Source organism: Mauremys mutica, chromosome 5, assembly GCF_020497125.1.
Source record: "Mauremys mutica isolate MM-2020 ecotype Southern chromosome 5, ASM2049712v1, whole genome shotgun sequence".
Classification (NCBI taxonomy): Eukaryota; Metazoa; Chordata; order Testudines; family Geoemydidae; genus Mauremys; species Mauremys mutica.
Genome location: NC_059076.1, coordinates 33,789,550 through 33,917,160, shown reverse-complemented (window position 1 = coordinate 33,917,160; position 127,611 = coordinate 33,789,550). Strand labels below are relative to the sequence as shown.

The window sequence follows — 127,611 nt, the reverse complement described above, 5'->3', positions numbered from 1 at the left end:
GGCTCAGGTATGGAAATCTCCTTTGCATCCTCTGCAGTGTAGACCAATGCAAAGAATTCAGTTTGCTCCTCTGCAACAGCCTTGTCTTCCTTGAGTGATCCTTTAGAACCTTGATTGTCCAGTGACCCCACTGACTGTTTGGAAGGCTTCCTGCTTCTAATATACTTCTAAAAAACAAATTCTGTTAGTTTGTGTGTCTTGCCTAACTCTACTTTTACACTTGGCTTGCCAGAGCTTATGCTTCTTTCTATTTTCCTCAGTAGAATTTGACTTCCAATTTTTGAAGTGTGCCTTTTTGTCTCTAACCACCTGTTTTACTCTGTTTAGTGGCATTTTTTGGTCCTCTTACCGGGTTTGGGGGGGGGGGGAGGGAGGGGATAATACCGATAATTTGAGCCTTTTATTATGGTGCTTTTAAAACGTTTCCATGCAGCCTGCAGGCATTTCACTCTTGTGACTGTTGCTTTCAGTTCCTGTTTAGCTTCATTTTCTGTAGTTCCCCTTTTTAAATTTAAATGTTTCTATGGTAGGCTTCTTTGGTATTTTCCCCGCTACCAGGATGTTAAATTTTAATTATATTATGGGTGCTGTTACCGAGTGGTTCAGCTATAATGACCTCTTGGACCAGATCCTGTGCACCATTTAGGACTAAATCAAGAATTGCCTCTCCCCTTGTGGATTCCAGGACTAACTGCTCCTGGAAGCAGACATTAATGATGTCTAGAAGCTTTATCTCTGCATCCCATCCTGAAGTGACATGTACCCGGTCAATATGGGGATAGTTGAACACCCCCATTATTATTAGGCTTTCTTTTTTGTAGCCTCTCTAGTCTCCCTGAGCATTTCACAGTCATCGTCACCATCCTGGTCACATGATCAATCGTATATTTGTACTATTATACTCATTCAATCATGAAATTTCTATCCATAGGGATTCTGTGGAACAGTTTGATTCATTTAGGATTGTTACTGTATTTGGTTATGTGCTTTCTTTCACATATAATGCCACTCCCCCAGCAGCGTGACCTGCTCTGTCATTCCTATATATTATGTACCTTATTATCGTGTCCCATTGATTGTCATTGTTCCAAGTTTTTGATGCATATTATTTGACTAGCCTAATTTAATACCAGGCAGTCAAATTCACCCATATTAGTATTTAGACACCTTGTGTTTGTATACAAGCACTTATAAAATTTGTCAATATTTCGTTGTCTGCCTTCATGTGATGTAATTTGTATGGGACTCTGCTTCATTTGACTGTTTTTGTTCTATTCTGTATTTTATCAACTTCTGTCATCTCCCCTTTACTAGGCTATAGAGTATCCCCTTTAATAAATCTTCCCCTAAGGGCTGTCTCTCCGAACTGTGTGCTTCTCTGCACCTGTTGACTTTCCCCTAATCCTTAGTTTAAAAACTTCTCTACAGCCTTTTTAATTTTACATTCCAGCCATCTTGTTCTGTTTTGGTCTAGATGGAGCTATAAGCTCCTCCTTTCCCAAAAGGTTCCCAGTTCCTAATAAACCTAAATCCCTTTTCCTAACACCATCATCTCATTGACGCATTGAGACCATGCAGTTCTGCCTGTGTAACTGGCCCTGCACTTGGAACTGGAAGCATTTCAGAGCATGCAACCAATGGAGGTCCTGGACAGCAATCTCTTGCCCAGCAGCCTACCTATCCCTGTGTCATTGGTACTTACATGTACCATGACCACGGTTCCTCCCCAGTGCTGCACATAAGTCTATCTAGATGTCTCGAGGTCCACAGCTTTGCACCCAGCAGGCAATTCATCATGCAGTTCTGCTGGTTCTCACAAACCCAAATATCTATTTCTAATAATCGAATCCCCCATTACTATTACCTGTCTCTTCCTAATAACTGGGGACCTAATACCCAGGGAAGTATCCTCAGTGCAAGAGGATACCATGACATCATCTGGAAGGAGAATCCCAACTAAGGGATTATTTTCCTTTACTCCATCTTGATGATCTCCTTCCCCCAAGACTTTCATCCTTCTCAACAGAATAGAGACTGTCAGACTGGGAATGGGACTACTTTACTGTGTCCCAGAAAGTCTCATCTGTTTACCTCCCTGTCTCCTTTAGGTTCTCCAGTTCACCAACTCTAATCTCAAGAGCCCTTACTCTGTGCAAGCCATGACTTGCTTGCACTGAATGCACACATCACTTGCCCATGAGGCAGTGAAATAAACTGGATAGCCCCCAGTCTGCTGCTGGACTTGTGTCTGTATTATTTTTACTATTGCAGGGGTCTCACAATAGAGATACCATTACTAATAGCCCTAGCAGAGGAACCTGAGAGTTAAATGGGCCTGGGTACTGAACCCCACACACAATTTTGTATATCATCCCTCCAGATCAGTTGTCATTTACGTTAGCAGGACAGTTTTTGATGCTGGGTGTTGAGTTCCTAATGTGTATTAGTCTGGTACCATCTACAAATAGTAAACTAAATAAAAGTACAAAACTCTGGAAAGTAATTAAAATTGTTTTTTTCCCCAATGTGGTCAGCTGTCAGGGTTCACTTTTCCTCTTGTCAGACACCAATGGCACCATATTTTCTGGGCAGGCTGTGTTGAATATGTGCAAGCAACCTTCTAGCTAGGTGCGTATAAAGAAAAGCATAATATTTTGCTTTGTGGCAGGAAGCAGTTGTGGCAAAGTTTAGAATATTTACACCAGATAAATGATTTAGAAAAAACATTTGGCTGCAGCACTATGTTTGGGTTACAGATCAGGTTACCCTACTTGGTGAGGCTGAAACCCAGTTAAAATAGGACCTCTGTCTGAATGGAGACATTCTTTGGGGTACTAAGGTACTGCAAAAGAGATTAATTAAAATTGTGAGGCTGCTGCATTCAGAAGACTGGCAAGAATATAGTTCAGACAAATTATTTAGGGTTGGAGTTTAAATTATAGGATGAAAGTGACCTGTCTTTCAGCTGCAAAGCAGTACAGAGATACAAATACTTCTGTGGAGTGTACTGAGTATTTTTTCTTTTGAGAGAACTTTTAATATTTTATTACAAGATTTTTTTATTCAGAAATGCTTTTTATGAAGGAGAAAAACATCCACCTTTCCAGATAAAGGGAGTCATAGACTTGAATAGAAGGACAACCGGACTTACAGAACAATGTGTATTGAAGCTGCTGTTTGGGACTCTGAAGGAGATAGAGAAATAAAAAAAGTGATAATGAGGGTGACTCCTTACTACCAGTTTGAAATACATTGTGTTGCTGTGCTGGATGGAACTAGTCTCTTTCAGCTGAGGAATGAATAACAGCCATGTCTTCATTTAGTAAGGGAGTGTCTTCATGGCCACTGGCAAAGCAGTAATTAAAGGGGGCAGAGTTAGCAGAAATAGTTTTGTAATAAAAATCTGCAAGATCTGCTAATCTGTATTAGCTCCATCCAGTATAAATAATTGCTCTTTTTTGGCAACCGAACACTAACATATTTGGAGGTGGAGTAAAAATGTTCCTTTGCAGCAAAAAGAGATGGAGGAAAGAATTCAGGTTTAATTGCCAATAACTTTTTTTTCTGAAGCAGAGGCCTGTGGCTGCAGCAGCTCCATTGTAGCACAGGAAGGAAAGTTCATTTTTATAAATGGAACTTTTGCCTCATAGCAAAGGAACCATGTACCACTAAGGGAGTATGTGAGCATTGCCTGCAAGAATGAATCATTGTTAACAGCAGTAGTACATTCGTTAATATGTCTGTTTCAACAAAATTATAAAGCAAGTCTCTACTGTAGTTCCATTTTCTCCATTCCTATGTCTATTATGTGCTCAGTTAACTGAAATTTTCTTATTCTAGAATTAAAATGACTGTTGAATACCTCTTTTTGAGGGCAGTGGCAAAAACAAAGACTTCTGATTTTTTATAAAAATCTACCCTTCCTTTCCAATTGTCAAGTTCCGGTTTCTCCCTGAAGTGTTTCTCTAAGTTGCACTTCGTTAATGATGCATCCAGGCTTATCTCACCGCACACACCTGCCTTTCCCTAGTTCTCTAATGCCCTTCAGTATTGCTTTTTGAATAGCTGCATTGTACTTGTTTGTACAATACTCATACTCTTGTTTGTGTTCTGTGTTTTCCTTTCATTTACTCGTTGTTTTAAGTGTATTTTGAAGCTGAAGTCTGAAAGACTTTTAAAATACAGATTTGCATTCAATATTGCCTCCTTCCTCCAAAATGTAACTAATCCATGCACAAACAGCTTAGAAAATAGAGAAAGAACTCTACTCCTGCAGGAGGATAGCACAACCATAATGTAATTATATGGTTGAAGTAAAGGAAACTAAAGTTAAGAAGGAAAAGAGTGGTATGGAATAGGCAAAACAAAGATTAAGTATACATGGGAAAGAGAAGGAAGGATGTGTTTTCTATATTTTTGACTCAGTATTTTAGAAATAAATCATTGCTTTTATTAGCCATGTCCAAGAAAAGTCTCCTATAAGAAGTTCATTTTAGAGAGCTGTTTCTACTCACGTATAGTAACTAGTAATATATTTCCAATGTCTAGTAACTTTTTAGCAATGAATAAACCTGAGCATTTTAAATCTCCCTTTGAGCTGTGTGGGAGGGGCTCAATACCCAAGGTAATATTGCCATGTTTACCTTTAAAAATGAGGTGTTTAAGCAAATATAGTTTCCCAATATGCTTTCACCTGTGCACAGTCCCAAAACATGCATATGTTCCTGTAGATTTCAAGCACTGCCAGGAATAATTTGTGTCCTTCAGACCCAACTGATTAAGACATTTGTGGGCTCCAGTCAAATTTTGTTCAGAATTTTAAATATTAATTGAAGGTTGGCGTCCTTTACAGTTTTCTAGTTGGAGGAACAGATAATACTGCAAACTCTTTTCTTTGTAGCACAGTATGTGGAATCTTAATCTTGCTCTTAACAATATTGTATTATGAGGAGTTGTCAAGGTCTGATTATCAGACTTCCGAGGTAAGATACTGAATGTGTTTTTGAAGGGTTATTTTTAAATCCAATTTGACACTGGATTCTTTGAAATGTTAGAAATGAGCTCACTAATCCTAGCAAACAGCTTTAATTGCATCTGGTCCTCTCTTCTGCATCCAGATTGTTTTTATTTTGCAGCTGCTGAAAAAAAAAACAATTTGTTACAGGCATAAATCAAATGTTTAGTATCCTTTAGCTCTTCCAATAGTTCTAGAACAATTTTTCACTATTTTTCTTTCTGTAATTTCAGATTTTCAGATGTAAACTTTTATGTGGATCATTTTTGTGAAGCTTATTCCAAATTTTCGGAGTATGATATAGTACTGGATTTTGTGGAGCAGATGATTATCTCAAACTAGTGTAAATACATCAGTTTAAGCAGAGTTGCTTCTTATTTACGGAAGCATAAGTGAGATCAGAATTAGTTCCTTCATTTTCAAGTCAATGTTAGAGTATATTTTGTCTAAGTGCCATTCACCTTTATTCAATTAGGCAGCAATTCTGCAAACACTTAAGTATGTGCTTAATTTCACTAGCCTGAGTAATTCTGTTTGAAGTCAATGGGATAATTCATGCTAATAAAGTTAAGTATGTGCGTGTTGCAGGACAGGAGCTTTAATAGGTATTCCATCTACATCTAGGACACAGGATCCTCACCTATTTGCCGGATTCTTCAGCTCTGTGGTAGATTAAATTATATCCTCTTTCAATATGTCAGTTGGCAATTTGAATCCCCAATTTTGTAAACAAAGGGGAAAATTTAAGTTTCATATAAAACAAGGGATAATTTGGGATACAGTCGACTTTTTAATTTTGATTTATGCAACATCTGGAGCAGGAAGTGAAGGGGTGGAGTATTGCTAATTTCAATATTATTTACATATATCCCTGAGACTGAGATTAAGTGGATCCTAGTGGCAGAGTATCTCCCTTTATATCTTGTATGACTATACCAAAAATATGCTTGATCACAATTTTCAGAATTCAACTTGATCCATAAATACAATTTTTTTTATTAAATTTGGTTTCCAGGTGTTAAATAATGTAGGTGGTAGTTTGAAGTAGGAAGGAACAATTTATCATATATCCTAAGCACATATCAAGAATTACTTGAATGAAAAATGTATTGCTTTGTTTAATATATGAAGCAACCAGTTTTGCTGGTTTAAAAATGTATTTTCAAGCTTTCACATAGTACTTCCCTATCTACCACTAATTCCTCAAAGGAGGAACTCAGATTACTTACATATATTATTTACCAGTTTTTTATAACTAAAGCAAAATGTAACCAATGTATATCTCAATTTCAGCATCACACCAGTGGAATCCTGAGTAGACAGAGGTTATATCACAACCTGTTTTAGCTCAAATAGGTTACATCTCAATTTATACATATGGCTTTTGTAATAAAAGCATATAAAGATCAAACTGCTTAGAACAAAAATGTCCAGCCATAATTGTAGGTTATTAAATCTCTACTTGCACCCATCTTTGGCAGTCCCTATAATTTTGAAGAATAGATAGATGCCTAGTATCTATTTTTGCCTTTCTAATTGTACTTGCACTGTTTCGTTGGTGGAGAAGAATTTGGATAATGTGGTCAGGAATATTAGGATTACCTGAAAATTTAAATAAACCTTTTGGACTGTTTAAGCATATTTTTGATATTCTTTACAATGTATTGATGATTTTCCCTATACTATATATATTTAAAAAAAACAATCTCAGATTCACTGTGGCTAGTGAGTTCTCTGATATGATTAGAGATGTGTAAACTCCACAAACAGCATGAACATCCAGATAACAAAGCTGTAGGTGCTTCTCAAACTCAGAAATCTTGAAAGGCTTTGGTTCCCTTTTTCACCTCCAGGTCCTTTTTTGCCCCTTTCTCCCCTTTGATAATTAATAGCAATGGCCAACACTTCTGGATGCCTCTCTGTTAGTTATGTCACCGAAGATTTGAGTACTCTGGGACTTTTAAGGATAATGGATGTAGGAGTGGGAAGAATGTCTCCCGACTGCTCAGAAACTGAGCAATGTTTATTTTACCCTTTTAAAATATCTGTTCCACATTTTATCTTGAGTTCACGTTTCTTAGTTTGCAGATTCATGTACTGCCCTAGTTTATCATGTTAGGTGGCCATTGTCCTACAGACACCACTGCTTACAAAACTTGAATTGCATATTTAAGCTAATCATTCTCCCATTCAAATAAATGTGGTAGAAGAATTCAAGAGAGCAGGAAATGTACGCAATTACAGCAGGGGACTGAATGTCTCGATTCCATTTCTTCCTCTGGCATTGAGTTGATACGTGAGAATTGAGAAGTCATCTAATAGCTCTGGTTTAACTTTACAAGAGATAGAATCACCCAAACATCAAAAGAACTGCTGTAGTACCACACTGGTGAACAAGAACCCAAATACAGTTCCCTTTAGGCATTCCAGCCCTTGGCTCCTATCTAGGCAAAAAGGTCTAATACGGTGAGAGATTTATCAAAAACCCAAATCACCATATATGAGGTTCTACTAATCCCGAAGGATCGGACACTTTCTCCCATGTTACTGTGTGTCTCAGATCTTACCCAAATACACGCTGTCAGCCAATCCTTAGTAAATTAACGAAAGATTTATTAATAAAAGAAGAGAGTTATTGAATGGTTAAAAGATTATATACATTACAAATGCTTGCTAGGTCCCTCTATCAGATTTGTAGCAGTGATGGATGAGTCTGCTGACTTACACAAGTCTCTGAATCATCCCAAAAGCTTAGAATCCAAATGCAGCTTAGATGTAAAGTCTGTTGGAGTCTTTCCATGCTTTTCCAAATAACTACTTGGAAGATCTCAGTCCCACAGCTTAAACTTTCCCTGTTTAAAGTTTACAGACTAGAGATGCAGGATCAGGCCTGATGTTTCACTTTTCTAGCTGAAGCAGGCCCTCAAGTGTTTTGAGTACAGCATGATTCTTCTTTGAGCATACACTAACCCACCACTTGGAAGTTAACATTCAATTTCATATCCATACACAGGAAATCTAGTTACACTTATTTGCATAAGGCAATTAGGCATTATAACAGATAAGCTGAAGACAATGTAGATAATAGTTTGGTACAGTATCTCACCTCTTTGATGTTAAGGTTAACTGAACACAATTAAGACATGAAATGGATTTAGCATCTAAAAGCTAATTTGGTTACACTGGTAAACTTCTAACAGGATATAGGTAAACAGACAAATACACTTAGCAACTATTCTTTGATTCTTATCAATACAAAGTGAATGAGTTGGAGATTGCTAGCTTACTTAACATTTCCTTGATACCCATACATACCTGGATGGTCTTGATTACAATTGCAATGCCTCTTGTTAAGTTGTTCTGGTCATACACAAGTTACCTGGTTTACCAGCACCACAGTAATATTTAGTAGAAAGAGAGAGAGATGGCCAGTGTGGAGAGGATCTGGCATGGACATGATTAACCCTTTTTATAGGGCAATAATTTACAGCATGATAGATGACAATTTCATTCTGCTCTACAGACGGTGGGAAAAGCATAATAAAAATTCACCTGTCTTCATTTTATCTCAAAATTTTGTTGAAAAACCTCATTGAAAAATCAAATTTTGAAAAATGTTGGTAGCTCTAAAAACTTATTTCTAAATTAATTTTCTGCAGCCATGTAAAGAACACTGAACCTCAGTGAGGACTATCTTCATGACAAGTTGAACTTCCTTTTGGAGCCCTACAAGCTTTAATCTTCCACTAAAGCACGTGGACTAAAATAAATATTGTCAAACCAAGCAAAGCCAAGTCTTCAAATATAGTGGAACAAAATGTGTATTAAACAGCTATTTTTGATGCATTCTATTTCCTGTATACCTTGTCTATATAGTGAGTATTTAGGGCCTGATCCTGCCATCACTATCAGGTGTCATGTTTACTACTGACTCTTCACAAATATAAGCACTGTATCCACTAGTACGTTTGCCATATGACTTTAACAGGCCTATTTTCAATGCATAAAGTTAAGCATGTTCATAAAGGTAATTTTTTTGGAAAGTTTAAGTGCCCTTAAATAGATTCAGAATGAAAGTCTGAACTGTCATAACTGTAGCATCTCCAACACACTGTTACAATAGATTGGCTCTGTGTGAGGAACACCTATGATTGTGTGAAAACAGCAGCACTAAAGATGGATTCTTCAGGTTCCATTCTCAGACCACACCCAGATCATCCAATAGTATTGCAGGACCATATGAATTGCCAATCTGGATTTAAACCCTAGGTCCATCTAGTCCAGTAATCTGTCTCTGACAGTGGCCTGTACCAGATACTTCAGAGAAAGGTATAGTAGTCACTCTTAAACCCTGAAGCATGAGCTTTCATAGCCCTTCCACAATGTTTGTTGTTAATTATAACAATTCTGGATATACTTGTTATCCAAATAAATGCCCAATCCCTTACTGAACCTTGCTAAATTCTTGATTTTAATGATTTCCTGTGGCAATGAATTCCACAGTATAGTTGTATGCTGTGTGCAAAAGAATTGGGTTTTGTTGGTTTTCAATTTCATTGAATGCCCCCTTCTTTTGTATGATGCTTGAAGGGCAGGAGTTCCCAATCTACCATCTCTAGACTGTTCATTTGATATACTTTTATCATGTCCCCTCTTTTCATCTCCTTTCATCCGACGAAGTGGGCATTCACCCACGAAAGCTCATGCTGCAAAACGTCTGTTAGTCTATAAGGTGCCACAGGATTCTTTGCTGCTTTTACAGAACCAGACTAACACGGCTACCTTACTGATACTTTCTAAGATGATCATCCAAATTTTTCAGTTTCTCTTCAGATGTGTTTTTCAACACTTTTGATCATTTTCATCACCTTCTCTGTATTATTTGCCAGCCTATTCCTTATGTATTCTAACATATGAATATTTTGTTTGCTTTGTTGACCACAGCTGTATATCTAATAGGGGTCTTCACTGAGCTGTCTACAGTGACACCCCAATGCCTTTGAGTATACCTTTGCCGGGAGAAAATGTTTGAACATGAGTGTTTTCCTAGTGGAGCTGGTAACTATCCTAGCAAAGCAAACTACTAAAAGCCTATTTTATAGAAGTTGTTCTTGTCCTTGTTGAGACAAATGGTTAAGAACCTCAAAATTTGCCATGAGAAATAACCCAAAGTTAGATGCAGCTCTTGAACTGTTTGCCCCCAAGGAACAGAAAGGAAAAAAAACAGAAGGGTGACTTGGTGTTATCAAATATACTTTGTGCCAGTTGCAGACAGTGCTGTCTTCCAAAGATAAGCCTACTTTACTGATGCCTCTCAATAACAGAAATGGGCCAAGATTTTCACAGTGGCTTTCTTCCTTCCTTTCACAAATATTGTGCAAAATACAACATGCAGTTTTAGTCTTAGGCATGTTATTTTTCCTGCAGGTTACAACCTATTCCACAAACATTTTACTGTTCTTTAAAATTGCTGGATGCACAACCCCCCTGTCATTGTGTAGATATGACTACAAGTACAATAAAACAAAACGTGCTCGCTAATGCCTAAAACTTAGCTTTGGCAGGTTACAATCTTTATCTAAGGAGGTTTCTCACCTATAATCATTTCCAGCTACTCTGTTTTCAAGTCAAGATGATCCACTCTGCATGAGCTCATAGGGTTCTGCTTCCCCCTTTGTCCCCTAAGTGATAGATGCCAAAATGGCTTTCCATTTCATCTTATATTTTCCAAAGTGTATCTGTTTCAAGAGCCAGGAAGGCTTCCTGGGCGTACAGGCTCCATCCCCATTTGTGATGGTTAAGTGGTCTTTCTCCCTCTTACCCTGCTTGTTTATCTTGATGGCTTTGTTTACCTTCCATGTAGATGTACTTTTCATTGTCCTCTGAGATATTACCTAATTCAGTTTACATTGGAGACACAGGAAAACAAGCTCACTAGCATTCCTTTGTCTAGGACAGGTTGGGACTATGGATTGTTTGCAAAACACCTTTTAAGAATGTATTTCCAGCAAGCATCTATAATTCTTTATACACTGCCTGTACATATATCACACAATATTAATAACCAGCATGTTACCAGTTTACATATGATACCTTACATCACACCTTTTAGCTCTTAAGTGCAGATTATGACAACAGTGGGGCAATGCGTGAATCAGGCCTGACGTGAGGGATTGTATGGTGGGGTGTGCCCTCTGCCAGTTGGCAGTCAGCGACTCCCTAGGTCATAATCATTGTACTATTGGGCATAATAATCACACTACAGCAGGGAAAGGGTGGGAAAGCAAGCAAGCAGCTCCCATCTCTGGGATGGAATCTCTGTGTTGCCGAGTCAGTGGCAATCTGGCATGGCATAGTGCTTGATTAAAAGATTTGGTGGGCTGTTTATTTTAACATCCTGCCAATAGCTGCAAGAGAAGTGGGTGGGGGGAATGTGCCCACATGAGGTGGTGATGCTTTTCTACACAAGTGCTTCCAGGTCAGCATCCACCCTAAGAAAACACTTGGCTGGGTGATAAGGACTTGTTTTCATTTTTAGTTTGGATGGAGCTAAATAGCTGCTCTTTTCAAGTGCCACTTCTTCCTTTCTGGTGATCTCTTCATTTACTGAAAATGTATTGTGGCGGATCCACCCAACTGGAGCCCATACCTGCCATACATCAACCTTTTCCTGAACTAGATCCTCAAACAATCCCCAGCAGAAATTGCCCTGCTGTTAATCTAACAATGTCATTCAGCCCCTCCTCCTTGCCAGCGCGCTCCTCTCTTCCCCCCGCAGCCAGCCAGGCGGACTGTGCACGGTGACAATAGCAGGGAGGGAGAGGGGCTCCGAAAGTCAGGGAGGGGTCTCCTGAGGCACGCACAGCTTGTGCCTCGACAAAGAGCCTGGGAAATGTGCAGACGCAGGCCAGTGAGTGCTGGGTGTGGGCAGGGCAGGCCTCTGCAGGCAGGCTGCGCAGTCTCTGCCCCGAGGGCTTGTGCAGCCTGTTCCCCCAGTTCTCAGCATTTCTCAAATGCGGCCATAGGACGGGGTGGGGACGGGGGGGGAAGGGAGAAGTATCAGCCCCTCTCCCACCCTTCTTTGTGCTCAGGGATGTGCCACCCTGCACCGCCTCTGGAGACAGGCGGGGCACAATGCTGAAGGAGCAAGGTGAGTTCTCGACCTACAGGGGGCAGAGGGGCCTGGCTCAAGCTTCCACCCTAGGGTTGTTGGGCAGTGGGCTCAGGTGGTGGGACTTAGGAGCTGCACAGACCAGGCCTCCAGCCATGGGGTTTTGGGCATCAGCTCCAGCCATGATGTTTCAGGTACTGACCCCCAGCTCCGGCCATGCAACCTCAGCCTGTGGCCAGGCCCACGGAGCTTCAGGCTCCAACTCCTGGCCACATGGCAGCGGGCTCCAATTCCTGGCTCTCGCCAGGCGGTGCCAACCCCTGGCCACCCATTCCAACCCCCAGGTGCTGGACTCCCAACCCCAGCCTCGGGTGCCGACCCGGGCTCCAGCGGGTGCTGGCACTGAGCCAGGGCCCCTGGGTGTGCAGCTCCTGGCCCTGGCTGCATGGTACCTGCCCCGGGGCTCTGGCCACTGCCACTGACCCCCAGCCACACACTGCAGCCCCCTGGCTCTGGTCACAGGACTCACCACCCACCCCCATCGCGCCTGGTCCCTGCTACCTCCCCTGGCCCCTGCTGATTCCCCCCTTCCCCCAACCACCCCCACTCCAGGGCTTAATTTGTCCTGGGGCTTGCTGCAAAAAGTTATATTAACAAACATGCAAATATTGCTTTTCACAGCATTATTTTGATTATTGATTCTGCAACCTCCCCCCGCCCCCCCCCCCACCCCATACCTAACTGGCAGGGATGTGGATGTGGAGAAGGACATTTTTATTTATTTTTCCTAAAGTGAATCAAGAATTTTAGGAAAAAACTGTCCGTGCGGCCACCAGCCAGAGTTAGTGGCCGCACTCGGAGGCCACCAAAAAACGTGTTGTGAGACCCGCCCCCCCTTCCCCCCGTCAGGCTGCCTGTGCGGAGGGAGAGTTTTGCGCCGGGGCTCGGTGCCGGGGGGCCGCCCGCAGCCGCTCCCCTTGCCCCACCCCGGCCGCTCGGGGACTTGCTTTCTGTCGGCCGAACGAAAACCCGGGAGCCGGAGGCAGCGCCCTCGCCTTTAACTCGCCGCCCCTTCCGCGGCAGGAGCCAGCGGAGCCGCCGAGTCTCAGCGGCGGGGCCGGGCTGCGGGACGCCGCCGGGTGCAGCCGCCGCCGCCGCCGCGCCTCGCGAGCCTGCCCTAGGGCGGCGGGCGGAGGATGCTGCCGCGGGCAGGGCAGCTGCTCCGGAGCGCCAGGGGGAGATGGCGGCAGCCCCTGGCCGCCGCCGCCGCCGCCAGAAGCGGCCGCTCCCTGCCGGCTCCCCAGGTGAGGCGCGGCGCGGCGCGGGGAAAGTTTCCATGGGGCAACTTCAGCGCTCGGGCGGCGCCTCCCTCCGCTGCCGCCCCCGGCCGGCCGGGCTCCCGCGGCTGCTCGTGCCCCTCGCCGCGCTGCTGGGCCGGGGCAGGGCGCGCGGGAGCAGCACTTTGGGGGGGGGGCTGTGACCCCCTGCACCCCCCTCCCCCCGGCGCGGACACCAGCCCCCGGGCACGGGGGGCGGCAGAAAGTTCCCCGCCGCCAGCTGCAGCCCCAGCCCCGGGCTGGGAGGGAGGTCAGCGCCGGCTCTGCGCGCCCCGCTTTGTGTGGGGCGCTGCTGGGGCCCCGGGCGGGGCAGAGGCCAGTGAAACACCTGGGGCTGTAGGTGACTCAGCGCCCCGCCAGCGGGAGAGCGGAGAGCAGCTGCTTCTGACAGGAGCCCGGCGCGGGGCGGCGCACCTGGAGCCCAGGCATCTGGCAGCGTCCCTGGCTTTGCTAAGGGGAGCGCTGCCTTCCCCGGAGCGCGCTGCTCTTCGGTGGAGGGGAAGGGAACTCAAACAGGCTCAAGCGAGGTGGATTGTGCTCCGAGTCTGCCAGAGGAGGAAAATCTGCCTTGTTTTAAAAGCTCAAGTCAGGAACCTGCCCATCAGCGCTGTCTTTATAATTTTTCCACTTCCTCCAGGGTTGTTGCCCTGCTCCCTGATAGGTTGATGATGAATCATCAGTGCAAACTGTATGATTTAGCACAACTGTGTTATATGTCTGTTGATAAATATCTTTGGAGAGAGGGGTGTGGTAAGGAGAATGCTGAAGAAGAGGAAAGTCTGAACTTAAACAAGAAATCCTCTAACTCCAGTTTTATAAATCAGTAAATGCCAAGAAATCTTAAGGTTAAAATGGCCTGACCGTGGTTCTTAAAAGGATATTGGCAGGTTTAGCATTTTAAGGTTTTTTTTGTTGTTGTAATTATTAGTAACAACCCAGTAGATTACTGAAACTGAAGTTTATTACCATCATATTTAATTCTCACCATTTATGTTTACTATTTCAACCTAAAGCCAGCGTGCACAATAAAACTACATTGTTTGTGGAAATTGCAGTCACTTGGTAAGGATTATGAACAGAAACTGAACAATTTCTGGCTCATAAACACCAAGATAATTCAGAAATAACTGCACTTTCAGCACTGCAGGGGGAGCGTTAATAATATTGTAAAATCTTGAAGGTATTTCTCAATATTGGGCTTAAAAATATTTTTTTCCTTTTTTACACACAAAATATATAGGTCAGCCATGCTGACAATGCAGCTTTAACTCAAATATTGTCATTTGTATTTTCTGTATTCAAATTAGACTTGTATTGTTTTAAAGGTGGAGTGAGAACGGCTAAAAGATTGAGCAGGGTGACCTGGTAGTCTAGGTTTGAATGCTGCAGCCTGACCTATTTATCGATGCAAGGGTCCTGCTGTGAGGATCTAACTGCAGCATCTGGAATGTCAGCATTCCCACCCTGCTTACTTTGTCTTGGGAAGCAGGCTATTTCTCTGTGATGTGCAGGTTGAAAGAAAAGCTTTTTGGATCAGTAGTGATGAGGCAGGGGGCACCTGTTTATAGGGATAGGGGAATAGTATTGGGGAAACTAATAAACAGAAGCATATAACTTGCTACTTATTTACCTTTTTATGTTTTGCTTTTGTGTTCTTTGTCTACTACTGTTTACATTGCCTATTTAGGCTGTCAGTAGTTCTTTGGTGTAGGGGCCATCTCATGCAAGTGTTTATATAGTACCTAGCATAGTGAGCTCTGTCTTCACTGGGGTATCTAGGAGCTGCTGTAATATAAACACTAAGGCCTGGTCTACACTAGGACTTTAATTCGAATTTAGCAGCGTTAATTCGAACTAACCGCTCAACCGTCCACACCAGGAAGCCATTTAATTCGAACTAGAGGGCTCTTTAGTTCGAATTTGGTACTCCACCCCGACAGGTGGAGTAACGCTAAATTCGACATGGCTAGCTCGAATTAGGCTAGGTGTGGATGCAAATCGAACTTAGTAGCTCCGGGAGCTATCCCACAGTGCACCACTCTGACGCTCTGGACAGCAGTCGGAGCTTGGATTCTCTGACCAGCCACACAGGAAATGACCCGGGAAAATTTGAATTCATTTTCCTGTCTGGGCACTTTGAATCTGACGTCCTGGCTGGACATCGGGGCGAGCTCCGCAGCACCTGCAACGATGCAGAGCTCTCCAGCAGAGGAGTCCGGCCAATCCAAGAATAGAAAGAGGTCCCCAGCATGGACAGACCGGGAAGTCCTGGATCTGATCGGTGTGTGGGGCGAGGAGTCTGTGCTGTCGGAGCTGCGCTCCAGCAAGCGGAATGCAAAGACCTTCGAGAAGGTCTCCAAAGCAATGATAGAGAAAGGATACAGCCGGGATGCAATGCAGTGCCGCGTGAAAATCAAGGACCTGAGACAAGGCTACCAAAAAGTCAGAGCGGCAAACGGACGCTCCGGAGCCCAGCCCCAGACATGCCGCTTCAACGAGGCACTGCATGCCATTCTAGGTGGGTCTGCCACCACTGCCCCACCAGTGACCGTGGACTCAGTGGATGGCATAGTGAACCTGGACAGTTCCTCCTCGATGTTCGCCGATGGGGAAGATGAGGAAGGGTCTGTGGAGGACGGCGCAGGCGACAGCGAACACAAAACCGCTTTCCCTGACAGCCAGGATCTCTTCATCACCCTCACAGAGATCCCCTACCAACCCTCCCCGGCCGTTAACCCGGACTCTGAATCAGGGGAAGGATCAGGCGGTAAGTGCTAGAAACATGTAAACATTTATTTTTTATAAAACAGGTATAAAAAAATAGAAATACTATATATAAAATTTTCAATGAAAAACTATATGAAAAGTAGGTCCACACATATAGGGATTGAACAATAATCCTCCAGGGACAATTCAAGAAAGGTCTCATTTAGGTCCTCGAAAAGCCTCCGCAGGAGGTTCCTGGGGAGAGGTGCCTTGTTGGGTGCTCCGTGGAAGCACACTCTTCTGCGCCAGGACATCCTTATGTAGATGGGAATCATCGCCTCCACAAGCATGGCCGCATATGGTCCTGGTCTCTGCAGGGCTTCCCTTAGCATCCGCTCTTTGTGACTCCGAGGGACCCGCATCAGGGTGATCTCGTTCATGAAATGCTGCATCTAATTAGGGCAATTAGTGTATTGTTACTGTTGTGAATGGTTGACTTTTACTTTGCATAACAATGACCCTCGCTTAACAGCCACGTGTTGTAGGCCACATAGGAAAAGCATACATTGATCTTTCCCGTGCACTGGTGGGAGTGGCTGGAAAAGGGTCAGAGTATATGATTTCCAGATTGCCTTTAGCGGGAGGGCACAGCTATCCATTAACTGATAAGCAGAATGTACTGTAAGGCTTACCAGGACTGTCTGCTAGACGGATTCAGCTGTCTCTCCCCACTTGTCCGCTCTCCTGTGCAATGCCGCAGCCAATGAGAGCGTATTCCGAAATCTCGAACTTGGCCCGAGATCTCGTGAGACTTGTTGCCCTGTATGGTCTTGTTCAGAGAAACTGACTAGACTGTGTTCACTGTTCGCAAACATGTATCTGTTCAAGGAAATCAGTTACTTTTTCCATCACACAGCTTCGGCTCTTTCCCGGACTGCCCCGGCATCCCCCTCGCAGAGGCTGGCGCAGATTAGGCGGCGAAAGAAAAAGACTCGGGACGAGATGTTCGCGGAACTGATGGCCTGCTCCAGAGCCGAGGCGGCAGAGCAGACACAGTGGAGGGAGACCCTATGTCAACAGCATCGCACACACATCGAACGGGAGGATAGGTGGCGGCAGGAAGACCAGCAGGCGACTCAAACGCTGCTTGGGCTAATGAGGGAGCAAACGGACACGCTCCGGCGCCTTGTTGATGTTCTGCAGGACCGCAGGCAGGAGGACAGAGCCCCCCTGCAGTGTATCTGCAACCGCCCTCCCCCGCCAAGAAGTCCTGCCCCCCCCCCTCACCCAAAAGTACAAGACGGAGGGGCGGTAGGGGCCGTGAGAACTGTCACTGCACCACTGCATAGCGCTAATGTACCACACACCTCTCACGCTATACATTTGTAGAAGTGCTTCCCTTACAGGCTCACCCAGTCCCAAATCCAAGTTTCATCCCCCCACTGTGTATTAGATTATTAAAAGCTGTTTGCTGTTATTCACTGTTTCGGTCACGTCTTTCGTGTCAGAGGATTTTTTTTTGTATGGGGGGGGGGAGGGGATTTATAATTGCATGATATAGCCTACATTACCAGGGTACAGACTTGGGGCATGATCAACTGCAGGGCACACACACACTGCAGTCAGTAGGCACCAGGGTCACTCTGTGTGGTGTATGCTGCCCCGTGTCATTCTGTGATGTGTATGCTTGTCCAGGGTCCTAGCGCCTGCCACCCCCTTAATGTTAAGGCACGCTGCCCTTACCATGCACTTCCACCGTAGCAACGAGCCTCTCCGCTGCCCTGAGCCCCAGCAAGAGCCCTCATCCACGGACAGATACTCACCCTTCCCCCACACCCCTCACCCCTTCCTACGCCCAAACCCGCAGCCCACTGCCGTCATCCAAACCCCTATCCAAAGAAGGCACCACTCGCCCCTTCCTGCAAACCCACCCCTTCCTGCAATCCCTCCCCTTGATGCACAACCACTTGCAACCGTCCCCCACCCCAGAGACCTATGTAGGAGCACGAGGATGTCATTCCTCTATGGAACAAGCGGTCTGTACATCAGTGCACATCGTGCCCAGCACAGTATGCGTCCATGTTTCAGCAACTGAACAGAAATGCAAAGTAAAACAAAGATTTATTAATAATGAGTGTAACAATTAATTTGATTTAAAATGTGCTTTGGAAGTGGGGGAAACTTGGAGAACGGGGTATGTAACCGCAGATCGAAATCGACACATACAGACACAGGCCCAGGGTCAGTTTCTCTTGAAAGCAAGTGGAGAGTCATAGGTTACCCTGCTCTCCGAGGAAACTAGCTTTCAAAGTCTCCCGGATACACAGCGCTTCCCGCTGGGATATTCTCTCGGCACGGGTGTCTGGCTGAGCGTAAACTGCAGCCAGGCGATTTGCCTCAACCTCCCATCCGGACAAAAAGGTCTCGCCCTTGCTCTCACAGAGATTGTGGAGCACACAGCAAGCAGCAATAACTACGGGGATATTCTTTTCGCTGATGTCCGAGCGAGTCAGTAAGCTCCGCCATCTCCCCTTGAGACGTCCGAAAGCACACTCCACCACCATTCTGCACTTGCTCAGCCGGTAGTTGAAGAGTTCCTTCTCTCTGTCCAAGGCGCCTGTATAGGGCTTCATGAGCCAGGGCATTAGCGGGTAGGCTGGGTACCCGAGGATCATTGTAGGCATCTGCACATCCCCAACCATTACTTTGTGGTCCGGGAAGAAAGTACCTGCCTGGAGGCGTCTAAACAGACCAGAGTTCCTGAACACACGCGCGTCATGAACCTTGCCCGCCCACCCAACGAAGATGTTGGTAAAACGTCCCCTATGGTCTACCAGTGCTTGCAGCACCATAGAAAAGTAGCCCTTTCGGTTAATGTACTCGCTGGCCTGGTGGGCTGGTGCCAGGATAGGGATGTGAGTCCCATCTATAGCCCCACCGCAGTTTGGGAATCCCATCGCGGCGAAGCCATCTATGATGTCCTGGACGTTTCCCAGAGTCACTACCTTTGAGAGAAGTTGCTCAACGATTGCGTGGGCTACTTCAATCACAGCAACCCCCACGGTAGATTTGCCCACGCCAAAGTGGTTCGCTACTGACCGGTAGCTGTCTGGCGTTGCAAGTTTCCAGAGGGCTATGGCCACTTGCTTCTGCACACTCAGGTCTGCTCGCATCCGGGTGTCCTGGCGCTTCAGGGCAGGGGACAGCAAGTCACAGAGTTCAAGGAAAGTGCCCTTACGCATCCTGGAGTTTCGCAGCCACTGTGATTCATCCCAGACCTGCAGCACTATGCGGTCCCACCAGTCCGTGCTTGTTTCCCGGGCCCAGAATCGCCGTTCCACACCATGAACTTGACCCATTGCCACCATGATCTCCACGGCGCGGCGTACCCTGCTTTGTGAGAGGTCTGCGCCACTCTGTGACTTCCTGTCCTCACCGCGCTGACGGAGCCTCCTCGCCCGATTTCTCAGCAGCTGACTGTGGAAGAGGTGGACGATAAGGTGCGAGGAGTTGACAGCGGCCATAAGTGCAGCAATGATCGGAGCGGGCTCCATGCTCGCAGTGCTGTGGCGTACGCGCTGTAACTGACAAGAGAAGGGCGCGAACAGATTTCCCGCCGGAGCTTTCAGGGAGGGAGGGCGTGATTGACGGTTCAATGATGACAGTTACCCAAAACCACCCTCGACACATTTCCCCCCCCAGCAGGCATTGGGGGCTCTACCCAGCATTCCAATGGGCAGTGGGGACTGCGGGAACTGTGGGATAGCTTCCCACAGTGCACCGCTTCCAAAGTCGACGCCAGCCCCGTTACTGTGGACTCAGAAATTCGAATTAGTGTATTTACTGTGGATACACAAATTCGACTTCATAAGGTCGAATCCACAAATTCGACTTAAGTAGATTCGAAATAGTCTTGTAGTGTAGACAAGGCCTAATGGTAGCAGTGGTGTGTGGGAGATCAGGTTTGGGGCTGCTGCTTTCTGGGTGAGGACAGTTGCGAAGGTATCACCCCCAGCCCCAAGTGACTATATGGATATCTGAGTGCTGCTGACAGGCTTTGAAGGGAGTCCAGCTCTTCACCAGGGAACTGATGGCTGTAGTAGAATGAGGCTTTGAGGTTAGAAAGGTTAATGGAGACAAGGGAGAGAGAAGAGCCTTTGAACCCTACAATGAACACGAAAGGACATTGATGGATCCAGATTTATGAAGGTATCTGTATTGTGGATTTCATTTTTCTTCTATTTGAGGTGAACTAGTAGCTAGGAAATGCCATGTCCAGTTACATGATGTGACGGCTGCTCCTGATTGCCCTGCCCTAAGGTAGTAGCATTCTAGGTATCCCCTCTTTTCTTTCTCTTTTACTCCTGAAGCTGTTGGGGAAATCCATGTGGGTTGCCCTTTTGAGGGCTGTGGTGCCCCATTGCCTTATTCTCAAAGGGCATTAAACTTGTAAAAATTAGTTAATTAAATCCCCACCCCTCCCAAAAAAGTATAGTGTTTAGGTACCACACCTATTCCCGAGTCCCCCTGTCAATTTATGTGCATTCAAGTGGTTATTTTAAAATGGCTTTTCTTTGTCATGTGTGGGAAAACCCACACAAAAACCGTTGAAACGGACTATCTCAACAGGGAAATAGTGAAATGGTCTATGCACAAAGTGCTGTTAAATGCACTGAATGCATAAACAAACTGAAGGCTAGCAATTTGTAGTTCGTAATTACTTTCACTTCTAGTAACCTTAAATGTTACCTTTAAAATGAGTAAATTAAAAAAAATCACTCTTCTGTCTCAAGTATTTTAAGTTAGTATCCCTTTAAGAAATCTTTTTTTAAAAACCCAAGCCACTGTCTGTGCAAAAAGGGTCAAAAATGCTATTTTTAAAAGAAAGGTCTGTTGAAATATACAGTTCTGTGGACAACATGGCCTGAGGTAACTATGCAGGGCTGCCTGGCGGGGGGGCAAGCGGGGCAATTTGCCTGCGAGCCCTGGCCCAGCAGCGGTCCAGGTCTTTGGCGGCATTTCAGCGGTGGGGGGCCCTTCAGACGCTCTGGGTCTTCGGTGGCATTTTGGTGTCGGGGGGCCCTTCAGTGCTGCCAAAGACGCAGTGCGACTGAAGGGCCCCCCACCGCCGAAATGCCACCGAAGACCCAGACCGCTGCCGGGTGAGTACAAGCGCCGCAGCTCCCCCGCTTTGCCCCAGGCCCCCTGAATCCTCTGGGCGGCCCTGTAACTATGTGACTGTGTACTAATAATTTGGAAAAAGGAGACGCATGTAGTTGACAAGTTCCACTGTCAGGATGTTTTTAAATTTTGACTATTAAAGAGTCCATCCAATTCTTTTAAAAAGGTTGCTCTGATGAAGCTTAGCAAAATGTTGGCGCTAAACTCTCAACCTATTCAAGGACAAAATGTGTGACTGGGACACATGACAGACACAAATTCATAGAGGAAGTGTAAAAATTATGTTTGGTTCATTTATTTAACATATGCAAAGTTTCCCTTAACTGAATTTTCCTGATGCAGTGTTCATAAAGTCAGTTGAAAGTAATGAACAGAGTGGACACTGGCTTTGGGTGGAATGTCAATTAAACTGGGACTAAAATGGATGACAGTCCGTAATGAGGTACAGGAAAGCAGTATGGTCTGTGGTCATGTCTTCACTCCGAAGGAAGGTGTATTTGCTAATGTGTGCTGGTGGAGTTAAACCCTGGGAAGGAGCTTTTCCTTTTTCCTTTTCCTTCCCAGAGTTTACCTTGACTAGCTAACACATATTAAAAGTACAACTTGCTTTGTCTATGTTTTGAAAATCTAGTGTTGTTAGAGCAGCACATAACTCCAACACATACTGAAGAAGTGGAATTAAAGACTAGGCTGCTTGCTATGCTTAAACTCTATTGGCTTAGCCCATGTTAAAGGCAGTGCAGCCAGGATTTTATCTCATGAGTTCAGTGACAGATTATGTCATTAGGTTATAATTTAAAGGTGATTTTTTTTTTAATTAAACAGACATTTCCATGCCTTGTTTGGAAGCCAAACCACTGTAGCACTAAGAACCTGAACCTGAAAGTAAAAGTGATTATAACAAAAGTGAAACTGACTTCCCTAACTGCATAATTATTGAAAAATAAACAGGGCGTACAAGTAACAAGCCAACTGTCTTTTACAATTTTCCCTCTAAAAATCTAAAATATTATCATCAAGAAAGGTAAATGTGTTTACAGCATTTGTTTGATAGTTTGTTTAGTGCTAAACCACAAGTTGTGGGTCTGCAGCACAGTTCATTCAGCTGAAGCATTTGTTTCCATAACCATCATATATGCCTCTTGTAGTAATTCACGGGGTACTTGCATTGAAAAATTGTCCCAACAAATCAACCTGAGCAATTTTGATTGTCTGGTAAAAGTGACTCAAGGCTCATTCAATTTAACACAAAGAAAACTTCCCTAAGGCCTGATGTATGTTAGGAAATTAGGCAGGTATAACTGTGTCACTCAGGGGTGTGAAAAATCCACAGTCTCCTGAGTAACACAGTTATTCCGACCTAACCCCTTTTGACTTAGCTACCGCCTCTCACTGAAGTATAGTGCTGTGAGTGCAGACAAGCCCTGAGTGTTGTCCCAGGGAAATGCTTTCCTGATTAAGTGACTTTGACTGTAATTATTAATTTTTTAACTCACCTTTTCAGTTACCATTTCTCCATCTGTGGTGGTATATCCGTGGGATGCCATTGTCCTGTGTATTTCTTTTTTTTTAAAAAGAAATATTTGGATCCTGGCTCTAGAGAGGAAGGATTATCCAGTGGTTATGGCACTTGCCCAGTGCTTAGGAGGACAGAGTTCAGTTCTCTGCTCTGCCACAAACTTTGTATTACCTTGGGCAAGTCTCTTAGTCTTTCTGTGCCTTAATTTCCTTATCTGTAAAATGAGTATGACAGTACTTCCCACTTCACAGAAGGATTGGGCAGATACATGTATTATTTGGGGCACTCAGATACTATGGTGATAAGGCCATATAATTATTTAAGATAGCTAGAATTTGTAAATAAACAGTGTGACTTTTTGGTTAACAAATCAGCCAAATGATTTGGCACCACATGAACCATAGTGTAATGCCTAAAAGGACAACTGGATATAGTTTGTAAAAGCAGGGAATCATGTCTGTTGTTGTTCTCTCAGAAAGCAGTGTCTCTAATTGTCAGCATTCCAACTGAGTGGTTTTCAGACAAAATGAACTAATCTGCTGATGTTGCTGTTCACAGGAATCCAGTTTTGAGTAATTACTAAGCCTTCTGACTAATGCTTATCAGTGGTTTCCCCAGGAATTGAAATTAGGGGGGGTGTTCGAATTTACAGGGTGGTGTCAGGACCAATGAGATATATAAAGTAGATATGAATAAAGTAAATGTTTTGTTAGGATGATGCAAATTTAACATAAGAATAATGCAAGTTACACCAAAACACATAACAGGTCTAGATTTCTAAAAAAATATAAATTAAAAAAAAAGTAATTTAAATTGACTTTGATAAGTAAGCCATCATGGGATAAGAGTCCTCTCATGGATCAGTAACTGGTTAAAAGATGGGAAACAAAAGGTAGGAATAAATTATCTCTCTCCATTCTGAAAACTGATAAATAGTGGTATCCCTGAGGGGTCGGTACTGGGACCATTACTGTTCAACATATTCATAAATGATCTGGGAAAATGGGTAAACAGTGAGGTGGCAAAATTTGCAGATGATACAAAACTATTCAAGATAGTTAAGTCCCAGGCAGACTGCGAAGAGTTACAAAGGGATCTCACAAAACCTGGTGACTGGGCAACAAAATGGCAGTTTCAAACATTCAAATCAAAATTCAATGTTGATAAATGCAAAGTAATGCACCCTGGAAAACAATCTCAACTATACATACAAAATGAAGGAGTCTGAATTAGCTGCTAACACTCAAGTAAGAGATCTTGGAGTCAGTGTGGATAGTTCTCTGAAAACATCCACTCAATGTGCAGCGGCAGTCAATGATTCCCAACATTCTGTTTGCTTTTTTAAAAAGAACAGGAGTACTTGTGGCACCTTAGAGACTAACAAATTTATTTGAGCATAAGCTTTCGTGGGCTACAGTCCACTTCATCGGATGTAGCCCACGAAAGCTTATGCTCAAATAAATTTGTTAGTCTCTAAGGTGCTAGAAGTACTCCTTTTTGTGGATACAGACTAGCACGGCTGCTACTCTGAAACCTTTGCTTTTTTAAGAAAGGAATAGATAATAAGACAGAAAATATCATATTGCCTCTATATAAATCCATGGTACTTGTACACCTTGAATACTGTGTGCAGATCTGGTCACTCCATCCCAAAAAAGATATATTGGAAATGGAAAAGGTACAGAGATGGGCAACTAAAATGATTAGGGGTAGCAGGAGGAGAAATTAAAATGACTGGGAATTTTCAGCTTGGAAAAGAGATGACTAAGGGGGGATATGATAGAGGTCTATAAAATCTTGACTGGTGTGAAGAAAGTGAATAGGGAAATGTTATTTAATCCTTCACATAACACAAGAACTATCAGTCACCCAATGAAATTAATAGGCAGCAGGGTTTTTTTTGTTTTTTTTTTTTAAAGGAAGTACTTCTCTCGCAACATAAAGTCAACATGTGGAACTTTTTGCCAGGGGATGCTGTGAAGACCAAAACTATAACAGGATTTTAAAAAGAACTAGATAAATTCCTGGAGAATAGGACCATCAATGGCTATTAGCCAGGATGGGGAGGGATGCAACACAATGCTCTGAGTGTCTCTAGCCTGTTTGCCAGAAGCTGGGAATGGGCAACAGGGGATGGATCACTTGATGATTCCCTGTTCTGTTCATTCCCCCTGGGGCACCTGGCCTTGACCACTGTTGGAAGACAGGATACTGGGCTATATGGACCATTGGTCTGACCCAGTATGACCATTCTTATGTAAAAATTAATTATAATAATAAAAATGTTTAGTACAGAAACTCCCCAACATAATGACCTCTCAAGATAGCAACAATGTGAGATAACCTTGGCAAGTAATGCATTTTAAAAATCTTGGCCTACTAGGAAACGTATTTAGGTAAGTTTCCATTCCCAGTCACAAATCTAGCATTCTGGAGCAAAGTGACTAAAATATAGTCCAACAAACAAATGTTTCTTTAACATGCCCCTCACTTTTCCCTCCATCGCACCCCACTCACCGGTGGTGTCTTTGGTCAGTGGAGACTCAGAGTTCAGAGGTGCTTTCATGTGAGTACACCTTCCAGGTGGGGGGCAAGAAGGCACCTTGCTCGTTCCTCCAGCTGCTCACTGTTCGCACTGGCCACAGCTGTTCATTGTGCCACCGTTCACTCCACCACTCTGTTGCCAATGGCCCTGCGCAGTCACCTTCTGCTGCCACCTGCCACTGTGACCTCTGTGAGTTGGTCTCTTGAGGTTCCACCCAGCTCTCAGTGATTTCAGCTGAGCTCTCAGTGGGGGAACCTCCCTGCTAGTGCAGTCTGGGCTGTCTCTTCCACAGAAACACTGTCCCCACAGGAAAACTGTCCCCACAGCAGGACTAAGCACTTAGACCTGATTATCAGTGATTTCAGCTGCTGTGGTCACTTAACAGAACAAAAGACTATCTATGGAGCCTAATCAGCTCTGTCTTTAAACAGTGGAGAGGGACAGGTCCCCACCCTCTCTCGTGATGCCCTCAATCAGCACAGGCTAAGTACAGTTCTACTGCCCTTTACTCATACAATAACAACAACAACATTTCATTCCCCCACGCCCAGCCCCCACATTCAAGTGATTTGTAACCCAACCCCAGCCGAAATCTATCACTTGGGCAGCACAGCTCTGTTTGCTGGATACCTAGGTAGATTAGGTGTGAATGTAAATACAATCTGGTCCTGAAGCCTTTCCCCCCAGCCCCCAGCTCATCACTAGCTGTCAGGGAGAGCTCATTTAGACTTTGCTTACAAATCATCATTTGAAATTATTAGGTTGGCCAACATCACCGAAATGAATGCACTGACATTGTCATAAAAAACAACAGCTGTATAAGGAAGCTAGTCTATGTTCATACTTTTCAAATCTATTATACTTTCAGATACACGTATTTTATCATACACTGTATATGCTTTTAAAGTGTATATTAATGTTTCAATTTCAATTCAAATTTCCAAACAGTCACTACATTGGCATGTTTCAGAGTAGCAGCCGTGTTAGTCTGTATCCGCAAAAAGAACAGGAGTACTTGTGGCATCTTAGAGACTAACAAATGTATTTGTGCATAAGCTTTCATGGCCCCACTTCATTGGATGCATGGAATGGAATTTATAGTGAGGAGACATAGCACTGAGCCAGAAAATATTCCTAGGGTTACCAACCTTCCAGGATTGGCCTGGAGTCTCCAGGAATTAAAAATTAATCTTTAATTAAAGATTATGTCATGTGATGGAAATCTCCAGGAATACAGCCAACCAAAATTGGCAACCCTATGGTACTAACATAAGCCTGAGTTTGCAAACTATCCCAGTTTGCAAATTATCCCAGTCTTTTTAACCATGAATGCTGAATCTCGGTAAGCCTGGGATTTGTTGCTTCTTCCAGCCATTTGCAGACATAACTAAACTATGGGCCATCTATACTGGGGATGTTCTTACTGTTGCAGATACACAAGTGTGGATATACTGCATCAGTACAAAATGGGGATTGCATTCATGTGGCTTCCCTTGGTTTGAAGCCAGGGTAAGCTGTGCACATCCTGTTTTAAAAACTCAGTTCAAAATCACCCATGCTGGTTTCAAATCAGGGGAAGCCACTTGAGTACAATCCCCATTTTGCACAGGTGCAATACATCCACCCTGGAAGCCTGCAGTCAGGAAGCTACATTGGTACAAATATCCCAAGTATAGACAGGGTCTTATTTTGTAACAGGTAACAGCAAGAATGTGGATAAGGAGGGAAGTACCATAATCTAGACCAGTGGTTCTCAAACTTTTTTGTACTGGTGACTCCTTTCACATAGCAAGCCTCTGAGTGTGGCCCCCTCCCCAATAAATTAAAAATACATTAACACCTTTATTAATGCTGGAGGAAAAGCAGGGTTTAGGGTGGAGGCTGACACCTTGTGACCCTCCTCCAAGTAATAACCTCATGACCCCCTGAGGGGTCGCGACCCCCGGTTTGAGAACCCCTGATCTAGACTCTGTAAGTATCAAGTTGGCTGTCAGTATGATAAGAGTGTGTAAAAGTAGAAATTTTCAAAATTTGAGTGTGTTCATATTTTGTTAATTCAAAATGTTTCCTTTTTTGGTGAAGGTTTATTAAAAAGTGGTCTTATGTTTGAGGAACAACTATTTACACAGTGTGAAAATGTGATTTCCTGTGAGCCTACAGTGAAATATACAGTCCCCAGAAAATGTCTGGAGTGTGAAAACAGACAAAACGAAGTTGCAGACATTTTTGTGAAAGAATGTTCCAATTCTACTTTATTTTCTAAGAGGCCTACGCAGGTAACCCTGTTGCTGAGGGGAGAGTCTTGCTGGTTGCAAATTGCAGGTGGTTGGAAAATCTTTGTTTTGTTTATCTGTAGGCAGCAGGAAAAAATGTTTTGCTTCTCAGTTGTCAATAATATTCACATCCTGTTTAAAAAAAAAAAAGCTCAAAATCACCCATGCTGTGATGCCTGCAGCTAGTAAGCTGTTGACCGGTTCCACAGAGTGAATTTTCCAATCCTTCCCTCTTCTCGCCAGCTGTCTCAAATTACTGTAATGCTTCCAGTGTTATGAATACCACATTTTAAAATTCATTTGTGTATCAGCTCCTGAGCAAACACCCCAAATGTGTAAAAAATAAATTAAATCCAAAGGGCTATTTGAAATTGTCAGTCTTGTTTTCTTTCCCCTTCTCCCTGTGCTTCACTGTCAAGTTTTATAGTGGATTCTATCAAAGCAACATCCCCAGAACAGTGCATGCAGCAGCCTGAAGGAAATGAATCATCACTTAGTCTCTGCCTTGCAGTTGAATATTCTAAATAAACTGCAGCTTTGTACAATTTAACCCTCTCTTATGCCTCTGTTTCTAAACATCAGGCCAAATCCTCAGCCCCCTCCCCCCACCTGCTCAGGCCACTTTGAACTGTGGGACTATGGGGAATTCCCTGACTGAGAGGGAGTCTGTATAATCACTCTATGTGGCCTATTGGCATAGGAGGTTTATTGGTGGTGGGAAGGGTCTGTGGGTAGAGTGTTTATATGCTGCAGTGAACTCCAGCCAGTTCAATAACCCTAGGAGGTTGTAGTAGGTAGAATAGCTTCAGGGCTGCTCTAACCTATGATGGTTTATGCCAAGGGCTGAACTGGTCACCAACACACTTGGAGGTCAGGGAATCCTTTATGGCTTAAAGCCCCACCCACTCAGGTTTGGAATGATTGTCGTTTTGTCAGACCTGACAATTGGGAAGAATAGATAGTCTTCCAATATTGGGAGACTAAATAAATATTGGTCTATAAAATTACTTCTCTACACACAAACCTTGTTCTAGATACAAGAGGATAAAAACCCAATAAAACACACACAACCCCAATAAAGTGTGTATTTATGGAGAATGTATGCACTTGTCATGACTTTTTAGCAAATAAATATTCACAGATGCTTTAAAAAAAAAAAAAGCCAGTGTGCATTCCTCACTCTTGTTTCAAGGAATATGCCTGTCTCAGCAGGTTCATTTTGTTGGCCTTCAATGTTGCATCCATGCCAATATATCATAATGGAATTGGGACTGGATGTTCTCCATTATTTCAGCTGGCAGTTGAGATATGGCTACATTCTTTGAGATAAACATTGAGGCCTTGGCTACACTTGCAAATTTGAAGCGCTGCAGCAGGGTGTGAAAACACACCCTCTCCAGCGCTGCAAATTGCGGTGCTGCAAAGCGCCAGTGTGGTCAAAGCCCCAGCGCTGGGAGCGCGGCTCCCAGCGCTGTACGTTATTCCCCACAGGGAGGTGGAGTACGGACAGCGCTGGGAGAGCTCTCTCCCAGCGCTGGCGCTTTGACTACACTTAGCGCTTCAAAGCGCTGCTGCGGCAGCGCTTTGAAGTGCAAGTGTAGCCAAAGCCTTACTCACTGGAAAGACACCTGTTGTACAGGGCAGTTAAAAACTCACTGTCCCTTCTTCTATATATATATTTACATCCACAACTCCTCACTGTCTCCACTCTGAGTGTAGATTCTGGAATCAAAACCCGTGAGTTGCAAGGAAGTATTCTTGTGCGTATGCATGTAGTTATCTGCAAAATACCATATTCTGTGCCTGTTCACGTTTTAAGAGTTTTGTAAGAGCCAGCTTTATTCAATATTTGAGGCTGACATCTGCTGTAGACAGAAACAGTATTGTTTAAAAGAAGCTGACATTTCTTAGAACATAGAATTATAGATGTGTAGGACTGGAAGGGACCTAATTGCAGGAAAGAGATTAATTTGGGAATGTAAAACAAATCTCTACTTCCAGAGAAGATTAGAATCATTGTGATCACACATTGTCACTAAAAAAGTATACATATTTAAAACCATTTCTTTATCTGTTAGTAAGATCTTATATTATTAAAACTTTAAAAATCTCTCCTTATCACTTAAGCTGTTTAATTTTTGCATTTTGGTGGTTTATACTGAATGAGAAGTGAAACTGAACATTCCATTTGTGTAGTTAGTTTATTCATTTTCTGTTTATGAAATGTTTAATTTAAACAACTATTGACTTATACACACACAAAAAGACCAAACACCTTATGGAAACATTTTCACAAAACAAAATTGAGCAGGGGATTGGAAACCAGTTCCTCTTGGCTTCGAATTCCAAACCTGATTCCTTCTAGGACCTTGAACAAGGCACTAGCATTTCTCTCTCTTTCTCTATCTGTAACCTGAGGATGATACTTAACCTACTTTACAGGGCAGTGAGAATCAATCAGTAAAATGTTCTGAGTGCTTTGAAGGCTTACCACAAAGCATAGTATAATTGTTTTAAGTGACTTATACAAAATAATTGCTTGGTTTAAGAACTCTTCTGGTCCACACCTTTTCCCCTTTTTGTGCACTTTCAATTTTTCTTTAACCTTCAAACATTTGATCCAGAATGATGTTTTTTCTGTGAGTTTACTGATTCTCTTTGTGTTCAAGACCATGTAATCAAATTTTCCAAGACAACAATCAGTCTGCAATGATAGCTCTGCTGCCATGATCCCAGGGAACAATGAACACCTCCCCTCAGTAATAAGCAGTGCACCTGCCCTCAACATCTAGTTAAATTATAAACATTGATTCTCTTACCTTGAATAAAAATAGGCTGGTGAAATATCACTGTGTAGAGCATTAAGTTTAGTGGAATGTTGCTAATTCACCTTTCCCATAACAGCATGCCTGCAAATCCACAGTAAAGGTGCATTGTGGTCTTCATTCTTCATTGTGGTCTAAATTCTGCAGTGGCCAGTGGTGGGAAATTGATTATGCTCCTTGAAATCCAATTGAGGACTGAAATTTCACTCCTTTGGGCCTGCCCCTGCTGTGACATTGGCTAAGTTCTGAGGCAGGACTCCTTATATTAATTCCTCCTCCTGACTAGTTTCTCTTTTATCTTGTTGGCTGTATGGTAATGATGAGGGAACATGTCTCCCTATTCTCTAGGTGGCTATGCTTGGTGTCTCAATATTGAACAAGAATCTGGTGATCACCTTGACGTGGGAGGGCAGGGAGGCCTTTGATAAATTCGCCATTGCCCATCTCCCTGGCCACCAACTTATTCCCTGCAGCCAAGCCTGTCTGGAAAGCGCGATGAGCATTAAACCTGGTCATTAGTTGTATGCTTGAGGTGGGAGATGGACAGACCTGGGAGCTCTCGCCCCCTTCCCCCTCCACCCCCACCCCGGTCATTCAATGGTTCTACTCAATTGTCAGCGATATACTTGCATCCTCAAGGGGTCCTTTAAGATCTGGATTGCCTCAACTGAGACTTTATTTCTGTTATAGGATAATAACAGAGGATCTTAAAAAACAATCCTTTATGTGGATTATGGCTTGGACTACTGATTGTCCAAAGCCACGTAGCAATTTACCAATGCACACCCCTTTGTGTTTTTATATTGTAGTGGATTCGTGATACGTAATTTGTAGCTTCACTGTTGTGAGGAGAGATGGCTTAAAATGGAACACTTGATCTGAGTCCCTGCTGAATTTTGGGAAAGTTCAGATCCAGGCTGCAGGGGTCAGGCCCATCTCTAGTGAAATAAATGTCTCTTGTTAGGATGACTTTATTCGCCATAACTGTGTATGTAAGGAAGGGAGTGAAAGTTAAGACTGAAAATTAGTTGGCTGCCTGCCTACTAAACATGGTAACCTTTGTAGATTGCAAAGTAATTCTCTTTAATCCAGGAAGGACTGGCAGCAGAACTATGGAATCTCATACCTAGTGAGCAAGCAACAAGAGTGCTCTGGTGGCAGTGACGAATAAATGGGTAAACAAATAACCGCAGTGCTGTGTGCAATGATTAGGAGGTTCTGTCTGCACTGTTGCTTCTGAGAGAGCATTTAACATTATTTTGTCTGCCAGATGGTTCTTTAATCTGATTATGCTATTCATTGAATTTCTCCGCTACTCTATAGGCTTGTTTAGGATGCTGAAACAAAAAGCCTCTGTACTGCAAACAAAATACATTTTAAAAGATGCATTTATCATGGATAAGCACAGAGTATACATCTTTAAAAAGATAAAACAATTTGAGTACCCCAGACAGTGGTAAGATATCAATTTCAATTTGTTTTTACTAAGAATAAACAATGCAAATGCAGTTACCTGTCCTTACATTCACTGTCAAGTATTTTTTATACCAGAATTATTTGACAACCTTCACATTGTAATCTGGTGCTGAAGGAATGCAAATTGGTTCCCTGCAAGAAATGTTTCTTACTTCACCTGCAAAACAGGTAGAAATTCCATTCCATGAATATCTCCTTATTGCTGGAGGAAGATGTGAGCCTCATGAGGTATCTTTAAATGGAAGTCCTGAATGTTTGTCACAGCAGAGGGGAAATCTTATTGTTTCCTTCTTGAACGTTAAATTAATTACATCACAGAAAAATCATTTTAGCCAGAGATACTCACTGCACCATGAAAGAATGATTACAATTCCCTGACTGTGTAGTACAGGTATCCATTCTGACTAGAATGCCCATGTACTGCTTACAGAGCAAATGTATGGATAGTTGGTTTTTCTTCCTCCAGGAAATGTTCATTTGTTCCTTCTTCATAGTTCATATGAAATATTCACAGTTTGATATGCTGTGTTTAATTTTTTTGAACCAGTCTCCTTCCTGCCCTAGGTAATGGGTTGCAGTGTTGGAGCTACTGGAGAATCTGACCATGCTTCATTATGTTTGTTATACCAATAAAAACTAGCAGGATCTTATTAAGAGGGATAAGGCAAAGATGCCACATTTATTGTAAATATAATAGTAAAGCAAAAGATAAAAGCAAACAACGTTGTTTTACTACTTATTTCTATTACTATTTTATTTCTTATATACACACACATATATATATTCATTCACACAATCATTCATTCAGGTTCTGTATAGATGTTATAGTTACCAGCCTAGACGTTGCTCATGCCAAGTTACTGGCCAGGTATCTTGGTCATGAGGATGGAGCCGAGTCTGTGTCAGATGCATCTGATGCTCCTGGAGGTTGGCAGCAGAACCATAGACTCAAAGTCCTCAGTCTTTAGAGTCCAGTTTTATAGGAATTTATTACTATGTCAGTTCATGAGAGTTGCTTCATTCTGCTGTTGCTAAATCAATCAGCAGGTGGCTGGCTCCATGTTATCAGATGTTTGTTTTTAATGCCTTTTGAGGTGTGGTGGGGTGGATTCCAGTTTGCCCTCCGGGGGTCATCTGGTTGATCCCACTTGACACCTTCTTCGGCCAACACTGAATTCTTCAGGCTGGTAACTCCCTAACCATTCATTCATTCATTATTTAAACTAGGCACTCATTCACATACATTCTCTATCTTAATCACATCTATTTCACTGTCTCTTTACCTTTTGGGGTGTTACCAATTTATGTGAGACTCCCCGTCTTTTAACAATTAAAAATAAAGTGAGATGAAAACTTCCAGAGGGTGGGGGTCTTTATCTATATACTATAACAGCTACTGTTTTGGCTTACTTAGGCCTGGTCTACACTGGGGGGGAGGGGTCGATCTAAGGTACGCAACTTTAGCCACGCTATTCACGTAGCTGAAGTCGAAGTACCTTAGCTCGAATTACTTACCCGTCCTCACGGCGCGGGATCGACATCCGCGGCTCCCTCGTCGACTCCACTACTGCCACTCGCTCCGGTGGAGTTCCGGAGTCGACGGGAGCGCTTTCGGGGTTCGATATATCACGTCTAGATGAGACGCGATATATCGAACTCCAAGAAATCGATTGCTACCCGCCGATCTGGCGGGTAGTGAAGACGTACCCTTAGAGTTAATTAATGTTTAACAAGTTTTATACAAAGTATTTCTTTGAGCAGGCTTCACACAGACACAGCTGGTGGCTTGCAGGTTAGAGGCTAAATGTTGGGAATCACATTTACTTCTAATATAAACCTTCAGTTATAAAGTATCATTTAACAATAAATCATTTCTAACAATAAATCATTTTTCATATAAACCATGTTTAATATAAACCTTCTTTAATATCCCTACATGTTTAGTCATGGGGGAGAAGGGACATGTTGTAGGAGACTTGGATCCAACATCTTTAAAATTTTATTGAAGGAGCAGGAGTCTCATGCCTTCTGTAAATTAATTTTTATATTGTGGAAATGCAGAGAGGCCAACCAGGTCAGGGCCCCTTTGTGCTAGGTGCTGTACAAATATAGCAAGTGACAGTCTCTGCCCCAAAGACCAAAGTTAGAACTATAGTAATGTTTTGGTGATGATTAATGATGCTTCAAACTTACATTTTAAGTAGGCTTTAAGGAAAGAATTTCTTAAAGTAATTTTGATGGATAATAATGTGCTTCTAACCTTTTTTTTTTTTTCTTTTCCAATTTTTATCAGCTTAAATTTTCACAGTTGTCAGAAATGGAGGGGATCTGACAATTGTAAGAAAGTAGACACTGAAATTCAAGAAGTCTATATAACCATTTAAACATACATTGTCAACATCACATGTCAAAATATACAACGTAAATATCCTCGGATTAAACTCTAATAGGTTCTCAAGCAGCATTTTTCTTACTTTGCCTGTCTGTAAATTTCAGTTGTTGATAGAAATACTTTTAATCGGTTTGTGTGTATGCAGTGAAATTGAAGTTTACCGACATTTACCGATTACAATTTAATCCTTCCAAACCTAATTATAAGCTTCCCTCAGAGCTGTAATTAAGGGGCGGGGGATTCAGTCCTTTTAATGAAATAGTGCATGTTTGATGCTGAATGGGAATTCTGATGGCACTACGACTACAGTTAAAGTGGTTGCTTTTAGTGGAGTAATCTTGGAGCAGAATGTATTGGATCTTGCTCTGGGTTGGGGTTTGCAACTGAAATTATTTACAACAAATGAGGATGGATTAAAACTGTCTAAAAGTCTTTGAAGAGATGGTAAACCAACAGCATAACTACAGGGAAGTACAGTACCATCTTAAGATATAATCTAAGCACATAATAGTCGCAGTCTTGCATTGGCTGTAGAGAAAATCTGAAGTCTGCTTTTGCATAAATACTAGCACATTAATATAAATGCCATTAAAATAGATTCATATCATGAAAATGCTATTTTGAAATCGGTATATTATAGTCTCTTGCAGCAAGTAAATTTAAGTCCATTTATTTTTGTCTGAATACTGGTGACATGATAGCAGAATTTTCAGAAACCTTCTTGATCTGTTGCTAACTCTGAAAACTAAGCAGCTGACCTCCCATCACCATCCTTCCAACTGTATAGCTTTCTTGAGCTTATTTCCATCTCTGTTCCCGATGTGACTAAAGTATATAAGTTTGTGCCTTTTGATTTTCAAGAGTGTCAGCTTCTCTCCAATAATATTTCTAGCTGTTCTAGACTTGATTTTAACAAACGTTGTATGTAAGAGAGCAGTATGACTGCTCAGCGCTCCAGTATGAAACTCAGGTTTTTCTGCAGAGTCTCTGGATTAAATTTAGAAGTATGAACAACAAGGGTAATGTCGTGGTGGGAGTCTGCTACAGACCACCGGACCAGGGGGATGAGGTGGATGAGGCTTTCTTCCAGCAACTAACAGAAGTTGCTAGATCACAGGCCCTGGTTCTCATGGGTGACTTTAATCACCCCGATATCTGCTGGGAGAGCAATACAGCGGTGCACAGACAATCCAGGAAGTTTCTGGAAAGTGTAGGGGACAATTTCCTGGTGCAAGTGCTGGAGGAACCAACTAGGGGAAAAGCTCTTCTTGACCTGCTGCTCACAAACAGAAGAAATAGTAGAGGAAGCAATAGTGGATGGGAACCTGGGAGGCAGTGACCATGAGATGGTCGAGTTCAGGATCCTGATACAAGGAAGAAAGGAGAGCAGTAGAACAGAGACCCTGGACTTCAGAAAAGCAGACTTCGACTCCCTCAGGGAACTGATGGGCAAGGTCCCCTGGGAGAATAACATGACGGGGAAAGGAGTCGAGGAAAGCTGGCTGTATTTTAAAGAAACCTTATTGAGGTTGCAGGAACAAACCATCCCGATGTGTAGGAAGAAAAGTAAATATGGCAGGCGACCAGCTTGGCTCAACAGTAAAATCCTTGCTCGTCTTAAACACAAAAAAACAGCTTATAAGAAGTGGAAGATTGGACAAATAACCAGGGAGGAGTATAAAGGTATTGCTCAGGCATGCAGGAGTGAAATTAGGAAGGCCAAATCACACTTGGAGTTGCAGCTAGCCGGAGATGTTAGGAGTAACAAGAAGGGTTTCTTCAGGTATGTTAGCAACAAGAAGAAAGTCAAGGAAAGTGTGGGCCCCTTGCTGAATGAGGGAGGGAACCTAGTGACAGAGGATGTGGAGAAAGCTAGTGTACTCAATGCTTTTTTTGCCTCTGTCTTCACAGACAAGGTCAGCTCCCAGACAGCTGCACTCTGCAGCACGGTATGGGGAGGAGGTGACCAGCTCTCTGTGGGGAAAGAAGTAGTTCGGGACTATTTAGAAAAGCTGGACGAGCACAAGTCCATGGGGCCGGATGTGCTGCATCCGAGGTTGCTAAAGGAGTTGGCCGATGAGATTGCAGAGCCATTGGCCATTATCTTTGAAAAATCATGGCAATCGGGGGAGGTCCCGGATGACTGGAAAAAGGCTAATGTCAACTTGAAGAGTCATGCATGAGGCTAGTATTTCTGAATTGACTGAGCACTTGTACTAGTAGTTTGGGTGACCATCCAAGTAGATTTTTGTTGTTGTTACACAAAGAAAATAATTGAAACTGTAAAGAGGAGATTTTCCTTATTTATGTCATAAATGTCATGCTTTTGACTTCAGATGCTCTAATAGATTAGATATCTGTGAAATGTGGTGTTATCAGATTATTTTAATTTCACTGTGGATCAACTGTAATTGATTGCATTTTTCCATGGTTTCTTAAAACTTGGAATTCTGAATATATCACAGGTAAGACATTCTCACTGCAATTAAAAATTATTAGTGTTCGGGTGTTGACAGTGAGCTCAGAATTGAGCAGAACAGAGAGGAGGCAAAGGCTCTATCTTGAAACAATGGTGTGTGCTATTCATCCTAAAATTTCAAAGCTTTGTACAAAGGCAGTAAGTATTATCCCCACATTAAAAGTTGGGTAAACTGAGGCACATACATGATCTTGAGTAAGTCACTGTCATATATCAGCACTGGGACTAGAACTCAAGTCTCCTGACTCCCAGTTTTGTGCTCTGACCTCTAGCTCACACTGAAATTTGTGCTGTAATTACACTAGAAGAATGATAGCTCCAAGCAGCCATCTTTTGATTGTACTTTCTCACTCAGCTAACCTGATCCTGTGATCCCACCCTGTACTTAGTGGGGTTTTTTTTCTAGTGGGTTTCCGGGAAATGGGGCGGGCTAACGGATCCCCCCCTCAGCATAAGGGGAGGATCTACAGGACCTCAGAAACCCACTAATTGCGGGGGACAACTAATAAAAGAACAGGAACAGGAGTGCGGTCAAAGGGTCATAAGAAGGGAGCCTGACGGGGACACCGAGCAGAGAACCCCGGACAGCGCCCACTGCTCCTCGAAGGCGTCAAGGGAGCCAGCGGACGCCGCCCAGAGGAACTCCGCCCGGAGACGTGAACGGACTAAGGATCGGAAACAAACTCCACAGTCGCAGGAGTCTCCATTGGCCAACCGCCTCTCCCTGGTCGCGTAGATGGCCATTTTAGCCAGGGCGAGGAGGAGGTTGACCAGGAGGTCCCATGAGTGGTTGTTGGGTTTTTTCCTCCAACTATTTCTTGAAACCAGGTAGTCTCTCCATTTGGTCTCACAAAAACAGAGGCCTTCTTGGGGATGCATTTTCATCAGGCTATGAACTAGCAGTTTTGGATAGATTTTGCTTGTTTTTTGTTACACTGGGTAAAGAATTACTGCAAAGTTGATTATAGTTCATTTAAACTGAGAAAAGAGAGCCTCAAATAAAGGATTTTTGCTAGAACACATTCCATGTCCCCTGGCATCATAGTGGTACTGTTGACCCAGGACCCTTTTCTAATCAGAACGATTTCTCAGCCAGTACAGAAGCTTTCAAAGCTAAGGCAATTTCCTGTAATGCAGATAATGTTGTCTCGTAAACTTTGGGATAGTCCCTATTTTAATTCACAGCCAAGGCTTTTAATTCTGCTGAGAGATGTAAAGCAGTTTTCTTGTTGTTCAAGTGATGAAATTCTCTCCTATACATGTAGTTATATTATTTTTACCATTCCCATTTTGGGATTGACAGAATAATATCCAGCAGGATAAGAAACGGTACTTTGTTCAGTGTTTAGATCTCCATGCTTTGTGCAAAGACCTCTTTACTCTGTTTGGGGTCTTACATTATGTACTACACTTGAATGTTCTGTGTGTCTAACATTGGCTTTAATAATACATGGTCAAGTAGGGCAGTGTCAAAATTCTCTTCTGAATGTTTTGGATGAATTACAGATGCCCTTTTAAATGATCACATAATCTGAATATGTGAAATTTCAGGTTGGGCCCTGCAGTGCACCTGCAAATGAATTGATAACTTAATCAAGCATGTAGCAGAGATGGAATAAATTATTTAAAGCCCCTCTACATAGTCCAGGCCATAAAATTGATGCATCTTTTTCAGAGCCTGATCCTTCCTTAGAACAGTAACCCCAGACTTCTCCTGATGCCAGTGAAATTTAATACATGTTTCCAATCCTAGCTTAGGCCCGGATATGCTTTTAATCTGGGGAGACTTTCCCAGTATTGCCAGTCGTCAGCATTAAAATGCCCCCAGAATCACGTGTCTGAATTGTGAGATTAAAAAAAAAATTGTGACTACCATTTATTTTCCTTCTGGGTTTTGAGTGGTTAGGGTTCATATTTTCAAGCTTTTCTCTGCAACCGCAAGGACTAGAACCTACGTTTTTTAAATGGAAGCTCGGATTGTTATGTAGTCACATGACTCCAGGAGTTGGGGCTTTAAGACAATATCTTGAGACTCATGATAAAATTATGAGAGTTGGCAACCTTGCAAATATCCTCAACGTTCTGAGAGAAGCCAGCAGTGGCTGACTGGATCCTGGTCAGTATGCTCTGCTACCGCACCAGTCCAATCTACTTTGTAAATTGGTGACAAAATAGATTTTAATATTCCAAGGCAGAAATATCCCCTAATAAAAATATTCTGAGAAATGCTGGGAATGAACAACCAGGGAACCTGCAAATATCCTTATTTTATCCAAATAAACTTGCTTCCGGCTTTAATAAATCTAGATTCGGGGGGGGAGGGGAAAGGTCTTCTCTGCTTCTTCTTGTTTCTCTTGTAGTCAGGCTCAGTCAGGATTGAATGGCAGTCGCTATGGCTGTGGCTACACTTAGCACTGCACAGTGCTGCCGCGGGAGCGCTCCCGCGGCAGCGCTTTGAAGCGCGAGTGTGGTCGGAGCGCCAGCGCTGGGAGAGAGCTCTCCCAGCGCTGTCCGTACTCCACCTCCCTATGGGGATTAACGTACAGCGCTGGGAGCCATGCTCCCAGCGCTGGGAGCCATGCTCCCAGCGCTGGGGCTCTGATCACACTGGCGCTTTGCAGCGCCGCAACTTGCAGCGCTGGAGGGGGTGTTTTTTCACACCCTGCTGCAGCGCTGCAAATTTGCAAGTGTAGCCATGGCCTATATATCAGTTGGCAGTTGGTTTCGGAGAGGACCCTTGCTATGGAGAATATTTTTTGAGTACATAGTTCAGCTCCACTTATTTCAGAGGATTTGCATCAGCCCCATGAATTTGGCCTATAGTCTGTGTCACGGAGTTGCTTCAGTACTGTTTCAGTTCGGTGCTTACCAATATGATACAGCTGGAAGCTCCAAGGAATGACAAAGGTTACCTCTGTTGTGCTATCTGCTTGACTTGTCTCAAAATGGGATTACGTTTTTTGCAGTTCTTTGGGGTCTGTTTCTAAATGCTCTCGTCTGCCTGACTGTGTCTTTAAGGAATGTTACTCTTCAGGGCATCATATCTTTGCGAGATACTCAGAGTGTGGATCCCCTTAAAGAGGATTCAGTCAGAAGTGTTACAGGATTTATTAAAATTGTGTGCAAGATAGAAAACATGTTGGAGGCAGGAGGGACTTGGGAGGATGTAGAATATAATCAAACTATCTTACCTAAGACAAACTTGCCTAAGAAGATATTGCACATGCAATTGGAAAATTTTGCTGCAGAAAGTAAGTTAATAAAACTTTAAGAATTAAGTTAATAACGTTTATTTACACATTCTCAAAGATCCTAGTGTGCTTTCTATCTGGGGAACTGACAGATGGATTGCCCCACGTGTGAGAGAGAACTTGTGGTTCTCTGCGTCCTCAGATTTTATCTTCTCATGCCCAACTCCTCGCCTCATCCGCTTCCTCTTGAAGACTAAGTGAAGGCTGGCTTCACCTGTACAGCCATCCTGATGGGTTCATCTTTCCTTTGTACATTACATTTCTATGAGAACCTTCAACAGCCCCCTCCAGTAGGGAGGAATTTACATCACTGACAGAACTGCTTCAGAAGAATCTAATATCCAAGCTGAGGAAATTCTCTCTCTTTGGTTCACATACATGATGCTTCATGGTGGATTCAGCCCTTTATAACTGAAGAACTCTTCAGGCCCCATCTTCTCAGTCAAAGCCTATGTGTGGTATTATTGAATACCTCCCCACACCAGGGAAGCCTGTCAATAGCTCCAAAAACGTTATCTGGAAAAGTTAAACATGGAGCATATAATAGGCATACATCCATAATGTTTTGATTAAAATTCAGTCTGTTTCATTCTCATAGAATAAACATGGAAGAACTAGAGAGAACTGAAAGAACTAGAGAGAGCGTAAAAGAACTATATGCCCATAAATCAGCTGAGACAAAGCATCTTCAACCGTTTTTGTTAAAGCCTCACTCTAGGACTGGCATACTGAAACATCATGTTGCAGCAGAAATGTGTTGGTGAGAGACAGACTGATAACTCGCCCTTTATTGTCCTCTTGAACACATACAAGATCATGTGGCTATGTTGTCCCTGGTTCTCTAGAAGTTACTGCTTTCAAATATACTAGGTTTGTAATAAATCAGTATTGAAACGTGCCTATAATCTCTGGCATTCCAAAAATTACTTGCTTGAGTAATCAGGATGCTGGTTATAAGATACTTCAGCTTCTCCAAAGTGCTCTTTCTCAGATTTGTTTTATAATATGGGAGAAACTTAAAAGAATCATGTTCTCAAATACTTAGGAAAAGGTTCATGTAAATGTAAGTGTATTGCTTCTTCACAAGAACACAGCTGACAGGTAGAGCCTGAAAAAGCATGGTGGGGCAAATACTTCTGTTATATATATCTAGAGAGAGAGAGAGAGTGTTCCCAGCTTCAAATATTCAAACATCATGAGCTGGGCCCTCAAAAACATGAGACTGGCTTAAAAATTGAGGGTTTTTTGTTGTTGTTGTTGTTTTTTTTTTAATATTGGGGTACTTTGTATTTGTCTGGTTTTGGAACCTTTAAGATGTACTCAAGTCATATTTTTCAAGCTTGTCTCTGCAACCGTGAAGGCTAGAAATATTTTTTTAAATGAAAGCTGAGATTCTCATTAATCTCTTGTCTGCAAGAGGTGTGTGTGTGTGTGTGAGACTGACTGACTGACTGACTGACACCATGGCAAGCTCCAATGATGTGAGCCAGACAAACTCCTTAAACATGCAGGAAAAGTCATGTGCATTAATACTGAGTCAGTTGTTTTTTAACTCACCCAGGTTCCTCCACCCTATCAGGAAATCCTTTCTGGGAAAGGGGGGTTTGGGAGGCAGCAGCATTACTGCCCCGGCAAACACTATGCTGTCATGGGGGATGGGAGTCAGTGCTGAATAATTGGGCTTATGTGGTAAAAAGAATGAGGAGTACTTGTGGCACCTTTTTCGCTGATACAGACTAACACGGCTACCCCTCTGAAACCGGCTTATGTAGTGTTCACCTTGGTCTCCAGTAGATCATCTGAGATCCATGGTTCTGAGCACCTGAGTCCCCTTCTCATTCTGGCTGGGGAATAATCTGTGAAGACCAAAACTGTCCCATCTGTAGACACACGTGCAATTAAAAATGCAGCTAGTGGGATTATGTTTTAGAATGAACAATTAATCACGTATGAAGCTGCATTGCTAGGATTTAATTTTCATAATCTTTTAAAAATACTGTGTAGACTGTTGCTCCTTTTTTATATGCATGTCAGGTCACTATTAAGGACCTGGTATGATGATCCAGTTGGGAGTAGAAATTGATGATGGCATCTGGTATTTTCTTTAATGCAGTCTTGCTTATTTCCAAAGAATGTACAAAGTCTTGCTTCTCCCAATGCAGGAGAAACCAAGAACAACAGGAACCATTTCTCAGTTTATAGGTGCAAGCTTCTTTCAGCCAATACCCCTGTCCCAGAAACTCTCCAGGCCTCTCCCAAAGTCACACTGTGCTTACAGGTTGCTGATTGGCTTTCTAATTGTGCCTCAGAGTATGTCTTCACTAGCAACATTAAAGCACTGCCACCATAGCGCTTTAACATGGCTGTGTAGTCGCGGAACCCACTTCCACAAGGGGAGTAGCTACCAGTGCTGGGAGCACAGCCTACACTGCCACTTTACAGTGCTGAAACTTGCAGCGCTCAGGGAAGTGTTTTTTCACACCCCGAGTAAGAAAGTTGCAGTGCTGTAAAGTGGCAGTGTGGACAAGGCTTCAGTCTGTTTCTTGTCTGCCCCCACTATACCCCAACTAGTCTTATTTCTGTACCCCGAGACACACACACACACACCTGGTCAGAACAATACCCAGTGGAACCCTCTTCCCACATGTTGCTAGTTTCTGGGCAAATTCCATTATGCCTTGTTTTAGGTGTGTCACCTTAGCTGTCTCTTACAATTTGATGTGCGAATGCATCCTTCCTTCACTTCTGTTTCAACTAGGTTTTAACTCAACTCATAATATGGACATTCATATTCAACCTGTGTATCTTTTTTTATTTTGCACTTCTGAGAATGAACTAGTTCCAACATGGTTACAAGTGGAAAAGGCTCAGGACTGTTTACATACCATTCCTTTAATACAATGTGTGTGTGTTCCCCATCTACGCTACGTATATTGATGGTAGTTGAAGAAAGCAAATTGTAGCAAAGATTTCCATATAAATCATCTTGAGCCTCTTGCAATTCTAGCCATTCCCCATCTACACCAGTGTGCATACATATTTAAATCCATACCATTCAAAAGTGAAAGTAGACAAAATATTCTTATTTTTGGAGTCACGGTGGTACTTGTTGCATGGAGGATATAGTAGAAGTGAGAGTTAGGCTTGGTCTACACTTGCAAAGCTGTCCCAGTTAGAAGTGTGACTTTTTACGCCCCTAATCGACATAGCTATGCTAGCAAAAGACCTATCGTAGATGCAGTCGTACTGGCAAAAAAGGTTATTTTACTGGTATACCTTATTTTGTTGAGGGAACTGGTATAAGCTATGTTGGCAAAAGCACTTTTTTTGCCTGTTTGCCCTCAGTGAAGATGCAGCTTATACTGGGCAAACCCTTTCTAGTGTAGACAAGGCCTTAATATGGCTATATTTGAAAGCATTAGAAATTGTTATAATTTGCAGTACTTGCTAGTTATTCTCAATTACCTATAATGAACTGAAAACTAGCAAAGTGTGAACAAATTACAAACTAATAAAGAGAACTGGGAGAAATTTTTCACTGGAAAAAGAAAAATAGATTTGAGTCTACTGAAACATTGTCCGAATTTGTGTTGAATTTGCCAAATTGTTTCAGTTGAGGGGATGGGGAAACAAATATGAAAAAAATTGAAACAGTCTGCTTTTGATTTTTTCAAAAGGTTTTGGGCTTTTATGCAAAATTTTCAATTTACTTCAATTTTATTTAAATAATAAATCAAAACTCTCCCCCCCCCCTCAAAAAAATTGTGTTCACCTAAAACCAATTTTCCCTCTTGATATTTTTCAGAACACCCACACACCAAACAACAAGTCATTCACACAGCTCCACCAACTAGATCTGCCCAGTGGTGTCTTAAATCATTGGGCAAGTCTACACTACAGCCCTACATTGGCGCAGCTGCGCTGCAGTAGTGCATCTGGTGAAGCTGCACTATGCCGACGGGAGAGAGATCTCTTGTTGGCATAATTGTTCCATGTCTTCGAGAAGCAGGAGCTATGTCGGGGAAGAGCATCTCCTGACAACATAGCACCAGCTTGAACAGAACGAAACTTGCGCCACTAGGGGAGGGGCTTTTTCACACCCCTGAGTGACATAAGTTATATCGACTTAGGCTGTAGTGTAGACCCACCCATTGTAAAAGGGACGTAGGAGTTAGACAGAGGAAAGTGAAAGTTGATTTTCCTCACCAAAATCAGACACAATAAATGCCTGTTTGCTCATAATCCTGGTAAGAAAGTGCCTTGAGACTAACTCCTATGTTTTTAGTGGAAGACAGACTTTAAATGGGTGGCATAATGTTGAGAGCTGCTGCTTGCTGTGTGTTCTATTTAGGAGGGATTGAATTCCTGACATTTTTCTAATGCTGCTGATATTGAGCTAGAGCTATTGAAATAAGTTTCATTCTCAATTCTTGTTAGAAACCATTTCCTTTTTTCCCTCCTGAAAGCAGTATAATTATACTCTATTACTGTATCTCACACAAGTAGAAATGAAAGCACTTTGTCAGACCTTTGGAATGACACACTGGAAGAGGATAAAAGCTGAAATTATAACATCACAGATGGTGCAGTACTAGTTTCTGATTGGCATCTTTGATTTGATGTCCTTGGAGTATCTTAATGTACACTAAATAGATATGATTTTTTTTCCAGCAACTTCATATACCAATAGGTGTCCATGGATTTAGGCATACAGTATATATAACACAGTATTAGACTCTTAATACCCTAGAGGCAACCAGGGTGGATTTGATTTAAATCACTAGTCAGGAAGACTCAATTTAATCATGGATTTCTGCATAAAAGGGTATTCTTGTTGTATGTTAACCTTAATACATATTCTTCACAACTCAGAGATAGATGTAGGTTTCATTTATAGAAGGTACACACTATTCAATACAAATCACTTTAAAAATGTAAACTTTTCAGATTAGTTTTACAGCTATATCAGAAAATGAATGATTGGTTATTTCATTTACCAAAGGTAATTGAAGCAGATATTTATGAAGTCATTGGGAGGTGAACCATCTCTAACTCAACAGGCTAATAATTAATATTTGGAGGATTTTCTTGCCATGCTGTATTAGGAGGGAGAACATCGCCAGACAGACATTTAAATTGTTTTATGTAACTAAAACAACAACGTTATATATTCTGGATTTTTTTCTTCAACAGCAAACATAATATTTTAACAAAACAAGCATATGAATTTCTGAATTTAGTTAAATATTCAAGTTTTTTGAAATCAGGTTTTTTGTTTAAATTATTTTAAACTAAAATAGTTAAAGGAAATATTAAAAAAAATATATTAAATTGACTGTCATCCAGGTCAACATGAGAAACTTCAGCAGCTAACTCAGTCACCTTTACCTTCATTTTCCTGTTTGTTCATAATCTGGAAAAGAAAAACAAGCTTTCCTGCTTTTTCAGGTCCCAAATGATTTTTCAATTTGGAATGGATTAGTCCAAAGGAAGAAAATATTCTTTCTTCACCGGCAGAAGAAGCTACTGCTGTTAAAAGTGATATTATCACTTCAACAATCTCTGAATCCAAGTGCTTAAGTGAATTCCACTAGTTCACTGGTGTGACTTTCTTTAAAACATCATCAGCAAACATATATTTCTTGAATGGTTCTTATTCCCAAACTGGGTCTCTTTTACAGCCTGCTGCTATTATAGGTTTTCCCTTCTACTGAGAGAATGCTATAGTAGATCTCAAATCAATGAAGACTACACTCAGAAAGACATCAAGACTTCTGGAATACGCTGCTCAAACAATTTCACTCTTGTTTCTACTGCCTGTCCCTCCCTTCTCACATTTATCTCCAGACTTCTTCTCCTTGTCCAGATCTATTTAGCTCCTGACAATCTTCTATTAATTGAACTTTTTGAAACTCTGCACTTCGAGAGAGGTAAGGGATAGACTCCTTGTACATAAATTTGCAGAGGGACAAAAGGATTGAGGTCTGTTATTGCTCACCTCTCTATATTTTATTTATTTAAAAACATTTTTACTTTCAACAAGCATGTTATCTCTGGAGACACAAATCCACAGTTTGAGAACTGCAAAACTAAGCATCTCTGATGGTATCTTTTAGACTGAGCACTGAGTCCCATTGGGTAGGTAAAAGATTAACCTAAATAATCTATACGGGAGCCCCTAGGACTCCATAAGATTGGATCCCTAATCCATGAATTATTTGAACTCATGTACAAAACTTTTCTTAAACTTTACATGAATATATTGTTTCATACTATAGAATTAGAATTTATAGTCCCTATCCCATGATGAGATATCTTTTACCTATAATGTATCTTAATTAAAATGCTTTTTGAGGAAAAAACCTATCTAAAGATAGTTTATCCAAAAAAATCTGATTTTGAAATAAAAAAATCCTTTTTTAAATAATCTGATTTTTATCCAGCCTGGAGGCAACACTTCTTTTGGCACGTTTAAAGAATTGATAAAGAACAAAATAAAGGATATTGGTGATTCAAATTTGGCTCAAAATTTTAGATTTTTTTTGGTAGAAAGATTTTACAGACCTTAAATCCCTTGGATTGTCATTACATTCTAGCTATTTACCCAGCAATGCAGAGTCAGTCTTTGGGTATGTCAGATGTGATCTACTTGAGCCAGCTTTAATCTAGTTATCTTGGGTACTGGTATCCACAGCAGCATAGACTTCAGTGTGTGCGACCTTCCTGAATAAGTATCCAGGGTCCAAGGCAGGCCTGTAAAGCGCATGCTGAATCGTGTGCTGCCACAGCTACACTGTTATTGTTACTCACTGTTACGAGCTAGATTAAAGCTGTTGTGGGTATGCCTACGGCATGCCGTAGTAACTCCCAAGCTTGCAGTGTAGACATAGCTTGTGTGTCAGTGCAGGTTCTGATGTTGGAGGTTGGTTGTTTTTAATTTAAGAATGCATCCTTGTACTTTGGTGTTATTGAAATAAAGCCTTTCAGAACTTCACAGTATCTTGATTCAGCTGTCATACCCATGGGTGAATTGGGGGCGGGAGGGGGTGCTGCCCTGAGCACTAACTGGAGAAGCTTACTTGAGAGACAGAAGCCACTTCCCACACCCCTTCCCAAAGAACTCTGACCCAAACTGTGTTTTGTCTGTGCACCAACCTGGCCTAGTAGCTGATTTGATTTGTTGTTGGGAGGGGCGTTGATGCTGTGGAAAACATTATTGACTAACCATCTATACAATCTAATAATGTTTAATGCTAAACCAGTGTTGAGTTATCAGAGCAACACAAAGGTACAGAAAATTGCATTTCTTTCTTGTTCATCACTGATACTGTTTAAATCTAATAAAGTAACCATTGTACTTGAACTGAACCCTGACATCTGTGGTGTTCGGAATTCTGCAGGGCTTGCTTAGTGCTTGGTCTGCAGATTACTTTCAAACCAAATTGTATTTGTCTTCAATAATGATGGGAGTGGGGGAAAAGATGTCTGGCCTTTTCTGGACTGATTCTGTTCAGCTTTCTGAAGGGCATCCACCCGACCATGCTTCAGAAGAAGATTCTCTGCAACATCAAGTAATAGATAATCAGATTTGCTCCTATGCAGAGAGACGCATCTTTGTTTTGAAAAGTCTGAGGTTTCCTTCCCTTCCATGCTCTTTGAGAAGGATTATTAAAAATAAAAAGTAGCTCCTCCTCCACTACAAATATGAAAAGTCGTCCGTTCAGTTCCATTTCCCAGCAAAGCACAAGATTCCCTAATTTGTGAAGCTGAGACTCATAAGCAGGAAGTATAGAACAAATGTGAGTGATTCCTTGTATGAACAAACTACAGCGGTGACTGAAATTCACTTCCGGTTAGTCCATTTGTCATAAACCATTAGTAGTGGTATCTAGTCATAGGAGTAAAGGAGGAAAAAATAGTAATGTCACACAATATTTGTCACCTATCTCATTGTGAGCTAAAAGACCAAATGTAGTAGGAAATGGCAGCAGTGGAAGGTCGAAATATTATGCTGAAAAATCTATTAAATTAAGGAAGAAGATGGATCAAGCCCTGAAATATGTCGGCATGATTCTAATTGCTAAATATTCTCCATGCATAGGTCTTTGGGTGATATTATTCTTTTTCTGTCAGTATTGCAGCAGTGCAGGTAATAAGCTTTTCAGGGATGTAATGGAATACTTTGGGGAAATGACTAAAATAGCTCCCCAAGCTGCAAAAGAAACGCCGTGCCTTGAGAGACTGGAAAATGAACATTTGTTCTCTTAAAAATTAGAGTAGTTTTTTGTGAACAGAGTGCTTGGGAAGGGTGCAGGGTTGGCCGCTTTGGAGAATGAAGTCCTCTCTACCTACAGAACAGGGAAGTGACAGAGCAAGCTCCCTTAACAGTACAACCAATGTGCTGCAAGCCTGACCTGTAGAGACGTTTGTGGGATGAGGAGGGGGCACAAAGTAGCTAACATGTTTACCTAACGTCGCCTCTCGGTTTGCTTGTTTATATGTTGCTCGTCTCTTTTCCGTCCAGTCCATTTTATATTGTACAAGCTTCTTAGGGCAAACACAGTCTTCCTTATGTGTTTGTGCACTGCCCAGTGCAATGGGATCCTGATCCCCTTGCGTCGAGCTACACATAACACAGGATGAAATGGTCATGAAATGGTGGAACATGGTAATTCCAAGTATGTGTATTGGCATTGGCAAAACATGCTGACATTGGACAAAGGAGAGTGATCTGTTCACTGACTACTCAATAAGGGTTAAGTTCTCCATTCCCTACTAAAACAATGAAACAGATATTGAGAGAAGAGAACTGTATAACACCTGAAAGATAACAGAACCATGAAAGAGACCTGTGTGTGTGTGTGTGTGTGTGTATGTATGTTTATATGTATGTATGTGTGTGTGTGTGTGTTTATATGTGTATTTGTATATAAAATAGATCTTGTCTGATACATTTCGTAGTAGTATTATTTGTCATCGGTATTACAGTAGGGCCTGGAGCTCAGTTGGGGTCCCATTTTGCTAGATGCTGTACAGGCATACTCAGTTGCTTGCTTCTTCTCTCCCCCATCCCCCATAGAAATAGAAAATTAGTGGGTGAAGGGAAAGTGATAGATCTTGGGATTTTAGCAGGCTTTTTAATATAGCAAAATCGTATTCTCAGTGAGAGGTGACGCCTGGAAAGCAGTAATGCTGAAAGGCTTAGTGATGAGAAAATGTAGCCATGAAGGTACAATGTGATAGGGTGGCCGAAAAGACTGGTGTGATTCTTGGGTTGCGTGAGCAAAGGCATTGCTTCAAGGGCGACAAGGAAGTAATAGTTCCCGTTTGGTGTGATAGTACCAGAAATACTGCATTTCCATAAAGATATTGATAAGGGAGTTCAGAGAAGAACAGTACAGATGGTTAGAGGCTGGAGGTATTAATTTATTAGGAAAGATTTAATTCTTAAACATTCATAGCTTGGCTAAGTAAAGAGTAAGGGGGATTACCATAGGGCTGAGTGCATTTCTGAGATGTAATGAACTGTGCAATAGTCCCTTGAAGGAAGGGAGGGGATCCCTGTCCATGTTTATCACGTTGTAAAACTAAACTGGACAAAACACTAGTAAATATATAATAGGGAAAAATCCTGCACTGGCAGGAAGATGGAGTAGATATGTAATCCATTTACCATTCTGTGATTGACAAAAGTCTAGGTGGCTCAGGACTGATGTCAGGGGCAAGCAACACAAACAACTGCCAGGGGCCTCATACTTTTTACAGTCATGAGCTGACTCAGCAAACACACAGGCCTTTTCTGTCTCCTCCTTCCTATTCTTCTATCAACAAATTAGAGGGAGAGGAGATTCTCCACCCAACTTCCTTCCCTTTTCTTCTGTCCATTGGACTGCAACTAGAGGAGAAAAGTCATCCCCAGATCTCTCCCCTAGCAGTGAGTGATCATTACATTTCTCCTTCCCCTTCAGCACCCTGGGACCCTACAAATCATATTACTGGCCCAGAGGTTACTACTTATTACCATTGCAATCAGCAGGCGTGATGAAATCATGTATGTTAAAGGGCCATGCCTGGCTAGGAGGCATCTACAGGCAGAGTTGGGATGCCTACAACTGGTATAAATGTTGCTCTCTAGCTGTTACTTCCATTCCCTTGTAGACATTTTCTGTACCTAGCAAAGGGGTTTCAGATTATATACAAAGATAAATAGTTTAATCAAATTAAACTATTCAATGGATCTCTGCATTTGATCCTTTCACTCTCTATTTCATACAAAATAGAATCCAAGTGCGACAGAGAAATTTAAGCATCAAAGTTCATTAGACCCACACGTTATATTGACAGGTTTCAGAGTGGTAGCCATGTTAGTCTGTATCATCAGAAATAATGAGGAGTCCTTGTGGCACCTTAGAGACTTAACAAATTTATTTGGGCATAAACTTTCGTGGGCCACAAGGACACATTATATTGTTATCCCTTTTTGACTTGAGTGGTTTTTGGGGTCTAATCAGTTGCTTCCATTAGGGGAAATTGATAATGGAATCATTTTTGATGTAATCCTGTTTATTTACAAAGACTGTACAAAGTCTTTTTTCCCTGGAAATGAGGAATCAAACAACAGGAGACTTGTTTCTTTGCTCTCAGTTCCAAGCCTCTTTCAGCTAGCACACTGCCCCAAACCACTCTCCTAGGCCACAGCTATGCTACAGAACCTATGTAGGCAGGCTGTGCTGGCATAGCACCCTATTGTAGATGCAGCCTATGTCCATTGGAGGAGTAGTTCTACTTAAATAGTAACACCACCTCCCTGAATGAGGTTAGCTATGCTGACAGAAGCGTTCTGCTGTCATTCTGCACCTGGGATTTATTGGTGTAGCTGTGTCAGCTGGGGGAGTGAATTTTTTTCACAGTCCTAGCTGACATAGTTATGCCAGCAAAACTTTGTAGTGTAGACTAAGCCTTAGCCTTTTCCTCAGGGTCCGCGTACGAGGACTTGTCTGGGGATTCTTTGCTCCTTCTCTGTAATCTGCTGTGCATGTGTTGGCTGCTTCTCTTACACACAGACATGCACAGCTCCACCAGTCCATGCCCCAGCCTCTTTGTAGTATATCAGTCTCCAGGGAAACCCCTTGGGCCATACCTGGGATTTTACTCCAGCCTTGCTGTCTACCTGTGTTTTGAGTGGTGGCTCCTAATGTTTCAGTAATGTGGCCCCATAAAGAAGTTTGGTTGTTTCTTACATTTATCCTGAATGAAGGGCGGAGTTTACACCCACTAGCTTCAATGAAGTTTTGCTGAACCCACCCACCCCAAGCATAACAGTATTGTCTTCCTCAAATAACTCTGTTTCTTCTAAACAGCCATTGCATCCAGCTCTTAATGGAGAGGTATAACTTTACTTCTGTGATTATTTAATGTATTTCTTAGGACTACTTCTGTGCCAGAGTTCATGCAGATTGAGAAGAGATTTGTAATTAAAGATGTAAAATGAACACTGTGTATTGAGAGAGACACAGTGAGCCGAGCTAGACTTCTGGCTAGTAAGAGAACTTGCCTCTAGATTTCTAACAGGTATGAAATCATTTAATAATTGCCACAAAATTGATTTTTCCCAAACTGCTACCCATCCACCCCCAACTCATCGGACAAGGCCAAAAATGTTTGTTTAAGTAGCTCCAGTCTGTTCTGAATATGCTGCATGGTGAAAAGTGTAGGATTAAAACATTTAAGATTTTAAAATTTAAAAATAGGTGACTGACATTTTGTTAAATTAATTCAGTGGGTTGGAATGGAATATTTATCCCACTCACTGGGAGCAATTTTGCCTGCTAGGCTGAAACATAGGATGGTAAAATGAGGGAACACAAACTGCTGTTCAGCTCATACAAGAGCAAGGGTTGTCCAATGGTTAATAGTCTGGCTCTTGGGAGACGAGGGTTCGGTTTCCTGGTACTCCACAAGTTTCCTGTGTGATGGGCTAGTCACTTAAACTCTGTCTCTGTTCTTCATCTCCCTACTTCTCCAGGTGGTGTGGGGATTAAAGATTGTGAGATGCTCAGATATCACAGTAATGAGGGCCTTAGATAGATATGCTTTAAGAAGTCAAACATCCCCCCACCACATTCTTTTCCAAAGTCCACTAAAAATCTTTTGGAAGGTTCATTACTTTGTTGATAAATGCTAGATTCTAAATATGTTATGTACTAGAATAAGATGCTGTTTTAATACAATACTTGTGAATCCAGCTATTGATAACAACACACTGGAAAGAATTAAAATGTAATTGATGTAATATTAATGTTTCCAGTGGAGCTGACTTCATTGATTTACTTATTGCAATAAAAATCTAGACTTTCTGAACCTTTACTCATATAAAATGTGTGTGATCACATACTGCAGTCTAGTTACATGGTAATGCATCCTTCACTTCCTCTAAACTGGTAAATGCTGATGGTAGCTGGTTTTTATTGTAAGTCACATTTTAAGTCCGTTTCAGAGTGACGCTATCAAAACACCCCCCTCTGACAATGATAAAGGAATAAATATATAGACAATGGCATCCAGCTTCGGGGCTTAAACATTCCCCTACAGAAATTGCAGCACCCTTAGCATTTTGTGTCACTTCACATAAAAGCATAACTAGAATTTCTGTTTCTCATTTGTATGTGTGGGCATTTACAAATTGCAAAAGCTATCATCGGATGGTGGTTATTAGTAGAATCTTGGCTTTCTCCCTCCCCCCCCCCTTCCCCCAAATAGGAATAGGAAACAGATGAATGAAAAGATATTGTTAAAAATGGTTCCAAAAATTTATGGCACTTTGCCTGGTGACAGTATAGCACCAAAACCCTGTGCAAGCCACATTCTCTCGGAGACCACAACTTGGCATATGAAAGCTTTCAAACGAGACTGTGTTGTGCTCACAGTGTAAGCCATAAATAGAAACTCCACTGCTTTGGTCAGTCATTTCCTACTTGTGGTCTCCTTAATGGGTGGAGAGTTCATGGAGCAGAGAACATAATGGAAAAGGAGCTATCTTAATCCTCAGCCACAGTTTCATCATAGGGAACAGTATGAAAGGACTTTCCAAGAGAAAAAATGGGAATAAGACATGAAATAGTCTCAATCTCTGATCCAAATGTGTGAGAAACTTTAAATGTTATGAAGGAAAATGGTTGTTTATTATTTAAATGTGTATTGTTGTAGTAGAATATTGTCCTTTCTCTTTTCCTGCAAAGGGACAGAGGGAGGGACCCCTGGCCTGGCCTCCAGAAGCGAGGAGAGAGTGCTACCAGTGTTGCTGGGGCTGTTTAACAGCTGGGGACTTTTCCCTTCATATTACTATGGTCCTAGCTAACTCCTGTGTGCATCCCTCACTTCCATTTTCTGTATGGTTCTGGGCTAAATTTGTAAAGAAAAGGAAAGCAAAGGACAGAAAGGCCTCAGCATGGATGGTGGGTATCATAGGCTGGGAGAGGCTGAGCCTCCCCAAACAGCCAGGTGTGGCCTTGCCCATGCTCCGCCCAAGCTCTCTCCTGCTTTTTGCTCTGCGAGTCTGCGCCACTTCCCATGTGGCTGGGGCTGAGGCCACGCCTCCTGGCATTCCAGGGCTGGGGCGAGGGGAGGAGATCGCTGGGGCTGCCCTGCCCATCCTCCCAGTGCTCCAGGGCTGGAGGTGCTCTGGGGCAGGGACCTATGGCCATGGTGGAGGGCCCTGGGCTCTGGCGGGAGGGGGGAGATGAAAGGAGAAGGGCTTAGGTCAGAAGGGGAGGGGCTGGGAGCTAGCCTCCCGAGCCAGTGGTTCACGCGCTGCCCAAGGGAGCTGCTGCAGAGTGTTTCTGATGTGAGTGGAGCAGATTTGGAATAAAGCGGAAGAGAAGCCTCCAAAACCCTGAACTTTCTGCAATGAAGAAAACCTTCAAAACTGTTGTTTTCCTTCTTTATGCACTCTGAGAAGAGCTTCCAGGCCATTGAAAACTGTCTGTTTTCTTTTCTCAATGAAGTGACATGCCAGATAAATGGAAATGTATGGCACATTGGAACATTTAAAATTCTGCATCTAGTTTACTGGCTTTTCTTCCTGTCATGAACTTATGTTGTTGCATATTTGTTACTACACTGACTAACTGTGATACATGCTAGGGCTTCATTTTTACACAGCTGGTCAGTGTGCTGATGAGAGATCAAGTAACTAAAAAAACCAAACAAACTATCATTAGAATATCACTGTCCTTTCAGCAGATGCTGAAGATTATCTCGGTGATGTTTTATAGACACTTAGGATACAATCAAAATGGTGCTATGCCAGTGTGTACCAGCTCAGAATCTGGCCCTATGTGTACAACAGTTACAATATGAGTTTAAACAATAAATGTAATTTATAGGACAAAATTTACTCTCTTCCCCCCCCCCCCCAAAAAAAAAAAAAGCTATATGGCTCAATACTTTTCAGAGATAGGATAACAGTGTAGGAAAAGAGATGACCCAGATACAGGGAAGGGAATTTCAGAACATCTTGCACATTGGAGAAAAAAAGCTACACTTCACCACTAACAAAATATGAGCCTCTAGGTTCAGCTGGTCAAAAACTAGCCCCCAAGCTGTGAACCCTTAGGTTGCTTGTGGGCCAAACCAAACTGCAGCTAGGATTACCACTGCATAACAGAGACACTGCAATAGAAAGCTATTTAAATTTAATAGGAAAGCAATCAAGGAATAAAAAAATAGTCAAAGAGCTGGCCTAGTAGTGATATATGCGAGATTCAAGTTCAGGACTCAAGCTCTTTCCCTGACCAGCAAGTACTGGAAGTACCATGTGGGCGGAGCACATTCAGAAGCTTAAGAGAGGCAATCCATGTGTTTCTCTTGACTGACCCTCACTTGCCAGCATAAGAGTCATATTGGCCTGGAAGGAGTTGCATCTAGACCAATCTGGCAAAGACTTACTTAAAGCTGAGCATCTGCATAGGTCTTTACAGGAGTGGGACTCTATTTAGCTATGAAGATGGGATGGCCTGGTATGGGGCTTGGGAGGATGAGCCAGAGGGACTTCTATGATCATAGAAGTTTAGGACTGGAAAGGACCTCTATAGGTCATCTAGTCCAGTCCCCTGAACTCAAGGCAAGACTAAGTATTTTATTTCAGTTTTAAGGAGAACAAATATGAAGTTTCCATGAGAGAATGAACACCATGGCCCACTCTGTTATAGTCTGTATCTACACTCCGTCCAGGTGCTACCTGCCTCACAGTTGCCTCTGCAGCAGCAGCCGGGGATGCCATTCTACTTTATCACACTCTTCCTCCCTATACAACCCCCAAAAAAGAAAAATGTAGGTAAAAAAACACTCCTTCCCTGCAATGAGTTTAGGAAATCATACTGGAAGGGTGAGAGGATAGAGGAAATAACACAAGTAGCACCTCACAATAGGAGTGGTGGGAATTGGGTGACTTTCAATTTGCCCTTAGTTTTGTTCACTGGCTGTATGCTGGTTATTCATTTCAGTTCCTCAGTTTTGCACTTTCACTGGGCTAAATGTAAAACTCGATGTCTAACAATACATCTTTTTCTACCTTATCAGTGAGACAGTGTTTTGACATTACCTGCCTTTACTAGTAATACTGATTCTCTGAGTCCCCTGAAGACAGTAAAGGGTTAATTTCTTACAAATCGTTGACTCTTGCATTTATTTCAGTATGCTCTGCTGTTACTTTTATGACATTAATCACAGAACAGAGATGAGCAAGGACTTTGCCTTCAGCTGAATTCCTTTTGTTGAATGATGCTAGAGAGCTATTGCTGATTACTTGGAAATTGCCCATCTCTGCAGCCAGTAGACTTTCAAAACAGCAGAAAAAGGAATTCAGCTGCTCATCAGTTGGGTTGACAAAGGCTGATGTCTAGCTGAGACGTGACTTTTTTTTTGTTTTGGCGAGGAACTATTCAATCATATGAATAATATAATGGAGAACAGTAGTATGGAGTAGCAGGAGGACTATTTCTCCTTTCCCTCAATCCTTAGTGAGCTGTTCTCTTTAAAAATGCTCAAACAAAAACAAAAAAGCAAATCAAACAAAAAAATCTCACTTTTAAAACTTATTCTTCTCTTTTTAGTTTACATTTGACTATCAGCAGAGTCTTCAAATTTGCAGAAGACTTAAAATTAGTAGATAGGTAAGTAATGATTAGGCAGGTAAGTTATACAGACTGAGCTAGATCACTTGATACTGCTGCTAATAATAATATCCAGCTCTGATCCGTTTTTCATCAGTAAATCTCAAAGCTCTTTGCAAAGGAGGTCATTAGTATTAGCTCCATTTTACATGAATGGGAAAACTGAGGCACAAAGAGATGACCTGCCCAGAGTCACCCAGCGGGCTAGTAGCAGAGCTGGGAATAGAACCCAAGTCTTGTGCGTGCCAGTCCAGTACTCTCTCAAGATGGGCTTGCTTTAGCAAAATGCATTTTAATACAGCCAAATGCAAGGTCATATGGATAGGAGCGAAAAATGTAGGTCACACTTACAAGCTAGGGACTGACTGGGTTTACAGGGTAGATTATCAGTTGAACGTGAACTCCCAGTGTGATGCTATAAACAGAAGGGGGAATGCAAACCTTGGATATCCAATCAGGGAAAAATCACATAGAGAATATTAAGTAGGAATAGTACCTCTGTATAGGCACTAGTCAGACTGTGGCTATGTCCACACTTGCAGAGTTTTTGTGCTGTCAGTTTCACTGGTGATGGGGAACCAGTAAAAGAAAAGCTGTGGTTTGTGTTCTCACTTACTTCCACAGGAGTCAGATCGTGTTTACATTTGCAGCTCTCTTCATTTTGAGGATAGGACTTTTGGGAAGTGGGGGGTGATCACGGGCATCCTGGGTCCCGGCACAGCCTCCTCGCCTCAAACACTGATCAGCTCCAGTAGCTCAGCATTGCTCCAAGTAGGGGATGTTTGCTCCATGGAGCAGCCATTGTCACCTGGCCAGATAAGTGAGCATTTGCCAAGAATACAGGAAGGGAAGTTTCAAAGTTCCTGGGGCTTTACAGAGGGAAGGGTGAATGCCTGTTTAACCTGGTGTCAGAGCAGCAGAGCTGCTGGCCAGAGTGGTCAAGTAGGCACTGTGGGATATCCTCCAGAGGCTAAAAGCTGTGTAAACAGAAAGAATGTGTCTTCACTTGGAAATCACTGCAAAAGTATCACTGGTAAAACTATATGCCTCTCATGGCGGTGGTTTTCTGTTTGCGGTGAAACTTCTGAGTTTCACCACTAAAAGCCATTGGCAAACGTAGACACTCCCATAGCTTTTGTGCCAAAAAAGGGACTTTTTGCGCTTTAAATGGCAAGTGTAGAGATGCCCTGTTACTCAAATAGTTTGTCAGGTTCTACTGCGTTTTACATTTAGAAAAGGATGCTAAAAAATGGAAAGGGTTCAGAAAAGAACTACAAGAATGCAACAAGGTCTGGAAAACCTGCCCTTTAGTGATAAACATAAGATGTTTGATCTATTTTCTTTTAGATAAACTAAGAGGTGATTTGATGATGATTTTTTAAGTCCCTACATGGGGAAGAAATTTCAGGTAGTAAATGGCTCTTTAATCTAGCAAACAAAGGCATAATGAGATCCAGTGGTTGCAAGCTGAAGCTAAATAAAATCAGACTAGAAATCAGATGATGCGCATTTTTAAGTGACAATGTAACAATTAGTGCCGTTTACATAGGGATGTGGTAGATTCTCCAACTTGAAGTCTTTAAATCAAGACTGGTTGTCTTTCTAAAAAGATGTTTTAGCTCAAACTGAAGTTGTGGACTTAATGGAGAAATTACTGAGTGAGGTTCTTTGGCCTGTGTGATGCAGGAGATCAATCTAGCTCCGCAGTTCTCAAACTGTGGGTTGCAACCCCAAAGTGGGTCATGACCCCATTTTAATGGGGTTGCCTGGGCTGGTGTTAGACTTGCTGACTGAAACTGAAGCCCCAGGTGCACCCCATTCCCCCCAAGCCTGGGGCTTCAACTTTGCCCCCCATCCCCCAAGGTGGTGGGTCTTGGCTGGGCTCAGGCTTCAATTTCCCCCCTCCTGGGGTCGTGTAGTAATTTTTGTTGTAAAAAAGGGGTTGCGGTGCAATGAAGTTTGAGAACCCCTGATCTAGATTATCACAATGATCCCTTCTGGTCTTAAAATCTAATCTCTTTCTGAAGTGATTTGTTGATCTGTATCTTGTAATGCACTGGTGTAAGACAGTGAAAAACAGAACTGACAGATTAGTAAATAAGCTTTAAGGTGGCAGAGTAAATATTGTGATAAGTAGCTGACTAGTTCTCATTCATGTGTACAACTTGAGCAATTGTATATTCCACTCTTCTATCTAGCCTACCTTTCACATTTAGTCTATGTCTAAATGGAAGTTGCCTATCGCTGTGGTGTATAAAAAATTCTGTCAAAACATTTTTAGGGGTGAATAAAGTAAGAGAATTTAACTAGCAGTTTTATTTTACATAATAATTAGCACTGACAAAACTTCCATAGGGAAATCAGATGTGTTTAAACCCTGTTGAAAATACCATATTGTTTACTGGCTTAGAAAGCCTCACCCCAGAAATATTGGTCCCAATGTGTACCTCTGGAAATGTGCCATGTATTGATCATGCTTGCTTCCTAGTGCTAATTAGTGGGGAACTGTTCTGTGGATGTACTGAAATTTAATGTAGGCAATCCTTTGTTTTTTGTTAAGGGATGGAGGAAATGGGGTGGGGGGACCCCTTCCCAACAACTCTTTTGTGACAGACAACAAAACAGTCTGTGCTTTCATGAGTTTCGGCTCAGGTACCTCCAAGCAATTTTGTTCTAAAGCAGTTCAAGTATGATGGTGCTCTTGGCTGTAAACATATAAACAAAAATAATATATTATGACAGTTCTTGTACCGTTCCTCTTGTGCAGTAAAATGAGGAAATAAACATGTCTAGTGCAGAGGTAGGCATTTCATCCCTACACTAATTTAAAAAAAAAATCTACTTTATTATTTTCATTACTTCTGTATTTTAGCTTATCTTCTGATCAAACCACTGTATTTTGAACACAATTTTTCTCACCACAGGCACTAGTTTTTTATTTTGTATAGATACTGTTTTCAAGCAGTCTCTGTTCCATGCTGACATCACTAAAAATTTTGCACCATTATTCACATGAATTGTAATTTAAATTTACCCAGATTTCTTACGATCACCTTTTGGAAATAACTGAATGTTATTAAGTCCTAGTTTAATTGACTACATGTGGGTGGACTCCTTCATTCAGCCCAAGTCAATTACAGGCTTGTGTGGTGCAGCTCAGTTGTTTACCTAAATTGCCTCTCACCATGCTGGAAAACTTACTTCTGAGACGGTCCATACTATGGCTGTATGCAGTGTTGTATCCATGACGATCCCTGAAGAGCCCTGTGTAAGCTCGAAAGCTTGTCTCTCTCACCAACAGAAGTTGGTGCAATAAAAGATATTACCACCCCCAATTTGTCTCTCCTTGGGTTCTGCCAACCATAGCAGTATGACATCTTCCTTCACCCAACTCCCTGTCATCCCTCAGCCCCTCCCAAAAAAACCAAACACCAACATGTGTACCTCTGTATGACATAGGAGTTCTCTGTCTGCATCTTTTCTAACTGGAGTCAGATCAGATTGGGAAAGATTTTCCATAAGGTTACAGGATAACAAAAAGGCGATTATTTTACTCTGAATTGCTTCTAAGATGGAGAAGTAATGTTATGTGCAGGGAGCATTTTATAAGCCTAGATTTTATATTTGTATGAAAAACTGATGTACAGTATTGATACTGAGAAACCTATGTTCTACATCTGTAATAACATCTTTGTTCTTATAGTTGGATTGTTCTAATGAAAAATGTAAAAAAAAACAAAAACAAAACAAAAACGAGTGAAAGACTGTTCCAGAATGGAGACTGCAATAGTCTTAAATCCCAGTATTTAGGCAATGCAGCAAGGCTACAACCTGACCCAGAATCTGAAACTGTAGTACCAGTAACACTGCAGCGTTCACTTTGATTTTAGCTTGACTGTAGCCCATATTTGAGAGGACAGAATCTTTTTTTCCTGTATTATAGTGAGTGTGTGTGTGCACGCATATTTGAGAGGAAAGAAGAGAGTGACCAATGTGGAAGCTTGTCACTGGTGCATACTCTGCACTGTCTCCACACTGATTAGAATTTAAGGTCACTGTTCTTCTGATATTCAAAAATCTCAATGTGATTGGCCCTAGATACCTGAGAGATCACCTCTCCTTCAGTGACCACGGCCTCTCCCAACAACTATCTTCTGTGACAGTTGACAGTGAAACTGTCAACCAATAGGGAAGGCTTGTGAACCGTGGAGACAGCTTTCATAGGGACTGGGCCTAAACTATAGAACTCACACCATGGAGAGAGAAAAATGAGCATAGCTCTCACTGCATTCAGCACTAAATGCCAATATTTCTTTTATATGTTCTACACACTCAGATGCCCACTACCTGGTGGAGGAGATAGCGAGAGAGATGACGTTTGTTGTGAATTTGAGGGGAGAATGATCCCTAAGGAAATTCTTGTATTAAAATGTGGTCTATACAATGTGGTTTTTTTTTAAACTTCTTGTTTGAACTGATTACACTTTAGTGCGTAGCCTGCTTTTGTTTTTAATGTTTCACACAGCATTGTGCACACTGCCAGGTATAAACATATTTTATTTCACTCAATCACTGTAACTGGCAATTTTGGGTTAAAAGGGACTATAGTGGGAGTGACTATTGAGACTGAGATCTCTCCCTCAGTATCAAACTGGTGTACAAATTCTAATAAAAGGAATCTGGGTTATTAAATATTTGAGCTTTTATTAATTATCCATGGCAACAAGGGGTTGTTAGCAAAAGCCCAACCTTGTTGTGGTTATATCCCGATAGGAGATGATGGCAGTGATGAACTGTTATTTCTCTCTAAGTGGAAAAGATTGTATAGAAAATGGAAAAGGTTATGTTGACTTCTGCAGTGCCTACACATGGAATCTTAATGTTACAGCTCATTTACTTCTGGGAGGATAACCGTGCTTGAAAATAGTTTTCCTGTGTTTTGGAAATGTGTGTTTAAATTGTGCTCATTACTTCTAGCTACAGGGCATGTTGTGATTTTGAAGTGTGTGTCGGTATATATATTTAAACAGACACTGTCAGTTCAGTCGCTTTCTTTTAAAGACGTTATCTGTGTAAAACTTGCTTCCCAGTACTTTTGTTTTGCATTTTGCCCAGCCTGGGCTGTAAGTTTACATTTGTCAGTTTTATCTCACTTCTAGTCAGGGTCAGACTCTGGTACTCAGACACAATGTTCACTGGTTTGAGTTTCCAGTGCTACAAATGTGTTTTAAAATTTCTCCCCACACCTGAAAAATCTTATTAATATGAAATAGAAAAAATATTTTGTAAGACACTCTTTTCTTTCAAATAATTTTTAAACAAAATGCAACTTCAGATTTTCATCTAAGGCCTGGTCTACACTAAGCGAATAGCGTAGCTGAACTCGAAGTACCCTAGTTCGACTGACTTACCCATCCAGACGCGGCGGGGTCAAACTCCGCGGCTCCAAGGTCGACTCCGCCACCGCCGTTCGCGGTGGTGGAGTTCCGGAGTCGACCGGAGCGCGCGGGGAGTTCGAACTATCGCGTCTTGATTAGACGCGATAGTTCGAACTCCGAGAAGTCGAACTCACCGCGTCGACCCGGACGGTGAGTATAGACCTACCCCAAGTTCCTTTAAATATTTGCATATGATAAAAATCTATTTTATATTTCAGTCTCAAATGTTTTTCAAACATAGGATTTTAAATTGATCTCACTGCAAATTCTGTCTTTGGTCTGCAGCCTTCTTGGGTTTATCTGTTATCTTGGGTTTATCTTGGGTTTTAAGCTTTGGCCTCTTCTACGCAATGTGTGGAAAAGAGCTTTTTTTTTTTTTTCAATATAACAAGTTTAATCTGCATGCAGATGCCCAGTTAACTAATAAAGGTAGTAAGGCGGAACAAAACTCTATGGTAATAATTTTTCAAGTGTCTATTTTTATAATTTGATAGGCTTTTAAAGAATTGAGCTGTTGGTTGAGTTTGACTGCTGATTTATGGGCCTCTCCAGTACAAAGCTGCTGAGAGAAAGAGTTTTGGATGTGTTTTTCAGGGCATCATTCATATTCAGCTAACATCGTTATCTTATTTTTCCCTGTGAGATGTGCATTGTGGGTAATATAGAATGATCTTGCAACTAAGTTAATTACAATGATCGTTAATGCTCTTGGAAACCAAGGTGAAATAACCTTCCTGTATCAAGATGTTTTTACAGGGAATTGAGCACTTGTGAATAGAGTGACACTTCTAGAGATGTAGCCTGGCACACTCTCTGTAATGAAAATTAGTGAGCAGAGTAACTAGTGGAAACAGCAACTGGAAAAATACTTGTGGGGGGCAGGGAGAAGCTGGGAGGTAAGTTGTATATGAGCAGTTCAGTAAAGCAGTCATTTGACTAGCCTTTGTCTAAACTTGGTATATTGTATAACATCTAGAGATAATGCACTCATACTGCTCCGTGAATGGTCCTAGTTGTGAGCTGGAGGGATTGTTTCTGATGGTGAGAGGGTAGTTGATGTTTTATGCTTATTCCATCTTCTGGGTTAGATACCAAGGTAACAAGAGCTTGATAAATAACTACCGTTAAGTCTGATTCTTTGCTGAAAGTGCCAGTTCTGGTTGTGGTTTAGTGAGATGAACTAGATTCAGAAATTTGTGTGTGAGAGGTTTTTTTTCTTATTATAGGAGCCTTAAAATGAAGGAAGCAGCTTAGCTTTTATTTTACCATGAGAGCTTTGTTTCAATGCACTAGTTATTACAAATTGTCCCTAATCCTAGTGTCTGTGGGCAGATAGCTATCAAATGAACTGGTTTCCCATGTGGCTGATGCAGAGCTTTGCACGTCTAGTTATGTATAAATATGATTTAAAGAAAAATACTGCATCCCCTAACAAAGGGTAATGTTTCCAGAAAGGACCATTCTTTGAATATGTGCATTGCTTATATTTATTATTGTTTCTCCTTATCCTTTCTGGCTTTGTCATGATATAACTACCTGTTCATGGAGGAAAGAGACTCATCAACGTTCAAGTTAATAAATGTCTTTCGAGGGCACCTACTATACTATAAAGGTCTCATCTCCAAGTACTAGCATGTTGCACTCTGAATCCCAATTGGTTTCAAGTCCATTGCAGGATGTTTCTATGGCAAAATGCTTCCTGAATTAACACACACATACTTAGGCCCTTAAAGGGTTCTCTTCCCCCTCCCCCCGGAGGTTATATTGTATATATTCACAATTCGTATTTCTCAAGAAATTTGCCCAGCAACACAAAGCCTGGAGGAAATTCCTGCTAGCAGGGGGGAACAGGCTTCTGAGTGAGGTAATCCCCACCTGGACATTGAGTGAAATGCAGAAATGACCTAAGTTGTGGGCTGACTAACGAACCCCAAGAGTAGTCGGGATTGAGGGAGAAGGCTTTGATTTGACTTCATGATGTCCAATTGTTCAGTTTTTGTGGTTAATAAAGTCAGCCCCCCCAAAAGAGGTTGAGTTTTGACCCTACAGAGGGAGAACCGACTAAGTTTTAGAGCATGCAAGGAAAGTCCCGCTGTTAACAGGAGGTACTTCAGTGCATCATCAAGTCGAGTAGAACCCATAGATTAAAACAAAAATACTGTTTTTCCCCTCCACCTGCTTCCTTTTCTACATGCCGCATCTTTAAAAGCCATGCACCCACTGGTCAGCTCCATTGGACTGCTCTCCAGCTTGGGTGGCTCAGCCTTGCTGACCAGAAATGCTGTGGGGGTGTTTGGTGCCATCTCCCAGCCCCAGTTTTTTGTTTTGTTTTTTAGCTTGTACCTCTGGAGTGGGGATGCAGACGACGTTTTTTTTGCCCTGGGTGACAAGACACCTTGGGCTGACCCTGATCAGTGGATCCAGTTAGTCTGCTACTACTGCAAGATAGCCTGTTACAAACCACTGTTGAGGAGCATGTGTTAAAGTAAAAAAAAACAAATCATTGTAAACATGTAGGCATGTGTGGCCCTCCTTTGCTGTCAATCTCCGAGGGAGACCACACCTCTTGGCTGCCATGCTCCTGGAATAACAGTCTTAGAAAAGGGGGAAGTTAGCAGTCTTGGTGCTTGATCCCTCTGGCAGGGTCGAGCTGTGAGTGGTCCAGGGGCCCAAGTCCTCAAACAGGGCAGGGCACCAATAGTCTAAAGCCCAGCCTCAGGCAGGGTAGAGCCAGGTACAGTCTGGGAACCCAGACCCTCAGTCAGGGCAGGGTACCACCAGTCTAGGGCTCCAGCCCACAGGCAAGGGGCAAGCACCCAACACAATCTAGGAGGCTCAAGCAGATGGCAGACTCCCACAGGCTTGGTGGCTGGAGGTGGGGTGGCTGCTACCTTGCAGATGGGGTGGCAGGGGATAGGGGGCACAGGCCCACCCAACTCCACTGCATCTCAGCCTATGGCCCTAACAGTGGCAGAATGGTCTGCTACTGGGTCAGCGGGGAACCAGCCACAACACGCTGAACTGGATTCCAACAGCAACCCCGCTAGACCGTAGTCCTTGTTGTGTACTTAGATCTCTGGGTTGTCCTCCATCTCCCCTGGGTACACTGCAAGCAGTAATCCCAGACACTCCTCAGCATCAGGCATGTCTGGTAGCTCAGGCAGTTTGGATGAATCCTTGGGGCAGTAGAAGTCCTCAGCAGGGTGAAAGCATCTGCCTCCCTCAGTGGTTTCCCTTCAACTAAGCTACGGGGCCCGTTCCTGTCCTGTCCTCTCTGCTTCCAGTGTGGTGGGCGTGGCTTTTTTGGTTCCACCCACCAGGGATCATCTGGCCCTACCTCACTGTCAATCTCTGAGGGAGGCCACACCTCTCTGCTACAATCATTTTAAGCAAAGGCCATGCTCTTGAAAAGATCACTAATGATTAGTCTGTCACCCCCTCTTTCTATGTGACAGAGTTAGCAGGGAGGGCTTGGAGCATCTCCCTGTGGGCCAACTTATCTTGCGAAAGTCGGATCCCTTGAGAGCTCTATAATGCAACAATGAACAAATATTTACAATAATTAAGCATCCATCTTACTAATATGATGATGATACAGATGCAGACCTTTTAGAGTCCTTTTTTAGAGGAAGGAATTGTTGTCAGTGACTGCTGTTGGTATGAGCTGTCTAAGTACCCATTCGACATTCAGGGAAGAATCACTAAAAGGGAAAAAGTAATATCTTTAAGAGCCGAAAGTCACCATGAGTTCAGTTCCACATTCATAAATCTAGTTGTTCTTCGCTTTTGATTTTCTAGGAGTAGTTATTGACTTACTAGTAAATGGATTGATGTAACCAAAAATGTGGTGGTCTGTCTGTATTAGCCTACTTTAAGGGTCCAGTTCTGTACCAGGGTGAAATCAGAACCAGTGAGGGGCTGTGTCACCCCTGCCCTGCAACCTGGACTGCTCGCAAACAGCCTTCCGACATGCAAGTCACACCCTGAGTGTCTGTGTGTAACTGCAACCTGCCATCCACATTTGGTAACACTCTGGCTTTTACCAGCCTTGATGACCTCTGCCGGGTAACCCCAACACACTTCCAGTCCTGGATTTTTGGAGATTGGGTGACTGGGAATTTTAAGGGTGACCTTTGGTGAGCTTTAGTGTGTCATTCTGTGATCCGGTTTGATTACTGGTTACTCAATATGCAGGATTGCAAATGCTTTTTAGATTAAGTAGAGTAATATTTCAAAGATGGGTTTCCTGAAATACTGTAAGTGAGGAGTGCAGGGCCATTGCCCAAGAGCTGTCTTCATATCAGCCTTTGATGTAAGTACCCTAAATGCATTAATTGAGGGAAAGGAAATAGAACAGCTCTTATCTGCCTGCAGTTCAAAGGGCTTGGGGGAGGGGGGTGGTAATAAAAGTGAGACACTAACATTCCAATTATTCATTCATCCCAAGTAGGGCAATGAGGGTGGCACAGCAATGAGGGTGTTGCACTGTCCAGGGCATAGAAACACGAGAAATGTTTTGATCGATTTGTATTAGTTTTCACTATCTCTTCTTGTGGTAATAAGCTTTAGGAAACCTTCATGAAATCCTTAGTATTTCAGTTGTGTATTTATTTCCTGAGGTAAGGGTTAAACTTCTGGATTATTATATCTATTTTAAAAAAGCCTGAATGGACAGACTCAAGTGAATGATTGTCTATGTATGTACCATAGTGAGTATTTATTGTTCCAGTTTCCAGAGACCATTTTAGTCTATACAGTTTATATTTTGCTGAACTTCTGAAGGGGCGTGAGGGAGAGAGTTGTATGTCATGCCTGTTACAGGCTTTGGATCAACTTGTCCAGCTGAGGGGGAACTGCATGTGGAGGGAATTGGAACTCGCAGGCTCTGTTCTGAGGGAATGTTTGGGAAGCTCTAAAAGCCCTGTGCAGACTGGATACTACAGGGAATAACCTGGGATAAAGAAAGGTTTTACAACAGGCACTTCCATCCCTAAAGAATCCTTGAGAGCTCCACAGACTCAATGGGATATATACACACTAGGTAGGAATAGCTTCACCCACCACTGATGCCCCTGGCTCTGGAGTAGAATGAAGCAGTTGTCTCTCAGTGCACAGAAACAGTTTAGGGGAGAGAATGAAGATGGACACAGTGCATGTTAGGAAAATAATTGAAAGTAAAAGGGCTGACTTCTACATTTAGAAGTATGGGGTACAACTAACCATGCAGCGAGGGATCCCAGGAGGATTTCTGGCCTAGTCAAACAAAATGACTCTAGGTGCCCCACAAATGCAGGTATGCACCTGCTTTATTGGGAGGTCTTCCACCTTTGGACAGGGTATGGGTTTGGAGGGTTGTGGCCTTGCCCTCACTCCATCCCCCAACCCTCTTTGTGTAGCTAGTGTGGGCAGAGGTGTTAGTAGGGAGCAGCATATGAATTCACCAGTGCCTTCAGCTAACACAGGAATTTTTTCCCCAGAATTTCTCTTTAAGTCAGAAATTGTATCTGCTGGATCTCTAAGATGGATACAGAACATCGTGTTTGGGGGCAGAACAATCAGTGATTTTACCACCACCTCCAGGGTGGGTAGAGGAGCTGTCTAAAAGCAGACTTTTTTTAGGCAATCCGAGCATATTAACAAAGAGGTGTTGTGGGTTTTTTGTTTGTTTGTTTTTTTACTTCTGCCATGCTGTAAAAAAGTGTTTTTGCCATCCATTAATTAGTACCATGACCATACTTCACAAAAAAGGCATATATATGCACTTGAAGTTTGAGTTATAGTGATCAGCTGCGCTGAATCAGAAAGTCATATGCCTTATGTGAATCTCTGCTTTTTTGGTTAAAGTCTCTTAAATTGCCTTTGCTAAGAGCTGATTCATATTCTTCCACAATTTTTTAATTTCTGATACAAAAGTACTAAACTGCTTCAATATCACCTGATCTCAGTTCTTCCATAATTTTAACTTCTTGAATACTGTATGTCCCTGGAAGCTGTGTAAATTCCTATCTGAGGCTTGGAAATTATAACCGATCATAACTCTGCCTAGCTGAGTACTTTGCTCTTTTTCTCATTAGTATTCCACATAAGGGAACGCCTTTGCTTCTGATTTGCATAAGCTCATGAGCAGATACTGCTTTAACTCTTTGACGATCTTGTTAAGCTTTTGTGTTTCAGTGCTTCTAGTCTACTTTTCTTCTGCCAGTTGCAGTGTCTGCCTGGAAATTTTATTGTCCCTTGTAATATCAGAAAGATTTTACCCATTCTCTAGCCTTTCGGTGTCCTTTTAATTACTTATCTGATCTATCCAGGGGATTGTCTTGACTTGGAGAAGTAGTTGAGGTTAGTTTGAGTTCAGTTTTTGTGTTACTTAAGCTTAATCTCCACTCAGCTTTTCCGCAGCATAGATGCAGGGTAACTCCTTTAACTGGGCAAGTTCTAGCCTATTCTCTAGCTAGGAAAAAGGCTGAGTTTGTCAGGTTTAGCTAGCACATTAGCTAAGCCTGACCTAAATGGATCCACTTTTCCTAGTCAAGTATTTATACCAGGCTCATTGAAAGGCATGCAGATGATATGGCAGTTACCACTTTGCATTCTGTTTGCAAAGATGCAATACTATTTTAAAAAAGTATCAGAGGGGTAGCCGTGTTAGTCTGGTTCTGTAGAAGCAGCAAAGAATCCTGTGGCACCTTATAGACTAACAGACGTTTTGCAGCATGAGCTTTCGTGGGTGAATACCCACTTCTTCGGATGCCTATTTTTAAAAAGTAACCTATGCATTCTGCCTTCCTCTAATATCTGCAATCTACGTAAACTGGAAACATGGAATAGCCACCAAGCACCACATCTCCCAGGAATAAGCAAAGTGTCTGGATAATTGAATATCTAGGATAGTGGTGTATGGGTAGTGAGAATCAGGGGTGGCTCTAGGAATTTGGCCGCCCCAAGCAGGGCGGCACGCCGCAGGGGGGCGCGCTGCCGGTTGCCGGTCCCGCGGCTCCGGGGGACCTCTTGCAGACGTGCCTGCGGAGGGCGCGCTGGTCCCGCGGCTCTGGTGGAGCATTCGCAGGCATGACTGCGGAAGGTCCGCCGGAGCTGCCCTGCCGGCAAAATGCCACCCCAAGCGCGCGCTTGGCGCGCTGCGGTCTGGAGCCGGCCCTGGTGAGAATGCGCTGTGTGTGGCGTCGATGCACTGTGGTGTAGCATTTTGCATTGGGGACATGATGTTAAGCTTAGGGTCATGGTATTTGTGAAGAAAGTGTCAGATATGGTTGTTCTAAGAACCCTAGTATTTAATCACCTGAATTGCATTCATAATGGTATAGTCACACAGGGTTTTTTATATTTTAATTATCTGGGGCGGGGGGAGTTGGGTGTTTTTTAGAGAAGACAAACTGTTAAAATGTAACTCATTCAATGAATGAATATTTATTGAACCTAAATATGGTGGTGTCTGTTTTCCTGTGTGCTTACTAGGCCAATTTGTGTTCTTCTATATTGCTTTCAGTGGAGCAAATCACGATTTGAACTCTTGTATCTGAGAGCAGAATTTGGTCCACTGTTTCCAGCTCTGTGCAGCTCTGTGTGTTTTCAGTGATTACTTTGAAAATTTCAATGTGTAACTTTTGTTCCAAACAATTGTAACTCTCTTTTTTTCCCCAAGCCTTTTTGTTCAAACTTGACATGACTCGTGCAGTCCTCTTTGAGGAATAGATATCACTACTGTTTGAACTCTAAAAATATAGTTATCATTTCCAGCTAGAGTAATAAATAACCTTATTGATTTAGCAACCAATAGTGAAGACGTAAAGAAAAAAACAACCCAATAACTCGGGGGCAGGAGAGGAAGAGAATCACTTAATATAATCCACAGATAACTCTGGGTTTTATATTAAAACAACATAGCGAGTACTCCTAAAAACTAATTTAAAAAATTACAGTGTAGGGAAGCATCAGATGCATTCATCTTAGTATTTTGCAAAATACCACAGCATATTAAAACGTTCTACATTAAAAGAGGAAAGATGGATACTGGCTAAGCTTATCTTCTGAATCACCTAGACCCCCATCACTCTGCCTTCCATTCACATGATTCACATGTGGTTCAGAGGAAGCTTTAAATTAATCAAAATGAGAAAAGAAACTTCTTTTCCACAGCCAATCTAAGTTGTGCAGGAAACTGTGCATGTAGATCAATCAATTTATTAAAAATTCAGGCTTCAATTAAATCAGCAGTTACTTTCACTGAATCTGATTAGCTCTAGCTATATGAAGAAAATGTAAACTTCTTTTTACTTAAACATGATAAATTTCCCTTATTTGTCTATATTTTAGGCATGTAAGCGGGTGGTACTCACCCCTGCCGCGCCTCCTGCTGGTCGGTCCCGGAATGTCCCTCGGTCCGGCCCTGGAACGCCCCCGGCAGGCTGGTGACCCGCCCGTTCTCTGGCCCCGGCGTCCCTCCCTGGACCCGGTGCCCCCTATCTATAATTGGGTCTCCCCCTCCCAGGGGAACCCCGCGCTACTATCCCCGCCTTGCCTCAGTAGTGGCTACTGACAGTCATGGTCTAGCCCCACCCCTGGGGCAGACTGCAGTATCAGCCCACTCATCACAGGCAAAGGGGGTTTGGACCTGCTGCTTTGTCCTACCCCTGGGCTGCCCTCTGCAACCCACAGTACCTATAGGCCCTTTGCTAGGCCGCAGCCTGGGGCTTTCCAGGCTGGAGCTTCCCCAGCCCCTCGGCCTGTTCCCAGCCCTGCTTCACCCTCAGGTATCTGGCCTCAAGCCCTAAGCAGCCAGGCCCATCCCTCTCTGAAGCCAGAGAGAGACTCTGTCTGGGGTCTGGCTTTCCTGCCTCTTATAATCCCCAGGGCTTCAGTCTGGGGCGTGGCCCCAGCTGCAGCCACTTCCCCAATCAGCTCAGCTCTGTCAGGCCACAGTTTAAACCCCTTAAAACCCCGGAGCAGGGTCCACCCTGCTACAAGGCACTACTGTCTATTCTAGGCCCCTTTGACATAACGTCAAAAAAAACCCCAATCCTATTAAAACAAGAGCTATTGCACCAATAAAACAATTTCTCCCAACAATTCTCCCTTTTCCAAGTAAATAGATGGGCCTTGGAGTATGTCTGGAAGATCATTAGATTTGGGCTACTTCATATCAAGGGGAGAGGGGATTAAATTGTCTAGAATATTTATAAGCCCCCGAAAATAGAGGCTTAGAATGAAGCTGCCTTCTGAAGTGTAATGTTACTGTTGCTATTGTAATGCCTGTAAACCTGACTTTCCACGGAGTGTAGTGAAGCAAGAGGCTCTTAAGCCTGTTGATTATTATTGGGTTTGCTGTCGCTTCTGTGCCCTCATCTCTCAAAGCAGTTCTGTTCTTCTTCGAGTGATGGTCCCTGTTGTATTCCACTGAGGCATATGTGCCATGCAGCTGGAGCCAATGCTTTTGAAAGTAGTAGTGTTCAGCGGTCTGCACATGTGCCCTGCGCCACCTCATGGTCTTGCCTGACGTGAGAGCGGGTACGGCGGACCACCGGAGGCTCTAGTTTCCTATCACAGTCGCACGACTCGAGTCGGAGCGTCTACTCCTATCATCCTTGTGATGCACTTTTCAAAGCTTTCCTTAGTGCTGTTTGTAGCTTAGATTTTATTTATTTATTTATTTATTGGTTCTGCATTTTCTTTTTGTTCAAGTCTTCCTTTCGTACCTGATTTAGGACTTGGGATGCCGCTTCAGTGGTGTTTCCTGACAAACTTCCCACACATCCCCACCCCGAGTACCTGGGCCTGGGTAATGGATTATGCCAAAGATGCTGTGCTTCCTGCCCTCACTCATTTTCCATCAGCTATGAGCATGAGCGCTGTTTGTACTGCTTGGGGCAAGCCCACATCGCATCCAGGTGCAGTATCTGCCTCTCCTTTCCTGTCTGTGCTCAGGAGAACCACACTCTCCATCTCAGGAAACACCTTATGGAGGCTGCCAGGGGTCCAGCATAGATCCTGGGCAGGGAACCCCCCCGTACATTGGCCCGAACAGGCAAAGAATGTCTTCTGGCTGCAGAACCTCCATCAGGCTCCGCCAGTACCAGTGCTAAGGATCCCGCACTAGGGCTTAGCCATGAACCAAGGAAGCATGTGCATAAGCATGGCAGTAAGTCTTCCTCCAAGTCTAAGAAGGTCTCAGCACTCTCTACTACTTCTAACTGTGAAGGAACCACACATTTCAAGTCTCACTAGACCAAGAAATGGCTGGCACCGATCGCCGGACCCATTAGTACCAACTACGGACCAGCAACTCCGCCAGCATCTTGGGAACCATCGGTGTCCGGACATCTGCAGTTCCCAATATTGACTCCTCCAGCAGAATGGATACCACTGACCCCTCAGAAGTGCTTTGGGTGCCCATGAGTTATTCACACTCGAGGAACTATGGTCTCCACAACCCCTGATCTGATCACCAAGTCAAAGGGACGCTTCTCCCGCTGTTCCTGCCACCTCCTGTTCCTGTGGTTCTGATGACACTGCCATTTGGTGAGGTTTCTGACTCCTATGATTCTGACGATACAGATGTCCGATGTGGTCCACTGCTCCCATTCCAGATTCACAACTACCGGAAGGTTCCAACAGCACCGTGGCAGTTCCCCACCTTGCCTTATTGGCCGACTTGGTATCTGGCACTGTTGTCACAGGCTATGCAACAGCAGGGTCAACCAGGCTGGCCAGACTGGAGTGGCCCCAATATTTACCCTCCAAACAAACCCACTCAGTTCGTGAAGACTCCGTCACTTCACAACCCTCATCAGATAGGTATTCCAATGTAGTTCTGGATGACTCAGCGATTAGCCCGATGGATCTGGAGAGGCATCCCTCATCTTGTCCAGATGCAGCCACCTCTTCAATCACCTCCTCCCACCAGATGACTATCGCCAGTTCGAGGATTTGCTGTGGAGAATAGCCAATACCCTAGACCAGTAGCTCTCAGCCTTTCCAGAGTACTGTACCCCTTTCAGGAGTCTGATTTGTCTTGCTTACCCCAAATTTCATCTCACTTAAAAATGAGTTGCTTACAAAATCAGACATAAAAATACTAAAGTGTCACAGCACACTATTACTGAAAAATTGCATACTTTTTTAACCATATAATTATAAAATAAATCAATTGGAATGTAAGTGCAATATAGTGCATGATTCTGTGATGCACACTTCATTCAGAGCAGCAATCTTCTGTTCCACAATCTCCTCACAACATCCTCCCACATAGGTACTGCTTGTTAATCACCCACAGTGGAATACTGTAGGGACCATCGCTCGAAGAAGAAAACGAGGTTACTTACCTGTAACTGAAGGTTCTTTGAGATTTGTGGTCTCAATATGCATTCCAATCCCACCCTCCTTCCCCTCTGCTGCGGAGTCAACAGCCCTGTGGTAGAGAAGGAACTGGAGACGCCAGCAGCCCGCAGTGCCCATCATCGCCTTGGGTGAGACCACGAGGTGGCACAGGACATATGTGCGGACCGCTAAACAAGTACTACTTTCAAAAGCTCTGGCTCCAGGTGCATGATGCAAGCGCATAACCCCTCAGTGGAATACAGATAGGGACCACACATCTCAAAGAACCTTCACTTATAGGTAAGTAATCTCATTTTCTTCTTTCTCTAGTCTGGTTTGTTTTCTTTGCATTTTTGTTTGTCCCCATTCATCAGCTGCTAGGTTTTGATAAATTCCAAGCTTATATTGATGTTTTAAATAGGCTAATCATGTTACATTTTTAGCCTTTGGGTCTAAATTAAAAAAATCCCCCCCCCTAATTTTGTTCCAAAGCATGTGCTGAGTTTGTGTCTTACCTTCAATCAAACTTTCCTTAAAATTTTCTGCCCCTCTTTTTTTCCTCTGTCAGCCAACAATCATTTGCTGCTTCGGCTCTTTGTGGCTTCCTTCCAGCCCTCTTTGGATCCTTTTTCTAATAAACAGCTAAGATCTGTATATTATCCAAGTTCAAAAAAGTATTAGCCACTTCTGTGACCCTCAAGAACATCCACAGTAACATTTATAAGGGTTTTAAATCTTGGTGTTTCAGGGCATAAGCTAACCACTAACTTTCATCATAGGTAGGTTATTCTGTAACTTTCCATTGTAAGAGTCGCTGAACCTTACATCCGTATACTGGTACTGGTCATTGTCAGAGACTGGGTATTGGACTAGATTGATCATTGACCTGATCCAGTGTGGCAGGCCCTGTGTCCTACATCACTTGTTAAAGGGACAAAAAGAACATTGTGTTTTCTTCTTTGGAAAGGCTCTTCTGCGTGCAGCTGGCCTAACGGAGGACCTTATAAAAAAAACAAAGCAGTAGAGGAGTACTAGTCACTCAGGAAATGACAGTTGTGTGGTGTTCATTGAATTCCAGATTTAAAGTACTTCTATGAGACACGTCATGCCTGGAAATGCAGATACACTAGGGAAAAGAGAGAAGCGTCTTTAGAAGCCAGACATTCTGATTTCTTTGCTTCTATAATTTACCTTGGGGACCACATCAGATGGTGGTGGTTTTTGCCTCTCATGCCCTTGGTGCTGTGTCCCTTGAGAGATGCATCACAGAATCTGTCCCTCATGTTTTACTTGTCAGTTCACCCTGTGTAAGTGGGCAGGTAGAATGTTACAATTTTACACTTTGTCTTGTGTTTCCCACTGGGATTGCTTCCCTTCCTTACTGTAAAATTAAAGGTGGGATCTGAAGAGCAATGAAGCAGGAAGGGTAGGGTGACCAGATGAGAGACGTGAAATATTGGGACGTGGGGGTGTGCCGGCAGAGGAGCAAAAAAAACAACCAAGAGCCACCAGAGCATAGGAAAAATTGGTGGGGGCTGAGCACCCACCAGCAGCTCCCCGCCCCACCTCCCCACCCCCGCACCAGCTCACCTTCGCTCTGCCTCCACCTCCCTTGAGCTGGCTGCCTTGTCCTGCTTCTCCCCCCTCCCTCCAACACTTGCGCCACCATACAGCTGATTAGCGTAAGCTTGGGAGGGAGGGATGAGGAGGAGGAATGCGACGTGCTTGGGGAAGAGACGGGGCCAGGGCGAGGATTTGGGGAGGGATCCAATAGGGCAATGAGAGGGTAGGGATTTGGAGAGAGATCCAATGTGGGGAAGGGGGGGAGTTAGGGTGGGGGGGCGTGAGCTCCCTCTGCCTGTGCTCCGGAGGGCAAAATATTGGGACAATTTGCGTCCCGACCGAACATCGGTTGGGATGTGGGACAAAAAAGTAAATATCGGGACAGTCCCGATAAAATTGGGACATCTGGTCAAGGAATGACGGGAGTCCACAGCAACTGATGGTTTGTAAAGCTGGGCTTGATAAGAGTGAAATGGAAGCTTGCACAACTGTTGGTGGATCCGCAGTGAACAATTCTGTGTGGCCAAGAAGTATTCTATTTTTGGTGTGCATGGTAGTGTTTGTACATACAGAATGCTAATGATAAAGCAGAAGTTGAACTGTTGTGAAATGCATTTTATTAGATTACAATTAAAATTCATGTCCCTTTTTCTTTTAGTGTCATGGGGTTACAATAAATTAATTTTTGATGCCTTATTAAATGAGAGAGATAATGGGGAAGAGAAGATTATGGTCCTGGTACATTAGGATACTGGGATTACTTGTGTTTAATTGTTAGGCACGTGCCTATGTATCTTATTGAATTATGGTTTAAGTAAAGCTGACATGCAGTATGTATCTGATAGAAGATGAAGATGATTGTTTGTGCGGAGGGTGATGGGTGGATGTGGCTTTGTAGAAGAGAAAAATAAGTTGCTTATAGTGCACCTCAGTAATGAATGACTGATGCCATCATATGGTTTTGGTGGTCCCGGGGAGATTATCTTCAGATGATTTGTGACTGCAGCAGAAGATGAAAAGCTGCACGATTACTGTCACTGGAGAGAGTGGCTCCACTAGCGATAATTCTAACCACTACCTTAGTTCCTAACACTTCTGCACTTTCCAGTGCCTGGTCTACTCTCTGCGACAGTGCATGTTTTCTCTGGTGGATTAAGACAACCCCCCTCCCTCCTGACAGGATGGGTTTTTGTCCATGTTTTTCTCTTTTGGTGCTTTTATTCCTTGATTGTCTCTTCTATCAGTTCTGTTGCCCTTCACTGTTTAACTCTTCTTCACTGTCTGTACATTACCTCTCCTTGTTCACCATTCCTTCTCGTCTTTACGTGCTTCCTACCACCAAACACAAACCCAAAGCAAAACCCTGTAAGGTGCCTCAGGCATCCACCTGTCCACTCTTCATCATGTGTCTGGAGTGTCAGTGACTTGTCCCGCTGTCCATGTGCAACAAATAAAAACACTCCAAGTTGTGGTTCCTTCTCCCACAACATGGATGAGACACACTGGGAGCATTGACCTTGCTGTCTGACCCATTGACATGATGATCCTGAAGGAAGCAATTCTGAAGCAGAGTAAAAAAAGTGTTCAACCGAAACCTACGTTTGTTTCCAAGATCCATGTTTCCATGGAGAAGGACCCCTGCATCTGGGATACATGTTCTTCTAGCACATTCGAACTGGGCCAGCCCCTTAAGATAATGTACTGATATAGTAGATTCTACACATCACTTATCAAAACTTGTAGTAAAATGTTCTGGAAATGTGAAGTTTGGAAAAATATAAAAGTGTAAATAATAGAGCTCTGCAAAGAACTTTTTTCGCTAGCCATTCAAAAAAAAAATTAAAACAATGTCGTGCGGGGGCAGTCGGTCCAAAATGCAAATGTTTTGAAACAATTTTAGTGAACCAAAAAGTGTAAAATTCATTTTGGGTTGAATAAAATTTGAATGTTTTGTTCCATTTTTGAGGGGGTTTTTAAAAAAACTTTTTGAATTTTTTAATACAATTTAAATAACTAAACAAAATGTCACTTAATTGAAAAATCAATTTGATTTGCTACTCAAAATTGTTTTACTATCTTCTAGAATAAGCTTCAGATATCTGAGAAGCTCTTCAGAAGAAAAATGAGTGAGTTAGGTAGAATGTCAGTAAAGCAACAAACATTGGTTTGCACTCATATTTTTCTTTTCTGTTAACTTATCTCTGCTGAAATACATACAAAGGCAAAAATTATAGCTTTACTTTAGCAGGCAGTCTGAAGAACTTCGCTATTGCTGGAGATGAGATGAATTATTTTTTAATAGGGATGGAGCCAATTAACATGTCTTATGCCAAGCTCTTTCCCAACCCTTTGAAGAGGGAGGAGCAGCCAGGCTGATTATCTAATAGGAACAGGCTTAGAGCATGTCCTAAGAACAAAGTCTCTTTTCATTAGTTTTACAGTCAAAGATTGCAACAGCTTTTCTCTGGTCAGGATCCTTGTCCATGAAAGCAGACCTCAAGAACAGAGATCTACTCTATGGAACAACTTGAACACTTCCTGTCTGTTGCAACAAATTTATTTTTTGACTGAGAATCATGTTCAAAGACAGATGGTGCAGTTCTCAGATGTAGACGTTACCTCCTGATTAGAAGCAAATATATTTTCTTGCAATAATCCTTTCCTGTCACTGTCTGACTCATCCTGATTTCAGCCTCCCTCTGGATCACAGCCCCAGCCCTGTGAATAAAATAGATTGTAAAGGTTCTATAGATTCTTTGTAGTTTGAGTTCCAAGATCCCTTTTGTTACTTTGTAACCTTGATTTACACCTGCAAAAAGAGGTTACAAAAACTGTAGCTCTTCAATAAATTATTGAACCTTAGATCTGTACACTGCAGTTGAATCCTCCATCGTACTGTTCAGAACAGCACAATAAAATATTCCATTTGGGAGAAGATACAGTAGAACCTCAGAGTTACAAAACAATCGTCAACCACACATCTCATTTGGAACTGGAAGTACGCAATCAGGCAGCAGCACAGACCAAAACAAAAAAACAAGGGTAAATACAGTACAGTACTGTGTTTAACATAAACTACTAAAAAAAGAGAGAGCAGCATATTTCTTCTGCATAGTAAAGTTTCAAAGCTGTAGTAAGTCTATGTTCAGTTGTAAACTTTTTAAAGAACCATAAAGTTTTGTTGAGAGTTATTAACATTTCAGAGTTACAAACAACCTCCATTCCTGAGGCATTCATAACTCTGAGGTTTTACTGTATTTGCTTACTAGTTCCTACTGTGATGCAGAAACTGTTGTTGAGAACGGTAAGAGAATTTATCAGCAATTACTTCCTTAGGAAAGAGAAAAGGGCTGTTTCTGACACTTGGAGCACTGGGCATTTATCTTCTCTGGGGTGAAACTGTAACTGTATACAACAGTATTATTTCAGAGAGTGAATGATCTTTTTTAAAACAAAAAGAATTAATTGTCCTCTAGCTGATAAATTGCTCAAATTTACCAGCCTCCTGAACAAGAATTGTAATTTGTATAAAAAATGTCTTGTTCCATGGTGACTTAAATCAATTCTAGGAACTGCAGAGAACACAATGAAAATTCTGGTCAATAAAAGCAGGAAGAAATTATTGAAATGTTAACATAGGGGTTGCCATGCAAACCAGGGAGGCATTTCCATAGCTCAAATGAACAGTTATATAAAATGATTGTTAGGGTGGTCATTAGGGCTCATAAGATCTTGCTCCCTTATACATATGTTTTCTTACTAACAAAAAACTAACATTAGAAAAAATAAAATTGGTCTAGTGAACAACTTTTAAATTGTAACTCCACTTGTACTTGTTATAAACTTTGTCTGAAACCTTATCCCAAAATGGATCAGTCTATCTAGATCAGTAATGATTTTGGATGTGCAACCCCTTTTATTTTTTTTTATTTTTTTCTGGAGTACAGGCTAGGTCACAAATCACAGCTATTGGTTCTTCAGTCTTGTCATTCCACAAGAATTGCTTTCCAGATTTGTTTCTCTTCGAGGAGAAAATTGCAATTAATATCACATGCACGCACACATCTCTCCAGTCCCTTACTCCCAATAATGTGTCGTGTGTTGGGGATGTTAAAACTTGTCAGTAAAATATTGAGAACTTACTCATAAATAGCTGGCTATATTTATATTAATCTCACTTTATATTTTTACATTAATATTTTAAACCTACAAGAAGCATTGTTATACTTAGCTAATCCAATGTTAAGACGTATAGAAACCTCTCACATAGCATGCCTGTTGTTGTTTGTTTGCTGAGATGAATTTCTAGGAAGGTCTGTAATCAATTGACTTCAGTCCTGGTGAATTAACTTCACTGGGCTGTTAGCAATCAAGCACTGAGGCAATGTACCTTTATAGTGGAGGAAAACTGCAGAACTTTCTCCTGCACTTCATCCCATTGAGGTGGGGATAGCTCCTTCTTCCATAGAACAGGCTATGGGCTGCCAATGAACCCCACAGACCCTCAGGAATCCAGGAGAATCCTGGGTTGATCTGGAAGAAGCCTGAGCCTTCCATGCAAAATCCATGTGGGACTGCACTGGCTTTGAGGCCCTAGCATGAACCTTCCCCACTCTCCACCCTGATGTGGCTATCCTTAAAGGGGAGCTCTGCAGCACCAAGGAGCCAGCAGAAAACATAACAACTCAGGCTGATGTTGCTGCTTCTTAGCCATCACTATGGGGCCAACATGGTGGGCAGGGAATGGGATGTGTGCGCTCCCAATGAACATGGACTGATGCATGCCTGCTCTGGACCCAACCCCTGACTCAGCAGACCAAACAGCACTACAGAGGCAGGTGACTGTTCTTCCCTCCCCTCTTCCTCTACAGGGTGTATGAGATTCATATGCAGAGATTCATGCTGGGGACACGACTTGGCGCTGGGTGATTACAGTTTGAAGGACACCTTTCAATTGTCCAGTCCCTCATTTCTCAAATAGTTTTTCTAGGTTTTCTTCCTCCTTGCTTCTCAAGCAGACATTTTAAGAGAATTGAACTGTTATTAAATGAGAGGCGGGGGTGACAATTCGGAGCACCTGAGATATTGTAGTAATAGGGATGCACCTGCTCATATGAAGAAGGAAGAGCTCTAATGCTACATTACTGTCGAAAGGCTCACAGCAAGATATATTTTAAATGGAGTGCTTTTTCCTGCAGTGTAATTAAAATGCTTCTAAAATGCTTACGTTTAGCAATGCATTGTGTTGTATTGAAAGAGGAAAGTAGAATAATAAATTATCATTGCCTTTGGGAAGGAGAGAAATGTGAATATAGGATGCCTAGTACGTACAGTATATACTATAGCCATGTGTTGGGGCAGTTAATTTCTCTAAAGGCTGCACATTTGACTCTCAGAATTATTGATAAAATCCCATATCTGAGGAATACATTAATAGGATTATGCTATTGACACTGGATTGGGAAAATATATATTGAGTAGAACTGGTTGAAAAATTTACGATGGAGCATTTTTCTGTCAAAAAATGCAGTTTCATAGGAAAGAAACATTTATTGCGAATATATGGACTCCCACAACATTTTCAGCGGGAAAAAGGGCAAAATGAATTATTTCAACTTTCTCATTTATTTTGACATTTCGTTTCATTTCATTTCATTTTGACTCTTCATTGAAATTAAATATCATATAGAGACATTAAAATTAATGTTTTAATATATAAAAGTCTAAACAGAATGACTCTGATGATGTTGAAACAAAGTTTGACTTTATGGAAATGACACATTTATCTAAATAAAACAATTTGAAACATTTTGTTTTGATCATGTGAGTAGTGGCACATCAAAACTCTTTTTGGACTTTTTGTTAACAGGAAATTTCAAACTTCAGCTTTACATTTTTTAAAAAAACCCACAATCTGAATCTTAATGTCAGAATTTCCTGTGGAATGGAAATCCTGGTTCCTGGTCAGCTCTAATATTGAATGTGTATTGTTTTAGGGAGATCGTCTTAATGAGGGATGACTTCAGCTTACCTGCATGTAAACTGGTTAAATATAAATCTGGAGACCAGGTTTGGAGAAGCAATTTCTCAACAGCTTAAATAGTTGATTCTTGGAACAGCTAATTCTGAAGCACACCGGAGGACAGGTAGCACTAAGTAACACAAAGGAGCTGGCTTAAGTAAATAGTGGCTCAACTATTATTAAGGAATCTTGACCACATTACAAGTAAACTCAATGTTCTCAGAGAAGGAACTGTACCCAAAACTATTACATTAACATCAAATGGAGCTTTACAATAAATAAATTAGAAAACTTTTATCAAAGATATTTTACAGTCAAGAACAAGCAATTAAAACCTGGAGGCTGTTTACGGACACCATCACTGAGTCACAGAAGGCATTGAGACTCCTAAATGAAAAAGAAAGTAAGATGGCAAGTCAAAACCGGTATTGTTAAATAGCCAGGCATCAAGTGGTAATTTTAGCCAATCAGGTATCTTTTAGTAAATGGAAATTCAACCCAAGTGAAGTCACCAGAAATGAATGTAAACTATGGGAAGTAAAATGTAACATGAAACCGGGGGATTAATCTGGAGAACAATTAACCTAAAATGTTGTTAACCCATAAATTATTTAAGGATATTGGAAGTAGGAAATCTATGGGAAATTCAGTGGGTCTGTTGGGCCACCAGATGGGTAAAGGGGACTAATTGAGGAAGATAATATCAAAAAATGTAGAGAAACTAAATGATTTATTTGCATCAGTCTTCATCAAAGAGGATACTGGAGAGAGACTTACCAAAGGCCACCCTTTTCAGGTAATAAAGATGAGAAACTGTCAGATTGAGGTGTGAAAAGAGGTCTAGAACAAGTTGATACATTAATTAGCAACACGTAGCAAGGTCCAAACCGCAAACACCCAAGAGTTCTGAAGGAACTTAATGAAGTGGCTGGACTGCTAACAAAAATGTGTTGTCTTTCATTAATATCAGCTATTCTCCTAAACGGTAGCAAAAGTGGTCTCTCTTGTTCAATATTTAATAATAAAACATTTAAGGTGATCTTGGGAACTACTCATCTGTGAGCCTGTGGGTTTAGTACCAGACTTATTGACTAAAAACAAAACGTAAAGAGAGTTATAAACACCTAGATGGACATGATATAATAGGGACAAGCCTGCATGGTTTCCAGAAAGGCAAATGTATTAATCTATTAGAATATTTTAATTAGAATTATTTGACTACGTCAGCAAAATAATTGGTTGACATCTGTTTAGACCTTTTTCTGATTCTCAGTGTGAGAGCTCATCCACTGAGCCTGAATTGTGTAAGGGATCTGTTTGTAATATGACTGGCCACTATGTCCATAACTCTTGCAATGTGTAACATAGCTGGGTCAATTAACACTGTTCCATAATTGGATTTGCATGTTTTTGACTGATTACAGAACATAGTTAGGATCACATTGCAAGAGTCTTGTAACTGGGTCCCCTAACTCGCTTGTGTTTGTGCTGTAGGCAAAATGGTTTTGTTTACCCTAAAAACAGAAGACCTGATACTCGATTAAGCCAAAAGAAGCTTATGATAGAATGTAACATATTTCACTTTTGTTACCGTCTGGCAATCAAACTTAGGATGCAGTAAATCCCTAACATGCTTAGGGTTACCTCTTCCAAGGAGTTAATCTTTATCGCTGAAGCAGAATGTGAAATAAAATCGTAGGGTTTTTGACTCTTACATATTTTGAGCCTTTTCTTGTTTTTACTACAATGTGTGGTGATTTCATGGCTCTTTAAAAACAGTGACAAATGAACTGCAAGGAGTTTGAAAAGATATTCACTTTTATTGTACCAGTGTGACCTTTCCGAACTGCAATCACTATAGCTCGGTGCTTTATGCTGGAAGGGATAGGTTAATAGCCAGAGACTCGTACTTGAAATCACATCTGGGACCCCAGATTTAAATCCTGAGCAGAGCAAGGATATTAACTCACCCCTTTGTTTTTCCCATGCAGAGAAACTGGGCTTTGCACAGAAACAATCATTTGGCTTGATTTGAATTGTGTTCCTTTGTTGATATGTCTTTCTGTAATGCAGCTATGTACACTGTGCAGATGACTAATGATTAGTCTGCATTTACAAATAAATCTTTCTTGATCAGTCTGCTCCATAACTGTCTAGTTGAGTAACTATCATCACTGTCTACTGGTTGTTTTCCCTCCCAGGCTTATCTATTATGTTTTTGTACATTAAACAGCATTGTGCATAAACAGAGACAGTTGCTTAACTAATATTCCCACTCCTTCTGAATCTGGTTGCATTGTTACATATTGTTTGTTAGAACATGGTTGTCAGTATCAGCAGCAAGCCTTTGTCATATGTTTATATTCTGATCAAATATGACTTATTCAGAAGGGTAGTCACAAAACAACCCCTAGGGAAAATCTTTTAGTGACCTCTTTCCATTGAGTAGATACCAGTTACAACCACTCACTGTTTACTCCTTTTCAGCTATTTTCTCATTTAACAAACCATTTTATCACCTAAAGCATGACTTCACTCTTAGTCAATAACCTCTCCTGCTATCTAAAGCTAATAAAGCCACTTGAATTACCTCCATTTATTTTTCTTTCTCTCTGTGTAAATATTATCATGTTTGATTATAAACAGGTTGTTTTTCAGGAGGGAAATAAAAAGATATAATCAAGGGGTTTGTTGCTTTGTTTTGAACTTGGGAGAAGCACAGGAATAAATCTTTGCAGAAAGAGAAACCATATAAAATATGTATTGTGAGGCTACTTATTTTGTTTCACTCAAATATTACTTCATTAACAGATCCATATTATATCCATTTTATCTTATTGACAGAATTGCATTTAAATCTTTATAAATACAGTATACAAAGATTTTTTCCAGTGGATTACAAACAATACACACAGTTTTCTAAAGAATACACCCATATGTTCTAAAGAACTCATTCCAACTAAGCCATCTATAAAGTGAATGAGTATTTTCCAACTGATTATTATTGAGTAGGTTGTCCACTGTCTAAACAAAGTTGATGCCAAAAATCTTTAACAAAAGAAATAAAGCTGCACCTTAATGCAAACAGTGTGGTACAATGTCCAGGACAAGGTGAACCACAGGTAATTTTGTTAATGAGCAGAAGAAGTAATTGCTCATCATATATCAACACAAAGGCTATGGCTACACTTAGTGCTGCCGTGGGAGCGCTCCCAGCTCTCTCCCAGCGCTGTCCGTACTCCACCTCCCTATGGGGATTAACGTACAGCACATTTGCCTTTCTGGAAACCATGCAGAGCTCCCAGCGCTGGGGCTCTGATCACACTGGCGCTTTGCAGCGCCGCAACTTGCAGCGCTGGAGGGGGTGTTTTTTCACACCCTGCTGCAGCGCTGCAAATCTGCAAGTGTAGCCAAGACCAAAGAGGCATGTCTTAAGTAGCTCCCACATTCCTGATGCATTGTGATTATTATATACTAGATTTCTGAGGACATATTAGTCTGTTTATTTTGTCTTGCTTAGAAAAGCTTTTCTGAAAAACTGGGGTATGAATTGCTTAAAATGTTTTCTACTATCATGGCACATGTGTAGTGCATGTCTTCTGCTGGATGGAACCAGAACTGCTTAGCTGTGTCATAGGTCCTTATTTGCTAATAGAGTGTCTCCTTTTGCTCAAATGGAAGGAGTTTGTGCTTTTGGAGCAGAGAGAGACGATTTCAGTCCATGTTATTGCTATGAAGTTCTAAACTGTTATGCAGCAATCATGGACTGGCTAGCAGCCACCAATTTTTTTTAAACAATAATTTAAGATATTTCTGCATTTAATGTGTGGTTCCTGCCCACTGTCTAGACTCAGTTGTCACAAGCAACTGAGAATTTTCCAACCTGAAAACCTCTCACTTTTTAAAACTCTGAAAATCCCAGTTTGCAGGAGGGCAGATACAAAAAACAAAACTCATATCCAAACCCTGCAAACCACCACCCACAAATGAAACACACAACACATAGTATGGATACACTCTTTATAAACCTATTCTTTTTGCTAACCTAAAGGGTGCTTATTATCCAAAAATGAAAAGCTCACAATTCAGTTAAATACAAGAACATAATAATCAAGTCCCCAGTCTACTACCTGCGGGGTGGATCCCTTATTCTTTTGTAAATCCCCTTTGATGTGTTTCATAAAGGATTTAGCTTGCAGGTACTGAAAGCAGAAATATATCTGCCTCAGGCAAAGCGTGTTGCAAGCCTTCCCAGGGATACTCCTTTTATCTGGTAAACTGACCCCAAACTATGCAATTTCCTCCTTCCTTGTCAAGTTTCAACCTTTACTTAGTACAGATCCACACTGTTTTTTGTAACTTTCAGTTATGGGTGCGAGGGTTCCCCCCACCCCCCAAACAGCTATAGTTATACTGACCCAATCTATAGTGTAATTGTTGGGGTACTTGCATAAAGGTGACTATAGCTTAGCTATTCTCATATGAGAAGGGAAAAGCTATGCCAGTATTAAGAACCTTTACAGTATACCAATCTAACTGGATCCATCCTAGGGGAGGAGTTATACTGCTTTGACTATACCGATAAAGTTAAAGCACCTTTTGTGTGTAGACAAGCCTTGAGTGAGGCATGTTAGTTATTTACCTGTATTTCAGGGGGTAGACATTTTTAGTGACATTGTTCAGGTTAAAACACCTGCTGTGATTACTCTGTGTGTTCATTCCAAAGGGTAACTGTGATCAGGGTCCTATTGGGGAGCCAGCTGTGGTCACTCCATTAGGGTGAACTGCATAGCATGGGGCAGACAATCCCCCAAAAGCTGCTGGATAGTCCAATACTTAGATTTACCAAACCAGTATAAAACAGCATCTTTATTACCTTACTGGTTACTCAGAATTCCAAACAACACAGTTCCCTTAAAGTGAACCAGCCTCAGGCCTCCAGCCAAGTATCCCCGTCAGATATGATTAAAATTTTTGTAAATCTTATTTCATCATATAAAAGAAAAGGTTCTACCAATCCCAAAGGATCGGAACTCCGATGGGCCCTCAGGCCAAAAAGTTTGCCCACCCCTGATTTAAATGCTAGGATGTTCTTTTGATCTCTGAAATATCAGAATACAGCATAGACAGGCTTTCCTCATACATATGTAAACAGGGCCGTCCCTAGAGCGTCTGGTGCCCTGTGCAGCCCCCCTGGGGCAGGGGCCTGCGCCCAAGGGCTTTGGGAGGCTGGAGCAGCCAGTACAGGAAGGCAGCAGGGGTCAAGCCTGCTCTCGCATGCGGGAGCGGCGAGAAGTGGACCAACCCAGACCTAGCCTGCTCCACTCTGCTCCCCTCTTCCCCCAAGCCTGGGAGCCAGGGGAACCGCCCCTCAGCACTCACCAGCGGTGTGGCTGGGAGCCGGCGTAGCGTAGCAGGCTGGGGCCAGGTCGCTCCACTTCCCGCTGCCCAGTGAGTGTAGGGCGGGCCCACCTCCGACCCCTGCTGCAGTCCCCTGGCACCCACAGCTCAGGGAACAGGGTTTGGGGGGAGGAGGGGTGGAGTGGGAGCGGAGTTTGGGGGGAGGAAGGGGGGAGGAACAGGGTTTGGGGGGAGGAGGGGTGGAGTGGGAGCGGAGCAGAGCAGGGGTGGCAAGAGGCGGGGCAGGGGCGGAGCAGGGGTGGAGGCTGAGGGGAAGGGGTAGGGATGGCCCTGTATGTAAATACACAAAAACACCACCATTACCTCCCCACATGTCTTTTGAGGGTATTTTGCAGGATGTTTAACCCTTTCTGGCCATGCATCACAGTAACACAATGGGGCTTTTTACATATTGGTAGGTCTCTTTCAGTGGGGTATACGGTGATGAAGATACCAAGTTGTTGCACTAGCAGTTGAATTGCACTGTAGTGCAAACAGTAATCATGTTTGAAATCCGCTATAAAATTATGAAATACACTGAGTAACCTTGGACCATTTAGTGATTTACTTATTTAGGGTATAATCCTTTTTTTTAAATGTACCCAGTATGCTATTTTTCATTCAACACAGGCAAATACTGTTATAAAAGATAAGTTGCATGACTTACTCCAAGCAGTTGTGTGCATAGTGAGCAGTGATATTCTCTCCTACAAGCCATGACAGTGTAGAAACATTTCAAGTTATTTACAGTGTGCTGCCTAATGCAAAAAGAAGTGCTACTCTATTTCTGAGCAGTGCTTTCATCTTAAGATATTAGTAGCATATTGGTTGAAATATTAAGAGTATCTGTAAATTGTTGCCTATAGCCCAACCGCACTTTGTTTAGGACAAATAGGAATGGTCCTGCCCAGCAAGCAGAGTCTCTAAAGTCTTTTGTACTTAAGGAGATGACTTTTCAGATTTTCAGTAGATTACCATATTGGGCTGGAGACTGCCTCTCACCAAGGAAACATTCTGTCCCAACCCTTTCGTAAAGCCAAAATCTCTGTTGCAGATGCTGCATCTGAAGCAAACTGGAAATCTGAAGCACCATAAAGCAGCATGCTATAGCACACTGGTGCCATCTGATGGTAAGTTTTCTCTTTTCAAATCAACTGAACTTCCAATTCCAGCCTTCTGAAAATGACATGTTTAGAAACATCGAATGTGCGTGACTTCAGTTGCATAGCCGCAGGTATCTCTCATTCAGCCACGGTGAGAGGTTACTGCACAGAACTGGGAATCAGGAGATTGGGTTTTTATTCTGAGTCCTGTCAATGACTTCTTGAGTGACTTTGAGCAATTCACTTACCCTTTTGGTGCTTGTTGCCCCAGGATTAAAATGGGAAGGATACTTGCTTCACAGTCATGTGGTTGGTCTTCATTCATTATCAACAATAATTGTGTTCCAGAAGTTAAAGTATGAAGCATTATGTTGTAGTTAAGTACGGTACATTGAACAAATGCAGTACTATGTGTCTTTCTGTATTAAACATCTCCTGTTTTTAAAAGCAAGTGTGAATTTAAAACATTACAATATGGCTTCATTTCCTTCTTTTTCAGAAGTAATTGTCAGTTACAGATATGGCCTTCCTGTGGTAACCCTTATGTTACCCTCAAGAAAAGAGCGCTGTCAGTTTACCATCAAGCCAATGTTAACAAGCGTGGGGACCTTCCTGCAGGATATACAGAAAGAAGATAAAGGAATCGAGAGGGCAGACGTCTTTACAACAGGTATTTGCAAACTCTGCTGCCTGTTTTAAAATAACCTGAACTTGTCCTTTCTTAAACAAGGTTTAAAGAGTAATTGCCTTGGGCAGTATTCTTTTTCTCGGTCATTGATCAAATTCTGTAGAACTAAAGAGGATGGGTGGTTCTTAATTGTTAGTACTCCTTAAGAGCATCATAATATAGTGATGTTTCATGTGTTAATTTCAGTATCTCCCTAGAGAAGCCTGATTAAAAATACAGAATTTGGACCTGTCAATTTAACCTTTTTATGATCTGGTACGTTTCTTTGATACAGTCTTAAAAAAGCTCATCTTTTTTTTTTTACAGTGATTTTTAATGCTTCTGGATTTCCCAATATGTCTCCTACCACTAGTCTTACAGGCCCCTGCACTGGGTTGAGAGAGAGTCTCTCTCTATGTGACTAGTTGTGTCTGTCAGTGTTCCTGTGAGTATGATGTAAAGGTTGGGAGACAATTTGAGAATAACAATAGGTGAGGCTTTATTTAGCTGGAGGCATAGCTTTTCTTTTCATGGTAAGAAATCTGTCTTGTGGTGTTCTGCCACCAAAACCAAGTGAGTTCCATTGTTCTGGCAACAAAATCCACTGTGGGACAAAGATCTCAGTTCTTATAATTCCCTGAATGAAGAAATTCCTAAGGACTTGCTCAAAGATGAGCATGTGGCCCTTAAATAAGCAATTTGAGATTAGCCTATAGGCTTGTTGTGAGGGACTTTTTGAGTGGGTTAGTGACTTTGTTTTACAAACTTAAAACCCCTTAATGAAGAAAATATTGCCATTGGCCTGCTGCTTTTATTTCCTTCAACCCCAGACATGCTTTCCCTGGATGGCCTCTCATACTTCCATTGTTTGTTACTCCAAAATCTTCCTCTTCACCACAATCTCTTCTACCGATCCTGTCTCCTTCTGTCTGTCAGCATCTCTTTCGGGATAGCCCAGATCACAATGGGGAAAATTGAGGCTCTTGTATTACTTTCGCTGTTAACAATTTCACTACAATTCCTGTTTCCTAGGCTCACAGCCTCCGTGTTGTATTTGACCCTCTTCTCTTCTTCCCCCTATGTCCAATTTGTTGCAAAATCCTCTTAAGTCTTCCTGTATGTTTCTAAGGCTATGTCTATACAACCCGCCAGATCGGCAGGCAGCAGTCGATCCAGCGGGGGTCGATTTATCGCGTCTACTGTAGACGCGATAAATCGAGCACTCTCCCGTCGACTCCTGTACTCCCAAGCGGGCTCGACGGGGGAGCATCAGCAGTTGACTCACTACAGGGAAAACACCGTAGTAAGTAGATCTAAGTACGTTGATTTCAGCTACGTGCGTAACTTAGATTGATCTCCCCCACTAGTGTAGACCAGTCCTAAAAGATTTCCTCTTTGATTTCTCCCTTCCCCAAGCCCTTGTCCTGTGGCTTAATCGTCTTTTGTCCCAGATTGATGCAAACTGGACTGTTGTGACCACCTTGATTCCCGCCTCACACCCCTACAGTCAATTCAAAATGTTGCTGCCAAAACGATCTTCCTTACCAGCCACTCTGACCAGGTCGTGTCGCTCTTTGAATTCCTTCATTGCCGACTCTTGGCCTTTCCAGCAGGTTGAAACGTCTCACCTAAACCTTTGCCCAGCACTGTGCTTTCTTACAACTCTGTTATCACCTCGTCTTACATATTGCTCTCTTTTTTCAGCCCAGGCCCTCCTGCCTTAAACCATTCCCTATCTTTGTGCCTTCTTCCATGCTGGCCTTTACACCAGGAAGTTCTACAACTCCCTCTCTTGCTGTGTGCCAAGCTGCTTCTTTCAGATACCTCTTTAAAACACACTTCTTCTATGAAGCCTATCAACTGCAGTTCTCTAGTTTCAGAAACATAAAGGATGGAGTGACCGCGACTCTCCCTCAATTGTCTCTTACCGCCCATGGCAATGAGGTAAAACCTGGCAATTGTCCAACATGATGGTTCTTAGCTTTGACTAAACCTTCCCAAAAATCTTCTACAAACATTCAGAACTCTTCTGATTCTTCAACATACGACTGCCATGATCTATATTGACCTGTCTGGACTGAGTATTGATGGTTAGACTGTCCCCCACCCCACCTCCTTCCTCGTACAGACCCCCTCTACAGGCTACTTAACATGGTGGACTCACCCTTCAAGCCCTGTATGTCCTGGGATGGTCTCATTCCCCTGAAAGACGGACACAAATGTCTCTTCTGTTTAGGAGAGTCATGTATGCTGAGCTGGTTTTTGGTGCACCTGTCATTCTCCACAGGACACAAGGCTGAAGCTCCATCTTCTGGAGCAGCCTATGAAGGTCTCATGAGACCCTGAGGAGACAAGCTCTAGAGTGCTGTTAACAGGCAAGCCAGCCTTATCCAGCAGCCTGTCTAATAAACAAGCAATTCCAAAGACTGGCGCACAGAAGAGGGTGCTAATAAAGGACTGGGCATGGAAGTAAACCCCAACATTACTGGCACCAAGGCAGCCCTAAAAACTCAGTACTGATCGGGGGCACGCCAAACAAAACTCATTGTCCTGAAGATAGCCCACATAAATCCTTTAGAAACAAAATCACCACGCCCCACAGAATATTGAGCTACTGATAAAGAGCGACAGAGTCTTCCAGGCACCGGACTCTGGTGTCGATGCCTACTCTGGATGATCCGCCCCCGGGAGAACCTGAACCATCACTTGGGCGCTTTTGAAAATGTTGCTATGTATCTTTATTTCTCTACCAATGTTTTAATTTAACAAAACATACATCCTGGTAACAAAGACTGCTATTGGCACACCACTCCTTTAACACAAAACCACTGGATAAGTTATTAGAATGTGCATCTTCTGCAGTTTTTGGACTATGAATGAGACATTTTATTTTTCACATCTGTATAATACAAAACCAGGCAGACTTTCTAATGGAAAGTATACCTTTGGGCTGAAAATTTGTGCTTATGAGCCAGAGGTGATGTTTTTAAGCACGGAACTTTTTTTTAATAATCTGTTGAAAATAGAAGTTAATAATGAAGGTGCCTTTTCAACCAGAACTACCCTGTCACTACTGTGGTGTGCTTATACTATAAGAACATTGTTATCTCTGAAGAAGTATATTACCACTTACAAACTTTTACAGTTATAAGCAGGAACTTAGATTTTCTTCTTTCCAGAGTAAAAGAGCATATCATACTTGAACTACAAAATAGGCTCTTAATATTCTTTTTATAGTTGATTTACATCTCTTGGAACATTTTTTATCCTCTGAATCCATAAAGTGTATAGATTGATTTAATGAAGGCAATAGTCTGTCTATTTGAGCATGTGGATAAAATACAGGCATTGCAAAAGTTATATTCTGTAACACTTTCTTATATTCTCTGCGAGCAAGAAAACAAATTGCTACCCTCAGAACTGTCTGGACTAGGACATATGTGAGTTTTCAGGATAGATTATGCTGTAATGTGGGGCTATCCCCCATCTTTGCAAACAACTAAGTCAGGGCACAAGCCTGCGGAAAGTGCATGTGTGAGCACAACTACCCCAGGAAAAAGTCTTATTGATGTTAGTGGAGTCTACATGGAGTATTTACACTTACAAGTGTAACTGTCTGCTGAATCCAATTCCTATGTATTAAGCTGAGAAAGTTTAATGTTAACCAACCATTCTTAGCTTCAGTTCAAGCTTTACAGTTACTGTGTGCACAATGCTATTTCAGTAAGAAATTGCAAGGCCACATATTTTGCAGGTGTCCCTACCAATTCTAGAGGAAATATGGCTAACTTCACCAAGGATGGACACATCTCATCTGATAAAGTATCTGGCTTGAATTGATTTAACAGTTGTGACATAGTTAATCTTCTCTACCGCACACCTTCAAATACCAAGTAATTGTAACAATGAAGAATAACTTTTTATATTTTCTTTATCAGGAAATTAATATTATACTGACAAGTGTTAGCCAAACACTATGGATTATTACATTTTAAAATGTGACATATATATTTTTTAAACATGAAATGAATATCCCAGGAGGTTTTGATTTAATGCAGATATTTCTCCTGTTTTTTGCTAGTAGATAAAATGAAAGTAGAAAGATATAACCTAACACTGTTAGAAAAAGATAAGATAACCTGAAGTGGCTTGTTTACTTCACTTCACTTTTTCTGTGGATCTCATTCTAGCACTGTATAAATTTAGACAAATAAAAGCTTTTTGTTGACATCTCTGCACCTGCAGTATGATAAATGGGAAGAAAAATTGCCTTGTACAGAAAATTGTTATGTTTTTCAGGCTTCCAATGCTCTTCTGTTTTTCCTCCAGTTAGCAAAGCATTAGACAGGTTAATATAGCTCAATATTGCATGAAATATGAAAAAGAAATCCTGTCTGGCGCTTTCAAACAAGTGCTCCTTTTTGAAGTATTGTTGTCTTAAATGTCATTTTAATGAGACTGCTGAAGCTCATTTACATGTAAATTAGTAAGGTGACATTTGTAAAATGTTGAAAAACTGAGTGGATGTGCACAATTTAATTTTTTTGGATGAAAGTGATGCTGCTCCAAGTTTGTCACCCTACCCACACAGAGTGGGTAGGGAGAACCAGCTGGTGTTGTAGCTTCTTGAGCTCATTAATAGAAATCTCAGCAGATACTGCCAAATGGGTCCAGACAGCAGCGTGCCAATGAGAAAGTGAAGGTGTAGAGTTATCTACAGTGTGCTTCTACAGCAGGCTCACAGAGACAGATGGAAAGTCTGGGACTGTAGCATGGCAGGATAAAACCTCCAATATGCTCAGTCAGGAATCATACTTCTATCTTCCCACTCGTATAGCACCTCTCAGCCAAGAGTCTCACAATTATTAATAGGAAATCGGAGGTAAGATCAAACAGCTAGTCAGTGGCAGAGAGAGAACCAGAGCCCAGATTTCCTGTTTCTCTGAACTCTTCTGCATCTCCTGGGCAGTCTGTCTATTTCAGGTGCTTAGGCCCCAGTTCAGCAAAGTACTTCAATGTGTCCTTAAAACCATTAGGAGTGGACTTAAGCTTGTGATTACGTATTTTCCTTAATTTGGGGTCATCAGTACAACAAGCAAACTGAAGTCAATAGTTTGCACCATAGATTTATGGAAGCAAATGGGATTGAGGTGGAGGGGAACAACAAAACAGTCCTACGCTCCAGTGATTATTATATATGCCATTCATTTATCAATATTTTCAGTGCTTCGCTGTTTTAGAGAAGTCCTTTGTCTGCACCTGTCTTGCGGTCCTTCCTATGCTGTATCTGTTTTGTTCCCTTGTCTGCAATCTTAAATAGTTCGGATTCATGTGAACTGTTAAATCTATTTTTTTTAACCCTTATTTTTCATTGTTGGTGGGCCAATAAGTACTTCCACAAGTCTATGTACAAAAGGATGAGAATGAGTTGGAACTCTCGCCTACAGAGGCCAGTGCACGGTCTCCTTTCTGCCTCCTTACCTCCCTTAATAAGACTATTCAGTATACACACTCCTAGCTCCCAATCAAAGCTAAAGCCTGCTTTAAAAATGTATTAAAAGTATAAGCACTAAATGTTCCCATCTTACTGACTGATTAGGAAAATCTGGAGAACAAGAATGTCAAAATTCCCTATGCTCAGCTAGAAGAACTCATCCAGGGAAAGGAAATCATAACTGAGTGAGGTGTGTTTAGTTTACAACAAATCTTTTTCAGGGTTCAACCAAAATTGTGTGTGTGAATGAGGACTGAAAATATAGGACTTCTATAGCTATGCTGAAGAGGCTTTTAATAGTAAAAAGTTGGCATGGAAAGGAGATGCATCTTCATCTTTCTTCCTTCAGTGATTGATACTCTGGTTTCAAACAATAAATCCCAACTAAATAGAAATGGAGCCACAGTAGTGATACTATAATTAAGGTTGTAAATAACTTTGCATCATAATCCTTGAGTTCTTATGTGGAATTTCTAAGGTCTTACAGTCTTAAGTTGTTGTATCCTCCATCCAAAACATTAATGTTTGCAATGTCAGCCTCTCAATGCTTCTGAGAGCTTAACAGAATCATCTCCAACTAAAACAGACAGACAGACAAACTTCGACTTAGCTGGGTCCCTCAATAAGTTTGGTGGAGCTAGAACCCCTGAGGCAGAGCCCTGTGTTGTAACCACAAGACCATTGTTTGTCTAGAAAGTGAATCTGATCTAACTAGTTTAATTTTCCAGACTAAACAAAATGCAAAAAGAAATGGTTAAAAGTAAACAAGACTTGGTATTAAGTAAAATGGAGAATTTTAAAGTCTTGACACAGGTAAAGAGAGTCTTTAAATATAGCTTTATCTTTGCAATATCTGTCCTTGAAACTGAAATAAAAGGGAGGCTGCTGGCAATAGTGAGTTATGCCAAACAGGTCAAATGAAATGCGAGCACGTGCAAATGCAGGTTTTTCTTTAATAAAGTACATTTTGTGTTAAGGATTTAAGCCTTCCTGTTTTCTCCTGCAGATGGTAGCAAGATCCCTGCTACAGCATTGATGGAAATTTTGTTGATGAATGACTTCAAACTTGTAATCAACAACACAACTTACAGTGTACAAGTCCCTGTAAAAGGTAAGAACCACAGCTGTGTTCAAGTCTTAATAAATCTGATTATCCAGTTACATCTCTTCCAAGGCATATTTTTGTCTTTTTTTTTTAAAAAAAAAAATCATGGCAGTCCCCACAAAAAATAAGTCTGGCTTCATCTCCCCTTTGAGCCTCAGTTTGTGGCCTCATATAAACACTCTTAAAACAGTGACTGTTTTTTCTTATAAGAGCATTGCTTGATACATCTTACCAGTCATGACAACCATGTTTGCAGTCTTGTAACCGTGTTGGTCCCAGTATATTAGAGAGACAAGGTGGGAGAACTAATATCTTTTATTGGACCAACTTCTGTTGGTGAGAGACAAGCTTTCGAGGATACACAGAGATCTTCTTGAGGTCACTGTGTAAGATCGACCACTTGTCTCTCTTACCAACAGAAGTTCATCCAATAAAAGATACTACCTCACCCACCTTGTCTCTCTTATGACAACCATGGTCTTTTTTCAGAGAATTGGAGTAGAGAGCATGCTACTGAAGCAGAAGATATCAAATCCTTGGTTCATAGACTGTTCATCGCCCTTCATTTAGAAGACCACCAGTTAAGGAGAGAGAGAGAACTGCTTCAGAAACTGGACCATCTAAGAGAACAGCTGGTACCCTTTGAGCAGGTTGGGAAGGATTTTTTTTTAAATATTAAAAACAAATTTCTCTTAACTAATTTCCATGATGTGACAGCTCCAGTATGAATGAATGGGCCACACCCTCCTTATTTGTCAGACAGGTAGGTGATGGCCAGTACATATGCTGGATTATTTCCAACCCAGTTCCTCCTTCTCCTGTTTCATGGCATATCCTATTGAGAATTTCTAGAATTGGAGAAAAACTATGGGGAGCTGGCACTACCCTGAACTGCCTGGTTACTTTGTCTGAACCTGGTTGGATGTCCGGAGTGATGTTGGGATATCACAGAAAAATAATTAGAGAGTTAAAAAAGTGTTGTTTTTCTGTGATGACGCTATCACCAGGTCAGCCAGTTGGATCTGACTAATGATGACCATAACTTAGGAAAGGGGCAAACATGGCAAATCTAAGACAGGCCAAGCTAAAGTGACATGAAGTGATGAATAAGGAGGAGGAGACCAGTAACAGTCTGATGGGATGCGAACAGACCTCACATTGAAGGCAGCAATCTCAGAGCTGCTGTGAAAGTGCCTCTCTGAAAAATCAGGCAGCATCAACTGATGCATGCAAATCCAATTGGTAGAGTCCCGAAGTTGTGGATGGAGGGCCAGATAGAGGCCTAGCAGAGCTCATACTCTGTACTCCATGCAGGGAGTGAACTCAAAGCCTTTCTGGGCAGGGAAGGCCTGCAAGTGATGCTCCTGGGGGAATTCTGCGCATGCACAGAATACATGTATCCCACAGAATTGTATTTTGTTCTGCAGAAAATACATTCTGCCACAGAAATGCTGCAGTTCTGCCTTTGCCCACAAGAGGCCACCGTGGTGCCAGAAAAGCCAACAAAATGAATGCAGAGGCCTGTTCTGGTGCCACAACAGTCTCTGGTGGGCAAAAGATGGAACTGCAGCACTTCTGGGGGAAAAAAATTCTGTGTGCGCGCAGTGGCACAGACTTCCCCCAGGAGTAGAAGTTGATCATAGCACCTGGCCCGTGGAGCCAGGTTAGGCTGGGGGTGGGTGTGTCTCAGTCTGGAGAGACAAGACTGGGTTGTGGGCTCAGGAGCTAGTGGGGTGACAGCACTGAGCCAGGGGTTAAATGGGAGTGGGGTGCATGGGAACAAGGGAGGGAGGCTGCAGGGACCCATTGGGATGGGAGGGTGCAGGGACAGGGGCAGATGTGCCTGATTGAATGGGAGAGGCTTGGGCTCAGCCAGGGTCTGCATGGGGGAGGCTCCCCAACTCACTAACAATCCTGTCCCTCTTCCCCCGTCCCACACTTCTCCCCCCCCAAACCCGCTGTTCCATACTTCTTCTAGCCACATCCAACAACCCTCCAGGTTCACTCCAGGCACCTTCCCTCTTCCCTCTCCCTTACTCCTGACACTCACAAGCCTTTGCACTGCTTCTGATAGGTGCAGGAAATACAGTACTGTATTGTAATTTAAATGAATTACTCAAAGTTCTGTATTAATATGCTCCATAAAGAATCTTTGTCAAAAACAAAAAATTACTAGAATCTTTTTTTTTTGTCTGCATTGTTATAGACATACTTGCCGACAGATATTTTGAAATAAATTACCAAAATAATGTAAACTGGCATGATTATATTGTGTTGTTTTGACAGATAAAATATGCAGAATTTTAAAATATTGTGTGCAGACCTTTTATTTTTTTTACATGGAATTTTTAATTTTTTTGGCACAGAATTTCCCCAGGAGTAAAGTGAATAGGAGTCTTGAATGCAGGCTCTGATCCAGGTGGAAAGTACATAGTGGGATATGTTCTCTCCCTTGTGTCAGAGGAATGTATTTCATTAATATCTGCATGTTGAATGAATAATGTTTTTGTCCTAGATGAAAGCCAAAATTGCAACAAGTGCAGATGCAAAGACCAATAGGCTCCTATGGACTGGCTTAGCACTACTGTCCACTCAAGGTGGAGCCTTGGCCTGGCTCACGTGGTGGGTCTATTCATGGGATATAATGGAGCCAGTGACATATTTTATCACTTACGGGAGTGCCCTGGCATTCTATGCTTACTTTGTACTCACTAAACAGGTAAGTCCCATTATATAAACATGTCTGAAGTCATCTTATGCTGATTTCCATAATAAATTACCCTATGTAATTAAACATCAAATCTTGTGTGTGTTCTGTAGAACTGCACTCAGGCTGGAACTTTGTTTTTAATGTAGCTCAGGGACAAACTGCTCATCTGAGCTGCACTTAAAAATCCAGATTGCAATTAGTGACCAGGGGGATGCCATCTGATGCTGAAAATGAAAACTATCAAACTATCCTCTTTCATTCAATTCTTTGTATGTGGCCTGGATGGTAACTGTATCTCATACGTCTCTACATAGAAAGTGCAGGTACTAAAGCAGGGCTGGTCAAGGAATGCAGCCTAGTAGTGGGCCAGGAAGGCAAACCCATCAGTTGCTTTTTCTGTTTGATGGAGTTCATATGTCACTTGATGCAGGAGGCCAGGCTGTTGGGAAATGTTTCAGCTGTTTTTCCTGGAATAGCTTTACTTTATTTCCTTGAGTAAGGTGCAGATTTTTCTTAAGTGGCCTATCTTCCTTTCTTGCGCTTGGATGTGCAAAGGAGAAGTCACAAGTTGGAGTGAGGCATGTTTAGAGGAGGGGGAAGGGTTCCTGAACAGCAAAACCCCAGAACTAGGACAAAATGCAGAATGTGGAAATGGCCCATCAATTCCTGTACAATATAGAGGAACTTACATTTTTGCCCATTAAATAAATGTTTGGAATTCTACAATGTACTATAAAGCACATAGTTGGACAGTAACTTGTCTTCCTTTTCATGCTGCATATTCAATAATGCACTCCTCGAGTTTTATTTTGTTTGGTATGGACATAGTTGGTGAATATCCAATACTTGCACATGTGGATCCTATAGTACGTATGAAACATCTGGTGGGGAAGGATGCTGGGTTTTGGAGCTCAGCTAGTTTGTTGAGAGCTGGGTTTGTGAGTTAGCTCTGCTCCTCTTGCTTTCTGCTGACTTTCAGGAGGGTTGAGGTAGTTCTGGGATAAACTGATAAATACTATTGGCCTGATTTTCAGATGCTGCCATTGTCTGGGATTTTCAAAGGAGCCTTAGAGAGTCAAGAGCCCAACTTCCTTAGTTTCCTCTGACAATCTCACCTATTGACTCCAATGGGAGCTGTGAGTGCTCAGCCATTCTGAAAATAAGTCATTTATTTGTCATGGTTTAGATTTCCTCTGGGAAAAATAGGGTTGTTTTTTATGTATGTTAGTTTGATTTAACTCCACCTTTACAAATGTCTTTGCATTCCTAACCCTCTGCCTGCCCAGAAAACCCAAACATTTGTGTCCTTTTTCTATCTGTCAGGATTATGTTTACCCAGATGTTAAAGACAGGCAATTTCTCCACTACTTCTACCGAAAATCCAGAAGCCAACATTTTGATGTGGAACAGTATAACAAGCTAAAAGAGGCACTGGCAGAGGTATTTTAATAAGTCTCTTGGTGTAAGTGAATGGTGCTGTGGTCTCACCATTTAAGGCTTTTCAGTAAATCATGAGCTAATTGGAAAGTGGCTTTTAGGTTTATTTATTTATGCATTTTCATTTTGTATGCTAAAAAATGTGCATATGTAACAGGTTACCTGGAGTTTCTTTAAAAGCTGGAAGGAAGGAATTAAGAATGGAAATGTGCAGCGCTGCTCAGGCAGCCTGTGGAGGCTGGGGGAGAGGGTGAAAACAAATCACTCACTTGTGTTGCTCAACAGTGATAAGCTGGTTTCTCTCCAGCCTCCATCTTCCATAGTAGCAGTGATATGGAACTGGGAAAAATCTTCACTGCTCCATGAGAAATAGAGAGAGTCCTCCAGTCCACAATAAATAAAAAGGACCCTGATTTATAGCCTATTAAAGTAAATGGAAATTCTTCCTTAACTTTATTGGGTTTTTGATCAAGAACCCTTAGTGAATGGATGGAGTTAAGTTTTTAAAAAAATAATTGTGTAGGATTCAAACTAGTTCCTTTTATCAAGGCTGGGGCTTTAAAATATTTTCACTGACACTAGTCTGGAGTGTGAATTTTGCAGTTTATGCTAGAGAATGTAAAATAATTCAGTTCTGCTGTTGTAGGAAATGGGCTTTATAAATTTTCCTAGGCTTTGCACTGAAGGTGATCATGCAGTATGCATGGGGTCCTACATTCAGTTGCCTGTAAAGAGGATGTTTGTGCATCTGTATGACCGCAGTTCCTGTTGGTCGGTCTGTTGACTGACAGATTAACTCAGTGAAGGCAGGAATTGTTTTTGGATGGTAATCCCTAGAGTGATATGACCAGGAGCCTGCACTTGTGATTGTTGTGGGAAATCTGTGTCATAAGGTTAGGGTCTTCTCAGAAGCGAAACACCTGGCTACAGGGAAAGAATATCGAGAGTATGAAAGGAAGGTACAAATTAGGGGTGACTGAAAGGGATAAATATGGACACAGAACATCTTCCATTTAATCCTCTCTTGTGCTTACAGGTTGAAGAGTCCCTGAGACGCCTGCATCAGCCCCTACATCTGCAACTTCCAATACAGGAAATTAATGACAAAGTCTAATTTTTTTCATAATTGAACTGTCGTTTGCAAAACCGATTACACTATTTAGTTTCTGTGTTGCAAACTGAATATTTTTGACCACTGTAGTTCTGAACATTACTAGAAATGTTGATTAAAACTATTATATCATTAGATTTTTAAAAAATAATTCCTGAAATAAAGAAATCTTTCAAAATATGCATTCAAATCTTGTAATAAAATTGTCTCTCCGTTTTAGTAAATTGATGTGGGCATAAGAGTCACTGGTGTTCTAGTGTACTGACGCATTTTACTATTTTTTATGGGACTATTAACAGCAGAGGAATAGCTCAAAAAATGTGATATGTCATGGAAAGATTTCTGGTATTTATGGTCAAATGTATTTTTATACTTTAACAGGTCTCCTGTCTAAAGTTCCAATTCAAGAAAGTCCATGTTTAAAGTTGGGCATGTGTATAAGTGCTTTCCTGAACAGAGATGAACTTTAAATCATGTGGTTAAGTAATCCTGAATCAGAGCCAAAAAGATGGTCCTCATTTTGTGATACTAACTCTATTTATATACTTCTGCAGCATCGAAAGTGGATAAGTATTATCCACATTTTACAGATGGGGAAACTAAACCGTATAGACGTTTAAATGAGTTGCTTAAGGCCCCAAATTGAGGGAATCCCTGACCCAGGCTTAAGGAAACCATTTCTTGGATCTCTCTCCATGGCTCTAACTTCTGGCAGTGGTGTTGTCTTAACTGACAAAATCAGAGCACAGAAACCTTGAACCACAGACTAAGACCCTCTGCATTATTTGATTTTAAGTTACACAGCAAGAATTAATTTTTAGAAAGATACCTATTAGAATGAATATACAGGGTTAGTTTACAACTAATATCAAATGGTGGGGGAGGAGGGGAAGGGATGGCTGGCTCAGTTTCATTTTAGAGAAATACATTTGTTAGATGCTTTGATCATTTATCCTAATCAAGTTGTATGCAATATTTATATACTGAATGAATAAAATTAATGATAAAACTAGTCAATCTTCGGTCAGTATATACTATACATTAAGTCTCAGGCATCTATATAATATGGTACCTCAAATCTAAAACAACAAACAATTTCGGACACCAAGTCAGTCACGAGTAGTTTTTCTTAATTCAGGTTGTATTGTGTATTAATTTTTACAGCATCACATGTATGCTCATCTTCAGGGGTCTGAAGAACATATTTGTACATAGCTCTCCTGACTAGTACTAGTATAAACTCAGGGTGCTATTACAGTAATAGATTAAAGTTTGGCATGCAGTGTTCAGGGTACTATAAATTTAAATACACATTTTATTTAAAGATGTTATTTTCCCATATTCAAAGATTGTGGGGAAAATATTTGACCAAGCAATGAAGACTTCCAAATTTCTAAGAGGGTATTTAAAATAATGCAGAATAAATTTGTCAGGTAAAAGATTTGGCAATCTGAGTTTACTATTCTTGAAGAAATAAAAGGCAGAAAGAATAGTGTTTTGGGGATGGGTGTTTGGTTTTTTTTGTTAGTTTGTTTTTTGGGGGGGGGTTGATTGATTGATGGTAGGTCTCTTGGATTGTGAACTGGCTATAATTATTGTGTAAATCAGAGAGAGAATAAATGGAACCCCATGTTGTCATTTTTCTAACTATAGCAGTTCTTTAAAGCTCAGTGAAGAGACGGTATTGATCTAGTAAGGAAGAGCCCAAACACAGCAGTGCTTCTTATATTCAGTTCCTCCCCTAAAATTGAAGGCAAAATATCACACAGGCTTGGAGTCTAGTGAAACATACATTGCACATTTTAATGTGTTGTAGGTGTTAAATTTTTTTAACATACAGAAAAATTACAAACATACCTTAGTTGCACTCCTCATAAATTAATGTCAGTGCAAAAAAAAAAGCTTGTATACGCTAATGCGGTTTTAAAAATTTGTGAAAAAAGTTACAAAATGCTAGCATGCAGTTAGAAGTAGACACGGTGTCATTCAAGTGCAAGTCAGAACATTTTAAAAAATTGGTTAAAAAGTGCTTGCAATCTTAGGACTTGTATGATCCTCATTACCAGGGGATCTGAGCACCTTGCAGTTTTTATTACACAGAAATCAGTGTTACAATTATTTCTCCCAAAATTCCCTGAGACTGCTGTTGCTGCAATGCTGATTTATTATAACAAAGCAATAATTTCTAATATAGAAAGTTTTTTTTTAAAAGTATTTAAATTATGGCTCCTGAAATTTGATCCCAGCATTTTTTAAAATAGGCCTGTTGAGGAAAATGCATGATGTGAATAACTGTGCAGTTCTCTAGCTACATTGAAAATCATGTTATAAACTGCTAAACAAGAGAACAACCCCTTCACACAGTGATTTTCTAGACTACAAGATTAAGTGATGAAGATATTTTCTATTTTTGGAGTGAATCTGAATAAGATGCCATTCTCACAGATGGACATATCTACTTTGATTTTTGAGGGAAGTGTAATTTTTTAGTCAGCATTGAGGCAAAACAAGGAATCTGCTTCTTTCCTATTGCATTAATGTCTCTGCACATATCCACTCTGCGATGAGATACTTTCCTGTTAACCAGAGTGAGAAGTTCTGTGAATTCCAAGGAAGAACCATACTTTCTTATCATCTCACACAAGTCTTGAATATACCAGGTGCCATTTAGAGTTTCACGATGAGAATAGTAACCTATTGGGAAATAAGAGCATAGGACTCCATTTAACCTTAACTGAAGACTAGAAGCCACAGTTAATAACTTTCAATATCACAATTTATTTCTTGCCAGTCATGTTCATGGACTGCAGATGAGTTTTAGATATACGTCTCTGCACTGTTTATGCTATCTTGCGTACTCAAATGTTAGAGATAAAACAGTACTTTGGCAAGTCTGCATAATCAGATTTAACCTGGGATTAATAAGAATGACCACACTGTGTCAGCCTAATGGTAGATCTAGCCCAGTATCTTGTCTTCCAATAGTGGCCACTGCCAGATGCTTCACAGGGAATGAACAAAACATGGCAAGTGAGCAATCAAGTGATCCATGCCATCATCCATTCCCAGCTTCTGGCAATTAAAGGCTCAGGACACCCAGAGCATGGGGTTGCATCCCTGATAATCTTGGCTAATAGCCACTGATGGATCTACTCTTCATGAATTTATTTAATTCTTTTTTGTTTATATAGTTTTGGCCCTTACACCACCCCCAGCAACAAGTTCCACAGGTTGACTGTGTGTTGTGTGAAGTAGTACTTCCTTTTGTTTGTTTTAAACCTGTTGCCTCTTATTTTCATCAGGTGAGCCCGATGGTTCTTGGGTTATGTGAAGAGATAAAGAATACTTTTTTTCCATACCATTCATGATTTTATAGACCTCTATCATAGCCCCCCTTTATTGTCTCTTTTTCAAGTTGAAAAGTGCCAGTCTCCTCATAACTTATAATGGGTGCAACTCCATTTCTGTCAATGGAGTTGCATGTTAGTGATTAATTTTGCCCTTTGACTTTATACAATATTTTGCAAAAAGATTTTGTGTTAATAATTTTATATCTTTCCAACATCAGGTAATGTTAAGTTGAATGCAATATTGATTCAGTAGCAAAAATTGTTCTGTAAATTCACCCAGTGTTGAATTACAGGAGAGTCTTGAGGATTGGGAATGAGATGGTTTGGGGAGGGCACCCATCTGTGTGAGAAGGTTTAAGAAATCACATCCAAATGACATGACGCTAGAAGTGCAGAAGAATATTTCCTCCTGACAGGTAGCTCACTGATAGGGATGTGATCAGTATGCTTTGAGTTCAAAGTCATTTAAAAATTGCAAATTAGATGGGATATTTTCATTTATTCTGAAGCCTTTACACCATGTCAGGGAGACAACACCACTAATTCAGACATGCAAAGTGGTGAGTTTAAGGAACTTGAATTCTTGTTTTGATTGTGTGATGAAGAAATTCTGCAAGCCTACTTAGTGAAACAGCAGTGATACAGCTGCAAAATTCCTGCAGGAGTTAAATGCTAGAAACTTAAGTGCAAAATAACAACATACCTTCTGCAACCGAGTAGCACATTAGAAAGTCTGCACCAGCAGGTAAAGTATATATAGCCGCAGCATCCACTTCAGTTTCATTGACATTGGACTTGTCTACAATACTGTCCACTGCATCCTGAACAATGACTGGGTCATCATGTTTATCTCCTCGACATGCCTAGCAGGAGAAAAAGCGGCTGAATCCTCTCATCTGCCAAGTACAGTTAGCCATCACAGAACAAAAAGCGCTTCCTGTTTGTTTAGATGTTCTTCATTTATGTGACTAAGTTCAGAAAGAACTACCTTTTGTCCTGCTTGTACATCCCCAGGGCTTTCAGTGGTAGAGAAAGCTGTTTAATAGGGATGGGCACCATACTGACCTATTCTCCACTTTTAGAAGGAGAAGAGGGTAGTAGCCTTACAGATCAGTTCAGGGAGGGTGTGCTGTGTAAGCAGCAGCTTGAAAAGAAGTGTGGAAATACCCTTGTGAGAGAAGCAGGTGCATGAGGCTGGCATTGTCAGTGAAGCAGAGTGGGGAACTAAATAAGATGCAAGTTTCCTCATGGCCGTCTCCAACATTTCAATGGGTTCAGCACTACCTTCTATTAATGTCTTGGTTTGCATTGAAAATGAACTTACAGCAAGGGTGGAACTGATTTTAGGTTATGGCTCTAGTTTTTGTTTTATGGGTGAGTCTACGTTAGTAGGAGCCTCCTAAATAATTAATTTTCCAGTTGAGATACCGAACTTCTCCCCTGCTTGCTGCTCTTACTTCTATAATCCAAAGTGGATTTACTCTTAGTATAAGACACTGAATTAACAGCAGGTTTAATTCTGCAGGGACTCTGTGTCTGAAGGAGGTTTCACCCTACAGGAGAGGAGCTATAAAGGGGATGGAGCTTTAAATTGCAGCCAGGTCTGCACAGGATTGCTGCAAATGGAGGCCACTCATTTCCTGAAGGCCCTGGCCACTGTCACTTATCTTGAGTTATGCTGCCAATTGGAGCAAGAATTTCATTGCTTAAAGGCCAGGAAAGGCCAACATAGTACACGACTAATTGAGCTCCAAATACAGGGTTAATTGTTTTTAAAAAAAATGTTAAGCACAGGTCATGCAGTACAAACTCCCAACAGCATCAGGCCAAGGGACCTCAATCTTGACTAGGAGGGAACCATCTGATGGAGCAAGGATATAGATCATGGAATTTGCCCATTCAGTCTTTAGCCTTCCTAAGTCTGGCATCTAGGTACTAGTTGTGGTCACCTAAAAATCTGAACTAAGGTCACCAACTCTCTTCCCCCAAAAAATGATGGCAATGGCATCTCTGCCAGTGGACAATTGTTGGCCATGTAGCCTACACAGTCTTCATTTGAGCTGGGTTTCATGTATCAGTATAATTTTACCATTGTGACTCATTGACAGCTTCATTACACTGTTATTTCCTGTTTTAGTTAGCATAGCAAAAAATCCAATTTAACTGATTCTCAAATGCTTTTGTACATTGGCTAAGATTTTCCAACCCAGGCTACATAACTGTAACCCAAGGACCACCTGATGCCAACTGCCAGAGGGCACAGAGAGACACGGATCCCCTGGGTTCACTTTAAGATGTCACGTGGGTCTCTGATTAAAGCTGTGTCACACTGGATGTCAATCATTGCAAGATGTTATATATATGTGTGTGTAGATATATATATATATAATGTATATTATAATGCTGAAAAATATGTTTTTAGGCCTTGTAGCTAAAGGCAGCATGTTTTGAAACAAGTGCCTCCTGTCTGGAGAAGTTTTTCTCCTTGGTGGACCACTGTGTGTTTTACAATAGAAGTCTATTAGAATATTGAGTTAAATGCTAATGAAGAGCTTGAAGAGAATTCAAAAGAGGTGATGATCAAAGTTCTTGTGTGGTATATCTGGGGGTGCAGAGAGAGACTCAAGCATCCTTCAATACATGAAGACAAGATGCAGTCTTGATCTTATGAAAGGGGGATTTCAGCCAGCTTGGTTGAAAAATGCTGGGGAAAGGCACTGGGGTAAGCTATCATGCAGAAGATTGGGAAATGTCTCGTGAGTTAAGTTTAGGCTCTACAAAGCGTGTCATTACTTTTTTTATATGTAACTATTTGTTTCCAATAGTCTTAATTTCTATTATTTTAATCTCTCTTCTTTGATGATAAACTTATTCTTGTTTTCACTTTAAACATATCTAACTGCTGTGTGTCAAGCAGAGTGGTGATCCTAGTTGACTTGAGTAAGCTGCTTTGGGAGTAGCGAATCTGAGTAGCATGCAGTGGAACGGGCTGAGCACTCCAGAGGGATGCTCAGAGAACTATGGAGTTGGTATGTGCCTATTCTTAACCTGCAGCGAGAGAAAGAGAGAGAGAGTTATGTCTATAGAGGCCTGAGAGGTAGTACGTGTGTTGCCAGAGGCTGGTGGAGACAAGCTGATCCACAGACAAGACTTCCTCTCACAAAGGGCAGGTAGTAGCAAGCTGCCTCTTGGAAGTGTCATAATAACCACCACCTTTTCCACATGAGAAGAAGTTATCCCAAAAAACTGTCCTCTGTATCACTGGGGAAAAAAGTATACTAATTCAAGAACAGAGATCTTACCTGTATTATAAATATTTTAGGCTTTCCTGCTAGACTCGGGCATTTGTCTCCTCTGAACATGTCTGTCACTGTCTGAACTTTTATTTTAGCATCATAGGCGTAAATGTGATTATCTTCACCGTGGCTCAGGAACACACACACAAAGCAGTCAGCATCACTGTGGTTGTCCATTGACACTAAAATAGTGGAACTGTGTTTAGATGATTACGCAAGCTTACAATATTTATTAAACACCCCACCATTAGTCCACTCAGAACCACATTTAGCCATTTAATCTCAAATCAGTCCTATTTGAAATACGTTGAGCCAGCGTCTCAGCTGCTGTAAATCATCATAGCTCTGCTGAAGTCTGGAACTACACTGATCCATATAAGCAGAGGATCCAGTCTACTGGAAGTTAGAGAGATGCTTAGTAAACACTACTTCTGTTGGTCATAGATGCATCTTGGGAATTCCAACACTTGCAATGCAATACAATACAAATGAAGATACTACTGATATAAAATATATTTTCTATTCCTTTGTCTTTTTATGTTATGGGATTTCATCATAGAAGGGAAACAATTCAGGTTACAGTGAACTTGTCTTAACAATGACGGAGAAATACAATCTTATCTAGAACTGCTCCTGCAAGCAGGCTAAGACATACCTACTACATGGTCTCCTACCTTCATAAATGTTCTGCATAACGTCTTCTGCTTTAAGGTCGTCAAAGCATCTGACTTCAAATCCAAGCTCTGTCAAACTATCATTAAACACACACATTTTAATAAGTATCCTTTGTGAGTTATGCTAAAAATGCCACAGCTTTTGTTACTCCTTTTGGAATAGACATAAATCCGACTGGTGTGAAGGGCTTCAGAATATGCTTGCTTGGAAACTAACCCCAATAAATATCGCATTATTTGCACTTTGGACTTCTGGTCATTTGCTGCATGTAATGGTACCCAAACCTGATACCCAGGAGTGTCTTAAAGATGCATAGAACAAAAAAAAAAATTATAAAGTGAAGGTGTTCTTATGAAATAGGAATTCTGTTAAGAGCAACAGAAAACACAAATAACTGAGGTACTCCCTCAGGGACCTGTCAGAAAACCAACCAATATGCGAAATAAAGTAGAACATCCATTTTTGCCAAAATGCAATTTCAGGCAACTATTAGCCAAAATGACAATTTTGGTTTTTTTTTTTTTTGAAGGGTTATAATACTATCAAATCAGAAATTTAATATAAACAATATAAAAACTTAATCATGTCCTGAAATATGCTGATGCTGGGCTGTGCCACCTCCCTGTATTACACTTTTGATTAGGTTACGTCCAGCCACTTCCCTTGTGAGCTCTGTGCTAATCTACTACACTTGTAACTGGTTACTTTATAGACATCAGGTCAATGCCAGCTTAGCCTGGGTGCTTTACCCATTTTTACTCATTTTCTCAACACCATGATGTGCTGTTGTTGCATAGTTCCATAGGCTAAAACAAAATTCACTATGGAACTGCACTTCTTGTGAATGGAATAGTGGGTTTGCTATCACTTCTTTTGAGGGTCATGTGTTTCTAATTACTACATCTAATATTGTATGCAGTGTAGCTATAGCTGTGTCAGTCCCAGGACATTAGAGAGATGATACGGTAATATTTTTTTTATTGGACCAACTTCTATTTAGTGAGAGAGACAAGCTTTCAAGCCACACAGAGCTTTTCTTCAAGTCTGGGGATGACCTGAAGAAGAGCTCTGTGTGGCTTGAAAGCTTGTCTCTCTCACTAAACAGAAGTTGGTCCAATAAAAAATATTACACCTTATGATGTTGCACCCATAGTGCTTTATAGAAATATGCTTATGAGTGTAAATATGACATAACTGGGATGCTAGATAGGTCATGTAACATATCTCTGCAAAGGTTATGATCTACTGAATATATTCATCCTATTTGTGTGCATGTATCATTTTTTGTATTCGAAGTTATGAATACTGGTTATGTACTTGTTTGATTTTAAGTAGCCTCAGTGAAGCATTTGGTCAGCTTCTTGAGAAAAGACTATTCTCTGTAAATGCCCAATCAAGAAACACTTAAGCTGACAATGCACTTTGAAAGATGCCAATCCACATCTGAGCTTTCCTGGGAATGTGGCATTGGCCTTTAAAGAACTGAGTCGTGCATGGACATGTGACTTGCTCATGTGACTGCAAAACTCCATCTTGTGGAGGGCATTTTACACAGGAGAGGAGAGGGGTTTCCACCCACAAGAGAGAGACTATATAATCTCCTGGGAAACCCCTCCAAAGGACAGTAACTACAGGGGTGTGAGTGATTGCTGGACCCAGACTAGAAGGAGGCTAGTCTGCTAAAGAAGCTTAGACTATTAGGCTTAGACTTGTGTTTTGTTTTATTTTGTTTGGTAATTTACGTTTTTCTGTCTGTTATTACTTAGAAACACTTAAATCCTACTTTTCATATTTAATAAACTCACTTTTTACTTATTAATTAACCCAGAGCAAGTAATTAATTCCTGGGGGAGCAAGCAGCTGTGCATCTCTCTCCCTCAGTGTTACAGAGGGCGAACAATTTATGAGTTTACCCTGTATAAGCTTTATACCGAGTAAAACTGATTTATTTGGGGTTTGGGCCCCATTGGGTGCTGGAGACAGGAGCACTTCTTAAGCTGTTTTCAGTTAAGCCTGCAGCTTGTGGGGGACGTGGTTCAGACCTGGATCTGTGTTTGCAGCAGGCAAGCATGTCTGGCACAACCAGGCAGGGTTCTGAAGTCCCAAGCTGCCAGGGAAAACGGGCTCGGAGGTAGTCCCAGCACATCAGGTGGCAGTCCCAAGAGGGTTTCTGTGATCCAACCCGTCACACACCTCACCTACTATGTGTCTCTATGTCTAATATTGTCAGTGACGGCAGAGTCTGAAATGTGTTGGTAGTCCACAGCGGAAGACAACTACTGCTAGGAGACATGGGTGTTTTCTATAAGTCACATATCCCTTCCTCTTTGCATATCTAAATAGTTGTAAAATAGCATGTGGTTAAGCTTAGACTATTCTGGCTCCTTGAGTTAGCTACATAAACATACGGATGTACAGCACGATTGTTCCTAGAGCTTCATTTGGCTGCAGAGCTGCCCTGCTTCCCTAAAGCTGCTCTTTGGTAACTACCAGTTGCCTATTTTGCATCTGCTAGCAGCTAGAACTGCGTGCACTTGCCAGGTAAATAGGAATAAAGGCTTCTTAACTTCCTTAACTTTTCAGTCAGTTTCTGAAATTGTATCATACAGCACATCTGTTTACCCTACAACCCTGTCCTTGAACTACTCTGCTACTGGACGGCATAAGGTATTAAACAGATTTATTTGAACTTCACATCACTTACTCAAACTGGTTACTGGTTTGGTGAATCACAGGAAGTGCAAGATGTGAATCAACAAAAATCAATTTATCTCCTACCATAAGCTGCACAATTTTAAGACTCTCATATTTAGAACTTCTATCTCAACAGTAGACATTTGCATCCAGCCATCACTGGGCTTGAATGCATTAGGGATAGAAGATAAGCTAATGTTGCCAAACAATATTAAATGGGCACAATCATCTTGAAATCTAATCAATTAAAAAAATGAGTTGAAAGTAATTTCAGGTACTATACCTTCCCCCTGGCACTTCCTACCATTTTGTGATGTTACAATCAAGTTTACCCTTTTTCTATATTAACCTATAAAAATGTGTTCCATTTTCCCCCCCTCATGATATTGAGACAGAAAAATACATAGTCTGCTTAGTCACACAATACTAAAAAGCCTTTAAAAATTACGATCACCACTTAGTCTTCCTCACCCTGATGGCTGCCTGTACCTCAGCAGTCTATTTGCACAGGGCCTGATCCTGTCCCCACTGAAATCAATGGAGGCTCTGCCTATTATTTCAAAGGGAGCAGAAGCAGGCATTTAACTCTTTTTATCATGGGGTACTGTGCAAAATCTTTCAGTCACAATTATGTCAATGAAATCAGTTATTTTAGAGCTGCTTAGGTAACTTCCATGACAAATCACTTTGAATTGCCTATTTTTATTTAACTTACCTAAAAATAGTATCCTTCTGTAAAGCAGCCCAATATCATCTTACCTGCGTTTCAGATTGTCTCTGTCTGCAAGTGTGCCACGTCTATCTGGCAGTGTTAAGTGCCAGTAAAACTGCTCATGATTGAAGATTAAAGCAACCCCTCTTCGCCTGTGGCTCATTTTGTATTGTGCCGCTGGATCAAATGGCTGGCTGTAACAAAGACAGAACATGCCTTTCAATTAACAAATAAATAATTATTAGTTCACCTACATATGTTCAGCGGCCAAGATTTTCAAGAGTGACTAGAGAGGTTGGGTACCCAAATCCCTAGTCACATTTGAAAATCTGGGACACATTAAATGAGTCATTCAAAAATATCATTAAAGAACTGGCTGCATTAGATAAAGGCCAGTAAATTTTGAGTTTAAAAAGCTGTATGTGTAACATTCATTGTTTGCTTGGATTATCTATTGAATTCCAGGACAGAAGACTGCCAATGCAATAACTAGGCCATTATGATAAATTAAAGTGGAGTCGGAACTCAGTACTGATTCTCCAGGTTTCACAGGTTAGCCGGACTTCTTATTTTAAAAGTCATAGTGCAGACACCTTTCGATAATGTAAGTGTGCACTAACTGGAATTTTGTTTGAAGTTACTGTTTACTGAATCATATGCAGCATGAACATGGCAGTTTAAATAATCTCACAACTTTCTAAAGACAACATTACAATGTTAGATTCTTATGCTGGAGGGACAGAGAGAGATTTTCATCCATGCTTACCCAAGTAATCCAAATAACTCAAGCAAGATGAAATCAAAATGTCCTTAATACCAGTGACTAAGTTACAAGTCTGTACTATTCAGTATTTCTGCTCTTAGCATCACCATGCTCAGTACTCAAAAATCAAGAATGGGGAAAAAGGTAGAGAAAGATAGGGCATTTTTCTTCCCCTTCATTATTCAACCTCCACCAACAGGAAAACTACGTCGGGTATAACCTGCTATAGCCTCCAAATCACTGGAGCAGCGACAGTGTGGACTTCTAAACGATAAATTTCCACAGTAGGCCACAGTTTAAAAAAAAATGAATACAAGCCATAAATATCTCAATCTACTGAAGAAAGAAATTCTTATGGAATGAAACAGTGATGCCTGTCTAACTTGAGATGCATACTAAAAAGCTATTTTCGAACACCCATGAGGAAGCATATGCAATATTTTAAATAGCTCCTCCCAGGAAATCGGGACAAAAGTAAACATTCCACCGGAGAAGACCTGAAACCAAATACTTACCTGTCAAAAATAGCTAGCATGACTAGAGCCAGTTGTAGGGCAGGGTGACCCAATCTGGGCTATCACACTTGGCACCCTAGGACTGACCATGTCATGTTTTCAATAAACAAAGACATAGCTGGAGGCTGCTTCTCAGTCGCTATTCCCTATATTGCTGCCTCTGTGCCAGAAGGAGCAACTTTTCTCTCACACTTTGCCCACACCATCTGTATTATATGTATTTGTAATATGTCAAATATTGTATGTGCATATGTCTCCCTAGCCCATAATACATATATGAATATATAGCTATATATATGCTAATTGTTCTGATAAGCAATGAAATTCTGTGGACTGTTCTAAATATATAACCAGGGCCATTTGGGTCCTGGATATTATCTAGCAGGAAGAAAGATGATGAGGGGAAAAGTTAATTGATGGATGGGCTAATAGTTGGAGAATGGGTGTTGAATGAAGCCTGTGAAAATGGCTGGTATGAGGACATATGCAATTCTTGCATGTCATCTCAATATCTGTAGAACTGGTTCTGGGCATAGTTTCCCATGTAGTTCTTCCTTATTAATCACTTACACACTGCCTCTATGACTGGTACGACCTTTGTGAGCTCATCTGCAAAGTCTCTACCCTGTCCCCATTTAAGTCCCTCTGAAAGCCCCCCTTCTGAAGTAGAGTTTATAGTAAATCTACTTGATTCATTTTAAAAAAAAAATCTTTGTTTATAGACTCAGGCTTTAACAGCAGATGGGACCATCATGATTATCTAGTCTGACCTCCTGCACATCACTGACCCCAGAATCTCATCCACCCACTCATGGAGTAAGCACATAACCTCTAGCTGAGTTACTCAAATCTTGATTTAAAGACTTCAAGTTACAGCGAATCCACCATTTACTTTAGTTCAAACCAGATCCCAAATATGACGATCAGTGAGATCCTGACCATGTGGATGAGACCCCACCAGACACACACCTGGGAAAGAATCAACTGTAGTAACTAAGAGCTCTTCCCCTCTAATGTCCTATCTCTGACCATTGGAGATATTGACTAATAGCAGTCATGGAAGGGCCACCTGCCATGTGTGAGCAATCTCATCATACCATCAACTCCATAAACTAATTAAGCTCAGTCTTGAAACAAGTTAGGTTTCTTGCCCCTACGACTCTCATTGGAAGGCTGTTCCAGCACCTAATTTTTCTGATGGTTAGAAGTGGTCACTTCTATCTTTAGCTTGCATTATCTTCAGAGCAGAGATCTGCCCGCCTCCCAGCCACGACAAATCCGGCGAGGGCTTAACATAGAGTGGGCATTACTATAAACAAACGTAATAATATAAATTGTATTCCTTTATTGTATGTATTTTTCAGGCAATTTGTTTCCCTACATGTGCAGTATATGCCTGTTGTTCACATATTGTATTTCTTAGTTCCCTTTGCTCCTCCATAAAGTTATATCTGGAATGTACCTTTTACTTTAATCCTTTTAAAATACAAATACTCTATTAAAAAAATTAAGGCACTAATCTAATTTCAAATGAGCGCTCAATTCCCAAAGAATTGTGTTGTGGTGACATCCAGGCAGTTTCATGCCGGTTGTCTCTCCTATCCCTGTTATACTTGACATGCATCACCTCTTTCTCATGGGCGGGGGGCAGAGCCACCGCAAGGAACAAAGAGACGCTCCCAAAACAGGTAATGGGGGAAGTGGCAACAGTGAGGGGTGGGTGTGTGTGTACACACATGAATATTAAGAGCTGGATGAAATTTTTCAACTGAAACTTTTTTCACTGAAAAAATGCAGATTTGGACTGACCAAAATATTTTGGCAAATTAATGCTGACTTTGTGAACTGCTTTAGTTGAAAAAAAATGTAGAAAAGGTTTGTTTTGATTTTTCAGCTAGATTCAGAAAGAGTATTAGGGGCCTAACTCCAACATTTAGGCACCATTCGCAACTGACGAGGAGCTAGTCCCTTTATGCCCAATAGCCAGGGCACTCACCTGGGATGTGGGAGACCAGGATTGAATGCCCCCTGCTTTTGAGCAGGGACTTGACCACAAGTCTCCCCACTCCCAAGAGAGTGCCCTCACCAGCTGGCTATTGAGTATTCTGAAGTAGGTTCCCTCAGTCACTCTTGTTGAAGCTGTTCCACTTTGCTTAAATAAATATTTATTGGGCTAGAGAGAGGCGGTGAATGCCCTAACTACCAGATTAGAAGAGTCATTATCGTTCTATCTGTCCCAGTGACTAAACCTATTTATACAAAGCGGAAGGGCTTCAACAGGAAAGCCTGAGAGAAACCCCCACCAGAATATCCCATAGCTCAGAAGGAAGAGCACTCTCCTGAGAGATGGGAGATTCCTGTTCAAATTTTTTCTCCCCCACCCTCTCAAGACAGAGAGGGTGCAATTAAAACTGGGTCTCCCACATCCTGGGTCAGTGCTCTAACCAGCCACTGGGCTGAATGTTGTAAGAGTGGCAGCACCACCTCCTTATCCTCCAGCTGGATTTTAAGTGGGGCTGGATCTGGTCAACGTGCTCTGAGTATTTCTACCACGTTGACCCCACCAGGGAATGACTGTCTTCCCCTGGTTGGAGGATTATGCTGGGACTTAGGCATCTGGATGCCTAGAGTAAGGCAGCAGTGTGCATACTCAGAGACAGAAACTTACTGCACCAACAGTAAATTTAGGCCCCTACAGGGTTAGGCAGTAGCTGAGCAGGGGGTCTGTGGATCACAACAGCACCTCAACCAGGAACTTGGGCACCTAAATCCCTTTGTGGATCTTGGCCCTAAACACACCCCTTTCTTTTGCATTTCACTCCTGGCTAGCTTAGGTAGCTCCCTAGTCAGCTTGCTGGCTCCAGTGAATCCCATTCTTAGGACTCTAACTCTCCAGATCCATTGTGTGGGAAACCCGAGTACCTAACTTGGGACCATGAATTCCACTCGATAGCAGGTTGCCAAGGAGGTTAGTGTTGCAATGCCTAAGTCCCCTTCATTAATCTAGCTCTTCCTACTGTATGTATATGTTCACTGTCCAGCACTATGGAACTCTGATCCCTACTAGGGCCTCTGGATGGTGCCATAATAAAATAATAATTAACACTACTACTTCATTGATAGGTAGGAGTTGGATACACATGTTCTGTAACGTTAGGGGGCTTTCTTGGGTACTCAGCTTCGGCTCTTACCAAAGATTTAAAAAAACCCAAGTCATAAATGGGTTTCACATCTCTATCTTTCTTTAGTCGTTCTGATTAAAACAAAGGCCTTTACCTTCTCTCAAGGGCATCTGTTTCTGTGACATTTTGGTCTCCACCTATAATAAAAAGAGAGTCAAAGGCTGTTTGAATTACTAACCCAGTTATTAAAAGAAAATTTGATACCTTAGGAAGTGGGAGATTTTCAAATTTAAACTTAAATAAGTCACATTGCAACACCCCAGAATGCCATTCCGGCACTTTTTTTGGTGGGGTTCCATTACTATCACATATGAGTGATAGTTCTGGAAATTCATTCCAGCACTTCTTTTTTAAGGACTCATATGTTGAGCACGTGCAACCATTTGTAAAGTACACTTGCTAACATAAACAAGGCAGTTCATACACAGGCCAGATAATTAGGCATGTAATCACTTGATTTGCATTAATGCTTATTGGGGTGCACAATCTTATGGGTTTAGTTTTGGAAGCCATTCTTAAACATGAGATGGGTAGCTGTGTTAGTCTGGATCTGTAAAAGCAGCAAAGAGTCCATTGGCTCCTTATAGACTATCAGACGTATTGGAGCATGAGCTTTCATGGGTGAATACCCACTTCGTCGGATGCATTCGTATTCACCCACGAAAGCTCATGATCCAATACGTCTGTTAGTCTATAAGGTGCCACAGGACTCTTTGCTATTCTTAAACATGTGACCCCAAAAGACCAGATTATTAAAATTGCAAAAATGCAAATGCATAAATTATATATCTGCAATCATGGACACTGCATATGCAAATGACAAGCTGTCCATCTGGTTATTTTAACACACAGCCTCTGTAATTTCATGCAAAAACTGTGCATACTTTTGAATACACTATTTAATTTCTAGCACATAGTAGCACTTCTTTTAAATACATGATCCAATCAGGGCCGGTGCAACCATTTAGGTGACCTAGGTGGTTGCCTAGGGCGCTGGGATTTAGGGGGTGCCATTTTCTTCGGCAGCGACTGCGGCAGACGGATCTTTGGCCGCCCTGGTCGCCGCCGGCATTTAGGCAGAGGGAGCTGGGGCAGGGGAGCACAGGGAGGGCTGCCTGCAGCAGGTAAGGGGGCGGGGAAGGCCCCGCAGGCAGGGGAACTCCCCGCCCTAGCTCACCCCTGCCCCGCCTCCTCCCGAGCACGCCGTGGCTGCTTCACATCTCCCGCCTCCCAGGCTTGGCGCCGCAAGCCTGGGAGGCGGGAGAAGTGAAGCAGCCACAGCGTGCTCGGGGAGGAGGCGGGGCAGGGGTGAGCTGGGGTGGGGAGAGAGTGCCTCAGGGTGGGAGGTGGGGAGCTGCCACAAGGGGGGGTGCCTCAGGGCGGAAGGGGGGAGCTGCTGCGGGGGAGGCGCCTCAGTGTGGGGGCACGGGGGAGGGGACCCACAAGGTAGAAGTTTCGCCTAGGGCACGAACCATCCTTGCACCGGCCCTGGATCCAATCAGCCTGAAACTAAGCATTTCTTTGAGGTTAGCTGTGTCACTCAACAATTTAGTAAGTGATGTAGGTATAAGGACATCCAACTAACAGAAAAATTCTAAAACACTCAAACAACTCACACCCTTTCTTCTGCTAAAATGCATAAAATATGTACATAAGCCATGTTAGTACACCCAAAACTCCCACTGAAATTAATAACACTATTGAGTGTACAAGGAATACAGAGCTGGACCTACTGTTCTAAAGATGTTAAAGATAAAGCTGTCAACTATGTCCTGTTCCCATCTTCTCCCACCTATACATTAGTGTCTCCATAGATCTGAAGATATCTCACAATCCATATTACCAAAAGTGTGACAGCCCACAATACTTTTTTTAACCTAGCTATTTTATGAAAGTAATACACTTTACTGTACCTTTGGTATTTAAAGCAGGCCCACTATCCACCTGGATTTGCCCTGCAATTGAAAACACCACAACAATGTCACTGTCATAACATACAATTTATCAGCTGCAAAAAAGAAAATATGAGCACATCTTTATACTACACAACTCACGCCCTTTCATAATTTGTTTCTGTAATAGTATCCTTCTGTAAAGCAGCCAAATATCATCTTACCTGTGTTTCAGATACTCTCTGTCTGCAGGACAGACCATGTTTGTTAACTTTTGTAATTATTTTTTGCCCTTTGCTGCCCCATTAATACCCTACCATTGAAATTAAGTCACGAAGGCCTTGTCTACATTAGTATTTCTCCTATTATTGACCTAGCACAGGTATATCTCCACTGGTGACGGCAATGGTGGAAATACTAGTGTAGACCAGTTGCCAGTGTTTTTACCATCATGTTGTCTAACTGTCAAGATTAGCTGGAACAGTGTAGGAAACACCTGTAGCCTGTCTACACTAGCAAGTCTTCTGTGGTTACCATCAGAAGAACTGCAGCAAGGGTGCAAATTAATGATGGGAGAAGTGCTGAAAAGTATTAACGTAGACACAGCTGAACTTAGCAGTAACAACATAGTTCAGAATCCTCAACAAAAGAACTATTACAGAGAGCGTGTGTGTATGAGACACACAATAGTTTCTGCCTGCAAACCTGGAGTTAAGGCTGATAAAGTATCACTTCAGCCAAAGTACACTCAACCCTTAAAAACATTATTGTTTCCCTTAAAAACTACCTTTCCTTAGCTTGGAAATTCCAAGTTAAGTTTCCACTTAATTGCCAACCTCTCCCAAGAAACATACCTAAGGTCTCTGTGATCGGGATATTGGGCCTATCTCAGTGTTGACAAGGAAAAGTTAACCTTCCTCTTTAGGAAGGGCCACCGCGACGTGCTTAATGATGGGGTATGCAGGGAAGTGAAAGCTGTGGGGAATTAATGAATTCCTCATTATCCCAGAAAAGGGAAAGAAAGAATCAGGCAGGGGGGCTTGAGACAAATAAGATTCAAGGGAGAACAGCTGAGCCAAAGGAATTGTCTCCTGATGAACTATGCTGAAGTAAGCCATGTTGCGTGTTGAGTTTTATCTGACTGAGGTAAGATACCCTTTGTTTGCTGGGTCTCAGGCTAAAGAAAACTAAAGAGGACTTCTTGCTTGCTCTTAATTTAATTTCTCTTTAATCAGTTTCTAGTAATTTTTACTTTGAGTTTCATATACTCAATTAGAAAAACTCTACAGTATTTGGATTGCAAACACTGCTAGGAACTGTTCATTTGTTTTTTTGTTTTTTTTAAAGTTTCTAATGTTTTTAATTAATGAAAATGTTCTGTTGGTCATAAGTCTTGTAAAGATGGGATTTTTCAAAGGAACATCAGGGAGTTAGAGGGAACTTCCTTGGAATTCAGTAGGATCTGGGAACCTAAATTTCCACTGGCTCCTTTGAAAATCCCATACTAAAAGTTTCTTTTTTACAATATCTAAAATTTGGGCCAAATGAAGTGACAACATTCCTTTCAAAGATCACTGCTATTCAGATCTGTGTATTCCTTACTGGTTAACTCTAAGTGAATCCTTGGACACTAAAAACATAACAATGATTGCAATCACACGGTAATGGTGTATTTACTGAGGCCTAGATTGTTTTCTCTTATGGGAATTGCTGGTGCTACCAAATTGCTTGAAGTCCTAGTCACACCTAAGACCTGGTGGCATTCTCAAACAATCTCCTAAAGGGGACCAAGCCAGTAGATATTCTCAGAACATTCCGCCTAGTTAAGGCCCTGCACAAAAGTTAGCCAGGGACAAGCAGTGGTGGGGTGTTTCTAGATCAGTCTATCCCATATCCTGGTGGTTAGGGCACTCATCTGGGATGTGGGAAGATCCTGTCTGCAAATCAAGCAGGGAATTTAAAGCAGGAACTCAGGCCTCCTATATCACCAGGCCACAGAAACAGAGTGACTCTACAGCCTAGTGCTTAGGGCATCACCTGGGAAGTGGGAGAGTCAGGTTCGAGGTCTTGCTCCAAAAATATTTAAGGTGTAACAGCTCCAAAGGAAAGATTGGGAGAGGAACACCTGCTACCCAGGTGGCAAGGTACTCACCTGGGATGTGATGACCTGGGTTCAAGTATCTGTGCCACATCAAACAGAGGATGGATTTGAACTTGGGTTTCCCACGTCCCAGGTGAGTGCCCTAACCATGGGTGTACTGAGTAGATTAACAAGCATGTACTTGTGGATGTATTTGTATGCAGGACCTGAACCAGTATGCATGCTCTGAGACCATCAACTGGATCAGTCCTCACTGGAAAGATGGGGGTGGGGGGAAATGGCTACTTTGAGAATCTCACTGGGGCTTAAGAATAAGAAAGAAGAAAAACAGATGACTGGCTTGAAGGGAACAACCTGAGATGCTATAGTTAATGATTCCTAACATGTGGGTGGTGACTGTTCAGGGGTATGAGTTGAATGCCAGAGGTTGTCTATTGCATCACAAGCTAGCTGTATTCATCTGAAGCAGATTCACTAACAATGGGGCCCTCCTCTAACACCAGGAATGCCTTTTCCCTCTTTCCTATGGGTATAGGCACAAGCATAAGTCAAGGTGTCAGGAGCTGACTGAAGAGAAATCTGAGCCATTAGCAATTATCTTTGCAAAGTCATGGAAGACAGGAGACATTCCAGAAGACTGGAAAAGGGTAAATATAGTGCCCATCTATAAAAAGGGAAATAAGGGCAACCCAGGGAATTACAGACCAGTCAGCTTAATTTCTGTACCTGGAGAATGGAGCAAATAATTAAGCAATCAATTTGCCAACACCTAGAAGATAATAAGGTGATAAATAACAGTCAACATGGATTTGTCAAGAACAAATTGTGTCAAACCACCGTTAGCTTTCTTTGACAGGGTAACAAGCCTTGCGGATAGGGGGAAGTGGTAGATGTGATATATCTTGACTTTAGTAAGACTTTTGATACTGTCTCTCATGACCTTCTAATAAACAAATGCAACCTAGATGGAGCTACTATAAGGTGGGTGCATAACTGGTTGGAAAATCGTTCCCAGAGAGTAATCAGTGGTTCACAGTCATGCTGGAAGGGCATAATGAGTGGGGTCCTGCAGGGATCAGATCTGGGTCTGGTTCTGTTATATCTTCACCTTCTGTTATATCTTCATCAATGATTAAGATAATGGCATAGAGAGTACACTTATAAAGTTTGCGGACGATACCAAGCTGTGAGGGGTTGCAAGTGCTTTGGAGGATAGGATCAAAATAATCTGGACAAACTGGAGAAATGGTCTGAAGTAAATAGGATGAAATTCAATAAAAATAAATGCAAAGTACTCAACTTAGGAAGGAACAATCAGTTGCACACATACAAAATGGGAAATGACTGCCTAGGAAGGAGGACTGCAGAAAGGGATCTGGGGGTCATAGTGGATCACAAGCTAAATATGAGTCAACAGTGTAACGCTGATGCAAAAAAAGCAAACATCATTCTGAGATGTATTAGCAGGAGTAGTATAAGCAAGACACAAGAAGTAATTCTTCTGCTCTACTCCACCCTGATTAGGCCTCAACCAGAGTATTGTGTCCAGTTCTGGGTGCCATATTTCAAGAAAGATATGAACAAATTGGAGAAAGTCCAGAGAAGAGCAACAAAAATGATTAAAGGTCTAGAAACATGACCTATGAGGGAAGATTGAAAAAAATGGGTTTGTTTAGTCTGGAGAAGAGAAGACTAAGAGAGGACACGATAACTGTTTTCAAGTACATAAAACATTGTTACAAGGAGGAGGGAGAAAAATTGTTCTTCTTAACCTGTGAGGATAGGACAAGAAGCAATGGGCTTAAATTGCAACAAGGGCCATTTAGGTTGGACATTAGGAAAAAGTTCCTAACTAGAATAAATTGCCTGGGGAGGTTGTAGAATCTCCATCTCCAACAGCAGGTTGGACAAACACCTGTCAGGGATAGTTTAGATAATACTTAATCCTGCCTTGAGTGCAGGGGACTGGACTAGATGATCTCTCGAGGTTCCTTCCAGTTCTATGATTCTATTACATCTTTATAGCCTTATGGCAGGGTTTGGTTCAGGAGTAGGCAACCTATGGCACACGTGCCGAATGCGGCATACGAGCTGATTTTCAGTGGCACTCACACTGCCCGGGTCCTGGCCACCAGTCTGGGGGGCTCTGCATTTTAATTTAATTTTAAATGAAGCTTCTTAAACATTACATACAACAATAGTTTCGTTATATATCATAGACTTATAGAAAGAGACCTTCTAAAAATGTTAAAATGTATGACTGGCACGCGAAACCTTAAATTAGAGTGAATAAATGAAGACTCGGCACAGCACTTCTGAAAGGTTGCTGACCCCTGGTTTGGTTGCTAGAGCACACAGCCAGCTGTGTATCTGCAGTAAATGTACCTGCAATGGCAAGAAGCAGATTGCGTGGGTAGAGGGCAATGTATCAGACAGCATTGGTGCAAATTTCAAAGTGCTAGCTACACTCTCCTTAATCTCATTCTGAATCAACTGCAGTGCCAATGATGCCCTTTAGCCTGTGCTAGAGTATGCCACAGCATGCATGGAGGACTAAGCAACCACACCCCACTCCACCCTAACTTTCTTTTAAAAGGAGGGGTGCTCCTAAAATCCATACAATGTTAAATAAAAACCCATCATTATTGGGTTCTTACCCACTCAGTTAGTTGCAAATTAAGGGTTTGTATACATGGGAAAGTTATTCTGGAATAAGCTAAGGTGTGAATTAAAACTGATATAGTTATACTGGTATCATTCCCCAAGTGAACACTCTTAGGGTATATCTACACTATGGACCTTACAGCAGCACAACTGTACCGCCAGAGCCATGCCACTGTAAGGTCTCTGGTGGCAGGTGAGAGCTCTCCTGCGGGCATAATTAAACCACTCCCAACAAGTGGACTGGAGAGCCTCTCCTGCCAACACAGTGCTGTCCACATCAGCACTTTTGCCGGTGAAACTTATGTTGGTCAGAGTGGTGTTTTTTCACACCCCTTACCAACAAAAGTTTTACCAACAAAAATGATCATATAGACAAATCCTTACTCTGGTATAAGAGTGGCTTTTTGGGATTTAGTATATGTTGCTTGGGAAGGTGGTTAAGATAAACTGGAAAAGACACCCTTACACTGAAATAAGTTTGTCCGCATGGGGTTATACAGCTGTAACTACAATGGCATAACTGGTAAATATTTTGAAGTTTGAAGGGATTTTGTTTGGTTGGGGTTTTTTTTGTTGGTGGTGGTGGTTATGGGGGTATTTTGTTGTTGTTGTTGTTGTTTTTTGCAAACAATCTTTTGTGCAGTCTACTACTCAGACCAGTTCTGAAAACATAGTTGGGGAAGAGGTCTGGGAGCACAGTCATTGCAGAGTTCTATTCCTTTTTAATTTATTTTTGGTTAATACAGATGCATGTGTTAAGAAGTGTTTTACATGCACAGGGTACAATAGGAGGTGCTATACATTTTAAACATGACACCGTTCTTTAGAAGAGAAATAAAATAACTTTTAAAAGCACTGTTAAATCACCTTTATCAATAACTACAGGTGTCATACGTTGCAAACCTGCTTTCATTTATTTTAAGAAAACACTAGTTTGCCTGAGCGTGAATACTGTACATCCTATTAATTTAGTGTGCAATGTATGCATGGGAACAATTTACCTCTGGCTCCTTCGCTCAATATCAATAAGTAGTGGATAGCTGGCGTTTTATGGCTCCTGTTTGAAGCCCTGCCAACCAAAGGTGGCCGTTGTTTACGAATCACTGGTTTGCCTGGCACTGCAAGACTAGGTGCAGCGTAACCAGTGTTTCATTTGTGCCCGAGCTTGCCCTGGCACCTCTAGGCTTGGCAGTTCATAGCCCCAGCACCTCTCCCTTGCCACATCAGTTATGAAAGTAAAAAACATTTCCTTGCGCCCGGGGCACCGCTTTCCTTACACATTAAGCCCCGAGTGTAGCGAAGAGCAGCAGATCCCTGCCCTGGGGGCGGCCAGCGGCAGGCACAGTAACCCGCGGCAGGGCGGCGGCCGCCTAGGGGACCCGGGGCAGAAGCTGTTTGTGCTGCTGGGGAGGCAGGAGCCGGAGACAAAGGGCGGGCCGGGCTCCCTGCGCTCTCACCTTTCGCTTTCCCTTCTCAAGGGCAAGAAGCGGGCACGGCCCAGCCTGGCCAGGCGCCCCCCCCCCCCGGCCCCCCGAGCCGCCCAGGAGCGGAGCCCAGAGGCAGTAAAGGGAGCCGCCCCCCCCCGCCCCCCATGTGGGAACGATGGGGTTTAGGTTCCTTCCCCCCAACGCCCTCTCTGTGCCCCTCGCTGCCCGCCCGGAGCCCGCGCCCGGGCTCGCCTGCCCTACCCGAGTTGCTGCCGATGCGCCGGTGCTTGGAGCTCGCCATGGCCACAAAGACAGGCTCGTCGTGCGCCCCCGCCCCCGCCGAACAGACGCCGCCGCCGCCTTCCCCGGCTCGTCTCCTTCCTCCGCGGCTTCCTGCACCGCCCGCCCCTAGCCCGCCTCCCTCCTGCAGCGGCCGCCGCCCCTTCCAGCCCGTGCGGCTCCGGCCGGGCTGAGGGGACCCAGGCGGCGCGCCCCAGCCCGGGGTTGTACAGTCCAGTCCGCTGCCCGCCTCCCGCTGGGTGGGGAGAGAACTAGCAATGATCCAGCCAGGCCCCCGCTGCAGTAACTGGGCTTTCGGTTTTATATCACTGGACTGAACCAAACCCCAGCGCCAACCAGCACCAGCACTGGGGAGGGTCAGGGGGCAGGAGCCAACTGGACATTTCAGGCCTGGCCCCTATAGTTTTAATTAGTGTGGTGAACCAAGAACCTGCAGCTCAACACCACCACCCCCATGCCAATCTGAGTACCCCTAAAGTCTGGATCAACTTTCCCTTACGGTACTTGTTGGCTAGCAGTCTGGTGCCAGTATTTAGCCTTAGATGGAGTTTACCACCAGCTTTGGGTTGCATTCCCAAGCAACCCAACACCAAGAAGACCCGGTCCTGGCACAGGAGGGGGCATTACTAGCCTCACACCGTCTATGGGCACCTCTTAAATTCAAGAGGGCATGAAACCGTTAAGAGGTGCCCATGGACGATGTAAGGCTGGTAGCATCCGGTGGCCCCCCAGGTCTTCTTGCAGTCAGGTTGTTTGGGAATAAAGCCCAAACTCCATCTAAGCCTAAAGTCTGGACCTTGCCTATGAAGCATTACACTTAAGGGTTTCAGACATATGACTTTGCATGCAAAATTGAGTCAGTGGTTGCTTGGTCATTAGAACTGTGCAGGGACAATGGTGTCCCTCACTGCTGCACAGTTTTAAAAATTAGGTCCTGAATGGCCCCCCCAAATAGTGTTAGTGCAACAGCTGCCTTACCTAGAATCTGCACCTTAGGTCACTTGGAGGAAATCCAAGTGTATGCGCACACCTAAGTATTTTGTCTTTTAAAATATCTTTCATTTTTCTTTAAAAAATATGGAACTTGCTATTCTGACCAAGTTATTCCCCTTGTGAACCCTTTCACTGGATTCCTCTCTCTCACTGCATCAAATTCAAGCTTCTTGGCTTTACTGTCAAGGGCCTATATATTCTCACTACCTACTTACTGTGCCTCTTTGCTCTCATTTTCTGTTATTCCCCATTTTATTCTCTCCTTCCTGGTCCCTTCATATTGTTCCTGCACTGTTCTGTCTCCTGTGCTTGTCATGGTTTCCCATTTCACACAGTTGTGAGCTTCTTCCTTCCTCCAATCCCTCCTTACCACTCACATCTTTCAGAAATCTTTCCTTTCCTGTTCTAGCCTGTAAATAATATCTCCACAAGGTCTTTTTTTTTAACCTTAATTGCTGTCTTATGTCTAGTCTTTTTTTCTCTCTTTATTTTCACTTACATTGTAAATACTTTAGGGCAGGAAACTTGTCTCAATCTGTTGGTAGATTGCCATGAAAATGCTTGACACTATAATAATTACTATTAATCTACACACCTACTCATTTTGTAAGGAAAAGCTCTGTGTGAGTGCTGTGGCTATATTTTTTTACTCCCTATACTTGTATCACAACATGTTTGCCAAATCCCAAAGTACATATGTGCATATAAAAATGAGTAGAACTAGAGCATGAGGGTTGGAAAACAAGAGAGACTAAAAACTATAAAATTAGGGAAATAGAGGCTTCCATAAAGAATAAAGAGCAGATTAAAGTTCTTCCCTTCATTCTAAAATAGTCCAGTACACTAACTAAAATGACTGCATTTAGAATAAATGGACCTCATAGCTAATAGTTATGAGGTCCATTTAAAAAACCCCACCAAAAAAAACATCTCTTTTGTTTTTGTACATTAAATCCTAATGGTAACTCAATAGTAATTTCAGTGATGTGGTTAAAACTTCACACTTGAAGGATTAGGAGGAGCTACTTTGTCAGGAGTGAAATTAATCCAACAGTGTAACCACGCAGTTAGCTAGTGAGTGAGTTATCTCACTCTTCAGCTATACTGTAGGCCCATATGTGTTGACAGATTGTGCAACTGAAGCTCTGCTTAAGTTTCAGGAATCAGTTACAGGCAAGTTCTTTGCTCTGTTCTGGTGTCTATTAAGAGTGATACCTCTAATATGTAATAGAAACATTTCAGAAGTCAGTGGGTAGCTGAACAAAACTGCCTATATTAAAAGAAAACGTTCTTTTGTTTGTCATGGACTGTGCATATGGAGTTGGACTGGTATCAATTACGCTCTTGTATACTAACATAATGGCTAAAAATAGCAGTGTAGACACAGCAGTATGGCTGTACTAGCACAGTGGGGGTCCCTGGGTATGTACTTGTGGTGCTAGCCTGCACTAGCCCCTTGGCCCCCACATTTATGCTGCTACTTTTAGCTGTTAGGGTGGGTATGTCTTTGGGAACAGTGAATCTGAGAGTTCTGTGAGTGTTCAGGGGAACAGGCTGAGAGCCCCAGAGGGATACTCAGAGAAAGGGAAACAATACTATGCTGAAACCTACAACTCCCCATAGCAGCCTTTTGTTCACCACGGTTTAAAGTAGTTTTAATAGCCATATTCATAGTTTTGAGATGCCTCAGGAAACTGAGTTTGGCGTAATGTAAAATGAAAAACTACATCCTACCAGAATCACTGGATGAAATAGGCATGAGCTTAAACACAGGTTTAAAATATTTCATATTATATAGACTAAGATGATGATGTACTTTTCCTGGATTTTCCTTTTCTTACTGTGTTTAATAGGCAGCATGTTTAAAACAAACAAAAGGAAGTACTTCTTCACACAACACAGTCATCCTTTGGAACTTGTTGCCCTATGATGTTGTGAAGGCAAAAGTATAACTGGGTTCAAAAAAGAATTAGATAAATTCATGAAGGACAGGTCCATCAATGGCTATTAGTCAAGATTGTCAGAGATGTAGCCCCATACTCTGGGTGTCACTAAGGGCATGGCTACACTTGCAGATGTAGAGGACTGTGAGTTAAACCAGCCCTTGGATAGCGCAGTAGGGAAAGCGCTGCAATGTGTCCACACTGTCAAATTCAAGTGAACTGGTGTGGCCACATTAGCAGCTCTTGCAATGGCCACAGAGAGCAGGGCATTGTGGTAGCTATCCAAGCATGCAAGTGGCTGCAATGTGCTTTTCAAATGGGGGAGGGGTGGGTGGAGTGTGACGGGGAGTGTGTTGTGTGTGGGGGGGAGAGAGTGGGTTTTGGGGGGGCTGAGAGTATGTCAGCATGCTGTCTTGTATGTACAGACAGCAGCAGATCCCCCCCTCCCCCCACCTCTCTTTCCCACACACAGCATTCCACAGTAGATAAGCATGCCGGCTGTCAGAATCGGAGCTTTGAAAGGGGATATCCACATTCCTGCAGCGATTCCAAAACAATGGCAAGAGTGGCCAATTAAGGGGATTATGGGATATTTCCAGAGGCCGATCAGAGCGCAGTAATGCAACACCTTGTTCACACTGATGCTGGGGCGTTTCAGCTGAGGCGCACCAAGCGTTATGTTTTTCATGGAGGTGGATTACCAGGAGCACTCCAGCTGCAGAGTCCAGGCGCTCTAAGTGCCTTGCCAGTGTGGATGGGTCATAAATTAGGGCGCCCGGGGCTGCTTTAATGCGCTCTAACTCGCAAGTGTAGCCATGCCCTAAACCTCCAACTGTGAGAAGCTGGAACTGGACAACAGGGAAAAGTTTTGTTTGATCTAGGCAAGTATGTGTCATGGAACTGTTTGCCCTGGTATAGTTTGTGGTTGTTTGGTTTTTTTAGTCTTACTGCAGGTGTCTCGGGACAATTCCATCCAGCAAATTAATAGACCAGTTGCTGCTTTTCTGATCTCCCAGAGGGGGGAATGGGCCTTCTTTTGTTCAAAGCATTTCAATCCAATCAAGAGAAAACTGTTTTCTGTGGGTTGTGGAACATAGATTCATAGATTCTAGGACTGGAAGGGACCTCGAGAGGTCATCGAGTCCAGTCCTCTGCCCTCCTGGCAGGACCAAATACTGTCTAGACCATCTCTGATAGACACTTATCTAACCTACTCTTAAATATCTCCAGAGATGGAGATTCCACAACCTCCCTCGACAATTAATTCCAGTGTTTAACCACCCTGAGGCCTGGTCTACACTACGTGTTTAAACCGGTTTAAGGAGCGTAAAACCGATTTAACGCCACACCCGTCCACACTAAGAGGCCCTTTATATCGATATAAAGGGCTCTTTAAATCGGTTTCTGTACTCCTCCCTAACGAGAGGAGTAGCGCTAGTATC

At 42.0% G+C, this 127,611-nt stretch overlaps 2 protein-coding genes across 4 annotated transcripts; one reads left to right on the top strand and one right to left on the bottom strand.

Annotated features, from left to right (window-relative positions):
- The first annotated feature begins 12,251 nt into the window (after positions 1–12,251).
- Positions 12,252–99,842, top strand: MCUB (mitochondrial calcium uniporter dominant negative subunit beta). 3 transcript variants are annotated; one of them, XM_045019320.1, is made up of 8 exons: positions 12,252–12,319; positions 87,090–87,165; positions 87,638–87,808; positions 94,306–94,410; positions 94,894–95,054; positions 96,920–97,123; positions 98,438–98,554; positions 99,588–99,842. In XM_045019320.1, the coding sequence occupies exons 1-8, from the start codon at positions 12,281–12,283 to the stop codon at positions 99,663–99,665; spliced, it is 951 nt and encodes a 316-aa protein (XP_044875255.1). In that variant the 5' UTR covers positions 12,252–12,280; the 3' UTR covers positions 99,666–99,842. The 3 variants fall into 3 exon arrangements, with proteins under 3 accessions (XP_044875255.1, XP_044875254.1, XP_044875257.1); XM_045019319.1 differs by lacking the exon at positions 12,252–12,319 and adding an exon at positions 13,188–13,429; XM_045019322.1 differs by lacking the exon at positions 12,252–12,319 and adding an exon at positions 77,872–77,917.
- A 1,609-nt stretch (positions 99,843–101,451) lies between these two features.
- Positions 101,452–123,323, bottom strand: CASP6 (caspase 6). Its single transcript, XM_045019323.1, has 8 exons — positions 123,195–123,323; positions 116,763–116,804; positions 114,944–114,986; positions 110,437–110,583; positions 106,983–107,059; positions 106,315–106,490; positions 103,716–103,875; positions 101,452–102,356 (listed from the first exon to the last, which is right to left on the bottom strand). Exons 1-8 carry the CDS (start codon positions 123,232–123,234, stop codon positions 102,118–102,120), a joined length of 924 nt encoding a protein of 307 aa, XP_044875258.1. The 5' UTR covers positions 123,235–123,323; the 3' UTR covers positions 101,452–102,117.
- Between the last annotated feature and the right edge of the window lie 4,288 nt (positions 123,324–127,611).

Bases quoted from the DNA above. Each gene is read 5' to 3' on its own strand.
- MCUB (XM_045019319.1), top strand. From the start codon at position 13,322: ATGCTGCCGCGGGCAGGGCAGCTGCTCCGGAGCGCCAGGGGGAGATGG. The intron at 94,411-94,893 runs GTAAGAACCACA...GTCTTTTTTCAG, and splicing joins TGTACAAGTCCCTGTAAAAG to AGAATTGGAGTAGAGAGCAT. The intron at 97,124-98,437 runs GTAAGTCCCATT...TCTATCTGTCAG, and splicing joins ACTTTGTACTCACTAAACAG to GATTATGTTTACCCAGATGT.
- CASP6 (XM_045019323.1), bottom strand. From the start codon at position 123,234: ATGGCGAGCTCCAAGCACCGGCGCATCGGCAGCAACTCGG. The intron at 103,876-106,314 runs GTAAGATCTCTG...TTCTCCTGCTAG, and splicing joins CTAAAATATTTATAATACAG to GCATGTCGAGGAGATAAACA. The intron at 102,357-103,715 runs GTATGTTGTTAT...ATTTCCCAATAG, and splicing joins GTGCTACTCGGTTGCAGAAG to GTTACTATTCTCATCGTGAA.